The sequence below is a fragment of the Erythrolamprus reginae genome, chromosome 3 (genome assembly GCF_031021105.1).
Source record: "Erythrolamprus reginae isolate rEryReg1 chromosome 3, rEryReg1.hap1, whole genome shotgun sequence".
NCBI classification, from domain to species: Eukaryota; Metazoa; Chordata; class Lepidosauria; order Squamata; family Dipsadidae; genus Erythrolamprus; species Erythrolamprus reginae.
The window spans coordinates 69,338,456-69,456,566 of NC_091952.1; the positions used below are offsets into that span (position 1 = coordinate 69,338,456).

Genomic DNA, 118,111 nt, shown 5'->3' on the forward strand with positions numbered 1-118,111 from the left:
TAATTCTAAGTAAATCAAACTTCTGTGAAATCAAACTTAAGAAGCAACACCGATTGACAATCAATTTCACATGCTGTTGTGCGCATTCAACTTTGTACAGAACAAAGTATTCAATGAGAATATTTCATTCATTCAGATCTAGGGTGTGTTATTTGAGAGTTCCCTTTATTATTATTTTTTTGAGCAATATATTTTATTATACAATGATATAAATATTCCACATATTTTTTTGCTGAGTTGAAAAATGGACTTGCATAATATTGCTTAACCCTAACAAATAGTATGATAAGTATGTGTTTGTAATGTTTTGTTTAAAATTTATTCAGCTGACTCAATGTTGTTTACACCAGTGTTTCTCAACTTTTAGAAGTATAAACTTCAACCCCCAACATGCTGGCTGGGGGATTCTGGAAATTGAAGTCTACACATCTTAAAATTTACAAGGCTGAGTCAATACTAATGTACACTAATAGACACTAACCACACTGTGGTTCCATCTTTTGCCAACTGTAATCTGAAAAAGTTAACAAATAAACTTGGGATGCTCCGGTTGTAACACATCTTGCTCGGACAGCTATTGGAAAAATGTAGTAAAATGACTCACTAAGTACCTGTGGCAGTGATAGAATAGAATAGAATAGAATTCTTTATTGGCCAAATGTGATTGGACACACACGGAATTTGTCTTGGTGCATATGCTCTCAGTGTACATAAAAGAAAAAGATACATTTGTCAAGAATCATGTGGTACAACACTTAATGATTGTCATAGGGGTCAAATAAGCAATGAAGAAACAATCAATATTAATAAAAAACTTAGGATACAAGCAACAAGTTACAGTCATATAGTCCTAAGTGGAAGGAAAAGGATGGTAGGAATGATGAGAAAAAACTAGTAGAAATAGAAGTGCAGACTTAGTATAATGTTTGACAGTGTTGAGGGAATTATTTGTTTAGTAGAGTGATGGCATTTGGGAAAAAACTGTTCTTGTGTCTAGTTGTGTTGGTGTGCAGTGCTCTGTAGCAATGTTTTGAGGGTAGGAGTTGAAACAGTTTATGTCCAGGATGTGAGATGTCTGTAGATATTTTCACTGCCCTCTTTTTGACTTGTGCAGTATACAGGTCCTCAATGGAAGGCAGGTTGGCAGCAATAGTTTTTTCTGCAGTTCTGATTATCCTCTGAAGTCAGTGTCAGTCTTGTTGGGTTGCAGAACCAAACCAGGCAGTTATAGTGGTGCAGATGACAGACTCAATGATTCCTCTGTAGAACTGTATCCACAGCTCCTTGGGCAGTTTGAGCTTCCTGATGGCTAACCTTTCCTGCTCCAAACTTGACTGTAAAAAATATGACTTCAGCAACTGAGTTGTCGAAGCGTGGAACTCATTACCTGACTCAGTAGTGTCAACCCCTAACCCCCAACATTTTTCCCTTAGACTATCCACGATTGACCTCTCCAGGTTCCTAAGAGGTCAATAAGGGGCGTACATAAGTGCACCAGTGTGCCTTCCATCCCCTGTTCAATTGTCTCTCCTTATCTCATTTATCTTTTCTTCCTTTCTTCTCCTCTATTTCTTCCTTTCTTCTCCTCTATTTTTATATCTTTTCTTCTATCCTTTGCTTTATATATATTACTACTTGTCTATTTTCTTCAATGTGTATTGTGTATTGCAGTGTTTCCCAACCTTGGCAACTTGAAGATATTTGGAGTTCAACTCCCAGAATTCCCCAGCCAGCAAATGCTGGCTGGGGAATTCTGGGAGTTGAAGTCCAGATATCTTCAAGTTGCCAAGGTTGGGAAACACTGGTGTATTGGACAAAATAGATAGATAGATAGATAGATAGATAGATAGATAGATAGATAGATAGATAGATAGATAGATAGATAGATAGATAGATAGATAGATAGATAGATAGAGTGCCCAATGAGTGCACACAAATCCTCAAAATGCAATGCATATGCGGGCCTCGCATGTGTGCCCCCCCTTGCATGCTCATACAGCACCCTGCATATGCCCCATCTCCTTGCATGCCGTCCCCCTGAACTCCACCCACATGAGCGTGTGGCCCTTTATGTGCCCACACATGCAGAGACCTGAAAACCAGCTGGCTGGTGGGAGGCATGCATACATGTGCGGCGGAGCTGAGCTGAGTTGAGCTGGGGCAACTGAGTTGAGCTGGGGCTCGCTGCCTACAGAGAGGGCTTTGCATGCCACCTCTGGCACACACGTCATAGGGTCGCCACCAGGAACCTATGGTGTTTCTCTTCTACTTAAGAGGGCAATGAAAGAGGAGCAAATATTACCTGCCATGACTGAGACTGATCAGAAAATGGAAAAAGGTTTGTACTGGACAAACAAAAGAAAACACCCTAATAATTCAAAAAGGGCTATAGAAATAAAAGTAAGAGATTTACTTGGATAATTTTCCTATTTTGGATTTAAAATGAATTTTGTGAAAAGGGACAAGGAAAAAGGAAAAGAAAGCAAGTTTTAGGACATTATTTGAAGGGATAAAGGTCATGATTTTTTTTTTAAAGGGAAAATATGAATTTTATTTATTTGATCAAAGTTAAAATAGGTATGTTGTTACTGTAAATCTAGTAAGACTTAGTAGAGTTTTATTGACATCAGGACTGAAATGGATTACCTTAGAAAAGAGATGGGATCTGTACAGTGGGAAGAAGAGATCCTTTGCTATATTTTAACAGAAAATAATAAGTTACTATAATTGGTTAATTTGTTGTGATGAATAAGAAAGTCATTTCTTTATATAAATCTTTTCTTTTTTGCTACCATATTCTATTTTTTTCTTTCTTTTATGTTTTCTATTCTTTTTTCCTGCATCTTCTATTTTCTATTTTTTCTTTTTTTAGTTTGCATTAGTTTTGATTGCTGTAAATTGTAATCATCATTCAAATTAAAATTTAAAAAATCATAATGCATGAAACCTGTGTCAGTTTCATGGCAAATCCAAAGACAAGTGATATAATGGGGAAATTGAATAACCCCGAGGAACAGGAGAAACAGATGCCACCAAGACAACAGTCAGATATGGGCAGGGAAAAGGCCAAGAATTAGATTGTCCTATCTACAGGAAAAGAGGAGGCAAGGGGGCTTTAATAACCAATTTTCTTACATTATCGCTTGTATCAGCTGTTGAATTGACTTACTCTAAAATGTGTTTGATGGATATGTACAAATAATTAATCATTAGATATATTTTGTTTATTTGTTTGTTTTGTTTTGTTTGTCTACAGGTTTTTTTCTATGTTGTTTTTAATGTAAATAATTCAATAAAAAAATTTTTTTTTAAAAAAGACAACAGTCAGATAAAAGACATTGGAGTAATCATAATCGAAGTACAGTAAGTGCCTTAGATAAGATCATCCCTAGTTCTCTCAAAGACAAAGGGACGGAGGAGGGGAAAATATTTAGGCATGTAAAATTCTGTTACTATAATCATATTGTAAATGTAGTATTATTTTGCTTGACTTTGGTTTGGCAAAGTCTAGTCTAAGGTTTGGCAAGAGACAAGACTGGCAAGGATAGAAAGCAGGCTTTGAATGGAAACTGAGGTGTTGAGACAAAGGCAGAATGAAGCCAGAAGGTGAAAGAAGATGCTTTCCACTCCAGAGACATGTGACTGGGAAGCAAAACAGAAATACATGCCAGCAGGAGATAGTATAGGGCAGACCTTTTTTTTTAAAAGCAGGCTTTCGATTCCCCCAATGCTTCCTCTCTTTTGGAGAGAGGTTTGGGACAAGCCCAAGCAAGCTATCCAAATGGCCAGCTGGGACTTGTTAGCTATGTTGTGCAACTGCAGAAGAGAGATGGGAGGCCAACAGCACTGTTTGTTCACTGTACAGCCAGGAAAGATTTTGCGGAGTGGATATTGGAATAAAGAACAAAACAGGTAGACGCTCCCAAAACAGAAATTTCCAGGAGGAAATTTGTTCCAGTTTGGGGCTGCGTGGTGAGGAAAGGGAAACAGTGAATTCATGTTTGTCATAAGCAGTGTTCCCTCTAATTTTTGGGGGGGGTGGGCGGAAAAGTATAGTGTCTGAGCGGCAGTCCCTTTGGGACTGGGCGGCACAGAAATAATAAATAAACAAACAAACAAACAAACAAATAAAAAACCCACCCTGTTTTGCCTCAGAGAATTTCAAAATAAAATACTGTACTGTGTGTCTATAACAGTGAGCTCATAATAGGGCAACTCTATCAATATCAAAATGCCACTTAAATAGTTGAGCTAGTTTCAAACTAGATTTTGATTTTCTTTCTCTCTTCCTTACTCCCATTCTTTTTCTTTTTCTTTTCCTTCCTCACTTTTTTCTATCTGTTTCTCTCTCTTCCTCTCTCTCTCCTTCCCTCTCACTCTTTCCCTCTTGGCTTCTGTGCAGGTTTGGAAAACTCTGAGTTGATGATGATTTTTAAGTGAGCGATTGCTCACTGCTCAGCTTAGAGGGAACTATAGTCATAAGTGTAACTCTTTAACCTCTGCTATAGGTGTAGGGAGTGACATTAAGGCCAGACTATCTACTATACTACTGCCTCTTGCTACACACCTCCCAGAGACTGATAAGAACACACAGAGTTGGCCTCCTCCAGGTCCCATCGACTAAGCAATGCAGGTTGGCGGGACCATGGGGGAGGGCCTTCTCTGTGGCTGCACCGGCTCTATGGAAACAACTACCCCCCCGACATCCATACTGCTCCCACCCTACTGATCTTCCACAAGGCCATGAAGACCCGGCTCTGCTGGCATGCCTAGAGGCCATGAATTGTACACCCTTCATGGCCAAACTGTATGAATGGTGTGTGTGTGTATGTTTATGTCTTTTTATAATAAATGGGTTTTTATTGGGTTAGAGTTAGATGTTATATTCGACTTCACTTATTACTTTGTATCTTTTGTATTTGTATTCTATTTTGTAAGCCCTGAGTCCCTTCGGGATTGGGCAGCATAGAAGTTGAATGAATGAATGAATGAATGAATGAATGAATGAATGAATGAATGAATGAATGAATGAATAAATAAATAAATAAATAATACCTGGACCGGGACTCATTGCTCACAGTCACTCATGCCCTCATCACCTCGAGGTTCGATTACTGCAATGCTCTCTACATGGGGCTACCTTTGAAAAGTGTTCGGAAACTTCAGATCGTGCAGAATGCGGCCGCAAGAGCCATTGTGGGGCTTCCTAGATTCGCCCATGTCTCTGCAACACTCCGTGGCCTGCATTGGCTGCCGATCAGTTTCAGGTCACAATTCAAAGTGTTGGTTATGACCTTTAAAGCCCTACATGGAATTGGACCAGAGTACCTCCGGAACTGCCTGCTTCCGCATGAATCCCAGCGACCGATAAGGTCCCACAGAGTTGGCCTTCTCTGGGTCCCGTCGACTAAACAATTTCGTTTGGCAGGCCCCAGGGGAAGAGCCTTCTCTGTGGCAGCCCCGGCCCTCTGGAATCAACTCCCCCCGCACCCTCCTTGTCTTTCATAAATTACTCAAGACCCATCTATACCGCCAGGCATGGGGGAGTTGAGAGACCATTCCACCAGGCTTTTTAATATTTATGTTTGAATATTTATGTGTTGTTTGCTTTTTAAATATGATAGGGTTTTTATGTGCTTTTTAATATTAGATTTGTTTTCGCTAGAATATTGTTTTTATTGTTGTTGTGAGTTGCCCCGAGTCTTCGGAGAGGGGCGGCATACAAATCTAATAAATTGAATTGAATTGAATTGAATTGAATACCTGCTTTCTTCCCTTACTGTACTGGAAAATTACTTTCCCTTCTAGAATAGCCTTGTTTGGAAGTTAGCTTGCAATGCTGCTGGAAAAACATTTGGCATTTGGGATTCCTTTGATGCCTCCCTGTTTTGCACATGTATTATAATGCATATGGGATATTTTTGAATAAATATAGCCATTGTGGTTTATACATTTATGGCTCAACATGTCTGAATAAACAATAGTTAAATGTGACATGTTGTAGGGTGTATAGAGGAGGGCCTCCAAGGACCGAGGAAAAATCCACTACCACAGCCACATCAGATAAACATGGCTTGAGCTCAGGCCAATAAAGTGGTTTTACAAAAATGCCTCAATCAGGCTCCTTTTAATTCCCAATGTAGCTAACAGGAGTGGGGGAGTTGTTTCAGATTTGCTTGCAAGATTTTGTTACTATTGCTGTTTTAATAAAAGTAGCTTTAGGTCCACATTGGTGTCCATGGCTGGTCTAGCCTAAAGGGTTGATACAGGTGAACCTAAACCCTGAAAACTGTGATCTGTGAGGATGGGTATGAGCTTTATTTGCTTATCATGAAAAGCTTTAGACGGGGGAGATACTTGTCCAGGAAAATGAATTTTAAAACGGAAGCATAGTTCTCAGGCTCCAGCTTTCAAAAATGGAAACAAATGTGAAGGAAAACTACAGATTGCTATTCCGTAAAGAAAGAGGGACAAAAAAGTGCAACTTTCTGCTGGGATAATGTAATATTTGGATTGTTATTGTTCTGTCTGGGTCACTACAGAAGCTATGACCAACCCAAAAAGATAAGCCAGACACACCGGTAAAATTCAAATACAGTTTTATAATGTTCAAGAGAAACGAAGCTAACAGAAAATGTCCTTACAAAGCAGGAAAACACTGGAACTCCAAATATATACACGAAGGCAATTGTCCATGCATCAATATAGGATTCTTGCTGCCAAGACGAGGCTGTAGGTACCAGACATACACCTCCCATGGGTCTTCAAGACTGCTGGGCCACAAGCCAGGAACAGAGACGCCGAGAAACAATGCAGGTTACAGCAACTCCAAACTGATAACACTCCACATGGCTTCAAGAGTTTGCCTGCCTTATAAACCCTTCCCTGCTAATGAGGACCACACCCAAGCCCTGGTGTTCCTTATTCAATGCTGATAATATTTCTTCAATTGATCCTTCCTGTGATCTAGACGTCTCTGTCGCATGTTAATGACAGCTTGTGCTTCGTCACCTAATGACTCCAAAGACTCCAAGCTACTGGCTGGGGAGAGCCCCTCCCCGGGGCTCCCATGCTGTTCTTCCTCGTCACATTCCTGACTGTACTCTCCCCTGTCCGACTGCCCAGCCCCCTCCTCTTCGCTGTCAGCCTCCTCCGGGCATGGAGCCAGCAGAGACGCAGCTGGTCTTTGATCTGCCTCAGGCTGAACCACAACAGTTATTGTTATTGTTAATTAGATTTGTATGCCGCCCTTCTCTGAAGACTCGAGGTGGCAATATAAGACAATGCGTACAAACAAATCTAATTAATTAAAACTACAAGCTAAAAATATATTAAAATATGTCAGCCAATATAAAACAGAGAAGGAAAAAATGCATGTATTTTTTCAACGTGGCAACTTCCTCTCCATCATTCCCAGCCAGCATAATTGGGGGTGAGTGGGGGAAGGCAGAGCTTGTGAGAAGAACGACTTGCTGGTTTTAGAACATTTCACCATTGGTGGGTTATACAGTCCTGTGGACTTTGGCAGGAAATGGACTAAGGACTTTCTATAGGCTAGCAGAATCCAAACTCGAATTGTAATGGCTGAACCTGCGCATGTAGTTTTGTATCTGCCATTTGTCTTGGAGAGAAACTTGATTCCAATGGGGCTGAGAATACAGACCACAGCCAATAATAGATTGATATGGTATTCTCCAACTTCCTGAAAACTGGTATAACCAGTTCCATGTATATAGAGCAGATGCTGGCACTAAAAATAAAACAAGATTGAGAAAAGCTAAATAGATCTGCTAACTTTTCTGTACTGGTATAATGCTGGCTATTGCCTTGGGATAGAAATTAGGAGTGGTCAGTCTGACAAAAGGTTGGCAAAAGTGGTGACTAGTGCAAAATGGACTAGTGCAAAATCTCTGATGTTAAAGAGGAAGAATCTCAGCAAATTTGCAGATTTTCTTTTCTGAGTCATCATTAATTTTCTTGGCATGTGGTCACTAATCATTCTGGAGGATTTCAAAATGTAGAACTAATTTCCCTTGCTCTCTATTACATGCTGCTCTTCCCTTGCTCTCTTTTGATCGTTTTGGTCAGGAAATCTGAATCTAGCACATGTAGAGGTGACAAAATGTGGGAACATATTGTGAATAACACACTCCTTATGTTCTCCAGTTCTAGCACACATGCACAGTGCTCCTCCCCATCAAACAACTCACAACAGTTTCTGCAATGAAAATTTCCAGGTCCCTAAAAAGATTACAGGGTTCCAATTCCTCTGCCAATCTGCCTTCAGGCTGTTCTGTTTTTAATTATAGTATGTCTTCATGCTATGTCTTCACCTCCCATTCCCAATCCACCCCTGTGCACATAACCTAATCCTAGCTGTGGCTCTCACTGCTTAATGGAAAATGTGATGACTCAGCAACCTTGTTCCAGCCAGCCACTGGGTGGAGGAATCTCTTGAGTCCAACTCTGTCTGATGTCAACAATAGAGGGCAGAAGGAGAAGAGCTGGGCTTCTCCAGCTCTTTAATTGCTCCACCATTGTTTTGTCATCCTATCTCCAGGGATTAAAGCAGCAGCTCTGTACAAGGAATTTAAGCAATTAAGGTATTGCTGCTCCAGGTTGGATGAGCTCTCCTTATATCGGAGAGATTGACAAGACATGCTTGCAGAAATTGCACAGGAAATGTTCCACAGCCATTTTATATCTTGCATCCTTGCAAATTCAGGGTGCTAGTATTCTCATGTTTTCTAATGAGTGGATAAAGTGAAGAGATTTGAATAGGTTATGAATTCAACTTACTAACATGAGTTAGCAGGTGTGGTAAGTCAACAAAGGTCAAGAGGGATATTTAGCTCAGGTACAGAGCAAGCATTTTGACAATGTCTCCATACCAAGTTCAAAGATGGCAATATGTGGGTGAAATGAGAGCATCAGATGATGTCAAACAATTGCACATAGTATGGATTTTAGTATTTTTATGGCCATTACATGGATGTTATTTAACTGTTCCCCCTCTCCCCCCAATATATTGAAATACTACAATATATGTATACTTCATAGTCTCATTTGTTGTCATTCCAGTATATTAATGTTCTTTTGCAAGGTGCTTTTTCCTTTTTTTTTTTTGTGGCACTAGATATTGCAATTAATCTTTCTGTCATTTTAATATTTGCTCACATTGCAAGTCACTGACAATATAGAAGAAACATAGAAACATAGAAGACTGACGGCAGAAAAAGACCTCATGGTCCATCTAGTCTGCCCTTATACTATTTCCTGTATTTTATCTTACAATGGATATATGTTTATCCCAGGCATGTTTAAATTCAGTTACTGTGGATTTACCAACCACGTCTGCTGGAAGTTTGTTCCAAGGATCTACTACTCTTTCAGTAAAATAATATTTTCTCACGTTGCTTTTGATCTTTCCCCCAACTAACTTCAGATTGTGTCCCCTTGTTCTTGTGTTCACTTTCCTATTAAAAACACTTCCCTCCTGAACCTTATTTAACCCTTTAACATATTTAAATGTTTCGATCATGTCCCCCCTTTTCCTTTTGTCCTCCAGACTATACAGATTGAGTTCATTAAGTCTTTCCTGGTACGTTTTATGCTTAAGACCTTCCACCATTCTTGTAGCCCGTCTTTGGACCAATTCAATTTTTTCAATATCTTTTTGTAGGTGAGGTCTCCAGAACTGAACACAGTATTCCAAATTGAGGATTCCTTTTCCCCAAGTGCATTATTTTACATTTGGAAACATTAAACTGCAGTTTCCATTGCTTTGACCATTTATCTAGTAAAGCTAAATCATTTACCATATTACAGACCCCTCCAGGAATATCAACCCTATTGCACACTTTAGAGTCATCGGCAAATAGGCAAACCTTCCCTACCAAACCTTCCCCTATGTCACTCACAAACATATTAAAAAGAATAGGACCCAGAACAGACCCTTGTGGCACACCGCTTGTAACCTGTCTCTGCTCAGAATACTCACCATTAACAATAACTCTCTGATGTCTACACTTCAGCCAGCTTGAAATCCACTGAACTATCCAGGGATTAAGTCCAATTTTCACTAATTTATCTATCAGCTCTTTATGTGGAACCGTATCAAAGGCTTTGCTGAAGTCCAGATAGGCAATATCCACGGCACCACCTTCATCCAACACCTTTGTGACATAGTCAAAGAAATCAATGAGATTAGTCTGACATGATTTGCCTTCAGTAAAGCCATGCTGATTGGGTCCAATAAGTTATTGTTTTTAAGGTGCTGATTTATCCTCTTTTTGAGAAGAGTCTCCTTAATTTTAACTATAACTGATGTCAAGCTAACTGGCCTGTAGTTACCAGCTTCTTCTCTACTGCCCTTCTTGTGGATAGGCACAACACTGTCCATTCTCCAATCCTCAGGAACATCTCCTGTTAACAGGGATTGGTTAAACAAATCAGTCAGGGGAGTAGCAATATTTCCCTCCACACCTTCCTTAGTTAAAAAATGTAATGGCGAGTTCTTTATAATTTAAAATTATTCTTCTGACAATCTGCAGAAGCCCCACTCTTTTTTTTAAAAACTTTTTTGCTAAACAGAGGCCATTTCATGAAATTCCATCCTATCTGGGTAAGCTACTTTAGATGATGAGTATTAAAATGGAAGCAGTCCAAGTCTTAGTGCTCAATTGGCATGCCAAACTGTTTCATTCAAACGATTCTGTCATACAGTATATAAGATACTTTGGTGGTTTTAAAATTATTTGTAATTAATTTGGCATGGCATGAATATTTCTTGTACGTAACTGAATTGACTTTTCAAAAAATAAGTTGCTGCGTGCATACTCAAAGCTTTGAATAATATTTATTGCTGCAAAAACCATGCACTGTACAACTCATTTTTTTCTAGGGCAGCATCGTCCTCCACATGTGTTGTCATCCTCCTGGCAGCTATGGAAATTGAAATTCCAACACATTATACTCATAGTGAAAAATTTAAAAAAAATTGACATCATCTGCACAGAATCCAATTTTGCTTTGTGTTCGTGGAAGTAGGCTGGAGTATCTTCGAGCCCAACAGGTTATTCTCTTTTTTCTTAAGGACACAACCCTGAGAAGAATAATTCTTATTCTAACTACACACTAGTTAATACCTCCTCCATTTTCCTTTAGCCTTACTTTTGCTACTGATGTGAGTTTTTTAAAAAACCACCGTTGGTTCCTTCTACTCAGCTCTGCTACAGAAGATATTTCATTATATACTATGCTGACTGAGATCTGCCTAGTTGAGGGATTAAAGTTGGCAGGAATTCCAGTTCCAAGAAAATTGCAAAGCCTGAGCTGGGCTCTTTGCAACCACAGACTTCTGGAAATCAGCCTTTCCAAACAGCTTCCCATCCGGAAGCCAGCTGGCTCTTCTTCTGCTTTGGCAAGGAACTCCACCCCATTCCCTTCCCTCCCCTCACTTTTTCCCATTATCCAGCAGAAAAAAGCCACCTGAATGTTGAGGGAACCCAACGCAAAGCTAGCCACAGCCTCCAGGTCCTTTGTCAATTGCTACTGAGCTTCTTTTCACAAAGAGAATTCTTTTGAGATGTACTCAAATAGATATAATCATTGTGTGTGGTGTGTGTGTGTGTGTGTAGCCTAATAGAGATGAAATATCTGTCTACTATTGATGCATAATATCTACCCAAATAATGAGAACAAGCAGGAAGAGGGAGATTATGATCCTGCTATATAGAATGCTGGTGAGACAACATTTGGAATACTGTGTTCAGTTCTGGAGACCTCACCTACAAAAAGATATTGACAAAATTGAACGGGTCCAAAGACGGGCTACAAGAATGGTGGAAGGTCTTAAGCATAAAATGTATCAGGAAAGACTTACTGAACTCAATCTGTATAGTCTGGAGGACAGAAGGAAAAGGGGGGACATGATCAAAACATTTAAATATATTAAAGGGTTAAATAAGGTCCAGGAGGGAAGTGTTGTTAATAGGAAAGTGAACACAAGGACAAGGGGACACAATCTGAAGTTAGTTGGGGGAAAGATCAAAAGCAACATGAGAAAATATTATTTTACTGAAAGAGTAGTCGATCCTTGGAACAAACTTCCAGCAGACGTGGTAGATAAATCCACAGTAACTGAATTTAAACATGCCTGGGATAAACATATATCCATCCTAAGATAAAATACAGAAAATAGTATAAGGGCAGACTAGATGGACCATGAGGTCTTTTTCTGCCGTCAGACTTCTATGTTTCTATGTTTCTAACCCTTTCAAGATACAGTGGTACCTCTACTTAAGAACGCCTCTACTTAAGAACTTTTCTAACTTTTCTGGTTGATCGCTCTCACCATCAGAAAGTACTTCCTTATTTCCAAGTTGAATCTCTCCTTGGTCAGTTTCCATCCGTTGCTCCTGGTCTGGCCCTCTGGTGCCCTGGAAAATAGTGTGACCCACTCCTCTCTGTGGCAACCCCTCAAATATCTGTAGACTGCTATCATGTCTCCTCTGGCCTTCCTTTTTGCTAAACTATCCATGCCCAGTTCCAGCAACCTCTCTTCGTATGTCTTGGTTTCCTATCCCTTTATCATATTAGTTGCTCTTTTCTGTACTTTCTATAGAGTTTCAATGTCCTTTTTGTAGTGGGGTGACCAAAATTGAATGCAGTACTCTAGGTGTGGGCATTATAGAATGGTATTATATAGAGTGGTATTACAGGTATATACTCTATTATATAGAGAGTGGTATTTTAGTTGTTATAAACCTTCCCCTTCTCTTTTGAGACTATTCCTTTTGTTTTCCATTGAAGCTGTTTTGCTGTAGGCTCAGATAAAGTAAATACATGCAGCAAATGTTTGAAGTTATTTTATTATCAGGTGTGCTGTTAGTCCATATAATTGAACACAGTTCTGAGTCTAAAAGTTCTTTCTCAACCATTGGCATCTATTTTGCACCTGACAATTAATTTTTAGAATTTATAATCACAGATTAGAAGTAATTCAAGCTTTGACTGTTGAAAATATTTTTACGCTATCAACCATACTCCCTTTTGGGCTCTGGTGGCTTTTATATTTAACTACTAAGTCTCTTTCCAATCATCTAGAATGACATCAGCAATTCTATTTCAGGTTCTCCCCCATCCCCCCACAGCTGTAATGCATTATTATGGGCTGCATTTCCTGATGACATTTTAGTGACATGATTATAAAGTTATAGCCAGTCAAATTGGAAAATTGGGAAAGCAAATGAGGTTGTATAATACTTTTATTTTCTGGTAATTAGTGTGAAAGAGGACAGCTGTTCTGCAATTGTTCCTCAGTTGCAATGAATTTAAAAAGTATGTAAATGATTATGTATTTATTGCAAGCTATATGGTAGTTTGCTGGCTTTAAAAAAGTTTGCTATTCAACCATCATCATCACCAAGAAATGAAGTTTTAAAAACTTTAATCTAGCAGAGTTTACTATTTTTATTGCCTTCAAATGTAACATACTGGTATATGATCAATTCTGCTAGATCAGACCAAATTTCTGGAATTGAGTTACAACTATCATTTCTAGAAGCTATTTTACCCTCTAATTAATAACTATAATTATATATAATTTTTATGTGAACTCCATAATTTAACAAAATACAATGTGAGAAATATGTTTATGTTTATTGTATCTGAAATGCCTATGTATGGGCTTGTAGATATTATCACTATTAGGTTCTTAGTTTCCAGAAGAATCTGTTGGATCATAGATACAGAATGCAAAATTAATAGAATGTTGGCCTCTTCCAACAGAACTCTCTATGGTTTTAATGAAATTTCTACAGTTCCATGAGGAACATTTGCACTTCTAAATAATAATAACAACAACAACAGAATTGGAAGGGACCTTGGAGGTCTTCTAGTTCAATGCCCTGCTTAGGCAGGAAACCCTACACTACTTCAGACAAATATTTATCCAACATTTTCTTAAAAACTTAATGTTGGAGCTTTCACAACTTCTGAAGGCAAGCTGTTCCATGGATTAATTGTTCTAACTGTCAGGAAATTTCTCATTAGTTCTAAGTTGCTTCTCTCCTTGTTTAGTTTCCACCCATTGCTTCTTGTTCCACCCTCAGGTGCTTTGGAGAATAGTTTCAGTCCCCCTTGTTTGTGGCAACCAGATATTAGAACACTGCTATCATGTCTCCCCTAGTCCTTCTTTTCATTAAACTAGACATATCCAGTTCCTGTAACTGTTCTTCATGTGTTTTAGCTTCCGGTCCCTAATCATCTTTGTTGCTCTTCTCTGCACTCTTTCCAGAATCTCAACATCATTTTTGCATCAATAAGGTTGGCTTTTCAGTTCCTCCTTTATTAAATAACCAAAATAATGGAAAGCAGACCAGTAATTTACAGAGACTGCTGTTGCTTCCTACTCAATGTGGAATGTTTCTAAAAGCCATTACTGATTTAAAATAGCTCACTAAACCTGTAATTATTGCTCAAGCAAGTTGTCAGCCCAGAGAACTAGCATAACATCAGAAGAGCAGCTGTGTGCAAGAGGCAGGACCTTCTTTTTTTAATCAAGAAAATTACAAAGAATGTGAAGCTGCTTTGTTATGAGTCCAGCCATTGTTTTGTTTTTAATAGATTGGATTTATACATTTATACAAATGACTGATAAGAACTATTATTGTTGGTTTGCAGCCTGTAACACGAAGGAAATTCCTGAAAATGTGGTCACAGAAATATCAACTAGTGATTTTGGATTGTCAATTCAGATTTTTAAAAGTTCATCTGGAAATTAACCATAATTCAATCATTTGGGGGGGGGGGATTCAGTGGTTTGGAACAAACTCTCCATAACTTGAGCATACTTAATGGACATCTCAAAATTTGCAAGTAATTATGTCTTGTAAATAAAAGTAAGCAAAAAGTATGGTTTTAGGTCATATAATCTTAGTCTGATCAAACTTTAAAGCCCTATTCCAACATAAGTGGATCAGTTTCCGGTCACAATTCAAAGTGTTGGTTATGACCTATAAAGCCCTTCATGGCACCGGACCAGATTACCTCAGGGACCGCCTTCTGCTGCACGAATCCCAGCGACCAGTTAGGTCCCACAGAGTGGATCTTCTCCGGGTCCCGTCAACTAAGCAATGTCGCCTGGCGGGACCCAGGGGAAGAGCCTTCTCTGTGGCGGCCCCAGCCCTCTGGAACCAACTCCCCCCAGAGATTAGAACTGCCCCCACCCTCCTTGCCTTTTGTAAACAACTTAAAACCCACCTCTGCAGCCAGGAATGGGGGAATTGAGATCCTCTTTCACCCTAGGCCTTTACAATTCTATGCATGGTATGTATGTATGTATGTTTGGTTTTTATATTAATAGATTTTTAATCATCAATACCAAATTACTATTGTACACTGTTTTATTGTCGCTGTTAGCCGCCCCGAGTCTCTGGAGAGGGGCGGCATACAAATCCAATAAACAAACAAACAAACAAACAAACAAACAAATAAATAAATAAATAAACAAACAAATAAATAAATAGGACATTGGGAATCATTCATGACCACGTTCGGATAGGCAGGTCTCAGCAGTTTAAATTGTTTTTAAACTGTTTTTTTAGATGTTCTATTATTAATACTGTGTGTCTTGTATTTTTGTTTTGGTTGTGAGCCACCCAGAGTCCTTAGGGAGTTGGGTGACATACAAATTGAAATAAATATTAATGTTTATTTAATATTATTTATATGAGATGTTTCATCTCAGATTCTTTCATGTCACAAAATAATAATAATAATAACAACAACAATAATAATAATAATAATAATTTATTAGATTTGTATGCCGCCCCTCTCCGAAGACTCTTTCGCATAATATCTAATGCATAATGCATGCCCGGTAATCTCTCATTGTCCCAGGAAACTATAAACAGGAATTAGATTTCAGTCAGGCATGAATGGAGAAACACACAGGTTCCTTGCAGGCATGTTCTCTACCTGTGGCCAGCAGACCTTCCCATGCTCGGAATCAGAAGTATAACAGAGTGCCTTCAAACACTCTAGAAATACCTTGCAAAGATGAAATCAGTTGCCTGAGATCATCTGGAATTAGTGCCTAGGACTGGAAAGATGTTATATTTCCTTTTCTCTACTGGTTTGTGGGAGAAAATAATAACTACATAAAATAAAAATAACCTCAGGGAATCCTCAACTTACAACCACAATTGAAACCAAAAATTATTGTTTATATTAAAAATCTGTGAAGTGAATTTTGCCCCATTTTATGACCTTTTTTTGGGCACATTTGTTAAGTGAATCACTGCAGTTGTTAAATTAGAAATCCAGTTGTTAAGTGAATCTGGCTTCCCCACTGACTTTTTCTGTCAGAAGGTTACAGAAGGAATTTAAAGGACTGCAACCATCATAAATGGGAGTCAAATTGTCAAGCATCTGAATGTAAATCATGTGGCCATAAGGATGCTGCAACTGTTGCAAGTGTGAAAAACAGTCATAAGTCACTTTTTTCAGTACCGTTGTAACTTTCAGTGGTCACTAAGTGAACTCTTGTAAGCCACGGGTTATCTATACTTTTCTCTTTTCTTCTATGTTTCTTCTTGTCTCAACTTGTGAGTTTCTCTAATTCTGACTCTTTATTTGGTCAGCCAAGAAGGCACATCTACTTGAGGTGAGCAGTCTTTATCTAAGATCTTCCCCTTTCAGGTCTATTTACTTCTCCACTGTCTAACTGGTTCAGCTAACTTTCTCCTACTGGGAAGCCAGCAGGGTGGAGTGGATAGACAGTATCAGATAGTTGACAAAATTCCCTATAATAGCAACTTGTTTCTGGGGTTCCCCAATTAATTAATTAATTAATTAATTAATTAATTAATTTGATTTGATTTGATTTGATTTGATTTGATTTGATTTGATTTGATTTGATTTGATTTGATTTGATTTGATTTGTATGCCACCCCTCTCCGTAGACTCGGGGCAGCTAACAACAGTAATAAACAGCATGTAACAAATCTAATGTTTAAAATAATTTTAAAAACCCTTATTAAAACCAAACAAACACACAAACATACCATGCATAAATTGTATAGGCCTAGGGGGGAAAGGGTAGTTCAGTTCCCCCAAGCCTGATGACAGAGGTGGGTTTTAAGGAGCTTACGAAAGGCAAGGAGGGTGGGGGCAATTCTGATCTCCTGAGGGAGCTGGTTCCAGAGGGTCGGGGCCACCACAGAGGAGGTTCTTCCCCTGGGTCCCGCCAGACGACATTGTTTAGTTGACGGGACCCGGATAAGACTGACTCTGTGGGACCTAACCGGTCGCTGGGATTCGTGCGGCAGGAGGCGGTCCCGAAGATATTCTGGTCCGGTGCCATGAAGGGCTTTATAGGTCATAACCAACACTTTGAATTGTGACCGGAAACTGATCGGCAGCCAATGCAGACTGCGGAGTGTTGGAGTGATATGGGCATACTTGGAGAAGCCCATAATTGCTCTCGCAGCTGCATTCTGCACGATTTGAAGTTTTGAACACTTTTCAAAGGTAGCCCCATGTAGAGAGTGTTACAGTAGTCAAGCCTCGAGGTGATGAGGGCATGAGTGACTGTGAGCAATGACCCCGGTCCAAATAGGGCCGCAACTGGTGCATCAGGCGAACCTGGGCAAACGCCCCCCTCGTCCCAGCTGAAAGATGTTTCTCCAATGGGAGCTGTGGATCGAGGTTGATGCCCAAGTTGCGGACCCTCTCTGAGGGGGTCAATGTTCCCCCCCCCCCAGGGTAATGGACGGACAGATGGAATTGTCCTTGGGAGGCAAAACCCACAGCCACTCCGTCTTATCAGGGTTGAGTTTGAGTCTGCTTTCCAGAGATTAACGGAGCACTTTGAGCTTCTATGAATTTAATCCATGCTGTTTGTAACTATAGTGAGAGAAGAGATGGCTACTACAACTGGCTAACTCAGGTGTTGAAACCCAGAATATGTCAACTTGAAAATCTCCTTTTATAGAGAGTGAGCGTTTGTGGTGTACATGTGCGTGCTTTCAGACATTACCTCAAGCAAACAAGTTGTGAAAGCGGATTATGAGTGTGCATGATTCCAAACTTAGTCTCTAAGTTTATACATTGTGTTTACATTGTTTATATGTGTTTATACATTATACATTTATACTATGTGGATGCAATGTCTCAGCAATGCTTCCATTTTCCCAAAGCTTCTGCTATACTGTTTGTCTTTAAGATGTTGTGTTTGTTTTTTTGAAAAAATTCTCAGCTTATGAAACTAAAGGTAAGAGAGGTGGAGCTCTTGCCTCACAATCAGGAGGCTGTGAGTTCAATTCTAGGTAGAGGCAGAGTCTTCTCCTTGGACAGAGGATTGGACTAGATCAGTGATGGCGAACCTGTGGCATAGGTGGCACATGGAACCATATCTGCTGGCACACGAGCTGTTGCCATAGCTCAGCTCCAACGTGTATGTGTGTGTAAGACAGCTGATTTTTAGCTCACATATGTTCTGGAAGGGTGTTTTTGGCTTCTAAAGAGCCTCCAGGGGGGTGGGGAGGGCGTTTTTACCCTCCCCCAGCTCCAGGAAAACAATTGGAGCCTGGGGAGGGTGAGCCATGAGCCTACTGGGCCTACCAGAAGTTGGGAAATAGGCCATGTTCAGTCTCCAGAGGGCCTCCGGGTGGGTGGAGGAAGCTGTTTTTGCCCTCCCCAGGCATTGAATTATGGATATGGGCACACACACATGCTCAATATTGTGTGCGCGCACTCTTTTGGCACCCAAGGAAAAACAGGTTCGCCATCCCTGGACTAGCTGACCGGCAAGATCCCTTCCAACTCTGTTAATCTGTTCAAACACAACTTGTTTGAAGGGAACAAAGCTTGCCAGAGCACGTTGACCTGACAGTGAAAACAGGCTGGAAAGCCTTCAAGTGACCTAATAATTAATAAGTCCAGAAAATTACCAGCGGCTGCAAGTTGTCCTGAAATTCTCCACTGGATAAGCGGGGTGGGTGTAAAAAAAAAAGTACACGCACTGCATTTACTTTCCGCTTAGGCTTTGAGATAGGATGTCCTCGGTGGTGCAGTGGTTACAGTGCAGTATTGCAAGCTACTTCTGCTGATCACCTGCTGCCAGCAGTTTGGGAGATCAAATCTCAGTAGGTTGAGTCAGCATTCCATCCTTCCAACATGGGTAAAATGAGGCCCAGATTGTTGCGGCAATATGCTCATAGAAACATAGAAGATTGACGGCAGGAAAAGACCTCACGGTCCATCTAGTCTGCCCTTATACTATTTCCTGTATTTTATCTTAGGATGGATATATGTTTATCCCAGGCATGTTTAAATTCAGTTACTGTGGATTTACTGACCATGTCTGCTGGACGTTTGTTCCAAGCATCTACTACTTTCAGTAAAATAATGTTTTCTCACATTACTTCTAATCTTTCCCCCAACTAACTTCAGACTTTGCCCCCTTGTTCTTGTGTTCATTTTCCTATTAAAAACACTTCCCTCCTGGAACCTTATTTAACCCTTTAACATATTTAAATGTTTCGATCATGTCCCCCCTTTCCCTTCTGTCCTCTAGACTATACAGATTGAGTTCATTAAGTCTTTCCTGATAGGTTTTATGCTTAAGACCTTCCACCATTTTTGTAGCCCGTCTTTGGACCCCTTTAATGTCATTCTTTGTAAAATGCAGAGAGGGCTGTAAAGCGGCATATAAGTCTAAACGCTATTGCTATTTTCTATTATAGGTTTCAAGCTTAGGTTCGGCTCTCCTTGAAACTCAGCTCGGCGTTTCCAGGAGAAGAGCAGAACGTCCGGCAGCCAGTCAAGGTTCAGTTCCTGGGGAGGGAGCGAGAAAAAGAATTAAAAGAAAGAAAGAAAAAAAGGAGCACATTTTCCTCAGGCGCCACACCGACGACTCCCTCGAGGAGGGGGGGTTAAAACGCGTCGCTCCGGCATTCGGCGTCAAAAGAAGCCCCGAGCTTCCCACCATCCTCCCTCCCTCCCTGCCCCGAAATCCTACTCCGCTTTCCACCGCCTGGTTCTTTTTATACACCGGCTCCGAGCGACCGGGAGCCTCTCTGAGAGACGCTCACACCCAAAGAAAGGCGCGGGCACGCCCACACCGAGCAACGCCGCCGCTGTCCTTTCTTTCTCAACTGACGGGAGCGCGCCTGCGCGCGCGCACACAGAGAGGCGTATATACACCCAGGGAGCCGCGAGTACTCCCCCTCCCCGTTTACACACAAACACAAAACCACCACAGAGAAGCGTTTCCGTGTCGGCTCAGGCACGGATACTCGCCGCTCGGCTTTTCCCTTCAACCCGGCCGGTGGCAAGGCAGCGGCTGTTACAGCTGGCGTCGCCGGGCATCCTGCATGCCAAGGCTTTGAGGTCACCCCTCGTCTGCGGGGGAAGCCTGTTGCCGCAGAGGCAGCTCGCACAGCTGGAAAAGCCTCTGGGGGAGAAAAGGGAGCCCGCGGGTGCCTCTTCCTCTCTGGGCGCCCAATGCTGCCGCTGCCGCTGCTGCTAGCGGTCCTGCCCTTCGTCTGGGCCCCCGCACTGGCCCACGCCTGGGAGGTAAGTAAGCCTTGTCGGAGGCTTTTCCTCGCGGGTGGGCTTCTCCGCGCGGGTGGGCGGGGTGAGTAGAGGCAAGGGAGTTAATTTGTGACCAAAAACCCAAAACGGAACCGACTGGGATGCGTGCAAGGGCTAAGACGGTATTGACCTGGTTTAAACGCGGGTGTAAATTGCAACCGCTCGGTGCGTTTTTAGCAAGGCTGCAAAAAGAGACCGGGAGGCAGGCTGTGCCCAAGTTCCTGAAGAAGCCTTTCCCCAACGTGATGCCCTCCACAAAGGATTGCATGGCAATATTAATCTAGCACTCAGAGGTCTTCAAACTTGGGAACTTTAAGGCTTGTGGACTTCAACTCCCAGAATTCTCCAGCCAGCATAGGAGTTGAAGTTCACATGTCTTAATATTGCCAAGTTTGGGGGGGGGCTGTTCTAGCTGCTCTACTTGAGGGGGGGGGCAACGAGAACCGCAACTGTCCTCTAGAACAGTGTTTCCCAACCTTGGCCATTTGAAGATATTTGGACTTCAACTTCCAGAATGCTGGCTAGGGAATTCTGGGAGTTGAAGTCCAGATATCTTCAAGTGGCTAAGGTTGGGAAACACTGTTCTAGAAATCTCTCTTAAGTTATTGAAGGGAGATGCTAGAAAGTTCTGCATTAGCCTTACTTCCAGTTTTCCTCAGAAAACTTGCTCTTCTTAATTCAAAAATTCACGTGGCTGCACAGGTGTGGTTTGAATTGAAATTAATGATGGTTTATAATTTAGTAGGCTGCAGTGCGTGATAGTTTGGTCAAAACTATGGTGAAGCCTGCCCGCTGAGTTTTAGGAAGATACTACCAGGAGTTACATTGTAGTAACCTCTTTTACTTCATCTGAGACAATTTTTTTTGCCACCTTGTGTGGATTCCTTAATGTTTCTGTCTGCAGTTGATAAAACTGTAAACCAATAGAGGCACAACTCTGTGACTTTGTTGCAGAGAGGACTTCTTATGCTGTTTTCTTTGGGGGGGTAAAACACCTTATATAGAGTCAAGAAAAGAATAAGACAAAGACAATACGATAATGAGATTAGAAAATAAAAACAAGCATTAAAAACTATGCCAACAGTATTTTCTTCCTGTGTAGTTTTTTCTGTTTTTAGAAATTATCCTTATTTCTACCACATCATTATATTTTATACAATGTTGTTTTCTTTATGCTTTTCTCTTTTCTCTTTTCGAACCTTTCAATAATTCACCCAACTGTGACTTTCTTCCTTTTCTTCTTTCTCTCAACCTACTTTATCTTCATACATTTCTTTTACAATTCATTCATAATTCCTGCTCTATAAGACCAAAGCACTTCAATATTTTTTTTATTCAATCTGTATTTGAATATTAGCATTCATTCTTGGTACTATTTCTTCTTGTGAAATGTCTTCAAGGGGAAAAAAGAAAGTAAGTCCAGTTGCCTTTTGGAAAGTACCTTTAGAATGACTACAGAAATCGGTTATACTTATGTTACAGTATCTGGGCTTCCTTATTATAATTTAAAAGTAAAAACAAATGCAGATACAGATATTACTGGAATACAGATGTTACTGGAAAAATGGGGAATGGGATGAAAAGTTTTTCTTTCTTTGCTGTCCATTTTTTTAAAATTTAGAATTATGGTCTTTTCCCTTTTCCTTCCATTTGTAGCTTTTCCCCCAGATGATAGAAATAAAGAACAAGTTTAACAAACCTTCCTACCCCTATTTTGAAACTTAAATTTCTATGTTGTACATCAATCACAAAAGCTTAAAAGGAATTGCATTTCATATCTGGCTTGACCCTATGTTCTCCTCCTCCCAGACAAAGCCCTTTCCTGGGCATCAAACAAATTTTATCTAAGGGAATCCCTACAGCTATAGTGTTAATAACTTGACTTTTGAACCAAAGGGAGTTCCTGTGAATAAACCTGCAGCACACTACAGAATAAAGCAAATCCAGTTCCTTGGAACAAGAAACAGTAACTACTGATGAGATTGGTTTCCAGAAAGCACAATTTGGATGCAGGTGACGAGACCTTGGCATTGTGTGCTCAACTTAGCTAGAGTCAAAACAAGAATACAGTAATGGCTTTCTACTAAGAAGGAAACAATATCTGTCCTTTAAATAATTCTGTGATTATGAAGATATCCAACAGAATTCTTTCTCATCGGCAAGGTGTAATACTAGGCTGTGAGAAGTTCCTGTTCACCCCAAAATGAGGCAGGCATAATTCTTATAAATGCCAGCTGCACTGTAGTAATCTGATTTGAAACAACCAAACCAGAATTCCACAGGCAAGTACAGACAAAAAAAAAAGAGTAGCTCTCTTGCATAAATCTTGTGCAGTTTGTTATCACACATTTTTCCTCTTTGTTACATTTGTATTTCTGTTATTGTTTAATCACTATCAGGTCTGACTCTACGTACGCCTATGGGCCATAGCATACTAAGCCCTCCATTCCTCCCACTTAGGACTGTATGACTGTAACTTGTTGCTTGTATCCTAAGATTTTTATTAATATTGATTACTTCTTCATTGCTTAATTGACCCCTATGACAATTATTAAGTGTTGTATCACATGATTCTTGACAAATGTATCTTTTTCTTTTATGTACGCTGAGAGCATAAGCACCAAAGGCAAATTCCTTGTGTGTCTAATCACACTTGGCCAATAAAATTATATTCTATTCTTCTTTCTCCATTGTCTCCAGGAGTTTGCCCAAATTAATAACAACAACAGAGTTGGAAGGGACCTTGGAGGTCTTCTAGTCCAACCCTCTACACTATTTTTCATGTATTCAAGAATTCATGTTCATAACCTTGATATCATCTAATCTTATCCTCTGCTGAGCCCCTTCTCCATTTGCCTTCAATCTTCCCCACCATCAGGATCTTTTCCAATCAGTCCTTTCTTTTTATTGGTTGGTCAAAGCATTTGTGCTTCAGCTTCAGTATCTGTCCTTCCAAAGAACAGTCAGGATTGATTTCCTTTGAGATTGTCTGATCCTTGGTCTCCTTGCAGTCCAAGGGACTCTCAAGAGTCTTCTCTAACACCACAATTTGCAAGCATTATTTACCTGTATCCAATCTTTATTATTTTTAGGCAGCAAACATATCCAGCACACCTTCCTACTCCTATTTTCTGCAGTGTGAGTGAGACTTCAGAGTGCCATGGAGTTCTCCATAAGATGTCCAGGCAGCAATTGGAAACACCTTACATCAGATACAGAAAAAAATAATGATGGGGGAAAGGTTTCATTAAGTTAGAAATTTATCACTGCAATACAGGTGCAAGTTTGATAGTGTGGGGCTTCCTTAACCAAGAAGCCTTCGAGGAGTTCTTATTGTTTGTACTTTGCTCACTTTTGCCACTCTGAATCATGAAATTAAGTTTTAAAAAAGTGGAGAAATAATTGTATGTGTTCTAATCATACAGGGTGACAGATGCAATGAAACTGAATGGCAAAAACCTTTAGATGGAGCAGTATCAAATGAGAAAGGTAAGGCCTTTTTACCCATTTCACCGTCAACTGACTCAGGGCAGATTTTTACCCATTATCACTGGGAATTGCCAGATAGAACATTTCAGGAATAGTCACTTTCTACCCTGGGCCATCAAAATTATAATATGTCTGAAGCCAAAGTCATTTCCCTGGAGGCTGCTCCAAGGAAGAATGGGATAGAATTTGAAGGGAATCAGCAAGGTTTTTTCTCATCTTTCTTGCCTTAATTTCCCAGGGAGGTGCAGAGTAAGGGATTGACTTAGGGAATGTAAGGTTTCCTCTCCTTCCACCCAATTCAGCTCTGTGAAGACCTAAATTTGGAAAAAAATCCTTTTAAGTCAAAGATTCACAAATGTGGTTGCAAAATACAGTAGACTATAGTTAACTGAACTATGGTTTACTGTATTAATCCGATTGATTGGGTTTACACAACAACCTGACGCTTAAAATAAATGCAGAGGCTGGATTCACACAACAGACCAAGGTAAGTTATAGCTTATCTAATTTGAAATGTTCTATGTCATTCAGTAATAGTTAAAATGATCCTGGCATTAGCTTACATCAAATTGCAAGTTTGTGCTTGTGGAATATATTTATGCCTATTGGCCTAAAGCAAATCATGGAACTTCCTCTATTTCTTCATGTCAAAAATAATTTTCTGTTTTGCTTTGATTCATATAAAGTGTTGTGTCAAGCTTTTAAAATGGATTCTTCAGAACTTGAGAGCATGTTATCAATAATCACAATAAATGGTTTACACTATGGTTATGTCCAGTCAAACAACTACAGTTGAGAGGGCTAGTCCCTTAGCCTTTGGTGGTGTTTTCTATTATTTTAGGTTATTTTCATTTTTTTTCTGAACAGGCTTCAAAGTAAAACACTGGGCCTCAGTCACTCACAATTATTCAATTCAATTCAATTTATTAGATTTGTATGCCGCCCCTCTCCCTCTAGGGCCTATAGAGGGGGGCAAAGGGTTTGATGGAAATACTGGTTATGTTTAGAAGTTTGTGCTTTACTTTATAGTACTTTGTACTAATTAAGTTTTTTTTTTAAAGTACATGAGGTACAAAAGAAGATGTCCATGGGCTGTGCATATTGGCATCATGTTGTGTACACATGCAGTTTGAAAAAAACAGACATTGAGGCAGGGTCCAATTCTCAATGTCTGTTTTTATCAAACTGCATTAAGCTAAAATGGCTGTAACCACTCTTTAGATAATTTTCCAATCCTCAGGTTCAGCTTTTCTAGAAGCACTCTACTGCAGTAGATACTGCACTGAGCAAACCCCTTTTCTGAACAAGCGAAAGTGTATTTTGTTAACACTAAGTTGCCATGTTACATGTAAGTTCAAGAGGAGCAATAGCAGGCTACTAGTTTTAAAACTTGAGTTCATTCTTTCTTTTCCAATAGCAATGAAATCAAATACCTTGTAGAGAGCTGACATTTTCTTGAGATTTTTTTTTTTGCCAGTGTTAATTAAATCAGGCCACATGCTTGCTCAACCATTAATTGTAGCATGCAGGAATCTCAAATAGGTCAGTTCAGCACATGCCACATACATAGCAATTACCAGAGGAAATTGTCAAGGATAAGACTAGCATAGACTGTAAAACAGGTTTTGCAAGCAAACAGATTTGTGCTTTTTTCTTGTAAGTTAGGAACCAAATACAGTACAGCATTTCTATAAAATAAACACTAATTATAAACTCTTAAAAATATTTCTTACTGTGGAATAGAAATAAGGTTCTTCCTTGAACTGTTAATAAAGGCACTCTATATGCTGGATTTTAATCACCCAAGATGCCTCCATATGTTTATTTCTTTGCAGATTTAGTATAGCATAAACTCTCATTGATTAGAGCTCACATATAAGTGTGAAATATTAATTTCAGTTATGAGATATATATAGATATAAAAGTAGAAAATGGTGAGCAGTAATAGTATGAGTAATGTTATAAAGAAGCGGTGTCAAACTCAATACCCGGGCGTCAGATCCAGCCCATGGGGTAGTTAGATCTAGCTCGTGGGGCCAGCAGAGAAATAATGAAGGACTGGCCTGTGGTGCCTCTGCCAGTGAAAACAAAGCTTGTGAGGGCCATGGGTGGCTCTCCCGAGCTCTGTTTTTTCTGATAGAAGGTTCCAGGAGGCCATTGCAGGCAAAAACAGAGCTCAGGAGCCCATTTTCGCTAGCAGAGCGCTCAAGCCACCACAGGTGTCCCCAACACAAGTGATGTTGAGCTGGCCATGCCCACCTTGGCCACGCCTACTCCAGCCCACTGTAGTCAAACACAACCCTGATGTGGCCTTCATTGAAATTGAGTTTGACACACCTCTTACCGTGTTCCCCTGAAAATAAGACAGATTCTTATATTTTTTTGTATCCTGACATAAGCACTTGGCCTTATTTTTGGAGAGGTCTTATTATTTCAGGGTGTGTGGAACAAGACAGGACTCCTCTTGCTGCCTTACCTAATTTCCAACTTTGTCTCCCTAACCAGAGGAAATGGCGGGGACCGGCTGTGCATGCGTTTAAATATTTTTGGGAAGAGCTTATTTTCGGGGAATGTCTTATTTTTGGGGAAACCTGGTATAAGGCATTGATGGCGAACCTTTATTTCCCTTGGGTGCCGAAAGAGCATGGGCTTGCACGAGTGCCCATACCCATAATTCAATGCCTGGAGAGGGGGAGAACAGCTTCCCCTGCCCCCCGGAGGCCAGAAATGGCCCGTTTTCCAACTTTTGGTAGGGCCCTGTAGTGTTTCGCCCTCCCTGAGCTCCAAAGGCTTTCCTGGAGCCGGGGGAGGGGGAAAATGGCCTCCCCTATCCCCCAAAGGTTCTCTGGAAGCCAAAAACACCCTCCCAGAGCCTCTGTGTGAGCCAAAAATCAGCTGGCTGGCACACACATGCACGCTGTAGCTGAGCTAGGGCAACGGCTCACGTGCCAGCAGATCTGGCTCCACTTGCCACCTGTGGTACCCGTGCCTTAGGTTCGCCATCACTGGTCTAGTACATTTCAGCAAGTAGAGTGGGCATGAGGAGAAAGCAGGCATCCCGATTTGTTGAACATTTTAATTTTTGTGATTCTTTCTATAAATGCACAAGTTTTATCTAAGAGCTATATAATGATAGGAAGTTGTTGTTTTTTTCACTTTTTAAAATCTGAAGGTGACCACACCTGGAAATGTGGAAAGTTGTTTAACATTTCCTAATTTAAGAATGTGAATTTAAATGTATGTGCAGCATGAAGAGCTGGAATAAATGTGGCTCAATTTTGATATTCATCTTTAGTCTCTTAATTACAGGCTGAGCTTTGCATCTAGATTCAGATAGATATTTTTATTTTTATTATTTATTAGATTTGTATGCCGCCCCTCTCCGTAGACTCGTAGACTGATAGATATATCGATCAGCCCATTTCTTGTATAAGATGTAGTACATAAAATTATCTGCTACAGTGTCCTACCTGTCAATGAGTACTTCAGCTCCAACCACAACAATACACAAGCATACAATAGATACAAACCTATAGTAAACCACTCCAAACTTGATTGCAGAAAATGCCACTTCAGTAATAGAGTTGTCAATGCCTGGAATGCAGTACCTGACTCTGTGGTTTCTTCCCCAAATCCCTCAAAACTTTAATCTTAGACTGTCTACTGTTGACCTCACCCTATTCCTAAGAGGTCTTTAAGAGGCGTGCATAAGCACACCAGTGTGCCTACCATCCTTGTCCACCCTTTTATTTGCATCCATTTCATGCATTCATAATCATGTTTATACTTATATCTGTTATCTAATAAATTCTTGATGGAATAAATCAAGTAAAATAAATGTTGTCTGTCAATTAGGTGTCTCTGGTATATGAACTACAGTTCAGACTTTGAACTGTAGTACAGTGCATTGTAATTGAGTCAGGAATTGCATGGTGATTGTTAAGAAGTTCACCATATGACTAGACCTATTTTTATTATCTTTTTTGCAGTGATTGTTAAGTGTTCATGGCACTTGAGGGAACCAAATGGTCATTAAGTGAACATGGTGACCATTAAGCCAAATTAATGGTTTGCAATGGGCATTCCCCCCCCCCCCCAGAAATTGGAAGTAAATACCAACTTCCAGCAAAAGCATTGTAAATAGTGAGATGCTGCAAAAAGTCAGCTGGTTGCCAAGCTCTCAAAATGTGATGGGGGGGGGGGGGGCTTCAAAACTTTGAGTCCGGGTCCTAAGTATCTCTGAGAAGGTCCATCATAACTTCAAATTATATGTGCCGTAAGTCAGGTTCATGTTGATACTGAAGTACATATTGACGATGTCTTTGTGAAATTTCTCAAATTCTCCAGTTCAGCGGATTAAATGACATTGCTATATGTCAGGTAGACAAGAAGTACAATATTGGGAATAAAATTAAAAGCACCAAATGCTAGAAAGCAGTACATTTGTTAAGGACCGTCTCTTCTGCCTTCTGCAGGATACCCATTGAATGTGACCATCAACAATTTGGGTTATTCAAATGCTCTCTTTCTAACCTGGAAATATCTCTTGGGAGATGCCCAGAGCTTTTCATTAGCTCTTTATGACTTGGATACAAATACTCTACTGCAGAATGGATCATTTACACTCAATACCACCAGCTTCATCTTCGAAGGTTTGCTTCCTGGGACACAATATACGATTGAAATCACTGCATTGCTTGCATGTGCACAGAATTTGAGTAGGAGAATCACTGGGCAGACAGGTAAGAGATGAGTTTATAGCTTGGAATCATTTTCAGCAAAGTTGTATTTTGTTATATGGTGATTATCTTCTTGCACTTTGATTCATGTATTCCATATTTTGTATGTCTTCAAGCCACAATGCCCAACACTAATCTCACAAAATAAAACCAGACAAGTTATGGGCACTTCCTTGCAAAAATGGTCTTCTGCCTGGCCTCGAGCCACCCAGGAACAAAGTAATTAATCAAACACACACATGCAGATTTGTAAAAATCCAAACAAGTGTTGTTCTTTATATTTAGAAAACTGCAAACCACAGAGCAATGTTAGTTTAAGAAGTCAATAGGTCAGAGTTAATTGCTACAGTCAGTGCAGGAGCCCTTCAGGCTTACGCCAGCCAAAAATAACTCACAATTTGAATGTCAGAATGTCCAGAAATACACAGCAAACACCAAACCACAATTCATCAAACTTTCTTCAATGCTGAACGATAGACACCCACACAGATCTCTCTAACCCTCCCCCTTTTCAAGGTTGCAGCAGCGTCATTAATTCTTATCACCTGTGACCTATAATTTGTTTCTGCGTTTATGTAGCTGCTCTAGTCTTCCCAGCATTTTTCGGACCTGAGCATTCAGAATAGGATTGTTCATTAATTCTTCCCCTTCTGATTCAGATGAACCTCTGGCTGGAGATCTGACTGACTCCATTCCCCTCTCTTTCTCTCCAGTCCTTTCCTGCTCCATTTCTCTCCCTATCTCTGCTTCTGGTTCACTGTCTGATTCGTCCTCCAGCCAGACTGGTCTTCTGTGAACAGACGGCTCCCATTCCTCTGCGTGAAAATCAGCAGCCACAGGAGCTGGCCTGAAGCCAACCACAACAAATAGTATCTAAGTCAACTGATAACAATATATTTCCTGGCAGGTGGCCTAGAAAATCCATCACTGCTACTTAAATAGTAGTTCAAAGGAAAGTCATTAGTCCATAATCCATTATCAGCTATGTTGTTACATTATTAACTGAATTTGAAAAATGATAGATTGTTTTGGGGTTATAACACTATTTTCATTAAGACCTCATTCTGTTTTTTAAATACTGTATTTTAAAAAGACTTGATTTAAATCAATTTGATTTAATTCAATTTGATTTAATTCAATTTGATTTAATTCAATTTGATTTAATTCAATTTGATTTAAATCACAATTTTTAAAGAGCAACTAGTCATCTCTGTCCTGCAGTGGCTCCTCCTCTGACCTGCTGTTGACTCACCAACAGTCCCAGTGTTACAGAATATATAGCTTCATGCTACACAACTAAGCTCCATTTCATGCTGAATAAACTAAATTATTAATGTATCTTAAGTAGAAAAGGATCTTTAGATAGATTTTTACTTCAAACATTTTATTAAAATAAATTTGATAAAAAATTTAAAAATCCGAGTTTTAAAATTTTTAAAAAGTCATTGATTTTTATCCACCCTGATTTCAAAACAGTTATATTGGAATAAATGTCACATTCAAGTTCATTTGTTTCTTTTTACTGCCTGTTACACGATATTTCATGTAGGTAATAATGAACGTGTTCCTCCAAATCTGAATAGACTGGCATCTCATACTAACAAAATGCTAGTTGTTTTCTCTTTCTAGCCTGTCATTTGTATTTTCAAGTGCATATGGCAATAAACAAAGGCACTCTGATATGTAGTCTATCCATGTGACTTGCACAGAAGACAGATGTAATTGTGTGACGATAATACCAGAATCTGCAGTGTGTTGGCAGCAATGTCAGCTCAGCATTATTTTGCAACAGGCTGTTCTTGCTATGGCGGTGCCCATAAGCACTGCAACATTCTGACATTGTCTCTGTGGACATAGGAACCTTGGAAGCCACTCATTTATAATTTCCTGTTGGCCTGCCTGATGTGGGGGATTATGTTCAACTATATGCAACATTTTATTTGCATAGAAAAGGCTTTTTAGGCTTAAAATAATTTTAGAAAGATGCATGTATCCATCAGCAGAAACCTGCTCAGTGTTTTTTTTGGGAGGGGGGATAAATCCTATTTTAGTACAATTCAGAACTTTCATTGTCACGTTGCAGATAGTTTCAAGAAAGTGGCAACCAAATGGAAAATAAGCTGCCTATTTGCATATAGATTCCTTGCATGTGACCATTTGCATGTAGGTTGGGAATTTCCTTGTCCAATCCCGAGTGCATCAAAAGAATCACCTTTCTCAATAATTATATACTTACACTTTCATTGTCCACCTTTTTTGTTTATTGCCAAACTGCAAAGTCAATACTGCAGTAACGTTTGGGAGTATGTTAACATGAGAGCTTCAGGTATGATCAGTGAAAGTGTAAAACATCTTGGTATGGATGCCTTTTCTTACTCTCTTTTTTAAAGAAGAATCTTTCTTGAATATAAATATATAAAAAAGAATAAACAAATACAAGAATAAAAAACATACATAGTACATAATAAACACTGAAAATGAAAAAGAAAAAACATAAAAAGAAAAAAGATATTTACAGAACTATATCAGTGTAGCTTACTAAAGTGTCAACCTTTCTGTTGACTATCATGTCATACAATCTTTTAATAACTATAACTACTCTAATTCTACTACATTCCTATACCATTTGTTTCCTTTGATTTGTGTTTTCATGTTTCATCTTTAATTCCCATTAAATATAAGTTTATCTTAACATTTTTTTAAATTGATGTTTACTTTATCAACTGTATTTCATTTTAACATCAGATTACTTGGTTCAGTTCAAGTATTTAGTTCTTAGATTTGTAAGATTACCTTCTTTCTTTCTTCCTTTTTCATTGGATTGCCTTCTCTCATTGACAACTATTTTTTTAACATATATTTTATTTAAGAACCATTACCTGTGCGGGATGTTACCTTGACTCATGAAAGTCCCTCAGTATTATTGGCCTCCTGGAGTGAACCCCTAGGTGGAAAAGATGTCTACCAGTTGGTTCTCTACCACATAGAGTCACAAACTCTTGTCAAGAATGCAACTATTGCTAGAGGAACCACCACTTTCCGCTTTGAGAAGCTTTTACCTGGCAGTGAATACGCCCTCCGTATCACCACATGGGCTGGATATTACAAAGCAAGCACCAATTCACGAGGATGGACAGGTATTGGGAAATGGATAGATTAACCAGTAAGCTAGAGAATAAATTCAGTTATGAGCAAATGAAAGTATTAGCAAAATCCATCCAGCTGAACCAATAGGCCCATGTCCCCTCATTGTTCATGTGTGTTTCGTAAATAATTTGTGGGGTAGTGCTATAGAGATTAAGTCAGCATTATTGAACCAGACTTAACAAATCTCCTGTAATAGACAAATATCTATATCATCTTCAGGAAAAAATCAAGACAGAATTTCTTTTCTTTTGAAGTAAAGCAGCACAGTTTGAAGTATATCTGAAAGATTTGGGTGCAGAATCCCTCCAAAAGTTATTTTAAATTATACAGTGTTCCCTCGATTTTTGCGAGGGATGCGTTCCGAGACCACCCGCGAAAGTCGAATTTCCGCGAAGTAGAGATGCGGAAGTAAATACACTATTTTTGGCTATGAACAGTATCACAAGCCTTCCCTTAACACTTTAAACCCCTAAATTACAATTTCCCATTCCCTTAGCAACCATTTATATTATTATTCACCATGTTTATTTATTAAAGTTTATTTTTTAAAAAAATTATTAAAGGTGGACGAAAGTTTGGCCATGACATGACTTCATTGGGCGGGAAAAACCGTGGTATAGGAGGGGAAAACCACAAAGTATTTTTTAATTAATATTTTTGAAAAACCGTGGTATAGACTTTTCGCGAAGTTCGAACCCACGAAAATCGAGGGAACACTGAATGGTGCAAGACAGAAACAATTCCCTCTAATGAAATATAATTGAAATCCATTTCATTTCATTAATATTAACAGTTTAAATGTCAACGTAATTAAGCCAAATGTCATATTGGCTCAAGCCAAACAAACTACTCAAAGGCCATTTTGACCTAGAAGAATTTTATGTCTGTGGGTTGATTTTTTAAAAAAAATTCCAGATTCAGGTATATTTATAAGGTAGTTGCAATTCCATGTTCCTGAGACTAATTTATTAGTGCAGGCTACTTGTTTCCATAGATTTGTGAGAAAAATGGACTCTCTCTGGCTCTCTTTTGTCCCAACAGCTCCCAGTCCTCCCAAGGGCCTGACATTCCAGAACAACAATTCCAGCTCCAGTTTGACTGCCTCGTGGACTAACTCAGAGGGAGCAGAATGGCTATATTTCACCCTGCAGAACCTGCACACCCCTGCTGACAGCAGGACGGTGTCACTTAAGAGAGGCCTAACTAACTACACCTTCCAGCACTTGGAGCCTGGAACAGCCTATCACCTGGAAGTTAAAGCTTTGTCCGGCCCTAACCTGGCTAAGGGTCCCAATATCACAGGTTATACATGTAAGTATGCAGCAATCATCTTTGCTTACAATACTTGGAAGTGGGCGGACCCTGTGAATCAGATGAATTTCAGAAGAGGTTTAGCTGTGTGAGGATAGTTTCTGTTCTAAGAGGCCAATGGCTTTTATTTAGTAGTGCTTTATAAGGATAGCAAATACTCTCTGTATGAATAGATGGAATTTATAAGGCTGGTTATAAACAGAGGCTTATGGTGTTTGTTCTCTACTAAAGTTTCCCTAGTGTAGGAGTTCCTCCAGAATTGTCCTTTTGAATAAGTAAACTATATATATATTATTTATGTAGTCACAAGTTTAGAATTTCAAAAAGCTAACTGGATGTACTTTCACTCAAGTTATCTGCTACAACTGATGCTTATTTTTTAAAGCAGGTGGTCCCTTTGCATCCCTTTGCCTAGCATTAAGCTATCTCTGTGTTCTAATGCTAATATTTGCATTCAGAACTTGCAATCCCTGATATTTTGATACTTTTTCTATTCATTTTTCATCAGTATGACTATCTTCTGGTATTGCTACATCTATGAAACACTTTTTTCCCTTTTCAAAAATTATTGTCTGGTATGTTGTATTTCAGATACTGTATCTGTATTTTTTTCTTGTACCGTTTCACTTTATTGAAATTATTTGTGAATTCTTTCATATTTTTTTGTTTGCATTACTATTAATGAACATTGGAGATGGCTGCCTTCTCAGCTGACATCTAGCAGTTTATTTGAAGCTTCTGATAGCAAAGGAGTTGCCCTTATAACTCTTAGCCTCGCTGAAGAGAGAGAATTTGCTACAAGCAGAAATTATTATTGTTACTGTTGTGATAGTTATTATTGTTTTACTTTGTGGAATTCAGTTCTTTCTTGAAATCAACATGATGCCAATTGAGTCTTTTATCTCCCTTTCACTCTTTTTATTCAAAAGGACTGTATTCTGTTTTTTCTTTGAAGTCTGTGTTTCCCCTAGAGCCATTATATTTTTAATTAAAACTATTTCACATTTTCCTGCATATTGGATTCATGCTCTCAATATATCCTTATCTATTTGAGCAATCCAGAGCAATAAAGATCCATTCTGATTGAATATTCAGTTGGATGTGGTATAGAAAAATATGCCTGTTTTGATACCTCTATTTCCCATTATAGAGTCTCAGGGGTCCTCAAACTTGGCAGCTTTAAGACTTATGGACTTTTAAGATTTGTCCACAAATCTTAAAGTTTTCAAGTTTGAAGGCCTCTTTGCTAAGTAGATCTTCATATATTTTCAAGGATAAAACATAGAACCAGGAAGTAGGTGAGCAGTTGAGAATTTGAAGAACTATGATTAATTGATTGAGTGATAGAACTTTAAAAGTAGGCAATTTCTTCTTTGTCTGAAACAAGGAAGATGTAGTCTACTCAAGAGTTGCTCTACTAAAAGTTTCTAGATCTATTGAATTGAATATATTATCAAGTGTGATTATACACACGAGGAAATTGTCTCTCGTGCAGAAGCTCTCATTGTACATGCAAAGCAACAGAATCATGATAATCATAATACTAATAATGGGGAGTAAGAAAATAATAAGGATAAATAACTTACTATAGTTATATCACTTGGTAAATATACATAGACAACACACTGAGAATTAAGTGTTCAATAGATTAATAGCCCAAGAGAAAAAAACCTGAGTCTCTGAGTCTAGTTGTTTTGGCCCGCATAGCATTTAGCACCATCTCAAGGGGAGGAATTGAAACAATGTATGACCAGGATACCTTCAGATATTTTCTCAGCCCTCCTTCTGATCCAGCACAATATGCAGATCTTCTATAGAAGGCAGGATAATTGCAGTTGTTCATTCTGTAGTCTTACGTATCAGTTGGAGTCTGTACCTCTCCTGCCTGAAACTTGACAGTTTTGGAAATACAAGTCAGAGACTCAATAATTTCTCTGTAAAATTGTATCAGTCAGAGGTTCCTGAGTTCACGCAGAAAGAATGTTCTTAGTTGTCCCTTTTTAATGATGGTTCTAATGTTAAGTGTCCATTTCAAGTCCTGGGAGATTAATAGAAAAAATTGAAGGATTCTGATGCTGTGCTGTTGCATATAGTAAGAGGTGGTAAAATAGAAGAGCTCCTCCTAAAATCAACTCTTATCTCTACAATTTTAAGCGTGTTCAGCTCCAGAACGTTATGGCTGCAGTTACAGCTGTTCAACTTCACATCTACGATATATGCAGACTCAACACTATCTCAAATGAGGCTAATGACTCTTGCATCATCTGCAAACTTTAGAACATTTATTTGTTTGTTTGTTTGTTTGTTTGTTTGATTGTTTGATTGATTGATTTATTTTTATGCCGCCCTTCTCCTTAGACTCAGGGCGGCTTACAGCATGTTAGCAATAGCACTTGTTAACAGAGCCAGCCTATTGCCCCCTCAATCCGGGTCCTCACTTTACCCACCTCGAAAGGATGGAAGGCTGAGTCAACCTTGAGCCGGTGATGAGATTTGAACCGCTGACCTGCAGATCTACAGTCAGCTTCAGTGGCCTGCAGTACAGCACTGTGCTGTGCCACCCCGGCTCCTTTAATATTAATACATTAATATTAACCCACATTAATAGTGGGTTCTTGTGATGTACAATCATATAGAGCAGAGGTCTTCAAACTTGCCAACTTGAAGACTTGTGGACTTCAACTCCCAGAATTCTGGGAGCTCACATCCACAACAAGTCTTAAAGTTGACAAGTTTGGAGACCCCTGATATAGACAGAAAAGAGCAATGGAGAAAGCACACAGCCCTGAGGGGCACTTCTACTCATTGCCTGGGGTACTAGGTAATTTTCCCTAATTTGACCATTTTCTTCATATCTGTCATAAAACTAATTATCCACCTATAAGTATGAGAAAGTACAGTGAGCTTGATCAATTTAGAGTAGAGAATTTCTGGAATGATGATATTGAATACTGAGCTAAAGTCCACGAAAGGGACTTAATCAGCATATCTTTTATCAGTACCAGCCATTGATTGTTTGATGGGAATTAAGTAAGTTATTGCCCAACATGTTTCAAGGGCATCTAGTTGGGCATGAGTAATCAGAATAATTTCTAAATTATTTATTATGACGGTTGATTCTTCCTTTCATCTTTTTATATAGACCCCCTGAAACCAGACAATGTAAATTTGATCAACTATCAGGGCATAGGTAGCACTTTGAAAGCTTCATGGAATTCAGCAGCTGGTGAAAGAGAATCCTATTTGGTGGTTCTGCAGAAAGGAGACAGCAGCGTTATGGTCAGAAATGTATCTGTGGGAGGGAACAGCACATATGTCCTTTTTACTGACCTCGCCCCTGGAAGCCACTATACTGTTTGGGTTACAGCTATTGCTGGGCCCCATAAAGCAACAGCAAAAAGCATCTCTGCCTGGACTTGTAAGTAAAAGTCAAATTTTAGATCTTAGAAGAAAAAAATGGGGTTTTTGTTTTTGTTTTTTTGCAAAGTAACCTCTAAAATACCTGCCTGGAAATATTTAATTTGAGGGAGGACACTGACTGAGAGAAATAAATATATATTATCTTTCCCCTGGAGATTGTCCTCCAGGATTGTAGGGGTGGGTTTTTGTATACTTGCATTTGGTTCCTGGCGGCAGCACTTAGGGCATTGTGGAATGGAAAGCAAGAGCCAGCAAAAGCAGTGACATAAAATGGGTTTGACCAAGGTACCGTACTTTTCGGACTATAAGATGCACTGGTGTATAAGATGCACCAAGTAAAGAAAAATGTTTTTCTTTCCTCCCTGGATCCCAGAAATACTCTGCATGCATTCCAAATCCTCTGCACGCCTCATTTCTTTGCAAAAACATGAGGGGTTTTTTTGCCTTCCCCAGCCCCCAGGAGCAAACTTAATAACTATCGTCCAGTCTCCAACCTTCCCTTTATGGGGAAGGTTGTTGAGAAGGTGGTGGCGCTCCAGCTCCAACGATCCTTGGAAGAAGCCGATTATCTAGGTCCCCAGCAGTCGGGTTTCAGGCCCGGTTACAGCACGGAAACTGCTTTGGTCGCGTTGATGGATGATCTCTGGCGGGCCCGGGACAGGGGTTTATCCTCTGTCCTGGTGCTCCTTGACCTCTCAGCGGCTTTCGATACCATCGACCATGGTATCCTTCTGCACCGGCTGCAGGGGTTGGGGGTGGGAGGCACTGTTCTCCAGTGGTTCTCCTCCTGCCTCTCTGGCCGGTCGCAGTCGGTGTTAGTGGGGGGTCAGAGATCGGCTCCGAGGTCTCTCCCTTGTGGGGTGCCTCAGGGGTCGGTCCTCTCCCCCCTGCTATTTAATATCTACATGAAACCGCTGGGTGAGATCATCCAAGGACATGGGGTGAGGTATCATCAATATGCTGATGATACCCAGCTTTACATCTCCACCCCATGTCCAGTCAACGAAGCGGTGGAAGTGATGTGCCGGTGCCTGGAGGCTATTGGGGCCTGGATGGGTGCCAACAGACTCAAACTCAACCCGGATAAGACGGAGTGGCTGTGGGTTTTGCCTCCCAAGGACAAACCCATCTGTCCGTCCATTACCCTGGGGGGGGGAATTATTGACCCCCTCAGAGAGGGTGCACAACTTGGGCGTCCTCCTCGATCCACAGCTCACATTAGAGAACCATCTTTCAGCTGTGGCGAGGGGGGCGTTTGCCCAGGTTCGCCTGGTGCACCAGTTGCGGCCCTATCTGGACCGGGACTCATTGCTCACAGTCACTCATGCCCTCATCACCTCGAGGTTCGACTACTGTAATGCTCTCTACATGGGGCTACCTTTGAAAAGTGTTCGGAAACTTCAGATCGTGCAGAATGCAGCTGCAAGAGCAGTCATGGGCTTACCTAGGTATGCCCATGTTTCGCCATCACTCCGCAGTCTGCATTGGCTGCCGATCAATTTCCGGTCACAATTCAAAGTGTTGGTTATGACCTTTAAAGCCCTTCATGGCACTGGACCAGAATATCTCCGAGACCGCCTCCTGCTGCACGAATCCCAGCGACCGATTAGGTCCCACAGAGTGGGCCTTCTCCGGGTCCCGTCAACTAAACAATGTCGGTTGGCGGGCCCCAGGGGAAGAGCCTTCTCTGTGGCGGCACCGGCTCTCTGGAACCAACTCCCCCCAGAGATTAGAACTGCCCCTACTCTTCCTGCCTTCCGTAACTCCTTAAAACCCACCTTTGCCGTCAGGCATGGGGGAATTGAAACACCTCCCCCGGGCATGTTCAATTTATACATGGTATGCTTGTGTGTGTGTCTGTTAGTATATAGGGTTCTTTTAAATCTTTAAATATTTTAAAGTTATTTGGATTATTTATGATTTGTTCTATCTTGTTGTGAGCCGCCCCGAGTCTTCGGAGAGGGGCGGCATACAAATGAATCTAAATAAATAAACAAACAAACTAACTAACTAACTAACTAACTAACTAACTAACTAACTAACTAACTAACTAACTAACTAACAAACAAACTGTAGGCCTTCCAAGCCTTCTGTGCACCCTGTTTTTTGTAAAAGCTGAGCCATTTTCAAACCAACGTTTGCAAAAATGGGGCACACAGGGTCTGGGAAGTCTGCAGGGTGCTCCTGGGGGCTGGGGGAAGACAAAAACATCCCAATTTTTGTGAAAATCAGTCCATTTTTTGCAAAAATGAGATGTGGGCATGGAGCTTCAGGAGGCCAAAAAAGGGCTGTATTTGGTGTAAAGATGCAACAACATTTTCACCCTCTTTTAGGGAGGAAAAAGGAGTGTCCTATTCTCCAAAAATATGGTACTTAGACATGGTTTTTTAAAATTAAATTTAAAAAATTGCAAAGAACACTACAGTTTTGTTGTGTTTTCAAAATCAAAATGGAAAAATATAATCTTGATTTTTGGCAGTTAAAAGAAGAAGAAAGCGCAAGAGATTGCAACCAAAGGTGATCCACCCCTGATAGATTAGATTCCAATCAATTGATGTTTGATGATGGTGGGCACAATGTGCCTGATAATCTCCATCTAGTTTAAAATTACAATTTGGTATAGGATCAAACAATCTCTCCTAGATTCTAGTAAGGAGAAGGAGAATGAACATGTGATTTGAATAGTAGGATGCCAGAATAGACTTTGTCAGGAGGCCTTTTTTTGGTTGTAGTCTGCCATTTTTCACATCATAGCTTCCCATCTTGGATTCTTTTATAAGGAAGTCTGCATACAACATTCTGGTTCTTTTTCTACCCTTCCCTTTCAGATCCCATGACTCCATCTAGTGGGAATTTATTGAATCAAGGCAGTGCCTATATGCTTCAGGCTCATTGGCAAGAGGCAGCTGGGACTGGTTATGTCATAACATTATATACCACGAAGCCCCTCGTAATGTTGCAAAACAGTTCATTGCCTCAGCAGTCCTCCAGCCAACTTTATGAAGGGTTAAGACCAGGTGCTCAATACTCCTTGGAGATCTGCACGGTTGCAGGCCCCCACATTTCTCCACCTCTCCATCTCAGCAACTGGACATGTGAGTGTCAGGAAAGCACTGTTGTTCTGTAATGCAAAAGGGTTCCAAGAAGTGGCACAGAAAGTGCAAAACAAAAACATTTATAAAATGTGGAATAATTGGTATAATTGGTTGGGACGTGGGCGCAAAGTTAAATAATTAGATATGTACAGTGGGGGAGAAAAGTATTTAGTCAGATACCAATTGTGCAAGTTCTCCCACTTAAAAAGATGAGAGAGGCCTATAATTGACATCATAGGTAGACGTCAACAATGAGAGACAACATGAGAAAACACATCCAGAAAATCACATTGTCTGATTTTTAATGAATTTATTTGCAAATTATGGTGGAAAATAAGTGGTCACCTACAAGCAAGCAAGATTTCTGGGTCTCACAGACCTGTAACTTCTTCTTTAAGGGGTTCCTCTGTCCTCCACTCATTACCTGTAGTAATGGCACATATTTGAACTTGTTATCAGTATAGAATAGAATAGAATAGAATTTTTTATTGGCCAAGTGTGATTGGACACACAAGGAATTTGTCTTGGTGCATATGCTCTCAACGTACATAAAATAAAATATACATTTGTCAAGAATCATGTGATACAACACTTAATGATTGTCATAGGGGTCAAATAAGCAATGAAGAAGCAATATTAATAAAAATCTTCGGATATAAGCAACAAGTTACAGTCATACAGTCAACATGGGAGGAAAAGGGTGATAGGAATGATGAGAAAAACTAGTAGAATAGAAGTGCAGATTTAGTAGAAAGTCTGACAGTTTTGAGGGAATTATTTGTTTAGTAGAGTGATGGCGTTCGGGAAAAAACTGTTCTTGTGTCTAGTTGTCTTGGTGTGCAGTACTCTGTAGCGACGTTTTGAGGGTAGGAGTTGAAACAATTTGTGTCCAGGATGCGAGGGGTCAGTATAAAAGACACCTGTCCACAACCTCAAACAGTCATACTCCAAACTCCACTATGGTGAGGACCAGAAGGCTGTTGAAGAATACCAGGAACAGAATTGTAGCCCTGCACCAGGCTGGGAAGACTAAATCTGCAATAGGCAAGCAGCTTGGTGTGAAGAAATCAACTGTGGGAGCAATAATTAGAAAATGGAAGACATACAAGACTATTTATACTCTCCCTCAATCTGGGGCTCAATGCAAGATCTCACCCCATTGGGTCAAAATGATCACAAGAATGGTGAGCAAAAATCCCAGAACCACATGGGGGGAGACCTAGTGAATGACCTGCAGAGAGCTGGGACCAAAATGACAAAGGCTACCATCAGTAACACACACCTCACCAGGGACTCAGATCCTGCAGTATCAGATGTGTCCCCCTGTTTAAGCCAGGACATGTCTGGGGCTGTCTGAAGTTGGCTAGAGAGTATTTGGATGATCCAGAAGAGTAATGGGAGAATGTCATATGGTCAGATGAAACCAAAGTAGAACTTGAAAGAATGAATGGGGCCATGTATCATGAGATTTTGAGTATAAACCTCTTCCATCAGCAAGGGCACTTGAAATGTGGCTGGGTCTTTCAGCATGACAATGATCCCAAGCACACCACCAGGGCAAAGAAGGAGTGCCTTCATAAGAAGCATTTAAAGATTCTGGAGTGGCCTAGCCAGTCTCCAGATCTCACCCCTATAGGAAATCTTTGGAGGGAGTTGAAAGTCCGTTTTGCCCAGCGACAGCCCCAAAACATCACTGCTCTAGAGGAGATCTGCATGGAGGAATAGGCCAACATGCCAGCAACACTGTGTGCCAACCTTGTGAGGATTTACAGAAAACATTTGACCTCTGTAAATGTTTGCAAATAAATCCATTAAAAACCAGACAATATGGTTTTCTGGATGTGTTTTCTCATGTTGTCTCTCATAGTTGAGGTTAACCTATGATGTCAATTACAGGCCTCTCTCATCTTTTTAAGTGGGAGAACTTGCACAATTGGTATCTGACTAAATACCCCCCCCCCCTGGATATAGGACATAAGGTGAAAGTGAACTAGACAAGATAGAGAAAATTAGGTTGGAGTTTAATGAATTATATGAATAAAGATAAGTCAATGAACAAGTGGTATAGATACATAGAAGATATACCAATGCACAACATTTCCAAATGTGTATTAATTTTTTTACTGTTTAGTTTTAGGTTTTGTTAGGTTATGTCATGCAGTGTCTTTTGAATGTTAGTTTTGTATATATGTATACAGTGGTACCTCTTCTTACGAACTTAATTCGTTCCGTGACCAGGTTTGTAAGTAGAAAGGTTCATAAGAAGAAGCAATTTTCCCCATAGGAATCAATGTAAAAACAAATAATGCATGCAACCCCATTCCAAAAGTCACCCCTTTTGCCTTGCGCCACTGGAAATCCCCACCTCCGGACTTCCATTGCCAGCCGAAGCGCCTGTTCTTGCATTGCTGGGATTTCCCTGAGGCTCCCCTCGCTGGGATTCCCTTCATTTTTGCCGGTGCTACTTTGAATCCTAGCGAGGGGAGCCTCAGGAGAATCCCAGCAATGCAAGAACGGGCGCTTCGGCTGGCAACAGAAGTCCGAAGTCTTGCGTTGCTGGGATTTCCCTGAGCCTCCCCTCGCTGGGAAACCCCACCTCCGGACTTTCAATGCCAGCAGAAGCGCCTGTTCTTGCGTTGCTAGGATTTCCCTGAGCCTCCCTTTGCTGGGATTCAAAGCAGCGCTGGCAAAAATGAAGGGATTCCCAGCAAGGGGAGGCTCAGGGGAATCCCAGCACTTCAGCTGGCAATGGAAGTCCAGAGGCAGGGCATCCCGGCGCCGGCGGCTCAGGTTTGTAAGGTGAAAATAGTTTGGAAGAAGAGGCAAAAAAAATCTTAAACACCGGATTCATTTCTCGAAAAGTTCGTTAGTAGAGGCGTTCGTAAGAAGAGGTTTGTATTTATATGTTTTTTAAATTGTTCAATAAAAAACTATTTTAAAACAATGGAAAGTAGGGAATACGTCAGGGATGCAAAAATCCTTTTTTTTAATTGCAAAGCTTTGTGCATTCTGAAGTTGGTTGTTTGCTTGCAGCTAAGCTAAGTCACAAGTACTAAACTAAGTACTAAGCCAAGCTAAGTAGCAACTCTAAGGTTACCTAGCTAGGTAATGAAATTAATACAGTATTGATAGTTTAGCTTTACAGTGTTTCTTTGAAGCAACATTAGAAAAATAGTATAGACATTGTATCTGTGTAAAATTGTGTAGACATTGTAAAATTGTGTAACCTATCATCTTGGCTTGAATGGGAAAGTTAAAATCAACACAACATCTCAGCCTGAAGCCTTATGCAAGAGCTTGCAACAATAACACCCTTAATGATAAAGGGAGGAAATTTTAAAAGAGCAATATGCCCCACCAAAGGCGAATGGAGCCTCTCTATTTAAGAGCAAACTACCATTTTATAAAACATAAGGGAGCTTTTATCCCCAAGTGGGAAAGCCCAAAATATTCAATGTTTCATTTTTTTTAAAATAAGGATTTTTGGTGATACAAAAGGAATGTCTTAACTCTTGAAGATAGTTCTCCTTCATCCCTTTAAATAGTCCAGAGTAAAATGTGGCTGTTGAGTTCACCTATGCTGAAATAATTGTGCATTTTTGTTCTAGAAATTATGGTTTATTGCAATATTGCAACACAAAAGCTGATTTGATTTATTTATGTATATTTAGTTCTAATGAGAGTCCACATAAGATTTGGGTTTGTCATTCCTTGCTGTATGTGACTTCATATAATAGAGGATGACTAAAATGCATATAATTCCATAATTATTATGCCTGGTAGACTTTAAGCATGGATTATTTCAAAAGTTATGGGTACTCCATCACTGGAGGCTTCTAAGAAGAGACTTGTCTGGGAAGACATAGAGTCTCCTCCTTGAGTGGGAGGTTGGATTAGAAAAATCACCAAGATACTTTCCAACTCTTTTATTCTGTTGTTAATTTTAGATTAGATAGATAAGGCAGCTATAGGGAAAACATGCAACATTAGCATATTTTTATGAAGACTCTGGTGCACAGTTTGTTCCAATGACAAGTAGGATCCAGCTGTTCAGAGCCTTGTATTCAAGACTTGCCTGAGAATCAACTAGTCTTGGTTTAGGATTCCATGTTTCAGGACTGATGTTACTAGGACAGATGTTACTAGACAACTGGCTAGGAAATTTCTAATTTCCTAACTGTCTAAGAAATAACTGGTCAGTTGTAAGTATTTGTTATAGTGTATAACCTCTGTGATGTTGGTTCCTTTCTCCTTCCCTCAGATCCTTTGCCTCCAGAGCATCTGAAACTCAGCAATGATGGGCATAGAATGAGGTCGCTCCGTGCTTCTTGGCAGAATCCCTTCAAAAGTGGAGGCTTCTATGTAGGAGCTCTTCTGGAAACCAAGTCTCAATTAGTGATAAAAAATTTGACTCTGGCAGAGGCTAATATCACCTTTGAAATGCTAATTCCAGGACGTCAGTATACTCTGAAGCTGGCAAGAGTGGCTGGACCATTTCAGTCTCGTGTTCAAATAGTTAGTGACTGGACATGTGAGTATGCTACCATTCTCAGCGGTATGTGAACCAAACATCCTTCTCGAATGTGACACTTTTCAGCTATGCTCACCCCAACCCCCCATTTACCATACTAGAAGCATGTCGTCCCACACATCAAATTATTGTGCTGATGGTAAGTTGCGACTTTCAGTGAGTTATAAACCCACAAGAGAAAATATTATTTTACTGAAAGAGTAGTAGATGCTTGGAACAAACTTCCAGCAGACCTGGTTGGTAAATCCACAGTAACTGAATTTAAACATGCCTGGGATAAACATGGATCCATCCTAAGATAAAATACAAGAAATAGTATAAGGGCAGACTAGATGGACTGTGAGGTCTTTTTCTGCTGTCAGTCTTCTATGTTTCTATGTTTCTACAAGTAGAAAAAGTATTAACAAGCATAAACATCTCTTTGCAAATAAAGACAGGAAGAGGAAAAACAGAAGTAGAATGAGAGAATATTTGTGAGTTTGAATCTTGTAAGGACCTGCCCTGAGTTTTGCTGAGTTAAGAGCTTGATATGATTTAGAAAGGTAACGGTATTTCATCCAAATTCCACAGATTGCCCAATATTTTGGATATACTATTTGAGTTTTGTTTTTGTAATATGTTAAAAAAAAAATTATCACCATAATTCATATTGATAGGTTAATTGTATCCCAATTCACATCAATAGTTTACAATTAACAGTTTACAAGGCAAAGCCAAAGGTGCTTTCTCAGGAGGCAGCTGGATTTTCTGGATGGTGGGAAATGGAAGGATTCATATTATCCAGTCAGATCTAAAGAAGCTTCTTGAATGAAAAGTGAAACATCCAGAAAAATGCAGTTGCCTCTTGAAAAAGCATTGTTGGGACAACCATGACTTGGATGACTGATAATCTCCATAGGCATTTACAAGGCAAGAATAAATCTAGGGTTCCTGTATCTGGATGAGTGTTTGTATTTATTTTCTATTATCTAATGCTATCTGGATTAGGAAACTATCAGGAAACAATATATTAATTAAATGATCTTTGTATATGTGATATTTACTACTTTTATTGAGTGTTCCAAGATAAGTCACTTAGAAATCTTTTCTTGAAAATAAACATCTGTTTATCACCTGAATTCTCCATCCTGGAATGGTAGAGCCTAGTAATAGATAAATCTCTTTCTTTCAGATCCTTTGGGGCCATCAGGAGTGATGATGGTCAGTAGCAAGTGGGCCAGCAGCCTTTTTGCTTCTTGGGACCAGTCTCTAGGTGACAGAGACCAGTTCTTCCTACGATTCTACAGTCTGGAACATCCTTTGCAGAGGAACATCACAATTGGACCGAGCATGCTAAATTTTACATTTGAAGGTCTTCAACCTGGCAGTCAGTACTTACTGGAGGTTACAGCAATATCAGGACCTTACCGAGCTTCATCTCAGGTGGTTTCTGCATGGACATGTAAGTATTCAATGTGGTTCTGCAAATAATGAGACTTTCCTGAACACACAGTTTTTAGGGCAGACTAACATCTCAGTAAGGCTAAGAATGTCTAACAGGATATCCTACGAAAATAGACTAACAATCCTGGGCCTAGAAAGCCTAGAACTACAGTGCCTAAAACACGATTTGAGTATTGCCCACAAGATCATATGCTGCAACGTCCTACCGGTAAATGACTACTTCAGCTTCAACCGCAACAACACAAGAGCACGCAACAGATTCAAACTTAATACGAATCGCTCCAAACTTGACTGTAAAAAATATGATTTCAACAATCGAGTTATCGAAGCGTGGAACTCATTGCCGGACTCAATTGTGTCAACCCCTAACCCCCAACATTTCCCCCTTAGACTCTCCACAATTGACCTCTCCAGGTTCCTGAGGCCAGTAAGGGGCGTACATAAGTGCACTGGTGTGCCTTTCATCCCCTGTCCAATTGTCTTTCCTTTCTCTCACTTATCATATATATTTTCTTTCTTTCATATATCCTCTCCTCTAAGTTCACTTTACCCTTACTACATGTCTATTTTTCTTCCTATGTATTTGTGTATTGGACAAATGAATAAATGAAAGGAAAGGAAATGTTAAAGCTACTCATGTATAAGCTGTTGCAATGTCCTTGCTTTCCCTTGACAAATTAAAGTAATCTTTCATTTGATTTATGTCAGTTAGACTTTGGGGACAATCCTTTAATATGAAAATTATTATCTAACCTTGAATGGTATGCTGAAAGTCACTAATGGACTGTCAATGATTCAAAAAAAACAAATAAAGATGGAACGTATTGAAATTTTATATGGTAGAAACGACAACTTCCAAACTATCTTAAAATATATTCCCTATTTACAAGAACTTCTGACACTAGAAAGTAAAGTCCAATTGACACTTTGATAATTATCAATTCAGAAAGCTTCAAAAATAGATAGAATATCTACATAAGTATAGAAAGTAACAGAAGAAGAATCAGTAAAGAATCAAACCCTGACAACAAATTTGTAGAAGAGCACAGTGGAAAGCATGTTGAACAAAGTTAGTCTGCATACCCATACTAAAGAAAACTGAGTGAGCAAACTAACACATAATAGCCTTAATTTCACATATTAGCAAAATAACGCTTAGGATCATCCAGTACAGATTAGTGTTGCATGGAAAAAGAGATTGCAAATGTTTAAATTGATTTTCATTACAATTAATATATTTTTGAAAAAGCCAAAAAATAAGAGATTATTTGCTGGTTCCAGATAATGAGAATTTTAAAGAAAATACTAAAAATGAAATCACTATATGCTTCAATAATTATGGTCAAGTCTTTGATCTGTTGAAGATGTCAACTTCCCGGACATGCCAAATATCACAGTTGTTGAAAACCAAAGTGTACGATTTATTGCTAGCACTCTACCAGGAGACACCAGAGTTGTCTCCTGGGGGAAAAAAATCATGAAATATTGCAACCTGGCCATGAAAACTACGTGATTGTGGATGAAACATATAACATTGATATCTATTGTCATTGGGGCACTTGGTACCATGTCAAAGAATTTTATAAAATACATCAAGAAATTGCAGCTTCCTGCAGTTACACCAGCGGAACTGCAAAAACTCTACTACTTAGAACATCTTACATCTTACGAAGATACTTGGCCAATACCCAGAATGCTGGCAGAAACCCGTATCAACAAACAGCACCAGTCAATGATATTTGTGATATATTTTTAAATGTTCAGTTGAATATTTAATGAATAAAAGAGATGATAATAATAATAATAATAATTACTAGGAGACTTTAGTTAGCTCATCCCTGCTCTACTGTTTTAATTATCTGTCACTAACCTATGACAGGTATCTTTTCATGTTCATATTTTATATCATTAAGATAATATTTAATTAATATTATGAAAGTTTGCTGGAATATATCCAGTTTTGCAAATCCTTGAAAAGAAAGAATGTATCCAAGAATGTATCAAAGCTGGTGAATATATTCTGTGAATCAGCTGCTGTGAGGTTAATGCATCATGCCTTCTTTTTCCTAAAACTGACAGTGATGTGCCAACCTTTTTAACCACTATAGATCCTCTATCTCTGGCAAATGTCAGTGTGAAAGGCAGCCAAAATCCCCAGCAACTGATTGTGAGCTGGATTGAATCAGGAAGAGGACGAGGATACTGGGTACAGCTCTATTCAGAGGAATCCCTGTCCATCATACAGAATGTATCTGTACCACATGGAACCACACAGGTGACTTTGGATAATCTGGTGCCAGGGACTCGATATCGTGTGGAAATTGTCTCCAGAGCTGGACCTCACCACATTTCTTCCCAAACAGCCATTGGCTACACAGGTACAATGTAGGGCTCCTTCTGCCTTTTCCTATCATTCTATTTATTCTACCAGTGCAAATTTTTAAGAGGTCTATAAATTGCTGGTTTGGACTGAAGGAGCACAGCTACATGTTGCATGAATGTTTTTAATCAAGGGCTTTTTTAACTATTCTGCTTTTTTTAATCATTGGATTTGTATTTTGTGTTCTTGTTGTGAACCACATTGAGTCTTCGGAGAGGGACGGCATACAAATCAAATCAAATCAATCAATCAATCAATACTATTGTTTCTTGTCAGTACCACATATTGGTGGTTATGAGTGAGATATTAAGAGCTTAGATAATCATTGGTTCTATATTTTCTCTCCCTTGCCTTTTTAATTTACAACAGTATTTTCCCAGATAATGGCTTCTTTTAGATGAGATCAGACCGCTATCTATCAAAGATGTTCAGTAATTATTCTCTACTTTATAGATCCCGAATTAAGTGGAGGGACACCAGTATCACTTTTTGATAATTATCCTTTGGATTATTTCTGGGTTTTTTGTACCATGATTAATCCACTATTGGTAGTCCTTGACTTACAACAGTTTTGTTTAGTGACTAGTGATGGGCGAACCAAACCCACACAATTCGGGTCCATACTGAATTTTGCAGTGTTCGGTATGCCGAACACGAACACATAATTTTTTCAAACTTCGGGCAAAGTTCGGGGTCGTGTTCAGCATTCAGAGCTTTGACGTCACCGGCAGGTTGTTAAGGATGCCAAGGTGATCACTTCCTGGAAGGGATCACCTTGGCATCCTTAGCAACCTGCCGGTGACGTCAAAGCTCCGCCCCCAGAATCTCTTCATGGGAGGGATTCCCTGTTCGAATTCGGGTTCGGTTCAGGTTCGGCCATCACTATTAGTGACCATTCAAATTTACAACAGCACTGAAAAACTGCTTTATGGTCTTTTTTCACACTTATGACCATTGCCACATCGCCATGGTCATGTGATTTACACTCAGATGCTTGACAACTCCTTCATATTTATGACAGTTACAGTATCCCAGGTGACAAGATCCCCTTTTGTGACATTCTGACAAGCAAAATCATTTAGAAAGCTTGATTCATTTAACACCCTGCTTCTAATTTAACCACTGCAGTGATTCACTTAACAACCATGGCAAGAAAAGTCATAAAATGGGAGAAACCCCACTTAACAAGTTGTGGATTACCTGCATTTAATTTTGTAGCACTGTTAGAATAGAATAGAATTGTTTATTGGCCAAGTGTGATTGGACACACAAGGAATTTGTCTTTGGTGCATATGCTCTCAGTGTACATAAATAAAAAAATACATTTGTTAAGACTCATGAGGTACAACACTTAATGATTGTCATAGGGATCAAAAAAGCAATGAAGAAACAATCAATAAAAATCTTAAGGATACAAGCAACAAGTTATAGTCATACATTCATAAGTGGGAGGAAATGGGTGATAGGAATGATGAGAAAAAATAGTAATAGTAGTGCAGACTTACATAGAAACATAGAAGATTGATGGCAGAAAAAGACCTCACGGTCCATCTAGTCTCCCCTTATACTATTTCCTGTATTTTATCTTAGGATGGATATATGTTTATCTCAGGCATGTTTAAATTCAGTGACTGTGAATTTACCAACCACGTCTGCTGGAAGTTTGTTCCAAGCATCTACTACTCTTTCAGTAAAATAATATTTTCTCACGTTGCTTCTGATATTTGCCAACTAACCTCAGATTGTGCCTCCTTGTTCTTGTATTCATTTTCCTATTAAAAATACTTCCCTCCTGAAACCTTATTTAACCCTTTAATATATTTAAATGTTTCAACAATGTCCCCCCTTTCCCTTCTGTCCTCCAGACTATACAGATTGAGTTCATTAAGTCTTTCCTGATAAGTTTTATGCTTAAGACCTTCCACCATTTTTGTAGCCCGTCTTTGGATCCGTTCAAATTTTATCAATATCTTTTTGTAAATGAGGTCTCCAGAACTGAACACAGTACTCCAATTGTGGTCTCACCAGCGCTCTATGCAGCCAAGCATTCTACTTGCTTTCCCTACCGCCCGACCGCACTGCTCACCCATTTTGAGACTGTCAGAAATCACTACCCCTAAATCCTTCCCTTCTGAAGTTTTTGCTAGCTCAGAACTGCCAATACAATATTCAGATTGAGGATTCCTTTTGCCCAAGTGCATTATTTTACATTTGGAAACATTAAACTGCAGTTTCCATTGCTTTGACCACTTATGTTAGTAAATAGTTTGACAGTGTTGAGGGAATTATTTGTTTAGCAGAACGATGGCATTTTGGGGGGAAAAACCTGTTCTTGTGTCTGGTTTTCTTGGTATGCAGTGCCCTGTAGCGACGTTTTGAGGGTAGGAGTTGAAACAATTTGTGTCCAGGATGTGAGGGGTCACTAGATATTTTCATAGCCCTCTTTTTGACTCGTGCAGTATACAGGTTCTCAATGGAAGGCAGGTTGGCAGCAATTGTTTTTTCTGCAGTTCTGATTATCCTCTTTAGTCTGTGTCGGTCTTGTTGGGTTGCAGAACCAAACCAGACCAGTTATAGAGGTGCAGATGACAGCCTCAGTTATTCCTCTGTAGAATGTTAGAATTTATTTATTTATTTATTTATTTATTTATTTATTTATTTATTATTTGGATTTGTATGCCGCCCCTCTCCGAAGACTCGGGGCGGCTCACAACAAGTGAAAAAACAATCCAATACATTCCAATACAGAATGCTATATTATAATGTGTTTATTATTTATTATTAAATGTAATCATTTCTTCCTGGTTATATAAACAGAGCAGTGTACAGAGACCCGGAGTCAGTATATGAGACAAGGAATTGGCCCTTACCTCCACTAAGTCAATAAATAAGATTTTCTACCTTTTCTAGTGTTAATGTTCACATTCCTTATAGTATTCATTACTATCTAATGCTTTCTTTTTCTTGCACTATAATTATGAGGCAATAAAAAGCCAATGAGATTTTGCACTTGTCTAATTATTTTTGTTCAACGAACATTGAGCTGGGGTGGCGCAGCAGGTAGAGTGTGGTACTGCAGGCCGCTGAAGCTGACTGTAGATCTGAAGGTCAGCAGTTCAAATCTCACCACCGGCTCAAGGTTGACTTAGCCTTCCATCCTTCCAAGGTGGGTAAAATGAGGACCCGGATTGTAGGGGCAATATGCTGGCTGTGTTAAAAAGTGCTATTGCTAACATGTTGTAAGCCGCCCTGAGTCTAAGGAGAAGGGCGGCATAAAAATTGAATGAATGAATGAATGAATGAATGAATGAATGAATGAATGAATATATAAATAAATAAATAAATAAATAAATAAATAAATAAATAAATAAAATTCTTCTGTGCTGCTTCTTCTAGTGCCCCTGTTGCCACTTTCTCTGAAGGTGATCAGTCACAGTTCTTCAATGTTATCCGTGCAATGGAAGCCCCCAGCTGGGCAGAGAGATGGTTATATGGTTTCTGTATCGAAGGAGGGATCTACAGATACCAGTAATCACATGTTCGTGGGGAAAACCAGCACCAATGTTACAATTATGGGACTAGCTCCTGGGACCTGTTATCTGATTGCAGTGTGGTCACTGGCTGGACCTTACAGCTCGGCTTCCCGGAACAGCTCAGCTTGTACAGGTAAGCTTGATAATTGATCTCTGAATTTGTTAATATGGTGCAGTGAATGAATTCTGAGGCAAAAAGATTTCTTTAGACTACATAGATAATAATAATAACAACAACAACAACAACAATAATAATAGTGGGATCATAAGCCCGAAAAAGTGGTCAAAAATGAGCAAGCAAAACTACTGTGGGACTTTCTGACTTCAGACTGACCGAATTCTGAAGCATAACACACCAGACATCCTGATTGTGGAGAAAAAGAAAGGATGGATCATCGACATCGCAATCCCAGGGGACAGCAGAATTGAGGAGAAGCAGCTAGAGAAATTAGTGAAATACGAAGATCTAAAAATCGAGCTGCAACGACTCTGGCATAAGCCAGTGAAAGTTGTCCCAGTGGTACTTGGCACACTGGGCGCAGTGCCAAAGGGTCTCAGCGGACATTTGAAAACCATCGGAATTGACAAAATCTCCATCTGTCAATTGCAAAAGGATGCTTTACTGGGATCGGCAAACATAATTTGCCGCTACATCACACAGTCCTAGGTGCTTGGGAAGCGCCTGACTGGTAATGAAATACAAAATCCAGCATAGTGATCTCGTTTGCTGTGTTGTATTGAAATAATAATAATAATAATAATAATAATAATAATAATAATAATAATAATAATAATTTATTAGACTTGTATGCCGCCCCTCTCCGAAGACTCGGAGCGACTCACAAAAAAATACAAGGCACAAATCTAATATTAAAAACAATTATAAAAACCCATTATAAAAAAGTCATATCATCTAATTAAACCATACATAAAATGAAACATCTAACGGTCAGTTATGTCCCCCAAGCCTGGCGGCATAGGTGGGTTTTCAGTAATTTGCAAAAGGCGAGGGTGGGAGCAGTCCTGATCTCCGGGGGGAGTTGATTCCAGAAGGCCGGGGCCGCCACAGAGAAGGCTCTTTTCCTGCAGCCGCCAGATGACATTGTTTTGTCGATGGGACCCGGAGAAGGCCAACTCTGTGGGACCTTATCGGTCGCTGGGATTCATGTGGCAGAGGATCCTAGACTGTATGCAGTGAAGGGCCCCACTTACCTTTTTCTACCGGTACCGGGATCCCGAGGCTAGCGCATGCACAGAAGCAAACAAAAGGAGCAAAAATTGCCCAAATCTCACTTGTGCCAGTGTCCTCGTGTGAGATTTAATTTTGAACGCATGCGCAAAGTCTCAGATGGGGGCATGCGCACACGTGCTGGGTGCGCACTCCGGAGCCCACTAAAAATACCTCACAGATTGCTGATCCCATTCATACCGGGTGGGGCCCATTACTGATTGTACGGACTTTCCTACTCTTCAATTCAGTCAATTTAACGATTAAATTTTATAGTGTCACCATGTATATTACTGTACTATGAAGAGAGTTTCTGACTGAAACTTCTTTCTGACTGCAGCTCCTGCGGCTCCTGTGAACCTGACTCTGAACAATATGGGCAATTCATCTGTGCTGTACACATCTTGGACTGAGCCTCCAGGAGGGCGGGACCACTACAGGATGATCCTGTATAGCCTGGATCCTCCAGGCATGAAGAGAGTTCGTGTCATTGGGCCAGGTGTCCAGGATTTCCTTTGGACAGATTTGCCAGCAGGAAGCCATTTTGCCGTGCAGGTTATTTCAGTGAAAGGACATGCTGAGGCTTCCTCCTCCATTGCTGCTGAGTGGACATGTGAGTCTGACAGTCTAAGCCAGTGTCGGCAGACCTTTTTTCCCTCAGGTGCCAAAAAAGCCTGCACATGCGTCATCACGCATGTACGAGTGCCCACACCCATAATTCAATGCCTGGGGAGAGTGAGAACATCTTCCCCCACCCCCGCAGAGGCCCTCTGGAGGCTAGAAACGGCCTGTCTCCCAACTTCTGGAAGGCTCAGTGATTAGAGTGTCCCATAGCTACTCATAGTAAAGAACAATAAGCATCTTTTAATGTTTTGTAACAATGCTCTAAAGTATTCTTGCCTCCAGTGGCACAATTGACATGCTGAAAGTTTTTTGGTAGCTCTTTCCTTAAGTTTGCCTTGTTTAAATCTCCTAAAATAATGACCATTGAATTGGGATATTTGGCTTCAGCTTCCATAATTTGGTTACCTAGAGTTCTTAATGCCTTGTTTAGGGATATACACTGCAATTAGTAGAAATGAGGTGTTGTACATACTCCTTGTCAGTTGGAGGAGGATGAAGAACTTGAGGACTCTGATACAGATAGTGTTTATGAATTAGTGTGGGCCCGGGGTTACAGGTAGTAGAACAGGTGGGAGGCCAGCCACAGGATGTTGCTATGAGTCCAGAATCTAGCGAGGAAGAAACAGACGTTCACTGGGTCGATCCTAAATTCAGAAGGGTCCAAAAACATAAGGAACAAGTGTTTGGAAGAAGATATTAAGGGGAGGAATGGGTTAAATACTGGAGTGATGTATTTGGTACGTCAGGGGATCAGTGGGGAAGAAGGGTGGAGTTTCAATGTTGTAGAACAAAAATGGAAGGTGTTCCCCTAGAGCTCCCAAGCAAGCAAACTCATTCTGTGTTATTTTCTAGTCATTTCTGCTGTTTTTGAATCATGCTGCGAGTACATAAATCTTGGTGAACGGAGGAGGCTGGGAGGAATGCAAAAGGAATGTAATTAGGAGAGATAACGGGAGAACAAGAAATGAAGTGTATTTTGAATACGGAAGGAAGAGAATAAAGATGGAGTTTCTTTGTTTATGAAATACTGCATTTAGTAAAAGTTATTTGTAATAGCTAAAATTCTACCAGAAACCAGAACATGAAGCAAACTCTCCAGGAAAATAAAAGGCTTTGCAGTTGATAAATAAAGACCCTTAAGTTTTCATCACATAATTTGTGCATTATAATTATGTCCTGAGACCAGCTGTTGATATATATACATAAGCATCCTCTCTTTTTTCCCCCCTGATAGTTCTACTTGTTTTCAATCTGAAACCCTGGTATATGGATGCTATTTATGTCAATTACTTCTCACTTAATCAGTCAGATTCTTAATTACTTAACAGCTCCTCTGCCAGCTTCCTCTGTGCAAATCTGGAATGGAGGACACCCAAACAGGCTGCAGGTGGCTTGGGCACCAGCTTCTGGAAGACTAGATGGCTATGAACTGAAACTCTACTACACAGGATCCAGCACTTTAGCCACACAAGCTCATCTGGGAAAGGATGCCACTAATTTTACCTACTCAGGTCTGAAACCTGGAATCAATTACTTATCTGAGATTCTGTCAAAAGCTGGACCTCATAGGACTTCGGCAGGGAATTTCAGTGCTTGGACAAGTGAGTAAATGATGACAAGATCATGCTTCTCTGTTAGTGCCATATATGATTCTATAATACTGCCCCTTGTTATAATGATTGGCTTCTCATATGTAGGGTTTGCCCAAAGCAATTTATACTCTTACATGAAAATAAAATGAATTTATAAGATAAAATAGATAAATAAATTAGACAAATAGCCACAACTTGGATTACCATTGTCCTCGTGCTACTGAGAAAATAAGTTATCCTAATATTTTCACTTAGTTCATTCTTGAGTGTTTGATAATCTCTATATTCTTCAGAAATACCCAACTATGACTTGGTCATGTAAGTTTTTACTTCAGTAAACTCCATCCCAAAAACACATTTCTTCCTCCACCATAATACGTTACTAGATAAATAATGTTAAAAAATTCCTTCATTAGAAAAAAAATAGTTAAATCAAAGTCCTCAAACAGTATCTTTGCCATATATATAGGTTGACTCAGCCTTCCATCCTTCCGAGGTGGGTAAAATGAGGATCCGGATTGTGGGGGCAATAGCCTAGCTCTGTTTAAAAAGTGCTGTTGCTAACATGTTGTAAGCCACCCTGAGTCTAAGGAGAAGGGCGGCATAAAAATTGAATGAATGAATGAATAAGTAAGTAAGTAAGTAATGTAAATAAATAAATAAGTAAATAAGTAAATAAATAAGTAAATAAATAAGTAAGTAAGTAAATAAATAAATAATCCAAACAAAGTAGAATTGTTATGAATAAAAGAAACTAGCACAAGTGAGTTCCTGATTCTTCAAATGCTTTTGTAATTTTGAAAATGATAAATCACCTTACTACTCTTGGTCTTGTGATCCAGAACAAGCACAGGGTTCAGAAACTGATTGAAACATAGACCAGAATGTGTATATATGGCCAAGAACTTTTTAATTTAATTAATACCGGTAAGTTTTATTTGCAGTTTTATTCCAAGAAATGCAATACACTGTCATTCTAAGCAAAGAGGAATACTGGTCCTGAATTTCATTTGAAATGGCTGACACTTCCCTCACTTAAATCAAATTGAGAGTAATATTGATCTCCATAGCTTGCCTAGTTTCACAGGAGATTGTTTGCATCAGTAAATATTAGAATCAAGGAGGCCAAATATATCCAAGATTTAATAAACCCAGAAGCAATTTTAATACAGAAGATTAGCATCTGTTCTCAAATCAGTCCATGGTCAATGGATTAAATTGGTCAATTTAGAAATGGAGCCTCGAAATTCTGCTTGGTTTCAACTAGCAAACATCTGATGATCCTGTTCTTCTGGCAACGTGGGGTATGATCCCAAAATAAGGCCTCGGAGAGGCATAGTCACATCAATTAATGGCTGAACTATTATTCATTTTTCTAGGCTCAAGGGAAATATTTAAATCTTGTTCAGTCACTAAGTTGTCACTAAGACTCTTCATGTACCATTAAATGCCAGCCCCCCTGTGTATTTTAATTGGTTTAGGCTTTTACATTTTAACTTTAATTAATTGGATTTTGTTGTACAGTGGTACCTCTACCTACAAAAGCCTCTAGTTACAAACTTTTCTAGATAAGAACTGGGTGTTCAAGATTTATTTTGCCTCTTCTCACTTACTTACAAACCCGAGCTTCCGAAACTGTAACAGGAAAAGGCAGGGAGAAGCCTCCATGGGGTCTCTCTAGGAATCTCCTGGGAGGAAACACGGCGGGAAAAGGCAGGGAGAAGCCTCTGTGGGGCCTCTCTAGGAATCTCCTGGGGGGAAACAGGGCCTCCTGTGGTTTCCCCAATCGCACACATTATTTGCTTTTACATTGATTCCTATGGGAAAAATTGCTTCTTCTTACAAACTTTTCTACTTAAGAAACTGGTCATGGAACAAATTAAGTTCATAAGTAGAAATACCACTTTACATTGTTTTTCTATATGTTGTAAGCCGCTCCGAGTCTTCGGAGAGGGGCGACATATAAATCCAATTATGAATGAATGAATGAATGATAGTCAGTAATACTTTTCCGGCAATATTTGTCATGTAAAAGATATAAATTCATAACAATTTGTTTGTTGAATTGGTGTCTTCTATTGATACACATAACTTCCATTTCTCTTTCTCTTCCGCCTAGGTCCTCTACCTCCTCGCATGGTGCGTCTGTCAAACAAAGGACATAATGACAAGCTGAGTGCTACCTGGGAACCTTCTGCAGGAGATCAAAGTGGCTATGTACTTACACTCTATAATGCTGCATTGGGCATTGTGGTAGCCAAGGTATCTGTAGAAAAGGACATTACTAATTTCACCTTTGGAAGCCTCATCCCAGGAAGTAAATACTTGCTGGAAGTTGCTTCCATAGCAGGTCCGTATCGGATATCATCAGGGAACATCAGTGAATGGACACGTGAGTCTGAGTTTCTTCATTGCCCACATATGGACGTTTCCAGATAGGAACTTTAAACCAATTTGAAATCTACTTCAGAGGTCCCGAATCTCCCAATGTCAGTTGTGTCTGAAGCTCAGTCAATTTATTACTGGCTTTGCTGTGGAATATTTCAAATTTTAGCACAGCAGGGTTTCCCTTGCCCAAGAACTATGTCTCTCTAATTTACAGGCAGCCCAGATTTTTTTCACCTTCCTCCCCCGCAATTCATCCCTCACTATTTATTTATTTTTATTTATTTATTGGATTTGTATGCCACCCCTCTCCGTAGATCATCTGTACTCCACTTTGAAGGTGGAAGAAAGAAGGCAATCATCCCTAAAGTGCCTTTGAGGAATGAGGGCCTTCTCTGTGGCGGCCCCGACCCTCTGGAACCAGCTCCCCCCGGAGGTTAAGATTGCCCCCACCCTCCTTGCCTTTCGTAAACTCCTTAAAACCCACTTCTGCCGCCAGGCATGGGGGAACTGAGATATCTCCCCTTGCCTATGTAGTTTTATGTATGGTATGTTTGTGTGTATGCTTTTTAAATAATGGGTTTTTAGACTTTTAATATTAGATTTGTCACTGTATATTGTTTTATTACTGCTGTGAGCCACCCCGAGTCTGCGGAGAGGGGCGGCATACAAATCTAAATAATAATAATAATAATAATAATAATAATAATAATAATAATAATAATAATAATAATAGTTTTCTAATATGAGAGTTTTCGGAGAGGGGTGGCATATAAATTTAATAAATTAATAAATTAAATAAATAATAATGGAAGTGCCTTAACTCTTCTTGGCAATTTATATTGGTTCTAAATTTGGTCTAGTTTTCCTATTGACAAAGTCATTAGCTCCCCAACAGAAAATTGATATTTAGTAGTGAGTGATTAGGACAAAGAAGGGGATTTTTTTAAATTTTTCTTTACCCATTTTAATGATAAATTCTGTTCAAAATTGCTTGAGAGATCGATGGAATAAGACAAAAGAGATAGACATGAATATATGAATGATGGATGTATATGAGCCCCTGACTCACAACTTACCAACATGTATGGTCCTGAAAGCCAAAATGATTGTCCATCTATGCTGTAATGATGGTTGACTATCAGCTGAAGTTAAATTCAGCTCTGGTAATTTATAGCATTGATATCAATCAATGAATCCAAAATGATTTGGAAAAAATTGTACAGGCACTGAGTATCTAAGTGGTTTTTTTCTGGCTTCTGCACAAGATGGAGAGGAGAACTTTTTGAAAGAACAGCCCTAATCATTTATGCAAAGAGATTAAAACTGAATAACATTTTAGATTTATAAAAATAAGATTGCAGATTTTTGCTGAATGTAATATTGTGTAAAACAGCACCACATCCCATTGCTTTTCATGAAATTCTCATTAAATTAAGTCAAAAGAACTGATTTTAGTCTTTAAAGATGATGTGAACATCTTTGTAAAAAAAAAACCTGATACCTTAAAAATGGTGGTAGTAAAACCTTTGTTTTAAAAATAACAACAGCAATAACAATAGCACTTGGACTTTTATACCGCTCCATACGCTTTACAGACCTCTCTAAGTGGTTTATAGAGTTAGCATCTTGCCTTCCAACAACCTGGGTCCTCATTTTTCTGACCTCAGAAGGATGGAAGCTGAGTCAATCTAGTGTCGGACAGAATCAAACTCCTGACATTAAGCAGCGAGTTAGCCTGCAGTACTGCATTCTAACCACTGCACCATCATGGCTCATCCTTTAACCTATTGGACTCAATAATTTCTGAACAGTCTTTCATGGACAAACTATTCTTGGGCAATGTTTCTGTTATAGGTTTGGAAATGATGCAGTTCAACTGAGTTTGTTTTTGTGTGTGTGTGTGTGTGTGTGTGTGTGTGTGTGTATGTATGTATGTATGTATTTATTTATTTATTTATTTGATATGCCGCTCCTCTCCGAAAACTCGGGGCGGCTAACAGCAATCATAAACAGTATACAATAATAATCCAATACTAAAAGCGAATAAAAAGCCCCTTAATATACAAAACCAAACATACATACAAACATACCATGCATACAATTGTAAAGGCCTAGGGGGAGAAGAAATCTTAATTCCCCCATGCCTGGTGGCAGAGGTGGGTTTTAAGTAGCTTACGAAAGGCAAGGAGGGTGGGGGCAATTCTAATCTCTGGGGGGAGTTGGTTCCAGAGGGCCGGGGCCGCCATAGAGAAGGCTCTTCCCCTGGGTCCCGCCAAGCAACATTGTTTAGTTGACGGGACCCAGAGAAGACCCACTCTGTGGGACCTAACTGGTCGCTGGGATTTGTGCGGCAAAAGGCGGTCCCTGGGGTAATCTGGTCCGGTGCCATGAAGGGCTTTATAGGTCATAACCAACACTTTGAATTGTGACCGGAAACTGATCGGTAACCAATGCAGACTGCGGAGTGTTGGTGTGACATGGGCATATTTAGGGAAGCCCATGATTGCTCTCGCAGCTGCATTCTGCACAATCTGAAGTTTCTGAACACTTTTCAAAGGTAGCCCCATGTAGAGAGCGTTACAGTAGTCGAGCCTCGAGGTGATGAGGGCATGAGTGACTGTGAGCAGTGACTCCCGGTCCAAATAGGGTCACAACTGGTGCACCAGGCGAACCTGGGCGAACGCCCCCCTCGCCACAGCTGTACAGAGTAATGACTGTGTACCATGGTAGCCAAACCAATCTCTGTTACAAACAAGTAGATTATTGATTGTTCAGGGCTTCATTGTAGAATGTTACATCAGCATTATTATTTTTGCAGCTTGTTCACTCTGTATTCCTTCTTTTTTTTGTACATACCAGACCCATTGGTTCCCAGGAAGCTCTCTGTAAAGGCTGAGAAGGGAAACCCTGCATTGATTGTGGCTTGGGCAAAACCTATCAACAAACCTGAGCGCTGCCAACTGCAGCTTTGGCATCCAGAAAATAGCACCTTGTTACAGCAACACACCTTGACTCAGTGGCAAGTCCGGCATATTTTTCAGGGACTAGTTCCAGGAAGAAATTATTCCATATCCCTCACCTGTGCTGCTGGACCATATAAGAACAGTTCCGAAATGATAGTAATGCCAATAGGTAGGTATGGGTCCATCTTTCTGGGACACTCATATTTCTATCTTCATTCCCAGATTTATCCTTTCAGTTGGATTATACTGCTAGGGCGTCATAAAATTGGTTGAGGCACAAGAAGCATTAGGTCAAATTGTCAGGCAACAGTATGCTAAGTAATAAAATTAAAATCCATAAGAATTCAGGAGACACTTTCTTCGTTCTATGCTGTGAAATAGAATGAAGAAAGCTTCTCGGGCATTCATATGGATATAAGAAGCTGCCCTCATATTGTGCAATTTGTAGAATATTTTACAGCTGATCCTTGCCCAGATGGATCAGCATAAGAGCTTTAAGAATCAAGCCTGTATATGATCCAAATTCCGATGATCAGAATTAGGATTTTCATACATTTGTGGCACAAGGCATCTGTGATTTCAGTGGCTTTGTGTTTCCACTAAGGTTGTGAACAAAATAGTGTGAGTTAGGCAGAATTTGTTATTTGCCATGTTTTCCTGCATTGCAAATATTTATTAACTGTCAAACAGATACGTTTGAACTTGCTCAGCTGATTGTGTCCTGTCTGTCTAGAACCAAGTCATGTGAAGAACCTGCAATGTCTACCTGACACCACCAGTATGTTTCTAAACTGGACGATCATTGAGAATGACATTAAATCTTATGAGCTGACTGTGAATGCCTTTCCAAAGAGAATCCGCCAACAACCTATGCTAGCTTTGGTTGTAACCCAAACTAATATTACTCTGGTAGAGCTGACTACAAATACCTCCTATCAAATCCAAATTAACGCTGTTGGCAGGAATGACATAAAGGGCCCATCTGTGACAATAATGTGCAACACATCTGTGGAAGGTACTGATTCTAATCTCACCATTGAGTGTACCAAGGGTTAGCCTTTGTGCTGCATCTATCAGTTCCAAGCAGTTCCTTTCTTCTTTTCTGCTGCAGTTCTTCCACCTCCTGTGAGAATGGACCTCCCACTGTTTGATGCCAGTTCCAGAATCGTCATTTCTCCAGATATGTTCAGTGAAGAAAATGGTCTCATCGAGTATTATGGAATTGTAGCCACCACCAACGAGTCTTGTAAGCAATGTTCCCTCTAATTTTTTCCCGGTGTGGACAGAAAAGTATAGTGTCTGAGCGACAGTCCCTTTGGGACTGGGTGGCATAGAAAAATAAATAAATAAATAAGAAAAAAATTCCCTTTTTTATTAAAAGAAATTAATAATAAAACAAAACCAAAATCTATTACTATTATTATCTTCTCTTTTTCCATCCATGTCTCCTCCCCCCTTGTGTGTGTGTGTTTGTGTGTGTGTGTGTGTGTGTGAGCTCTTGAACCATTTCAAATTAGAGGTGAGCTATTGGAAATGGTTCAAGAGTTCACACACACACATACACAAACGGCTGGGGTTTTTTTTCTCTATTATTTTTTGGGTGCTTTTTACCATATGCTTTAAATCAAGAGTCATTTCTCTCTCTTTCTCTCTCCCCCTCCTGCTCTCTCTCTTTCTCTCTCTCTCTCTATTGCTTTCTTTCTCTCTCACTCTTTCTTTCTATCTCTTTCTTTCTTTCTCTTCTCTCTCTTGCTAGCTCTCTCTCCCCCCTTTATCTCTCTCTTTCTTTCTCTCTCACTCTTTCTTTCTTCCTATCTCTCTTGCTTGCTTTCTCTTCTCTCTCTTGATATATCTCTCTCTCCCCCCCTTTCTCTCTCTCTCTTAGCAGCGGCATAAGTAGAGGCAGGGCAGGCATTCCCGAAGGGCAGGGTGATCAGCTGTGAGGCGGAGCTCCGGAACTGAGGCACCGACGGCGAGCGGGCTACGAGAGCGCTTTCTCCCAGCCCCCTCGCCGTCGGTGCCTCAGTTCCGGAGCTCTGCCTCACAGCTGATCACCCTGCCCTTCGGGAACGCCTGCCCTGCCTCTACTGCAGCCCCCTTGCTGGAAGACTGGGATGAAAGCGCTCCCAGCGAAGGGGCTGCGAGAGGGGCGGGGCGGGCATTCCCGAAGCCCGCGGAGAAAGCACTCTCTCGCAGCCCCCTGGCTGGCAGCGCTTTCGTCTCGCCGCAGGAGAAGTCGCACGCCAAGGCAGGAGGCGGAGGAGGAGGAGACGGGGCTGATCGGGCAAGCGTGGGGCAGGGCCGAGAAGCCAGGGGCTCGAGGGGGCCGGAGGCACGGTGGTGAGGCAGGGGCGGCTGCTGGCAGGGGGATGGGGAGCGCGCGCCCGTGGAAAAGGGCGCACGGGGGGGTATTTGGGGGTGCGCGCCTGCTCACAGGCGCAGCTTATGGGGAACGGTGCTTGTAAGTATCTACTTCTCTATGTGCTTTGCTTGGTAGGAGAGGTTTCCTAATCTACCTATGACCTTTACACTGAAATGCTTGTTTCTATCTTTCCAGTACTAAGGCCTACTCAAGAAATTATTTCCCACACATGGTATGACCACTATTATGGACATGAAGACTCATATTTGGCTATGCTGCTGCCAAACCCATTTCATCTTAATGAGAGCACCAACCTAAGGGCTTGGCCAGTGTCTGTGGGTGGAGAAGATTGCAGCCACTCCAGAGCAACCTGCAATGGAAAGTTGAAAACAAATACACAGTACAGGTAGGAATGTAAGAAAAACCATGCTATAAAATACTAGAGGTTCACTTATTTTTCATTGGTCATCACCTAGGAAGCTTGAGGGAGTTTGCAACTAGCTTCTGGTATTTCCTTACTCAAAATATTTAACAATCATACTAGTCCCATCCATCTCCTAGATTTTTTTTTAAAGTAAAAGAATGGATATGAGAGAAGCATGTCCAATGGTTAAACTATTTGGAGAATAGGGGATGATATAAATGCAACAAATTTCTGAAAGTTTAAGTCAGTAAATAGAATCAGCAAAAGTTATATTTCAATGTTCCTATAGGTTCAGCATTGCTGCGTTTACTAAATACAACCAACAGACTCCAAAAGTGTCCTTCACAGCATTCTCAGGTAAGTTGTATTTTTTGTTTAGATTCTTGATAGATGTCTAGTTTCTATCTAATTTTGTTAGGACTTCTCCTCCCAAATATTCAAAGGAATATATTAAATTATCTCATTAAATTACCCATTGTCCAATCTTATACATGTCCATCTTAAATAAATTTCCATTAAATTTCAGTTGCAAATAATCAGGAATAGGAATTGAGTTCAAAGTGCTAAAAGTTTATTATATGCTACCTATACTACAAGAATCTGATCTAATAGTGGAACCAAATCAATGTTAGACAAGGGTGAACAGAATTCATGGGGGCTGGACTTGGGTTTCTTGGAGCACAAGAAGTCCAAAATTTGACTCCACCCTCAGGCTCAGCCTACTCATCCTTTACATATAGAAGGGATGTACGTTGGAGCTGCCATTAACCAAATAAAGCTTGCTTCCATCACTTCAACAGGACTTGCCCAGTCAAAGTCCAACTCCAAGTGAATCCATTTTTATTATATTAGAAACATAGAAACATAGAAGACTGACGGCAGAAAAAGACCTCATGGTCCATCTAGTCTGCCCTTATACTATTTCCTGTATTTTATCTTACAATGGATATATGTTTATCCCAGGCATGTTTAAATTCAGTTACTGTGGATTTACCAACCACGTCTGCTGGAAGTTTATTCCAAGGATCTACTACTCTTTCAGTAAAATAATATTTTTTCACGTTGCTTTTGATCTTCCCCCCCAACTAACTTCAGATTGTGTCCCCTTGTTCTTGTGTTCACTTTCCTATTAAAAACACTTCCCTCCTGAACCTTGTTTAACCCTTTAACATATTTAAATGTTTCGATCATGTCCCCCCTTTTCCTTCTGTCCTCCGGACTATACAGATTGAGTTCATTAAGTCTTTCCTGATATGTTTTATGCTTAAGACCTTCCACCATTCTTGTAGCCCGTCTTTGGACCCGTTCAATTTTGTCAATATCTTTTTGTAGATGAGGTCTCCAGAACTGAACACAGTACTCCAAATGTGGTCTCACCAGCGCTCTATATAAGGGGATCACAATCTCCCTCTTCCTGCTTGTTATACCTCTAGCTATGCAGCCAAGCATCCTACTTGCTTTTCCTACTGCCCGACCACACTGCTCACCCATTTTGAGACTGTCAGAAATCACTACCCCTAAATCCTTCTCTTCTGAAGTTTTTGCTAACACAGAACTGCCAATGCAATACTCAGATTGAGGATTCCTTTCCCCCAAGTGCATTATTTTACATTTGGAAAATATTATTTTACATTTGGAAAATATTACTCACTGCAGCTGTCCAGATGATTGTGTGGATCATCCCTCCAACATGGAATAATATATTTATTCTTTCTGGGGGGCTGGTAGGTGGCTATCTGTGGGTGTGATAAGACTGGAGAAATAACTATGTTTTGCAGCCCTGATACAACCCCCAATATGGGGCTCTTACTTGTCTTGAATGTTGTTGTAGGTATCTCTTCTGAACAGGCCCTGTAGGAACAATATTGCTGGATAATCTTTGGGCTCTGTGGGCCACACAGTTCACTCAGTGACATTTCCAGACTACAATTCTGCATGCGCTCGTACAACCCACCACTTCTTCTCTGTACCCAGCCCTGTACCAAGTATGCATTGTTCAGTTCTCACAGTATCTTCCAGCATCCTGTCTTCCCATACAATCAAACTATATCAGACTATTCCCTGTTGGTCTTTGGTTGATTGATTGTTTGATATCCGAATACTACTCTTATTCTATTCTACCATATGGGGTATGGAATTGTTATGTCCAATAATTTATCTTTCCTTATAGGTCAGTACTGCCATGATAATGCTATATTAGTGCTTTCTGATCAAATTATACTACAAATTATTTTGACAAGGTTGTTTTTTTTTTCTGGGCCTGAGAGAAAGTTACCTTATACAAATGTAATTTTTTCCTTTTTTATATATCTAGCAGCAGCTGCTTCAGCAGATTCTGCCACTCTGCCTGCCCCAGTTGTGGCTGGGATCATTATGGGATTCCTTGTGACAGTCACAGCCATTTCTGTATGGGTTTATTGGAAACATTTAAGAAAAAGAAGGTAATAAAATAAAATATAGGATTGTCTGCTATGGAGCTGGGCATGGGAAGTGAGTGAAGTTAGTATAGGTCCCACAGAGTTGGCCTTCTCTGGGTCCCGTCGACGAAACAATGTCTTCTGGTGCGGGACCCAGGGGAAGAGCCTTCTCTGTGGCGGCCCCAACCCTCTGGAATCAACTCCCCCCAGAGATTAGGATTGCCCCCACCCTCCTTGCCTTTCGTAAACTCCTTAAAACCCACCTCTGTTGTCAGGCATGGGGAAATTAATTTCCCTGGGCCGTTTCTGTTTTATGTATGCGTTATATGAGATGTATGATTGCTTTTTATATTAAGGGTTTTTAAATTGTTTTAATCAATTGGATTTGTACTGTTTTATTGTTGTGAGCCGCTCCGAGTCTTCGGAGAGGGGCGGCATACAATTCTAATAAATAAATCTAATAAATAAAATAAATAAAAATGGACTAGATTTTTTTTAGATAGCTGATTTATCTAAATGTGTATGTTATGTCCCATGATATATGAGATAGTTGAATGGCACTGCAAGGTAAGAAAAATGGCTCAACAAGAGTCTATGCAGTTATGAAAAGAGAGAGAAGAAGAAGTGGGGAGAGGGAGGGGAGAGGGGGAGAGAGTTGAAGTAGATTTGGAAAGACATACCTCACCAAAACAATAGCATTGTCCATGTTTTGATTCCAGAATAGAAAAGGGAGATATACCTCAAGAAATGACTATCTACAGTCTCAGGTAGGTGAAGCAATGCTCATCTTTCTATTCACTTAAGCTAAATATTGGATGTGGTAGAATAGATATTCCAATGTTTTTATGAAAGAAACAATTGTGATATTCTCTGAGCTCAGCTCATAAATTACCTCCAGGTCAACCTCGGTTAGTTAGAAACAGCATTTGATTTTTTTCAGTATCTTGTCCCACAAGGGGATTCTTAATCTGTATCTTTAAAACAGGGATAAGCAATCAGTACCTAACCATTCTTTTCTAGCCAAAGCTTTGAGATAACAGATGTAATATCATAAAAAGTATAACTGGATATAGAAGTCCATAGCTATAGTAAATTCCAAGTAAAAACAACTTGAAAGCATTTAGAGAACTAAACTCTTTGGCGTTGCAATAAAATCCAGATGATTTTGCTTCTATTGCAAAACAAGTAATGTATATTGCTAGTTTAGGAATTAACTAAAAGAAAAATGAATTCTATCTAGCTTATTGTATATTTTGGTTATATCAACCTTGTAACATATAAGACGATTGTTTAGCATGTGTGCTTTTTCATTGCTTCCTAAGCATTTTTTAATTCCTTGCAGGAATACCCATCGGCCAATCCCTCTGCAAAGTTTTAGACAATATTATGAGACCAGGACAGCAAACTCAAATAATGGGTTCTTTCAGGATTTTGAGGTAATGATTCTAAGTAAAATTCTATTTAAAATTCTATTTCTAAAATTCTAAGCTTAGCTATGGCCATAATTAAACAACAGCTTTATTCTTTTTCTAGGTTATATAATGCTAGAATGGAAGAAAGAATTAATCAAACTGTATCTATCCATTGCATCTTCTTCAATTTGATAATCTCTGGACTATTTTTCCCCCAAATAACCCTTCCTTGTTGGCTTTTTAAAAGTCCATTAAAAGATTATCATTACATCAAGCCATGGGTCAATTGGCCTTACAAGCAAGGAATCCTAGAAATTGAAGTTCTAACATGTCTAAAAATAGTAGATTGGAGAAGGCTGGTCCATTACAGACAAGCCAGATAATTAATACAAGCTTCTGCATGTATTAATCTATGAACACTGTCTCCTTTCTTCTTGCTACTCATAGCTGGTAATTTAATCTGTAAGGAATGCCCTTTCTTAATCACTAACTCTGCCACAATCTATTAATTCCACCCCAAAGCATGTTATAGGCTCATTTCATGGAGCCTATAATCTTCAATATATTCTCTGTTATATAAACCATATACAGGGATGAAGGATTGTAAGGTGGAAGTTCCACGGAATCCAGGAACTGATCACCTTGGCGTCCTTAGCAACCTGCCAGTATACGTGACATCAAAGCTCCACCCCCAGAATCTCTTCGTGTGAGGGATTCCCCAGCTCCTTTTGTGCCTCCCTCCCATTCTCCCGACCGGCCGACAGCTCCCCGGTGTTTGCCTTGCTCCACCGCCACCAGCGCCCGGCTCCTCCTCCTCTCCTCAGCAGATGACAGCCGGGCGGTGGCTTTCGCGGTGTTCAGCATGAACGCTGAACAAAAGCACAATTTTTTAAAAAAAATTGGGTTCGGATCCGGTATGCCAAACACCACAAAATTCAGTACGGACCCAAATTGTGTGGGTTCGGTTCGCCCAACACTAACCGTGAGGAATATTTCTTTCAAATATATATTAACAACTGCCTTTCCAAATTCATTCCACATCTTTAGATCCCTTGGAATGCAATTCCCATCATCTCAAAAAGCAAATAAATTGGCCATGCTAGCTTATGGGAATTGTAATTGAAGATATCTAAATGATGGTTTTTTCAGATTTTAGCTTGACTCAAAACAAACTGGGAAAAGAATCTTGAGAATGTGTGACTATATGACAAAGGATCCCCCCCCCTTCTGCATTGTACAGGAGCTGAAAGAAGTTGGAAAGGAACAGCCAAAGACAGAAGCTGAAGTTCCAGCCAATGCCATCAAGAATCGATATCCTCATGTTCTACCGTGTAAGATCACAACAGAACCATATTTTTAACATTCGCTTTTCTTTAGTTACAAATTTTTAAAATTACAAGTACAAAAAAACCAGAAAGCCAGATAACTGTAAATAAACTCTAAATAAGGGTGACAAACAAATATAACACACAAAGCAAGGAAAATAGAAAAAAAGATAATGAGTATGAATATGAGCTAATATAATTTAATATTTACCTATATAGTAAATATTAAATAATATAAGAAAATTTCAAATCAAAACAAAAAAACATGATGGCATACTATCATGAAATCTGCTCCAAAAGCAATATATTGCATCCATTTTTGTAGGGTGGGGGAATTGTTACACCCCAGACACACATTACAAAAAAGCTAAGTAGCCTGCAAGCTCCAACTACTCAGGATATCACCCCTAATCCACAAACATTAACTAATCAGCATGCAGCAATTACTTCACCAGGAAGTTTCATCACAGCTTGCAGCTGCTGAGCCATCAAACCACACCCACCTACAAGTATTTATAGAGGGAAGGCAGCTCAGGTCTCGCTGTGTTCAGTCTAGAACAAGGACAGAAGCACCAGCCTGAAGATGACGAGTGGGACCTTGTCGAAACGTCGCCAGAAATCACTTAATCTTACATGGGAAGAAACCCGAATATGCCAAGACCTTCATATCAAAGAAAATTTTATATACAGTGATCCCCCGCTCGTTGCGAGGGTTCCGTTCCAGGACCCCCCGCAACAAGCGGGTTTTCGTGAAGTAGCGCTGCGGAAGTAAAAACACCATCTGCGCATGTGCAGATGGTGTTTTTACTTCCGCAGCACTAGCGAGGAGCCGAAGATTGGGGGCGGTGCGGGTGTTTTAAAACGTCGACGCCGACATGGGGGGCTCGCTAGCACCCCATTAACCCGGGTTGGGGGTTTGGGGGGGTGCTAGCGAGCCCCCCATGTCGGGGACATTTTAAAACACCCGCGCCGCTTTCCAATGAGTCCAGAAGACAAATGTCAAACTTCCGCGTTTGTCTTCGGGACTCATTGAAAAGCGGCGCGGGTGTTTTAAAACGTCCCCGCCGACATGGGGGGCTCGCTAGCACCCCCCCAAACCCGGGTTGGGGGTTTGGGGGTGTGCTAGCGAGCCCCCCATGTCGGCGGGGACGTTTTAAAACACCCGCGCGCCTTCCCAACTGAGCCCTCAAGCCAAGCGCAGAAGTTCGCCCTGGCGCAGGCAACACGCGCTGCCATCTTCCGGGCCAGCCAGGCTCAGCGGATCAAGCCCGGCTCCTCTCGGCTGAGCATCCCGGGCCAAGCGGCTGCCTTCCGTCACTGAGCCTGGCTCGCCCGGAAGATCGTAGCGCGCGTTGGCTGCAGCGGCGGCGACATTGCTGCCGGCTTGGCTTCCCTCGCCGCTGCAGCCAACACGCGCTACGATCTTCCGGGCGAGCCAGGCTCAGTGACAGAAGGCAGCCGCTTGGCCCGGGATGCTCGGCCGAGAGGAGCCGGGCTTGATCCGCTGAGCCTGGCTGGCCCGGAAGATGGCAGCGCGTGTTGCCTGCGCCGGTGAGGGAAGCCAAGCCGGCCAGGCTCAGCGGATCAAGCCCGGCTCCTATCGGCCCAGCATCCCGGGCCAAGCGGCGAGGGAAGCCAAGCCGGCAGCAACGTCGCCGCCGCTGCAGCCAACGCGCGCTACGATCTTCCGAGCGAGCCAGGCTCAGTCACGGAAGGCAGCTGCTTGGCCCGGGATGCTGGGCCGAAAGGAACCGGGCTTGAAGATCGCAGCGCGCGTTGGCTGCGGTGGTGAGTGCTTGCGATGGAGGGTGGAGGAAGCGGCCATGTGAGGGCGAGCTGCCTCAGGGAGGAGGATCGGGCGGGACCAGGTGGGGGCTGGAATTTCTCCAGGGCGAAGGGCGGGCGAGCGGGTGCTGGGGAGGGCTTCTCGCCCTCCCGCCAGCAAGAGGGGGAGCGAACGGCGTGGGCGGGCGAAGGGCGGGCGAGCGGCAGCGAGGAGTTTGCGTGGGCGGTGGGGAAACTCCTCGCTGATGCCAGCAAGAGGGGGAAGACCCAGGGAAGCCGCCCAGCAGCTGATCTGCCGGGCGCCATCTACGCATGTGTGCCCATAAAAAAAAAGGCACGCATGCGCAGATGGTGTTTTGACTTCCGGGTTGAAAAATCGCAAATTACCCTGTTCGCAATGGTCGGGAATGCAATAACCGGGGGATCACTGTATACATATCAAAGAAAATTTGAAAATATGGGTGACAGAATATCTTGATTAGCAATGTGAAACATTTCAGGGTTCCTATGAATTACTGTCTTCCTTTTGGAACCATCTTTACATATGTATATATGTCATAATTTTAAAAACATAATCATCCCTGTGGTCATTGGATCAACATTGGATGCTTGGCAACTGGTTCATATTTATGATGGTTGCATGTCCTGCAGTCACATGATCACCTTTTGTGACCTTCTGACAAGCAAAATCAATGAGGAAACCAGATTCACTTAACAACCATATTGCTAACTTGACAATTTCAGAAATTCACTTAACAACTATTGCAAAAAAAAAGTCATAAAAATGGGGAAAATTCACTTGACAAATGTTTCACCTAACAACGGTAATATTGGGCTCAATTGTTACTGTAAGTTGAGGACTACCTGTATTTTGATGCTATGATTTTTTTAAAAACAGCAACAAGATCATATATCAGAAAATGGATTAGTTAGTGGTTTAAGATGTTGGACTAGGATTGAAAACATCCAGGTTAAGTCCTTCTTCAGTTATAGAGGCTCCCTGGATGCGAAGCTCACTGTCAGTCAGTGTCTCTCAGCCAATCCATTTCAAAGATAGAATAGAATAGAATAGAATAGAATAGAATAATTCTTTATTGGCCAAGTGTAATTGGACCCACAAGGAATTTGTCTTTGGTTCATTTGCTCTCAGTGTATATAATAAGTGGGAGGAGATTAGTGATAGGAACGATGAGTGGTTAGGGAATTATTTGTTTAGCAGAGTGATGTTCGGGGGAAAAACTGTTCTTGTGTCTAGTTGTCTTGGTGTGCAGTGCTCTATATCATCATTTTGAGAATAGGAGTTGAAACAATTTATGTCCAGGATGCTAAGGGTCAGTAAATATTTTCATGGCCCTCTTTTTAACTCATGCAGTATACCGGTCCTCAATGGAAGGCAGTTTGGCAGTAATTGTTTTTTCTGCAGTTCTGATTATCCTTTGTTGGCAGTAATTGTTTTTACTGGTTAGCAGTAATTGTTTTTTCTGCAGTTCTGATTATCCTTTGAAGTCTGTGTTTGTCTTGTTGGGTTGCAGAACCGAACCAAAGGGTTGTTGCCGTAGAAGTTTAGGAAGAAAGAGTTTTGTATATTGCTTTAGGATCCTAAGGGAAAGAATATAGCTTATATACATGCGTACATCATGGCATTTCTAGATTTTGAACTTGAGTTTCATGGTTTTAATAACTTGATTATGCTGGCTCTTACATATTTACATTTGGGCACATAAACATGAAAAGAGTGATATTTCTGCAACTGTCTATGATGTATATTGTGCATCTCTTCTAAAACAACTCTTAACTCTGTTGTTATTACAGATGACTATACTCGAGTGAAGCTGAATCTGCTGGATGGACAACCCCATTCTGATTATATCAATGCCAACTTTGTGCCAGTGAGTTCTTGTGCATTATCTTGGTCCCACATTTTATATTAAGAGCTTTATGTTAGCATCCCTTTAATAAGAACTTCATGTGAAATTTACAATTGAATTTAACTATTTATTAGTTGGCTATCTGATAGAAAGCCCCAGGGAGTAGGATATACGACTAGTAATTGCATTAGAGCAGATTCTATTTACAGAAGGAAATTGAGAGAGAGATGAGGCTAATAAGAAATAGGACAGTAGAAGATTGGGAGTCAAAATTGTATACATTAAGACAACGGTGGTGCCCATGTCCATATAATGTCAAAAGTGTATCTAACAAAGCAATAAGCAAAGCATAACTAAATAAGGGATTTAACTAAAATTAGAGGGCATTTTTATCACATAGTTCAAATCTATCTAGTTTTTTTTCTAATTCTAATTACATACCTGTTTTTAAGTATATTTATCCTTTGTGTAATTGTAGAAGATTCAGTATTTCTCTTCAGTGAGATAAGTAGAAAGATTATAGCAAGCTCAACATGGCAATTTTTTTAAAAAGGAGGCTAGAAAAGGAAGATAAAGTTTTGTGTGTTCTGTTCATAATTTGCTGAGAAGGCAGCTCCAGATATAAACATTATTTCCTGGGTAGGTTTTTCTTCTTAAAAATAAAGTTTGCTGATTAAATACAGTCTCAAATATGCCATCATTTGATTAGATTAGATTAGATTAGATTTATTGGATTTATATGCCGCCCCTCTCCGCAGACTCGGGGCGCCTCACAACAATAGTAAAAAACAGTACATAGTGACAAATCCAATGCCCACCAATCCAACTACAATTTTAAGTTAAGAAATTCATAAAACAATCCCAATATATATAAAAAACAAGCACACAATCAATCAAACGGCAAAACAACATGGGCAAGGGGGAGATGTTTTAGTTCCTCCATGCCTGATGGCAGAGGTGGGTTTTAAGGAGTTTACGAAAGGCATGGAGGGTGGGGGCAATCCTAATCTCAGGGGGGAGCTGGTTCCAGAGGGTCGGAGCCACCACAGAGAAGGCTCTTCCCCTGGGTCCCGCCAGATGACATTGTTTAGTCGACGGGACCCGAAGAAGGCCGACTCTGTGGGACCTAACTGGTCGCTGGGATTTGACTTTGTAACAAAGAAAGATTCTCATGTTTGAGCTTTCAAATAACAAATGAATGCTTTACATTTTACATTTTATCTTTTTTTAAAAATAGTATTTAAAAGTGTAAAGCTTCTGTTGTGAGAGGGATGGGGGTGGTGTGACATCACAGCACCCAGGCAATAAGAGTCAGGTAAAATCAGTTTTTTTCTTAAACATGTGGAAATTGGATTTTTCCACCAGAGGTTAATCCCGGAGAAGAATAGGTGTGTTTGGATTTAATGCAGCAAGGGCTCTCCAGGAGTAGCCCTGTTGCTCTAAACATGTTACTTCTCTCTTCTCTTTTTCTTGCTAATTACAGCTGTATGTTAAAAAGCTTGGATCTATCCTCATGCCTCTCTGGTGATCTATCCAGGTAAAGGCTACCCCCCCCCAGCCGCCCCCACATTTATGTGTGTGCATGCAGTAATTTATATTTGCATGCACATGCCTGTCTAGTTATACATGGACAGTGTGTCTATTTGCACAGCAGTCATGTTTGCATGCCTGTGTTAGAATAACTGTGCTTAATTTGCACATTACCTTTTTCATGTAGGATCAGATTTCCTTAGCAGAAGTAAAGCTGTATCTCTTTTACATTCTGCATTGGCTTAAACAATTGGTCTTCCCTGTCCACCTTATGCTTCACTATTCTAGGCAGTGGAAAGCATGGTAGAAATAGCAACTTTACTCCCTATATTATTGTCTGTGCAATTTTATATTCCTGGCCACCAGAATTTAGACCAGCATTTTTGTACATCAGCAACTTTAAGATATTCACATTTGGAGTACTGTGTTCAGTTCTGGAGACCTCACCTGCAAAAAGATATTGACAAAACTGAACGGGTCCAAAGACCAGCTACAAGAATGGTGGAAGGTCTTAAGCATAAAACTTATCAGGAAAGACTTCATGAACTCAATCTGTATAGTCTGGAGGACAGAAGGGAAAGGGGGGACATGATCGAAACATTTAAATATGTTAAAGGGTTAAATAATGTTCAGGAGGGAAGTGTTTTTTAACACAAGAACACAATCTGAGGTTAGTTGGGGGAAAGATCAGAAGCAACATGAGAAAATATTATTTTACTGAAAGAGTAGTAGATGCTTGGAACAAACTTCCAGCAGACGTGGTTGGTAAATCCACAGTAACTGAATTTAAACATGCCTGGGATAAACATACAGTATATCCATCCTAAGATAAAATACAGGAAGTAGTATAAGAGCAGACTAGATGGACCATGAGGTCTTTTTCTGCTGTCAATCTTCTATGTTTCTATGCTTCTATATATGAACTTCAATTCCTTCTGGGGAATTCTGGGAGTTGAAGTTCATACATCTTAAAAGTTGTTGAAATTAAACAAAGAATTATCCAGCATAACTAGAGATGAGATTAGATGGAAAGGAATGGAAGACTAACAAATCAGGTTATGCAATTGTATGGTACTTCTATTTGCAAGTGTGGGTGAATTATCTTAGTTTTAATATAAGGTACAAAGCAGATACAATAATGAGACCTGGGACTGAAGAGGGATGAATTAATGGCATGATGGTTTTTCGTTTCCTGAAAACAACCATGGGAGAACAGGGGAGTTTGGTTAGGAGTGAGAGACGAACAATACAGTGACTTACCAATTTTCTACAGTGGACATAGAGCATTGGGTAGCGGGTATAGCAGTAGACTTACATACTGCTTCATAGTGCTTTCTCTGAGTGATTAACAGAGCGGCACATTGTCTTCAACAATCTGGGTCCTCATTTTACTGACCTCAGAAGGATGGAAGGCTGAGTCAATCTTGAGCCGCTCAGAATCGAACTCCTGGCAGTGCACAGTGAGTTAGCTTGCGGTACTGCATTTTAACCACTATGTTACCATAACTCTTATTTCCCTTTGCTGGAGTAAGGCAGGACTAAGATTAGATCTGATGCTCACTCTGTGGGAGGGTTTGGCTTGATCTCCTACCCTTTGAGAAGGTAAAAAGAGAAATGACAACTATAAGTAGTAAGCTGAAATGGGTGATCAGAATGTTCAGTCTCTGCTACAGAAAATGAACTTTCGTTGTAAGTCTACAGTGGTAGCACAGCATTGCAGTAGGATATATTAAGTATCCCTACAGGTGGGATGATACATCCAGAGAGCAACTATATATCTACTTCTTGCTACAGACTATTTTCTGCAGAACTTTCCAGCCATGTGGGCAGGAAGGTTCTGCCTTCTGATACCTCCTAAGTGGCATAGGTATCCAGAACTTTATGCCAATGTATTTCATCACTTCTAGAGCTTGAAGCATCACTTGACAGCTTTTCATTGAGATCTAACAGCATTTCTGGGATCTTTGAAGTTTTCAATGTCTCTTAGTAGACCTGTACAGTAATCACTTTGGGTGAAAATTGGGACATTATTCAAATTAGCAATTAACATAAAAATGAAGGTGTGGCTAGATTATTTGACCCTGCCTGACCAGTCTTTGCTCTGGGGGATGAGCTGTTTGGATGGATGGATGCAACAAGTGAGGTTCTTATGGCTGAGGCCAAAGTCTAGTACATTGTCAATAAAACAAAATCCCTTGAGCTGTTCCCCAGGGGACGGCTGGAGTTGTGCTCCACATCTCTATTGTCTGTCCCAAAACCAGAGTTGTCATAGAAATTACTGGAGGGAGCTTGAGAAGCTCTAGAAGGTTGATTCCTTTCTACAGTCATATATGGCTTCATACATAAATAAACTAATGAAATTTGGAATACTGTGTTCAGTTCTGGAGACCTCACCTACAAAAAGATATTGACAAAATTGAACGGGTCCAAAGACGGGCTACAAGAATGGTGGAAGGTCTTGTGCATAAAACGTATCAGGAAAGACTTAATGAACTCAATCTGTATAGTCTGGAGGACAGAAGGAAAAGGGGGGACATGATCGAAACATTTAAATATATTAAAGGGTTAAATAAGGTCCAGGAGGGAAGTGTTTTTAATAGGAAATTGAACACAAGAACAAGGGGACACAATCTGAAGTTAGTTGGGGGAAAGATCAAAAGCAACATGACAAAATATTATTTTACTGAAAGAGTAGTAGATCATTGGAACAAACTTCCAGCAGACGTGGTAGATAAATCCACAGTAACTGAATTTAAAAATGCCTGGGATAAACATCCATCCATCCTAAGATAAAATACAGAAAATAGTATAAGGGCAGACTAGATGGACCATGAGGTCTTTTTCTGCCGTCAGACTTCTATGTTTCTATGTAAATTTGTGAGCTTCCTGCCACAAGTTAGTTATACTCGTTCCTATATAATGTATTATTTAGAGAGTTGAGATTTTCTGCTCTATATCTGGCAGTTCCATGAGAAAATCCATCAGGTTGGGAAGGAGGGTATTGCATAGTTTTCAAAATAATAGGGCTGGTTTGGGGGGAAATCCTGTAGGATATAGCAAAAGACAATTGGTTTCCTTCCCACCCAGGGACAACTCCCTTCCTCCCCATACAATGTCCTGAAAGAAGGTAACTGATTAACGTGCAATATAAGAAAGAGGGTTTCTGGTTTATTCTGATGGCCTGAGTTCAAAACTTTGAGGAATGGGGGAAGACAGGGTTTAGTAAATAAGCTATGGCTTTGGGTGAAGTATCCTCGGGTCATCAACCCAAGCCATTTAAAAGGTCCTCCGGGATAATCCCAGGGAACAGCCCATGAAACTATTGACATCTTGCTTTTGATCTTGATCTTCAGAGAAATAATAGCAAAATAAGAAGGGAGGGAAGAAATGTTTAGATCAGGGGTGCCAACTCGATTATATTGAGGACCATATCAGGGTTGTGTTTGATGTTGGAGGGTGCACGTGGCCAGGATGGCCCAGCTCAACATCACTCATGTCAGGAAAGCCTGTGGTGGCCCAAGTGCTGTGCCAGTGAAAATGGACTCCTGAACTCTGTTGCAGCCTGCTGCAGTCCTCTCTCAGTGAAAATGGAGCTTGAGAGGACCACATGTGGCCCCCATGAGCTCTGTTTTTGGCTGCAATGGCCTCCTGCAACCCTCTACCAGCAAAAATGGAGCTTGGAGGATTGCACACGGCCCTTGTGAGTTCTATTTTTGGCTGCAACAGCCTCCAGGGGCACCGTGGACCAGTCCTTTTGCTGTTTCTAGGGCAGCCCCAAGGGCCAGATTTGGGATCTGACCCCCAGGCCTTAGGTTTGACACCCCTGGTCCATTGTGGGGGAAGGACTGTACTGTCCCCTCTTGCAGGAAGCAGTATTAAATCTAGTCCTAGTCTTTCTCCTGCTTTAGGGTGGCCCAGCTCCATGCACTTATGCAAACATAACTAGGGATGCGTGTAGATTCCTATCCAGGTTGGAAAGAAAAAAAAATCCTTTAGCAGAATTTTAATAGGTAGGCTGAACCTACTATACTCTATTCTACTATAGGTTCAGAGTTCCTTCAGCTAAAGCATCCTGTAGTTCTGGGAAAATCCAGTGATAGAAGTTACAAAGAAATTGATAAATAAATATGGAGCATCTTCTTTTCCAAATAACATTGAATTAGTTCCATTAAGTTTACCTTGCCAGTTGATCATGAGAACTATTATTAGACAGGATCATTTCCCCTTTCTTCAGTATCTCTCTACTATACATATACTATGGCATATGAAGGAATTATGGATTTTGAGCTTTTTAGTTAGCAACATTTGTTGCTATGTTGCTCCTTGATTGTTAAATATTTTAAAATAATGTTCAGTAATTGTTGACTAATTGAAAGGTTGATTCCTAATTTTAAAGAATTAGGAAGTTAATTATAAAACCTCCAAAGATCATTTGAAGGGGCTGATTACATCAACGTTCTACTTAAGAATTTTAAAGACTTCCTATACACAATGCACAAAAAATTAACAGATGATGAGATATATCAAATATCCGCTAGTTCATATCCATACTTATATTAAGATTTAACGTTAGAATGGGAGAAAAAGAGAGTCTTCTTCACAATGAGAAGGAGGATTGCTTTCTAATTTTTTTTATATTTTATTGATTTTTAAAAACAAACATGACAAACATGACATACAACATTTAGTGGAGCTACAGTCGCTCCGCTCAAAGTGGAAGTCATCATTATAATAAAAGAGAAAGAAAAAAGTTATTTAACATCATCTATGAAATATGTAAAATTATCAATTTTAAAATAATAAGTATCAACGTATATAAAACTTTATAAAAATCTATATAGAAATTTTTAAGAGAAGAAAGAAGAATTTACATTTATATTGTAAATAATCACCAACTAATACAATTTAACTACTAAATTCAAATATTCAAAGTAATACAACAGCCCACTTATTTCATTTTCTTTGTTTCCCACCAAGTATATACCTTCTGCCAAATAGCCTAAAATTCTGATTCTTCTTGGTTGTTTAACCGTCTCGTCATCATATCAAGCTCGGCACGTTCTAAAACTTTTTTAAGAATGTCTGTTTCTTTTGGTATCTCAGTATCTTTCCATTTTTGCACAAAGGCTATCCTAGCTGCTGCTAATATATGTACCATTAAGTAAAATATATCTTTTTTATATTTGTTATTTGATATACCCAGTAAAAAAAATTCTGGCGTTTTCTTGATTTCTTGCTATATTATTTCGCTCATCCATTTTTCTGTTAAATTCCAATATTCTTTTGCTTTTGGGCAGGTCCACCAAGTGTGATAATAGGTGCCTATTTCTGTTTTGCATTTCCAGCAATTGAATTAGTTTGGAACATTTTTGAAATTCTGTTTGGTGGTAGGTACCAGGAGGATTGCTTTCTAATGTTTCTGTCTCCAATAAAAATACTCAATTTTATTATTGAAATCTTTTTCTGTTGTTGCAGGGCTATAGCTCCCCACAGGAGTTCATTGCTACCCAAGGGCCTTTGAAAAAAACTCTGGATGATTTTTGGAGACTGGTATGGGAGCAGAACATCTGCACTATTGTGATGTTGACCGTGGGCATGGAGAATGGACGGGTAGGTCTAGAGAGTAAATTACTATTCCTCATTTTGACACATCAGTGCTTCTAAATTATGAGTGGTCCTGAATAAATATGAGGGGGAGAGAGACTTGTTTTCATGAATATTGTCAGAACCCTGTTTCTCTAGATCTAGCAGAAAGTTAGACTAGGGCAGAGGTCTTTAAAAAAAAAAAAATTATTAATGTTTTAATAATAACAGATACACACTACATAAAACACAGTGCATAGTGATGTGTGCTCCCACCACCCAACATCATTCATTCAGACCCCTCCACCAAAATGAGGGTGTATCTTTTTTTTAATATCATTTTAAACCAAGAACATTACAATATTTACAAATTATAGAGCGATTCCAGTTCATTATTTATACCTTTGTCTCGAATTCTACTAACCATATAATCTCTAACACTGTCCCACAGTCCCATCGGTTTCATTAATGACTAGAGCAGAGGTCTTTAAACTTGGTAACTTTAAGTCTTGTGGACTTCAACTCCCAGAATTCTCCAGCCAGCTTTGAAATTATGATATTGAATTAGTTGAGTGAGCAAGTTATTTCAACAGACATTTGCTATAGAAAAAGCATTTGTATATATTGATGTTACATACTGCAGCCGGTCACAAAGTATATTGGGATTTACAGGTAGATTTCTGGGCAATATGTGGTAGATGAACAAATGTTTTCATTGCCCGGTTATTTACTTCTTATATTATTGTTTCATTTTCAGTCTCTGTAATTCTGACCAGTAATATATGAATATACTTGATCTATTAATGTCTCAGATGTAGATTTATGTTAATTGCAGTGTGATTCATAAAGTGCAACAGGTAGCTGACACTGATCTCTCATATCCTGTTTTCCATTTGTTTTTAATTGGTAGAATAATCATCCTATCCCTATTATGTGGTATATACATTACACAAAGCATGTTGAGCAAGGACAGCCACTAACAATATGCTTTAATGTTGGCGTCGCTATTTTTTACTAACATTGTTTAAACTACTCTTTCGTCTAAAGTTTGAAAATGTGCTGACAGTCCTATTTTTTAAAAATAGGTACTATGTGAATACTACTGGCCAACAGACATCGCTCCTGTCTCTTCTGGAGAAATTAACATTCATCTGCTTGCTCAGAACTTTGCTGATGAGTGGACAACACGGGAATTTAAACTGCAGCATGTAAGTGGAAGCCCTGCAAAGTACTCCCAAATCTTCCCAAAACAAAACAGCAAATAGGTTTTGTTAATCATTGTGCTGTAAATAGTGATACTTAGTAGTAGGGCCTCTTCCTGGATCAGCTTTCTTCACTGCGATCGTTGAAACCCACCAACATTATCTCACATAGTACCAGGGCAAGGTTCCATCACCTGCAGTTTTAACAGTAGAACCTAGTCTGTGATGTAAGGCTCAAGTTGACTCAGCCTTCCATCCTTCCAAGGTGGGTAAAATGAGGACTCAGATTGTTGGCAGCAATCTGCTGATTCTGTAAACCTCTTAGAGAGAGCACTATGAAGCACTATGAAGCGATATATAAGTCTAAATGCTATTGCTATAACATGTGATACCACAGTCATTGGATTCTGCCAGACTGTTACTCTTTGTTGGCCCACACCATTACCTTATCTCTTGTCATAGACATTAACATAGACCTTTCCTATTACAGAAAGGACTAAATGTGGAACGAAGATTGAGTCACTTACACTACACAGCGTGGCCTAATCATGGTATTCCTGAGTCTACCAACTCCATGATTGCTTTCATAGAGCTGGTACGAGCACATATGCAGAGTGTAAATGAATGTGGACCTATCCTGGTACATGGTAGGTAAGTTGCGATCAACCCGAATGCTCTTTTTTAAAAAAGTATTTCAGTTAAAAACAAGAACCACATTTGAAAAATCTCACTCAAAGTCATTCTTGTTCAATAAGGGAGATATGTCTCTTTACTAATTGATTTTCAGACCCCAGAAATATTAAGTATAACTCATGGTTATGAAAATACTGCCCATGCGATTAAAAAAAAAGAATGCTGTTTAACTATGATGACAAGACAGTCTCAATTGCAATGGCTTTACTGAGGGCAAATCATGTCAGACTAATCTCATTGATTTCTTTGACTATGTCACAAAGGTGTTGGATGAAGGTGGTGCCTTGGATATTGCCTATCTGGACTTCAGCAAAGCCTTTGATACGGTTCCACATAAAAAAGCTGATAGATAAATTAGTGAAGATTGGACTTAATCCCTGGATAGTTCAGTGGATTTGCAGTTGGCTGAAGCGTAAATTGTTGTTAATGGCGAGTATTCTAAGCAGAGCCTGGTTACAAGCAGTGTGCCACAAGGATCTGTTCTGGGTCCTATTATTTTTAATGTCTTTGTGAGTGACATAGGGGAAAGTTTGGCAGGGAAGGTTTGCCTACTTGCCAATGACTCTAAAGTGTGCAATAGGGTTGATATTCCTGGAGGTGTCTGTAATATGGCAAATGATTTAGCTTTACTAGATAAGTGGTCAAAGCAATGGAAATTGCAATTTAATGTTTCCAAATGTAAAATAATGCACTTGGGCAAAAGGAATCCTCAATCTGAGTATTGTATTGGCAGTTCTGTGCTAGCAAAAACTTCAGAAGAGAAGGATTTAGGGGTAATGATTTCTGACAGGCTCAAAATGGGTGAACAGTGCAGTCAGGTGGTAGGGAAAGCAAGTAGAATGCTTGGCTGCATAACTAGAGGTATAACAAGCAGGAAGAGGGAGACAGTGATCCCGCTGTATAGAGTGCTGGTGAGACCGCATTTGGAATACTGTGTTCAGTTCTGGAGACCTCATCTACAAAAAGATATTGACAAAATTGAACGGGTCCAAAGACGGGCTACAAAAATGGTGGAAGGTCTTAAGCATAAAACCTATCAGGAAAGACTTAATGAACTCAATCTGTATAGTCTGGAGGACAGAAGGGAAAGGGGGGACATGATCGAAACATTTAAATATATTAAGGGGTTCAATAAGGTTCAGGAGGGAAGTGTTTTCAATAGGAAAGTGAACACAAGAACAAGGGGACACAATCTGCGGTTAGTTGGGGGAAAGATTAGAAGTAATGTGAGGAAATATTATTTTACTGAAAGAGTAGTAGATGCTTGGAACAAACTTCCAGCAGACGTGGTTGGTAAATCCACAGTAACTGAATTTAAACATGCCTGGGATAAACATAGATCCATCCTAAGATAAAATACAAGAAATAGTACAAGGGCAGACTAGATGGACTGTGAGGTCCTTTTCTGCCGTCAATCTTCTATGTTTCTAAGAACTGTATGACATCTTCCTCTTCTTCATAAGGAACAGGAGTTACTTCTTGTCCAATTCTCTTGTATGTTGGATTTTAAAAGAATGGAGGTAAAAATGAACAAAAACATGAAACTTTTGGCTGAGAGAATCCCTGGTTTCTCTTCTATTGCAGTGCAGGAGTGGGCCGCACAGGAACCTTCGTTGCCCTTGACCGGCTCCTACAACAGTTAAAGCACGAGAAGCTGGTTGACATCTTCAATACCATTTACAGTCTTCGAATGAATCGGCATTGTATGATAGAGACGCTGGTGAGAAGACCTGGACCTCTCTCTTAGATCTACAACTGTCCAATTATTTAAGGCAGCGTTTCCCAACCGGTGTGCCGCGGCACACCGGTGTGCCGCGAGACATGGCCAGGTGTGCCGCCAAGCTCCGGCTGGGCGGGGCGCTGCCGGTACTTCCGTCCTGGGGCTCCCGCTCGCAGCTGTCCCCCGGCTCCTGCTCGATGCCGCGGTTTTCGGCGCTCTCCTGCTGGGCTCCAAAGAAGGAAGGCGGGAAAAAGGCTTTTTCCCGCCTTCCTTCTTTGGAGCCCAGCAGGAGAGCGCCGAAAACCGCGGCATCGAGCAGGAGCCGGGGGACAGCTGCGAGCGGGAGCCCCAGGACGGAAGTACCGGCAGCGCCCCGCCCAGCTGGAGCTTCTCTGGCATCCACGGCAAGTGTCCTTTGTGGCCCCGCGGGAGGGCACTGGCGTTGGGAGTGGGGGGGGGTGGCCGCAGCGGCCGCAGGCAGTCGCGAGGAGATGTCGGCGGCGAGAGGGAGCTCTCTCTCTCTCTCTCAGCTGACTGCAAGCGGGAGCCCTGACGGTGGCGGTTGGACCTGCGGCAAGTGTCCTTTGTGGCCCGGCGGGAGGGCACTGGCGATGGGAGCGGGGGGGGTGGCCGCAGCGGCCGCAGGCAGTCGCAGGGAGATGTCGGCGGCGAGAGGGAGCTCTCTCTCTCTCTCAGCTGACTGCAAGCGGGAGCCCTGACGGTGGCGGTTGGACGTGCTGCTGGCGCTGCGGGCCTGGCATATACGGTGTCCAGCAGCACGTCCAGCTGCCGCCGTCAGGGCTCCCGCTTGCAGTCAGCTGAGAGAGCGAGAGAAAGAAAGAGAGACATAGCAAGAGAGGCAGAGAAAGAGAGACAGAGCAAGAAAGAGAGGCAGAGAAAGAGAAAGAGAGATAGAGAAAGAGAGAGAGCAAGAGAGGCAGAGAGAGAGAGAAAGAAAGAGAGACATAGCAAGAGAAAAAGAGAGACTTAGCAAGAGAGGCAGAGAGAGAGAGAAAGAGAAAGAAAGAGAGACATAGCAAGAGAGACAGAGAGAGAGAAAGAGAGATAGCAAGAGAGGCAAAGAGAAAGAAAGAGACATATAGCAAGACAGTGAAAGAGAGAGAGAGAGCAAGAGAGAGAGAGAAAAGCAAGAAAGAGATAGCAAGAGAGACAGAGAGAGAGAGCAAGGGAGAGAGAAAGACATAGAGGAAGGGAAGGAGGGAGAGAGAAAGAGAGAAAAAAAGAGAGGAAGAAAGAAAGAAAGGGATGGAGAGAGAGAAAGAAGGGAAGGAAGGAAAAGAGAGAAAGAGGGAGAAATAGAGCGAAAGGGAGGAAGAGAGAGGGGTTTTTTGTCCAAACTTTTCTTTAGCCCGCCCCCCGCCCCGCCCCCCTTCAGTGTTCCCCAGGATTTTGAAAATATGAATAATGTGCCGCGGCTCAAAAAAGGTTGGGAAACACTGATTTAAGGATACGAGAAAGTTTTTTCCTTCCCGTGAAATATTTGTTATCAGTGGAGGCGGTGAAATTATAGTAGAAAGGAATCCTTCATTATCAGGAGGAATTTAAAACCACAGTAATGAGAAATGATGATTACCAAGCTAAAATAGATGAAATAATAATTACAGTATACTGGAATGAGTAGACTCTGACCCATATACAATTTTCTGTCCTTTTTTTAAAATATTTTTTTTGTTATTATTTTGAAAGACAAAATAAGAGATACATACATGAATAAAAAACAACAAAACATGTAACACAAAAGGAGGAGCTTCAATTGCTCTGCTCTTGATCGAGGTCTCTAGTAAAAACCTATTTGTTGATTAGATCATATCAAAGGAAAAATAACATTTCATATTTCTGTTATATATAATTTCAATATAATTTACTATATTATCATTAAATTCATTGAGTATTTCTCACAATTTTCTGTCCTTTTGGTGTGGCTGATTGCAGCCCTTCTCAGGTGGGGCTCTTGCAAAATACTGTCCCACCGATTTTCAGCAGGAAACTAATGGAAATATTGTTAGAGATCAGAAACATGCTCCAAATATTATATATTTCAAAGTGAGAGCTCAGTAAGAAATTGTGCTACGGTACATAGAAGATGTGAGAAAGTATGGGAGATGTGGGAGATCCTATGAAATCTGGAGATCATTCACAGTATCACCAACTGGATCACATTTGTCCTGCTTACCGTTGTCTTCTACTTAAATCCCCTGGGCTAAATTTTTCTATATTTTTGATAATCCACACGGGATTTTTTTTAAAAACCTCAGTTTTGCACCTCAGTAGCATTCGATGTAGCATTTCTTTTTCATAATGTGATGTGTAGATAAACCATATATTCTGCTTCCCAGGGACAATACATTTTCCTGCATAATTGCATCCTAGAGAAGATCTCTGAAGATCCACTCATTGGCCTGTCAGAGATGTAAGTTTATTTCCACACATGCAATCCTTGTTAGATTCCCCATCAGATCCACCATTCTTAGCCCAATAATGCTTGCCCTACAAAAGTTATCAATCATGGAAAGTTCCCTGTGTCTTATCTTCCAACAGATCAGCACACTATTGTGCCTGATCAGAGCTTGTACAAGGCTAAGGGGAACAAATTTAGGGAGTTTTATTTCACATTGAGAAGGACTTTTGGAAATCAGATATCCATGCAACATAATTATAGCAAATATTTTTGTCTTCCCCTGCATTACAGTAACAACAGCTTCCTTTCACTACAATTATAGAATTATCCACCTTTATTCTTAATCTTCATTAGTACTTTTCCCAGCACACTGATGTCTGCTCTTCTTACCTATACAGTAATATCAAGCAACATTATCCTGGGGGGAGAATTATTGACCCCCTCATAGAGGGTCTGTAACTTGGGCGTCCTCCTTGATCCACAGCTCACATTTGAGAACCATCTTTCAGCTGTGGTGAGAGGGGCGTATGCCCAGGTTCACCTGGTGCACCAGTTGCGGCCCTATTTGGACCAGGACTCACTGCTCACAGTCATTCATGCCCTCATCACCTCAAGATTTGACTACTGTAACGCTCTCTACATGGGGCTATCTTTGAAGAGTGTTTGGAAACTTCAGATCGTGCAGAATGCAGCTGCAAGAGCAATCATGGGCTTCCCTAGGTATGCCCATGTTACACCAACACTCCGCATCCTGCATTGGTTGCCGATCAATTTCCGGTCACAATTCAAAGTGTTGGTTATGACCTATAAAGCCCTTCATGGCATTGGACCAGAATATCTCTGGGACTGCCTTCTGCCGCACAAATCCCAGCGACCAATTAGGTCCCACAGAGTTGGCCTTCTCCGGGTCCCGTCGACTAAACAATGTTGTTTGGCAGGACCCAGGGGAAGAGTCTTCTCTGTGGTGGCCCCGACCCTCTGGAACCAGCTCCCCCCTGAGATTAGAACTGCCCCCACCCTCCTTGCCTTTTGTAAACTTCTTAAAACCCACCTCTGCCGTCAGGCATGGGGGAATTGAGACATCTCCCCCGGGCATATACAATTCATGTATGGTATGTTTGTGTGTATGTCTGCTTTAATAACGGGTTTTTTTTTAATGTTTTTAAATTATTAGATTTGTCTTGAATTGTTTTATTTGTTGTTGTGAGCCGCCCCGAGTCTACAGAGAGGGGCGGCATACAAATCTAATTAATTAATTAATTAATTACCAGGTATTTATAGGTGCTGATTTTTCTGCAGAAAATTGTCAGCTGTGATGTTAAATTGCTGCAGTCATCAGCTATAAGTAAACTCATTTATTGTCTTTTCAAGCTCCCATCCAGTCTCTCTCAAAACTTTTGTTCAGAACTACGCAAAAAACTCTTCTCATTCCAATGCTGGCTTCCTAAAGGAATATGAGGTAAGATTTTGGCATAAGGATGTTGAATTTAGGAAAATTCTTCCTGTGTATAAATCCATAGCAGAGGCCCAAGTTTAGTAACAACATGACAAGATAGGCTGTTCCATGTATTTATTCAAGTAGAGTTTTCCTCCCTTGACAATTTTCATTTAAGACCTAAGGTGTTGAATGCACATAACCTACACATTCCAATCTATATGACCTTTATTGTTGTAGTTTGTTATAAATTAGGCTGCCCAACTCCCAGTGACTTACAGACCTTATTCATTTGGCTGAATGTTTGGAAAGACTGTGGAGCATAGTTACTGTATTGATCCTTCCCTTACCCAAGTGTTTCCCAACCTTGGCAACTTGAAGATATTTGGACTTCAACTCCCAGAATTCCCCAGCCAGCATCTGCTGGCTGGGGAATTCTGGGAGTTGAAGTCCAAATATCTTCAAGTTGCCAAGGTTGGGAAACACTGCCTTACCCACAGGGACAGGATTTTGCCAAGCTCTTTGTGAATGAAAAGTATCGCTTAAGCCAGAACTAACAATTTTCTTGAGTCTTGAGTTTTCCTTTTCTACTACATTTGTCTTCAGCAGATGCTCTTGGAAGTTGCAAAAGAGGAAATAAATTCTGCCATACCACCCTCTGTCAATCAGCAAATCAATCTCAGTTCCAGCAAGATACCATGTGAGTGATAGAGTTTTGTAGCCGATAAAAACATGTTTTAGATTTGTACTTAAGGAGGAGAACCAAGGGCTCGTCCACATAGTCACTCGCCTGTGATTTGTTATGGAGCCAGAGTCCCAAGGTGGAACTATGGAAGGAATCATATCAGCATCAGTTGTGCTGTCCCCACAGCATGCCTCTCATATGCATCCAAATTGGGATCATGCTGAGCTGCTTCCCTATAACCTTTCCAGATGGCACTATAAGGCAGTGTGGATGAATATATTGGGCACCCACGTGCCAGAAACCAGAACAGCAGCCTTCTGGTACTCATGTGAATGCCAGGAAGATGATCACCTGGTTTCCAGCACAACACCTGAGCTCCTGGTTTCTGGTGTGCTTGTACATGTGAAAATCATGGCATCGGACCAGAATATCTCCGGGACCATCTTCTGCCACACGAATCCTAGTGACCAGTTAGGTCCCACAGAGTTGGCCTTTTTCGGGTCCCGTCGACTAAACAATGTCATTTGGTGGGACCCAGGGGAAGAGCTTTCTCTGTGGCGGCCCCGACCCTCTGGAACCAACTCCCCCCAGATATCAGAGTTGCCCCCATCCTCCTTGCCTTTCGTAAGCTCCTTAAAACCCACCTCTGTCATCAGGCATGAGGGAATTGAGATATTCCCTTCCCCCTAGGCTTATAAAATTTATGCATGGTATGTCTGTATGTATGATTGGTTTCTTAAATTGGGGTTTTTTACATTACTTCTAATATTAGATTTGTTCATATTGTCTTTTTACTGTTGTTAGCCGCCCCAAGTCTGCGGAGAGGGGCGGCATACAAATCAAATGAAATCAAATCAAATCAAATCAAATCAACCAACCAATCAATCAATCAATAAAATCAGCAGACTCTGGAAACCAGAAGAATGTCAATGAAGCACCTTCCCAGCCCACCACCGAGACCAAATCAATGCAGTCCCCACCCCATCACTTCTGTCAAATGAGTGCAACCAATTCCTGTCTGGTGCACCTTTTACCCTGGCACCGGACAGATGTTCCTTCCCGCCCAAGTGGGCTTCTTTCGTGGCCCCAGCCTTACAGCCCGTGGCACTGATGCATGTCCATTCTACGGAGCACTTGGGTGGCTCGGGTGTATGGGGACGTCTGCTGGCTTCCCGATGTTTGCAGCTCCTGCAGAGACCAGGGTTGAGGGATGAGGGGATAGTGCAAGTTCTTACACTATTGCTTCTGGCTGGGATGCTGGAGCAGCCAGGAGGAGGGGGAGCCACTGTTAGGGAGGCGAGGTGCCCCAGGAGGGGCGTGCAGCTCCCCACGTATGGAGACGCTGCTGTGGGCCCCTCGTCCCTCAGCCCTGGTGGTGACAGGAGCAGCAGGCAGGGGGGGCAGCTGCCCAGCCAGAAAATGCTGCTCTGTATGCCCAAGGTGTTCTGGATCGTGGATGTGTGTCAGTGCTGCTGAAGGTCTGGGGTCATGCAGGAAGCCCACTCAGGTGGGGAGGAAGGGAAGCCCACCCAACTGCCTAAACTGGGCATAGCAAAATCCTTGGCATAAAAAGGCTAATTACTCTGAGATTTGTAGTATCCATGGCAAGAACTATAACAATTGAACTAAATTAACTAGGCTGAGATAAAAGAGATGTGATGATAGGTGTGGTGTATGCATGATGCATATGTCTTCCAATTATTGTCCTTCACACTAAGTCTGTTTTGCAGATGATCGCTCTAAAGTGAAGTTTTTACCCCTGGATCGAGATCCATTCTCAGATCTTGCACATGTCTGGTTTATCCCTGTGAGTCCACTATACTTTATATTCTCTTCTTTTTGCCTTCTGTTATTGCAGAAGTATTTCTTTGCTGCTTGTTTTATTTATAAAAGGAATAATTCACATGCAGGTGGAATTTTTCCCCCTATATTGTTTCTATTAATCTAAAAGGTATATATTAATACATACTTTAAAAATCACATTCTTGCCCCTATGAATTGTATGTGTCTTTCCCAATCTTGGGTCTTCCACTTGGGATCTGGGAGTTTGAAGGTCCTGCTCAATATCTTACTTGTTCCTCTTTCTGGACAGAAAGCTCTGGGGTTGTACGTGGGATCCATTGGAGCCACTGTCCCAGCTTAGGAGTCACAGCCACAAGTGCTCTTACCACTACTAGGACCACTTTGGCCTTACTGTCTGTCTGCACACACACACACACACACACACACACACACACACACACACACACAAATGTTCACATACAAACACACACACACAGTATAAAGGTACTATCACAGGATGCATGCTGTTCCAAGTGAAGCTGCCTTTTGCAATCATTACACAATATAGTTCTTGTTATGATGGGAACAGATAATGGATTATATAGAAAATCTTAGCTCAATAGGTCTATTAAAAATAAATATATTGATGAAGCAAAATTCAATCTCAAAGCATACATCAGGAATCATTTGCAAATGCTTTTGAGGGCCTATTTAGAAATCCAAAATGTCTATATAATCTAGAGTAAGGGTGTGTCAGGTTGGATCTAGAGACTTGAACCAAAACAGGTGTAAAAACATATTAATGTATAAACTGTAAAGGGCAAGGATATCTTATGTCCAACAAGATACTATTTTGCTGTATTGTTAAATGCCACTTTGGTAGCATTGGTAGCAATGCACTCAAAGCAAAGAAACGTTTAGCATTCCAGAGGGGCTACCAAAAGAATCCACAATTGAACTAACCTCTCTGTGAGAACAGTTTCTATGTATACTATAAGTAAAAGCAAGCAAAGGGGATATGATAAAAGTTTATAAAATTATGCTTGGTTTGGAAAAAGCTACTTTTTTTTCTCGCTTTCTGTGATATTTTTTTGCTACCATTAACAAAGGATAAAAATGATACCGTTCTCCCTTGCAATTTTTCTTTCAGTGTGGAAACTAAATGTTATGTCATAACTTCTTTCATTTGCCTGCAGAGTAGTACTTATGGTTTAAGTGGGGGAAACTGAATGCCGCATAGCACATAGAGTCTTATCCTTCTGTATTTCCAGTTGCTGACACATCCTGCCCAACCAATGAGGCTACTTATATTGTAGGCAGAAAATTTTGTTTCTAGTACTAGTTTCAGCAACCCCATCCCTGAGCATCTGTCACGCTGCATGGGAGAAGAGGCAGGCGCAAATATTGTATACTGTATTTACAACTCATTTGTTTAAATCACCTGTGGTTTTAGAATAGCATGTTAAAACTTAGATCAGACTTAGATGGGGTTTACCTTGTTATCCCAATATTAGACCAAACCTGCCCAGTGTCATTTGTTTCCATTATTTTCTGCACTTTCTCTAAAAGCAAATTGTATAAACAAAACTCATGTGTTGTTAATTGGTTTATGTCTTTTTAATATGATAGGGCTGCAATTCAACCAAGGATTATATTGCTATAGAAGGACCTGACAAGCTGGCCCTGGAGGAGTTCTGGGGACTAATTTGGGAACGTGGTGTCCACTCTATCATCACTTTGATACCTAGGCAGATGAATAGTCCGGTAAGATAGTCATTCTATAAGTTCACAGCATCCTAAAAGAGACCGTTCTGGGATGATAGTACAGGTACAATGGTACAGGTACAGTGATACAATGTATTAAATGATTCAGCAATGCAGAATAATATGAGGAGTTTATACTTAAGATTGATGGAAATGCCACTAAAAGATGCTGACTTACTGCATAAGAGTCATTCTTCCATGAAAGTGGGAATTGTGAAGTTCCTTCATGAAGAGGGCCACAAGCTTGAGACATTCCTGTATAGGTGATGCCATTTTTCTTAGTATTGACTTGTGAGAAAAATTCCTGCTCACAGTCACTCATGATTTAATCATCTACTGCCTAAGTAACATGAAAGCTGCCCTTGGAAAGCACTTGGAAGCTACAGCTGCTTCAGAATGCATTGGCCTGGATTGGGATGTTATATCTCACTGCTCTGGGTGGCTATTGGACACCTATGGATGCAATTCAGTTGTCACCTTCAAAGCCATATATGGTTTTGATTATTTGTGCAAGATTCCTCATTATTTATCTGCCCATATGCAAGAATCCCCATTATTTATCTGCCCATGTGAGCCAATTGAATAGCACCAACTCCCTCTATAAGTCCTTTCTATATGAGAGTACCACCAGATGTTACCTCAGAAGTAGACAATTTCAATTGCATTCCCACATTGGAATTCCTTCTTTACAGAGATCTAGTATGTTCCATCCCTTCTGGGTTCCAGGAGAGCACTAAAGGTCCAAGCTGTGGTTCAAGGCTTGAACTGGGCAAATCCATGACTTTGTTTATTTCCTCTTTTGCAGTATGTAGTATTTTATAAATGACTTTATATATTTCTCTTTTTGTATGTAATATTTTGTATGTAGTATTTTGTCAGAGGGTTCATTTATTTTTCTTTAAGGACAAAGAAAGTTTGTTTCCCTTTCTTAGTTGCCTCAAATTGGCAACATGCAAATTATGTGATTAATTAACTATCCCCGCTGCCATGTTTGAGTCCTTCTGCTGGACTCCAGTATGGTGAAGACTGCCTTGTTTATTAGCATCACTATAATAATAAAAGGACACCTCCTTTTTTTAAAAATGAATGGGAGTGGTTTTTAATGAGCTCTGCCAAAATATTTATAGTGAGAAGCATTATGAATTTTATGTGGGAGAATAAGAAGTGGATCGTATGTATCTTTCTCTGTCTTAAAGACTTTGAATAACTAGCAATAGCTACTGGAAACATAGATTTGTAACCGGAATGCCTTTGTTGTTGTTTGCATAGGCTCCAGATAAGTCATGCTGGCCCTCGGAGGGTGAACCTGTGTGTACAGAGATGCTCACCATACAGCAAGGGCCTGAAAAGATGGTTTCAGGATGGCCCTGTGTTCAGCTCAGACTAAAATATGTACGTGAGTTGTCAGTGAATTGTCATGGAAACATGAACACTAATGCACAGAGAGGCTTGCTGGCACAGCTTGTGGCTTTTTAAATGAGCTTCACTAGAGTTTGTTTGTTTGTTTGTTTGTTTGTTTGTGAGTTGAGTTGAGTTGAGTTGAGTTGAAAGGGACCTTGCAGGTCATCAAGTCCAACCCCCTGCTTAAGCAGGAAATCCTGCAGCACCCCAGCCAAATGACAGCTAAGTAAATTTCAGAGAGAGAAGATATCAACTTCCCTCTTTGCAACTTATGGTGGTAGGTGAACCTTTTTTTCCCCACCCATTCTTCACGCAGGACTTTAATGTATCTGGATTTCCAGTCAATGTAAAACCAGGAAGATAATGTGGGAGATATTATATTTCCTTTGTTGCTTTTTTTCTTGGAGGAATTACATGGATATGTTCATATTTAGAAACTAACTACCATGTTTTAAGTGAAGAACACCCCTTCACCAAGACCCAATAACATTCTGGATCTCGCGTTCTTTTTATTGTTTTTACATGCTTATATTCTTGAATTTTTTTTAATTGTATGCGATTTTTATATGTTTATCTTGTGAATATATATACAGTGGTACCTCAAGATACGAACCCCTCGTCTTACGAACAACTCGAGATACGAACCCGGGGTTCAGAAAAAATTTGCCTCTTCTCACGAACTTTTTTTATGTTACGAACGCCAAACCCGAACTTCCGGGTTGGCTTCGGGAGGTTGCTCAGCCCCCCAGCCCGGCTGTCACTTTTTAAAACAGCCGTGCAGCTCCCCAGCAGTCTCCGAAAGCGGTTTGCTCTCCATGTGTCCCCAACCTTTCACGGAGGGTTTTCCACCTCTCCTCTTCCCAGTTTGCTCTCCATGTGTCCCAAGCCTTTCACGGAGGGTTTTCCACCTCTCCTCTTCCCAGTTTGCTCTCCATGTGTCTTCAACCTTTCACGGAGGGTTTTCCACCTCTCCTCTTCCCAGTTTGCTCTCCATGTGTCCTCAACCTTTCACGGAGGGTTTTCCACCTCTCCTCTTCCCAGTTTGCTCTCCATGTGTCCCAAGCCTTTCACGGAGGGTTTTCCACCTCTCCTCTTCCCAGTTTGCTCTCCATGTGTCTTCAACCTTTCACGGAGGGTTTTCCACCTCTCCTCTTCCCAGTTTGCTCTCCATGTGTCCCCAACCTTTCACGGAGGGTTTTCCACCTCTCCTCTTCCCAGTTTGCTCTCCATGTGTCCTCAACCTTTCACGGAGGGTTTTCCACCTCTCCTCTTCCCAGTTTGCTCTCCATCTGTCCCAAACCTTTCACGGAGGGTTTTCCACCTCTCCTCTTCCCAGTTTGCTCTCCATGTGTCCTCAACCTTTCACGGAGGGTTTTCCACCTCTCCTCTTCCCAGTTTGCTCTCCATCTGTCCCAAACCTTTCACGGAGGGTTTTCTACCTCTCCTCTTCCCAGTTTGCTCTCCATGTGTCCTCAACCTTTCACGGAGGGTTTTCCACCTCTCCTCTTCCCAGTTTGCTCTCCATGTGTCCCCAACCTTTCACGGAGGGTTTTCCACCTCTCCTCTTCCCAGTTTGCTCTCCATGTGTCCCCAACCTTTCACGGAGGGTTTTCCACCTCTCCTCTTCCCAGTTTGCTCTCCATGTGTCCCCAACCTTTCACAGAGGGTTTTCCACCTCTCCTCTTCCCAGTTTGCTCTCCATGTGTCCCCAACCTTTCACGGAGGGTTTTCCACCTCTCCTCTTCCCAGTTTGCTCTCCATGTGTCCTCAACCTTTCACGGAGTGTTTTCCACCTCTCCTCTTCCCAGTTTGCTCTCCATGTGTCCCCAACCTTTCACGGAGGGTTTTCCACCTCTCCTCTTCCCAGTTTGCTCTCCATGTGTCCCCAACCTTTCACGGAGGGTTTTCCACCTCTCCTCTTCCCAGTTTGCTCTCCATGTGTCCCCAACCTTTCACGGAGGGTTTTCCACCTCTCCTCTTCCCAGTTTGCTCTCCATGTGTCCCCAACCTTTCACAGAGGGTTTTCCACCTCTCCTCTTCCCAGTTTGCTCTCCATGTGTCCCCAACCTTTCACGGAGGGTTTTCCACCTCTCCTCTTCCCAGTTTGCTCTCCATGTGTCCTCAACCTTTCACGGAGTGTTTTCCACCTCTCCTCTTCCCAGTTTGCTCTCCATGTGTCCCCAACCTTTCACGGAGGGTTTTCCACCTCTCCTCTTCCCAGTTTGCTCTCCATGTGTCCCCAACCTTTCACGGAGGGTTTTCCACCTCTCCTCTTCCCAGTTTGCTCTCCATGTGTCCTCAACCTTTCACGGAGGGTTTTCCACCTCTCCTCTTCCCAGTTTGCTCTCCATGTGTCCCAAATCTTTCATGGAGGGTTTTCCACCTCTCCTCTTCCCAGTTTGCTCTCCATGTGTCCTCAACCTTTCACGGAGGGTTTTCCACCTCTCCTCTTCCCAGTTTGCTCTCTATGTGTCCCCAAACTTTCACGGAGGGTTTTCCACCTCTCCTCTTCCCAGTTTGCTCTCCATGTGTCCCAAATCTTTCACGGAGGGTTTTCCACCTCTCCTCTTCCCAGTTTGCTCTCCATCTGTCCCAAACCTTTCACGGAGGGTTTTCCACCTCTCCTCTTCCCAGTTTGCTCTCCATGTGTCCCCAACCTTTCACGGAGGGTTTTCCACCTCTCCTCTTCCCAGTTTGCTCTCCATGTGTCCCCAACCTTTCACGGAGGGTTTTCCACCTCTCCTCTTCCCAGTTTGCTCTCCATGTGTCCCCAACCTTTCACGGAGGGTTTTACACCTCTCCTCTTCCCAGTTTTCTCTCCATGTGTCCCCAACCTTTCACGGAGGGTTTTCCACCTCTCCTCTTCCCAGTTTGCTATCCATGTGTCCCCAACCTTTCACGGAGGGTTTTCCACCTCTCCTCTTCCCAGTTTGCTCTCCATGTGTCCTCAACCTTTCACGGAGGGTTTTCCACCTCTCCTCTTCCCAGTTTGCTCTCTATGTGTCCCCAAACTTTCACGGAGGGTTTTCCACCTCTCCTCTTCCCAGTTTGCTCTCCATGTGTCCCAAATCTTTCACGGAGGGTTTTCCACCTCTCCTCTTCCCAGTTTGCTCTCCATGTGTCCTCAACCTTTCACGGAGGGTTTTCCACCTCTCCTCTTCCCAGTTTGCTCTCCATGTGTCCCCAAACTTTCACGGAGGGTTTTCCACCTCTCCTCTTCCCAGTTTGCTCTCCATGTGTCCCAAATCTTTCATGGAGGGTTTTCCACCTCTTGAAAGGTTGGGGACACATGGAGAGCAAACTGGGAAGAGGAGAGGTGGAAAACCCTCCATGAAAGGTTGGGGACACATGGAGAGCAAACTGGGAAGAGGAGAGGTGGAAAACCCTCCGTGAAAGGTTGAGGACACATGGAGAGCAAACTGGGAAGAGGAGAGGTGGAAAACCCTCCGTGAAAGGTTGGGGACACATGGAGAGCAAACTGGGAAGAGGAGAGGTGGAAACCCCTCCGTGAAAGGTTGGGGACACATGGAAAGCAAACTGGGAACAGGAGAGGTGGAAAACCCTCCGTGAAAGGTTGAGGACACATGGAGAGCAAACTGGGAAGAGGAGAGGTGGGGGGGGTGCTGGGAAGCCCCCCAGGCTGCTGTCACCTTTTAAAACAGCTGCGCGGCTTCCCAGCCGTTTTTTTGCGGGGGGGTTTTTTGGTTGCACGGATTAATTGACTTTACATTGTTTCCTATGGGAAACAATGTTTCGTCTTAGGAACCTTTCGTCTTACGAACCTCCTCCTTGCACCAATTAAGTTCGTATCATGAGGTATTACTGTATCCATACACACTCACTCACACACACACACACACACACATATATATACATACACACACACACACATACACACACTGCTGAAAAAAATTAAGGGAACACTTAAACAACACAATATAACTCCAAGTAAATCAAACTTCTGTGAAATCAAACTGTCCACTTAGGAAGCAACAATGATTGACAATTAATTTCACATGCTGTTGTGCACAGTCAACTTTGTACAGAACAAAATATTCAATGAGAATGTTTCATTCATTCAGATCTAGGATGTGTTATTCAAGTGTTCCCTATACATATATTTGTGTGTTGCGTGTATATGATACATACACACACACACACCAAGTTCTGATTATGTTTAATTCTGGTTGGAGATTGATAAGATAGGGATGTAGAAGCGCCCCGTAGCAATTGTTTCCATGTGAAGTGAATGTGAAAGTAAATGAGATCCTGCAGAGTTTAATCAAACTCCTAATTGCTTTTCTTGATTCTCCTTATGGTAGAGAATAAGCATGCACAGTCTCAACTTCTTTGCCTTTGAACTTACTCTTTCTCAATGTACCTAAGCTTCTGAGTTACACTGAATTTTTAATCCATATATTGTGCTTCATTGCTTTGTCAGGAGAAAAAAGGAAAGGAAAGAGTGTTGCAACAGTTCCGATTTCCTTTGGGGGAAGGAGAAGAGTTGCCAGATCCTGAAGTTCTGGTGGGCTTTCTCACTGTCGTCAGACAGCTAGTGCCATACCGGAAGAGGGCCAGCCCTTTAGTTCTGCATTGCTGGTAAGAGCCCAAATCCCATCCTGGGTCAGGGGTATCTTTCTTGGGTATCAGTATTGTATATACTAAATATGCCCTGTTGTCTAGATTGGTTGTCAATATACAACAATTGCATGGGAACCCCTACTAATTCTTACTTCTTTCCTAGTTCGGGAGGTGTAGGCCAGATGGGCATACTCATTGCCTTAGATACTCTGCTGCAGCAGCTGAAAGGAGAGAAAAATGTGGATGTATATGGTGTTGTTTTGAGGCTGGTAAGGAGCTGTTGTCTCATGACTCCACCATTGGTAAGTAAAGCAGAGAGCTGGATCATTGGTTCGCCCAGAAAGTAATGCACCACATTTTTTTTCTTCAACAATTATTTACTGAACACAGTGAAACTTAGACACAAGAAAGAATGATGTTTCTTCTACATTCACTATTTTTCCATGTAATCTTCGTCCCGTTCTATGGCCTTCCTCCAATGAGACACAAGGGCATGTATGCCCTGTCGGTACAACTCCTTGTTCTAATGGCCTCACCCTCTGTTCTTCTTTTTCTATTATTCTAATGGCCCCGCCCTCTGTGCCCAATGACTAACCGTACTTCTGTCGACTGCAGATTCTCCATAAACTGTACACAAATGTTTATGAATGTTCCCAACAGTTTCTTTCTCCACAGTGAGAAATTCAATAATGACACACTTCTTGTAACGTACATCACTTACAGACGCCATTTTGAAACACTGCTGCAGCTTTGCTATCTGTCTGAAGAAACACAAAATTTACACATGCACTCCTGACAACTCAAATAAAGTATACCTAAAGTTTCGCATTTGTACCATTACTGTAGGCAGGGGGGGAAATTTGGTGCATTACTTTTTGGGTGATCCTTGTATATTATTGAATGATATGTTGTAAACAGTTTCAGTCACATATTTTTAAATGTCAATTCATTATATCATGCAGAATGTCAGTTCATCTTCTACCTTGAGCTTCTGTAAGAGTAATTTTTTCAGGGAGCTGAAAGACAATATTGTGCCACCAGAGGGCATTGCATACAACCTGTTCCCAGACTGAAAATTAAAATACTGATGTAAAATATGTACTGCATATATTTTATACTCTTTCTTTCTTTCTATCCTTCCTTCCTTCCTTCCTTCCTTCCTTCCTTCCTTTCTTTCTTTCTTTCTTTCTTTTGACTTAGATGCCTCCCAGAGAACTCTGGGCAGCTCACAGCCAAATACAAATAATGCAATATAAAACCACTAAAACAATTCAGAATAATTTAAAATCATCAATTAAAACAATTAAAACAGTGGTTTTTCTTTAAAAAAAACATGCATATCTCTACTGGCCAGATCCCTATGGTGTGCTGTCTGATCAGCGACCCCAGGCCAGCCAGAAAAGCCAGCTGTTTATAGCTTTTTGGAATACCAGTAGGATGGGGGGAGTCCAGATCTTGGGAGGTAGCTGGTTCCAAAGAGCTGGAGCCACCACAGAGAAGGCCCTCCTCCGCAGGCCCATCAGCTGACACTGTTTAGCTGACAGAACCTTGAAAAGATCAACTCTATGGCCCCTTGTAAGTCACTGGGAGCTATGCGGTATGAGGCTGTCTCAAAGATAGTCTGGTCCTAACCAATGTAGGCCTTTAAAGGTAATGACCAAAACCTTGAATTGCGTCTAGAGACCAATTGGGAGCCAGTGCAGCCCGCAGAGAATTGGTGTAGTGTAGATGTAGCTAGGTACTTAACTCCATGACACCTTCTGCAAGTTTATTTAATCTAAGACGTCCCTGCCTTGTAAAATACAACATGAAGGAGATAAGGGCAGAAATCACCATGATGTTTAGCCTTGAAAACATTCACATACAAAGCCTATGCTTTATTTGTGGTGGTTTTTCCTGCAACCATAAAACATGTGGATAATATATGAAACTCATGTGGATAATATATGCTACATTAGCAGTTCTAGCCTGGACCTGTACTTTCGAGTGTGGTGTGATGGCCTTCAGTAATATGCTTCTCCCTCCCTCCCTCAATCTCTTTTTATAGTATCAATACATTTTTTAAAAAACTTGCTTATCTGCACCATCTCATGTGTGTGTGTCTCTCTCTCTCTCCCCACCTTCATTCCTCTAGGATAAATATATTTATCTATATGAATGCATTCGTGATGTCATCACCCAGAAACAAGTTTAGGCTGTGGTCTCTGCTCCTGGTTAGATGATGGATAGGACTCCAGTGTGCAGCAGAATTGTGGAAACAGACTGAACTGGTGCTTTCCTGGGCTGAGATGAACAGCTACCCCAGGGCTCTGACCTTGATCTCTGCAGAAGGTGGAATAATGAGTCTGTAAAAATGCTGGCTGTGATGTTCCACTCTTCCAGTTGTAGGAAGATAATTTCTGCTGACAGCAGACTTCTGTTCCTCAAGGCAGGGGTTGTGCATGCCATAACAACTCATTCTTCATTCTGGATACACCGTTTGCTGAGGGAGGGGAGAAAAATAGAAAAACCACCTCCTGAACATTTGCAGGGTTTATTCAGTCGTTAAAATACAATGAACCATATTTTTGTATACGGATAGAGTTGATAGGTTCAAGATGTCTCATGATGTCATCGTACAAATTTACAGTACGTAAATTTCAGATGATAATGGCTTTGTGACAAAAACAAGGCGGGAGAAGTTGCAAGAAAAGATAATGGAATAAAAATCCAGTGATTCTTCTTTTTTCTCTCTTTCTCTGTTACATTTCTAATATTGCATGTTGGACCTCCAACAGAGCTACCCAATTATGGCAGTTATGTCCATCATACGGAATGGCTTGGTCTGGATACCAGCATTTCCACCCCTTATTTTGACATTTTCCAATATAAATTAGGCTGAGTAAAATACTGTACTGTTAACTGGCATGATAACAATCCCAAATCAGTGGTGTATTTTCTTTTCACATTTACAACCAAATTATGCAGAAAAATAATTTTCCATATATAAAACTATTCATATTTTTAAAAACCAGGAAAAATCTGGCTTTCTTACAAAGAGAAAGAGATAAAAGTATTCTAATGAGATGTGTTATATAATGTAACACTAGAAGTAAATTAACAGAATGGATTAAAAGTTTACCAAATGAATTTTGGTAAAGAAGTTTTCAAAAAAAGGATATCCTTATAGAGAATATAAATAACTTACTGAATTTGGTATGAAAGTGATTTGCCTCAGTTGCACAAGTTCTTATTTAATGAACAATAGGTTCTTTGAGAGATTAAAAATTACAGAATGGTCTGGGAAAGATGGTGCCAACTACACAAAAACCAATTTGCCTTATTTTGAATTTCCCCAAAACTTTGTGCCTAGCTATTGTTGCAAATAAGGCAAGTTTTTCGAAGTCCCTTAATCCATATTCCATATGCAGAACCAGCTAGAAAATATACAGTCCCTAAAAAAAGATCATATTGCAAATTTATAGCTTTCTCTGTTTCTCTTGAGTTCCATTCTTAACCTAGATTCATGAATCTCACTTGGTTCCACCTCAAAGTGTGTAGCAAAGACAAAGTGAAAACAACTGCAGTAGTTAGTTTTGGAGACACCACTTAAAAGTTGGGTTTTTCCTCTCATAAATTCTATTCTGTGATCCTATGTTCATTTACATGAAAGTAACTCATTGTACTAAACTTAATTTAATTATTCAAATTAATGTTCACAGGATTCCATGACAGGCTTTTCTTATCCTAAAGCATTGCTTGAGAAATTTATTTTGACTTTCATGAAATCCAGTTTTGCTTTTCTTTGACTTACCCCTAATTCCATTTCTTAAAGTTGTAACTTTAATTTTGAAATGGGCTTGAACTAGCCACTGGGAGAAGTGCATTTTTACAGATAGTTATGAGTTACCCCAATTTCCTGGGGAAAATTGTTTTATAATAAATTATTCTATGAAAAATGAAATATTTTGCATTCCGTTTTGTCCACTTACTTCATTGACATTTATGCTAAGAAAAGAAAATTATTTGCAATGTTCAATAGAAGACAGAGTTATGGTCAAGTTTATCATTAGTAGTCTTCTTCCAAATGGCAGTGAAAAGTCAGTGAGTTTTAGAAACAATAAATTCATCAATCTAGGCAGTGTAGGCTAGCACAAACCAGTAATCACTATGTATGTGACTTGAATGTTTCAGCAAATAGTTAAATTGGCAGTGTATTGTAGACCATAGCTTTGGTGGGCCATACTTTCTAGACCAACTTTTTACAGTGCAAGCTGTGGATTTTGACTACTCAAACACTTCTGGAACTGTCAATTTGGGAAAAGATGCCTGGAATTTATAATCTTAAAAATAGACATAGTAAAACAATAGGAGGAATAGGAGGAAGTAGGAGTGAATATAGCAGTATTGTTTCAGCTATATGTAATTCAGCTTGGATCTTTGACTTATGACTCAGTGACCATTTGAAATCATGGATCTCAGTGACCATTTGAAATCATAGAACCCAGTTCCTAGTTCTGACAACAGACCCCCATCTCTATGGTCACATAATAATATTTTATGACAGTTTCTCCCCGCAAAAAACAGCATTTACTTCTTGTTTTTGGCAAAACTGTCCTATAGTGAACAATTGGTTTACTTAACAACCACTGGACAAAAGATGGTAAAATTGGTTGGTCATGGTGACCTGTATTTAGACAAGAAAAAAAATGCACAGGTATAGAATAGGTGGTATAGTAGTCAATAGTTTAGTACCCAAGAGAGGGATCTCTGAGTCCTGGTGGATAATTACTTAAAAAATGACCCAGCATTATGCTACAGCTGCCAAAAAAAACCTTGAAGTATTAAAAGCACCTTATAATGCTTTGGTAAGACCACACTTGAAACATTGCATCCAGTTTTGATTGCACCAATATGTAAAAAAAGTTGAGACTCTAGAACAGAGGTGTCCAATTGGTGGCCAGTGGGCCAGATGTGTCTGTGCAGGACATGCCCACCCCAGCTCTGCAAAAGGAAAAATCACGAAACTTCATGTGACAGCAATGTGACGCGGCAAGATAGATACCCGTGCTCCAGAAAAGGTGCAAAGAAAAGAAACAAAGAAGGTTAGGAAATTGGAGGGTAAAACTTGAAAAGAACTGTTGTTGAATTGGGTATGTCTGGTTTAATGGAAAGGGTGTCATGATATATAAAAGGTTGCCCCAAAGAAGAGGGAGAACCTATTCTCCAAAGCACAGGTCACTAACTGGTGGTCCGCAGACCACCAGTGGTCTGTGAGAAAATTTTGGTGGTCCGCAATGCACCAAGATAGAGGAGCTGCTCTGGGATAACTAATGGCCAGTCCTGTGATGAGCTCTGGAATATGGAAACCACCAGGCAGCTCATGCTGGGATTGGAAATCTCTGCCATAGAGGGAGTTACATGAACCTTGCAACTTTGCAGTGCAGCCCCTGCTGGCCGGAACTAGGTAATGGTGCAAGGGGACAGCGCAGGTGGGCTGAAGCAACAGGAGTGAGCAACCTGCAGTTCATTCTTCCCCCTGCTGGTGGCTTCCTGTTGGTTGAACCCACCAGTGGCTGGCCCGCCCCTTGCCCTCCCCTCGCAGTCACTGATCACCTGACCTGAGAAGGGAAGGGGATAGAGATTTGCTCCAAATTCAAGAGCAGGAGCAAATCATCCAGCACCAACGAAGGCCGAAGGAGCACCCTCGAGACCCAGAAAGCACCGGAAAATCAGAATGAGAGACAAAGAGAAAGGAGGAGAGAGAGATGAGAGAGAGAGAGATTTCAGAGAGAATGGGGAGAAATGAGAGAGAGAAGGAGGAGAGAGGGAGAGAGAAAGATTTCAGAGAGAATGGGGAGAAATGAGAGAGAGAAGGAGGAGAGAGGGAGAGAAAGATTTCAGAGAGAATGGGGAGAAATGAGAGAGAGAAGGAGGAGAGAGGGAGAGAGAAAGATTTCAGAGAGAATGGGGAGAAATGAGAGAGAGAAGGAGGAGAGAGGGAGAGAAAGATTTCAGAGAGAATGGGGAGAAATGAGAGAGAGAAGGAGGAGAGAGGGAGAGAGAAAGATTTCAGAGAGAGTGGGGAGAAATGAGAGAAAGAGAAGGAGGAGAGGAGAGAAAGGGAGAGAGAAAGAGAAAGATTTCAGAGAGAGTGGGGAGAGATGAGAGAAAGATGAGGAGAGAGAGGGAGAAAGATTTCAGAGAGAGTGGGGAGAAATGAGAGAGAGAGAAGGAGGAGAGAGGGAGAGAGAAAGATTTCAGAGAGAATGGGGAGAAATGAGAGAGAGAAGGAGGAGAGAGGGAGAGAGAAATATTTCAGAGAGAGTGGGGAGAAATGAGAGAAAGAGAAGGAGGAGAGAGGAGAGAAAGGGAGAGAGAAAGAGAAAGATTTCAGAGAGTGGGGAGAGATGAGAGAAAGATAAGGAGGAGAGAGGAGAGAAAGAGGTAGAGAGATTTCAGAGAGAATGGGGAGAAAAGAGAGAGAAGGAGGAGAGAGGGAGAGAAAGATTTCAGAGAGAGAGGGGAGAGATGAAAGAAAAAGAGAGGAGGAGACCCCATCCCATCACTGGGAGTCCAGACACTTCAGCAAGTGGCGCACTGGATTCATATTAGTAGTCCACAGGATTTAAAATTATGAGTGTATGTCTGTAGAACCCTGAGGTTCTGTAGTGTGTGTAATGTAGAACCCTGAGGTTCAAAATGTTGGGGACCCCTGCTCCAAAGCACTGTGGGACAAGAAGCAATGGATGGAAAGCCCATCAAGGAGAGAACCAGCCTGGAACTAGAATTTTCCTGACAGGAGAATTTTCCTGCCAGAAAACTTCAGACGGAACAACTTGTCTCCAGAACCTGTGAATGCTCCAATACTGAAAGTTTTTAAGAAGAGATTGGAAAACTATTTGTCTGATTCCTGTTTCCTGTCTGGGCAAGGGGTTGAACTAGAAGACCTCCAAAAACTTTGTTTTTCTGTCATGACTTGCAACCATAATAGGCAGGCTTCATTACTGTTATAAGTCAATTATTATAAGTCAACTATCCAAACCTGTTGCACTTGAGACATTTATTAACTGATTGATTATGTGCCATGAAGTCAATGTTGATTGTCAGCAAGCACATAGATAAACCTCCAGAGGGAGCATTCAAGATAAATTGAATTATAATTTGTTGCCTCAAGAGGTAGAAGCATGTAACTGAACCTGCTGTGCTCAAAAGGTAAATGGAGTTACAGTATATCTATATATCACTTCAATTAATGGGAAATCAAGAAAATATCTCAGATAAAAGGAACTGCAAACTACTATTGTTGCCAAGAAAACAACATGGAAGTTTAGCCTGAATTTTTTTAAAAGTTAATTTTTTTTCTCCTCACGATTGGATCATAATCAGCAAAAATTGAAGGAACACATTACAGAAGATACAAGGTGGTATTTTGACTAGAGGGGAAATTTCTGTTAACTGCCTGGAAAAAGCTTTGAGAGAGATTTGGAGGAAGGGCTCATTAGCATTTTGAGTAGCATAAGGGATTTAAGAATAGGCAAATGGTAGAATCGGATGGGGAAAGTATTAAAAAATGAAAGATTCAAAGATCGACTCTGATACAATTCTGAGAAATTCTAAATATCCTAATCTAGTCATGTAAATTGATTTTGGAAATGAAACTGAAAAATAGGAGAAATTTTTCTTTAAATTTCCGTAACCTGTAAATTTCTTCTAAACCAGTCTGCTGTCTGATAACACACCACATTTATTTATATATTGTCTGGCTAGCATGTTTTAAAAATGTGATTCAATGTAGTCATCCGAATGAAAATATTGAAAAACCTGAACAACTGAAATGCAAGACAGATGAGCCAGCTGATGGGGAAAAGTGATCTAGAATTTGTCTCTGTGTCTTACTTTCTTTATTTTAAACATCATTTTATATAATGCTTTTATTGTCCAACTTCCATATCTCAAATCTTAGTTGCTCTATTTTGACTATGAGAGAATACTCAATACATATATTGAGCTAAGCCATATTTTTTTAAGATTTACAATTTGTTTCTGTTAATTAAATCACAATTAAGCCCAATTATCGCAATTAAGCCCAAACAAGCAAACTATATTAAGGCTTTTTATGCAGTGTGAGAACACACTCAGTCAACCAACTCCTTGGAAACTCCTATGAAAAGCCCAATTTGTCTTAGCGACGCCTCCAGGCCACAAAACCCGTTTTGGAGAAGGCACCTTGCAATCTACGATCAAGAATGTACCACGGGGGCACATCTATCAAGAATATACGCCGTGCTTCCCTGCTACCGCCACCAGACATACATCTTAGCTCCTGGGGAAGCTTTGCAGACAGAACAGGTGGGCGGAAGACTCGCTGCTCAGAGCGAGAGTCTTAGATTTCTGGCTTTTCTGGGTTTCATTCCTGAAGAATGGCCTTAAGTAAAGGAGGCCCTGAAATGGAGATCAAAGCTAGGGAGTTTGCTCTAAGCAAGTAACAAAGGCCCCAGATAGTGTCTGGCTCCCAGGAACATCACAATTAAAGAGAAGGGAAGAAAAGACAAGAAGCAATTGAAGTCGACAATGGGAAAGGCACAAGCAACCTGAGCTGAAGGGTGTTGCCGGGAAATGGGAGATAGAATTGCTCTTAAAGTAGTTGGGCAATGGGCTCAGCCTTTGCCTCTTTCTGCAGCTTGTATTTGCAGCTCCTGTCCTGGCCTTGCATGACAACTGGGAATGTTGCTAGCATTTTCAAGGGCTTGGCTGTTGTGCCCTTTGCCAAGAGTCTGGCATAGCCAATGGAGCTATTGGGAAGCCTTGATCTGTTTCTTAAAGCAAGCCAGACACATGCAGGTAAATGAATTGTAACGAATTTGCCAACCAATATTACCCATCTTGTGAATAACTGCCTCATGTTCCCCCCCCCCATTGCTTTTCATTATAAAGGGAAATTGTCAGATTGTTCTGAGTTCGGGTTTTGCCCTGTGTAATATTTTGCATGTTTATGCGACGTTTCGGTGAAATCACATTCACCATCATCAGGCTGAAGTTTCCAAGCTTCGTGCTGTTGTTTTACAACAGCACGAAGCTTGGAAACTTCAGCCTGATGATGGTGAATGTGATTTCACCGAAACGTCGCATAAACATGCAAAATATTACACAGGGCAAAACCCGAACTCAGAACAATCTACATATATATATGTATGTATGTATGTATGTATGTATGTATGTATGTTCGTTCGTTCGTTCGTTCGTTCGTTCGTTCGTTCGTTCGTTCATTCATTCATTCATTCATTCATTCATTTATTTATTGGATTTGTATGCCGCCCCTCTCCATAGACTCGGGGCGGCTAACAACAGTAGTAAAAACAACATGTGACAATCCAACACTAAGACGGCTAAAAACCCTTATTTTAAAAACCAATCATACATACAAGCATACCATACATAAATTGTAGAAGCCTAGGAGGAAAGGATATCTCAGTTCCCCCATGCCTGACAACAGAGGTGGGTTTTAAGGAGCTTATATATATATATATTTAAATCATATGCTATAACAAATTTATATAGTTTTTTCCTATGATCTGTAAAAACCTAAGGCAAATTATAGAGTCACGGGGTTGAAAGGGATCTCAGAGGCCTTCTAGTTTAATCCTATTCAAGGCAGGAGCTTTATCCCAGTCAAACAGTTGTCCAGTCTATTTTTGAAAACCTCTAGTGGTGAAGTACCCATAACCACAGAAAACAAGCTATTCCATTGAGAACAATTAATGAAATAGGAAATTCTTTTCAATTTACTCTCACACAAAAAAATGATGAGGTGGATTTAAGATGACAAAGTGCAGGGGTGAAATCTAGCAGGTTATGGAGAACCGGTAGCAGAAATTTTGAGTAGTTTGGAGAACCAGCAAATACCACCTCTGGCTGGTCTCAGAGGGGTGGGAATGGGGATTTTGCAATATTCTTTCCCTGCTACACCCACCAAGCCGTGCTCATAGAGTACCGTAGTTAAAAAAAAAAAAGACTTCACCACTGACAAAGTGTCTGAGTCATGTCTGTAGGTGGATTTTAATTTGGGTCTCCCCAGTCTTAATTCAACTCTTATTTATTTATTTATTTTATTGGATTTGTATGCCGCCCCTCTCCGTAGCCTCGGGGTGGCTAACAACAGTAATAAAAACAGCATATAACAATCCAATATTGAAACAGTTAAAAACCCTTATTATAAAACCAAACATACATACAGACATACCATGCATAAAATTGTAAAGGCTTAGGGGGAAAGAGTATCTCAATTCCCCCATGCCCGACGGCAGAGGTGGGTTTTAAGTAGCTTACGAAAGGCAAGGAGGGTGGGGGCAATTCTAATCTCTGGGGGGAGTTGGTTCCAGAGGGCCGGGGCCGCCACAGAGAAGGCTCTTCCCCTGGGTCCCACCAAGTGACATTGTTTAGTTGACGGGACCCGGAGAAGACCCACTCTGTGGGACCTAACTGCTCGCTGGGAATCCGGTGCCATGAAGGGCTTATACCAGTACACCACATTGAATCTAAGCTACACAATGGCAATAGGTATTGCTACTAGCCTTAGTACCTTCCCAAATGTATTTTTATTTAAAATAATTTAAAACATGATATTAATATTGCAGTGTATACATTTAAAACACATGAGAGAAAGTCAGAAATGCTAGAGTAAAGAAATGAATTTTAATCTGAAAAGGAAGAGTTGGAATTGGGCAAGGAAATGGACAAAATTATCTTTACTTGCTTATGGAAGGTGCTAAGCCAAAACCAGTCTCATCATATCTTACTATCTTGTGTTAATATTGCAAAAGTTAAACTAAGGTTTAAGGCTTAGCATATTGTGCAAATTTAGCATAGCAAAGTATTAACTTAGCAAAATGCCTGATCGCATACCTAGATTTTTTTTCTTACCTACATAGAAACATAGAAACATAGACGTCTGACGGCAGAAAAAGACCTCATGGTCCATCTAGTCTGCCCTTATACTATTTTCTGTATTTTATCTTAGGATGGATATATGTTTATCCCAGGCATGTTTAAATTCAGTTACTGTGGATTTATCTACCACGTCTGCTGGAAGTTTGTTCCAAGGATCTACTACAATTTCAGTAAAATAATATTTTCTCATGTTGCTTTTGATCTTTCCCCCAACTAACTTCAGATTGTGTCCCCTTGTTCTTGTGTTCACTTTCCTATTAAAAACACTTCCCTCCTGGACCTTATTTAACCCTTTAATATATTTAAATGTTTTGATCATGTCCCCCCTTTTCCTTCTGTCCTCCAGACTATACAGATTGAGTTCATTAAGTCTTTCCTGATACGTTTTATGCTGAAGACCTTCCACCATTCTTGTAGCCCGTCTTTGGACCTGTTCAATTTTGTCTATATCTTTTTGTAGGTGAGGTCTCCAGAACTGAACACAGTATTCCAAATGTGGTCTCACCAGCACTCTATATAGCGGGATCATAATCTCCCTCTTCCTGCTTGTTATACCTCTAGCTATGCAGCCAAGCATCCTACTTGCTTTCCCTACCGCCTGACTGCACTGTTCACCCATTTTGAGACTGTCAGAAATCACTACCCCTAAATCCTTTTCTTCTGTAGTATTTGCTAACACAGAACTGCCAATACAATACTCAGATTGAGGATTCCTTTTCCCCAAGTGCATTATTTTACATTTGGAAACATTAAACTGCAGTTTCCATTGCTTTGACCATTTATCTAGTAAAGCTAAATCTAGTAAAGCTAAATCATTTACCATATTACAGACGCCTCCAGGAATATCAACCCTATTGCACACTTTAGAGTCAAATTTTTAAAATCATGCAGTCTCTCCTTCTAACATGTTTTGATATATTTGCATCACGCATATAGTTGCCCACACACACACAAGCATAAATGGAATGATTTATAACTGTGTCTTGAGGTGTACATCTTCAGTTGGCAGAAAAAGAGAAAAGGACAAAGCCAGACTAATTATAGGCTGCTGCCACATTTGAAAACAAAGTACAGGAACAATGGGTTGTTGAGTGTGGTCTAGAGCAGCGTTTCCCTGAAGATATCTGGACTTCAACTCCCAGAATTCCCCAGCCAGCATCTGGGAATTGAAGTCCAAATATCTTCAAGTTGCCAAGGTTGGGAAACACTGCTCTAGAGTTAGATCACAGGACCAGCTACTGCCTAAATTAATAGTTAGAATTTCTTCTTAAGAATACACAAATTAGTACCGAAAGCAGTTATACAGTAATACTTCATGGGCTTTGTTCAACTAGGTCTCCAATAGAGCACTGAAAGCTGCTATTATGCCTGGAAATAATATGGTAATTCCAAAGTCACAACTCTAGCTGATGTCCTGTCCATGTAGGGCAGGGGCAGATTCTTCTTACCTGCTGCTACTGGTGCGTTTCGTACGCAGCATGGGGAGTCTTTTCTGTGCATGCGCTCTATGTGTACGCACATCCCCAGCATGGTTTTATTTCCGCACATATGCAGGAAGCAAAAACGCACTGAAATCTTGCAATGGGATGTGCGTGCGAGAGAGATTTTGGCAAATGCAGAAGCAAAAAAAAAAAAACACTGAAATTTCATGCAAAAGAACATAACTTGTGAGATTTTGCTTGTGTGCATGCGCATCGAGCAAAAGATACCAAAAATCAAAGAAAAAAGATGGAGGGTTGTTACTGGTATGCTAATGGTGATTGACTGGTATATAGAAACATAGAAGATTGACAGCAGAAAAAGCCCTCATGGTCCATCTAGTCTGCCCTTATACTATTCCCTGTATTTTATCTTAGGATGGATATATATGTTTGTCCCAGACATGTCAGTTACTGTGGATTTACCAACCACGTCTGCTGGAAGTTTGTTCCAAGCATCTACTACTCTTTCAGGAAAATAATATTTTCTCATGTTGCTTCTGATCTTTCCCCCAACTAACCTCAGATTGCGTCCCCTTGTTCGTGTGTTCACTTTCGTATTAAAAACCCTTCCCTCCTGAAACTTATTTAACCCTTTAACAGATTTAAATGTTTTGATCCTGTCCCCCCTTTCCCTTGTGTCCTCCAGACTATACAGATTGAGTTCATTAAGTCTTTCCGGATACGTTTTATGCTTAAGACCTTCCACCATTTTTGTAGCCCGTCTATGGACGTGTTCAATTTTATCTATATCCTTTTGTAGGTGAGGTCTCCAGAACTGAACACAAATGTGGTCTCACCATCGGTCTATACAGCGGGATCACTGTCTTCCTCTTCCTGCTTGTTATACCTCTAGCTATGCAGCCAAGCATCCTACTTGCTTTCCCTACCGCCTGACCGCACTGTTCATAATTCATTAGGGTTTTTATAATGGGTTTTTAAAACTGTTTTTATTATTTATGTTTGACTTTTATATCTTTGCATTGCATTATTCATTATTGTAAGTTTTTTTTCTCCCTTCAATAGCGCGGAAGTAACTTATCATTGTCTTCTGGGATGTTGCTTCTTCTGGAACACTTTTTTTTCTTTCCAATCTAACCAAGGAGAAGTAGGCTATAAATATGAGGATCAGATTGATCAACTGGTTAAAGATGGGAAAGCCCCATACTTCCTACTCTAAAATTCTACTCTAGTCATTAAAATTCCCTTTTCCTCTAAATAACGAAGACACAAATCTTTAGAAGGATATCATTACCAAAAAAGGTATGGAAGGATCCATGCAGTATGCAAAGCCATTATGTGATTTTTATATGTTTGTCCTGTCAACCCAACCATTGTGGTTAATAAATTATGCATATATCTTCATGAATCCAGCCAACTGTGATGTATTCAATAAATCTGGGATAAAGCGTATTCTGTGCCTGCCTAGCATTCTAGGCTTGTTGAGATACATTATTTCTTGCACAGTGCTTTTTTTATCTGCTCTATTCATCAGCAGAGCAACTAAAGATTTATTCCCCTTTCTCCTATTACCCCTTATCACTCTTTAAGCCTTTTTCCACAGAAAAATAGACATTATTATTATTATGTCAGTACAACACAGCAAACGAGATCACTATGCTGGATTTCATATTTCATCACCAGTCGGGCGCTTCCCAAGCACCTAGGACTGCGTGATGTAGCGGTGATCCCAGTAAAGTGGCCTTTTGCAATTGACAGATGGAGATTTTGTCAATTCCGATGGTTTTCAAATGTCCCCTGAGATCCTTTGATACTGCGCCCAGCATGCCAAGTACCACTTTCACTGGCTTATGCCACAGTCGTTGCAGCTCGATTTTTAGATCTTTGTATTTCACTAATTTCTCTAGCTGCTTCTCCTCAATTCTGCTGTCTCCTGGGATTGCGATGTCAATGATCCATACTTTCTTTTTCTCCACGATCACAATGTCTGGTGTGTTATGCTTCAGAATTCGGTCAGTCTGAAGTCGGAAGTCCCACAGTAGTTTTGCTTGCTCATTTTCGACCACTTTTTCGGGCTTATGATCCCACCAGTTCTTTGCCACTGGTAAATGGTAGTTCCAGCACAAGTTTTTTTAAAAATTATTATTATTATTATTATTATTATCATCATCATCATCATTATTATTATTTTATTATTATTTTTTAATTAGATTTGTATGCCGCCCCTCTCCGTAGACTCGAGGCGGTTCACAGCAATAATAAAAACAATGTACAACAAATCTAATATTTAAAAATATCTAAAAACCCCTTAAAAATATCTAAAAGCCAGACATACACACAAACATACCATACATAAACTATATAGGCCCGGGGAGAGATGTCTCAATTCCCCCATGCCTGACGGCAGAGGTGGGTTTTAAGGAGTTTACGAAAGGCAAGGAGGGTGGGGGCAATCCTAATCTCCAGGGGGAGCTGGTTCCAGAGGGTCGGGGCCGCCACAGAGAAGGCTCTTCCCCTGGGTCCCGCCAGACAACATTGTTTAGTCAATGGAACCCGGAGAAGGCCAACTCTGTGGGACCTAACCGGTTGCTGGGATTTGTTGTGCTTCTTGTATTTTATGAGGAAGCATTTACAAAACTTCAAATTTCTTTAACTTTAATGCAACTGAGGGTGGGAGAAGAAAATGTGTGGTCTAGGCCAGTGTTTTTCAACCAGTGTGCCTTGAGACATGGTCAGGTGTGCCGTGGGGAAATTAAACATGGGTCCCCAAACTATGGCCCGTGTGCCAGCCGCCTCCATCCGAACATAAACATTCCCCTCACAATCCCTCCAGCTATCAGCAACAGGAAGAGTGGAGGCACAGGCAACGCTCACTGACCAATCACCTTCTAGGATTCATCCTGACCACTAGTGATGAACCAATAGTAGGCCACCTCTCATCCACACCCAAGAAGGTCCTGCACACTTTTCATTGTGTGGCCACAGCGAGTTGAAGCTGCTACTCTTCCCCATGGTCCCAATTTCTAATCCTGGTCAGGACTGGAGGTAAATGTTTAACTATATGTATAATAATAATAATAATAATAATAATAATAATAATAATAATTATTATTATTATTATTATTAATTATATTTATATGCTGCCCCCCTCTGGAGACTCGGAGCAGCTCACAACAATATGTACTGTGTTAGAGTGTCATTTTGTGCCATTTTGGTTGGTGGTGTGCCCCAGGATTTAGTGGTTTTTTTTATTATAAACTTTATTAATTTTCCATAAAAATTGACAAACATACAAACAAACACTTAACATAAAGTAGGGGTTACAATTCCCCCTCTTGTCAAATTTCCTTACAGAAAAAAGAATATATTATGAATACCTTAAATCAACATATTAATTTAAATGAAAAGAAGAAATTTTTTCAACCTTATATTAAAAGAAAAAAAGTCATGTATAAAAGAGATAAAAAAGAAAAAAATACATCATTACCATATTTCTACAGTTCTCAAATACGTTTAGCATTTAATTTTTCTTCTTATTCAACCATATACTGTATACACCTTATTCCAGATCACTTTATAAGGATTTTGTAAATGTAAAAAATGTGCCGCGGCTCAAAAAAGGTTGAAAGTCACTGGTCTAGGCCCCCACTCACCCGTGGTCTTTCAAACCATCTTGGACTGTGGATGTGCCAGCTGTGTTCTCACATTGACAAGGGCTGTGTTTATATCCTGGAAAAACCTCCAAGAAACATAGGCTGAGATTGCCTGCAGCATTTCAAACCACGGATGGCCCTGCGGGGAGCAATGGGTCAGGGATGCTTTCCATCCCCCTTTGGTCCTGCAAATGACTTCCTGGTGGTTTCCCCCAAGCCACCAACGATGCAACCACACGAAGATCAAAATCTTCCTTTCCCATCCTCTCCCTTCCATGCTGCTTATCTAAGATTTGCCATGGAACCCGAGGGCAGGAGTCATAAAATAGGAAGGAAAAGTCACTAGTGCTTTCTCCCTGTGGTGTCTGAGACACACAGAACTCACAGCATCCAGCCAAGCCACAAGAATGCCAAAACATTTATGACAAGTGACCACAGGGAAAAAAGGACAAGTCAGAAATATCTAGAGGAGGAGGAGGAAGCAACATAACTTATGCTTAGGAGGAACATCCAAAATGTTCGTGACTTGGGTGTAATCAAAGAAGGTAGCTGAGGATAGCAGGTCTCAAAAAGAACATTACCAATACCCAAAATCCTGAGTGGGGGTCACAACTCAAATGAATTGTCAAGTTCTAAGCCCAATTATAAAATTAATCTAAAAGCCCAAGTTTTAACAACCCCATTCTTTCTGATTCACAATCATACTGACAGCCGGAGCAAAATGATTAGAGCTCAATGGCCCCCAGGCTGCCAGCAAAGGTGAGTTTGTAAAGCTTTCTGGAAGGCCAGGAGAGTTGGGGCAGTACGAATCTCTCGGGGAAGTTGGAGCCACCACAGAGAAGGCCTTTCCCCTAAGGCCCATCAGACAACATTGCTTGGCTGATGGGACCTGGAGAAGGCTGAGTCTGTGGGCTCTGACTGGTCACTGGGATAAATGAGGCTGGAGACGGTCCCATAAGTAGCCTGGTCCTAGGCCATGTAGGGCTTTATCATGTTTCCCTGAAAATAAGACGACATTGCGGTGGAGGGAATTGGTAAAATTTGCACAACAATATCGCTAGTACAGGTCTTGTGTCACACTGCCTAAGCGCACCTGCCTCTTGCTTGCCCTACTATATTCTATATGTAGTTGCCATTAAAGGCCACTTGGAAAGCATGGTTCAAAATGTAATGTTTAGATTGCTTAATTTTAAACCAAGAATTTAGACAGAGGGGTGTCAAACAGGCGGGTCGGATGGGTCGTGTGCAGGCCTCGCCCACCCCAGCTCCGTGAATGGGGAAAAAAGTCACAAAATGTGACAGCAATGTGACACCTGTGATATAGATCATTTCTTCCCATTTTCACAGCAGACACATGGAATCCTATAGTCTTCATTTTTATAAAGAAAATGGGACAGTTTTCAAATATATACCCTTTAAATATTTTTTTGTCCGGTCTGACATAGTCATCATTTGTATTCCAATAGTCCACTTTCAGCCATATTCACTGTAATCTTAATTGCCCAATAAATGCTTCCTTCCCAAATAGCTTTGTTAACTTCTCCATCTGATTTCCTTTATTTAAGCCGGTTGCAAATTTTCCTACTTTGAGCCCATGCAAAGTTAATCAGTGCATTTCTAAAGTTTTCATGGTATAGTACTTTGATGTTCTTTTTCCATCCCATTAAATTAAGAAAGCGTTTAGCCCATTCCATATTTTGTAATGTAAAGGAATATTACTTGCTTTCCATAATTATATCTATGGCAAACTTAAAGGAGATTTGAAATGCTACTTCCTAGTTCTATTTGTTTTAGCATTCATCCATGTCCGTGCATGCTTTATTGCCTATTGTGATTTGATATATTCTTTTTGAAAGCCATTATGAGAAACATATTGGCTGGAAACAAAGGTAGCCTAGGTACATTGTAGGAATGGCTAATTTTTCTACAGACTACAATGAGCCACTCTTCAAAAGTTGAATAAATATATATTATTAGTTACTGTCCAACACAGGGCACATTTTCTATACTTTAACCTTTCCCCCCACAGTTACCAAATTAGTGGGAAGTTAGGATTATTGTTTTGGTGTCAAACTGATTTAATGTATTGTGGACAATGTCTACCACCATCTGAAACAAATTCCTTGGACTGTTCAGTCCAGAAAATACCAAGAGGCATATAGACTGACTTGATATATTGCGTTAAATCAATAATGAGTTGATATATTGCACTAAGCCTTCTGCCGCATAAATCCCAGTGGCCGGTTAGGTCCTACAGAGTTGGCCCTCTCCAGGTCCCATCGACCAGACAATGTTGTTTGGTGGGGCTTAGGGAAAGAGCCTTCTCTGTGGTGGCCCCAGGCCTCTGGAATCAGCTCCCTCTGGAGATTCGAACTGCTCCCACTCTCTTCGCCTTCTGCAAGAGCCTTAAGACCTATCTATGTCACCAGGCATGGGGTAACTAGTACATTACCCCCCTTCTGACCATTAAAAGTTATGTGTTGTTATGATTGTGTAGTATAGATTGTTTTTAAGATAATGGGTTTTAGTTATAGTTTTAATTATTAGATTTGTACCTGTATTGTTTTATTGTTGTTGTGAGCTGCCCTGAGTCTCTGGAAAGGGGCCGCATACAAGTCTAATAAATTATTATTATTATTATTATTATTATTATTATTATTATTATTATGTCAATAAAGTCCTTAATGATGCTTTATTCTATCAATTACAATTGTCAGGGTTCAAATGCATGTTAACCTATAAACTATTCATTACACACTGCAATGATTGCCGCCTCCCACAAAGGGCCACATTATGCCTTAGCACTATGATGGCTCTGCATGCCATCCCACAGAGCCATATTAAAGAGCACACGAGAATTTGCCCCGTGTCAGCTCCAGCACGCATGCTTGCGCTGGCCAGTTGATTTTTGGCCTTGGGAAAGGCCGTTTTGCCCTCCAGACGCATCAGGGAATCTTCCCTGATGCCCCAGAGACCCAAAAAAAAACGGCCAAGGGACAAACCAGAAGTTTGGAAAAATGCACTTCTGGTTTGCCGCTTTGATGTTTTTTTGAACTCCGGAAGTTTCAGGGAAGCTTCCTGAAGCCCTAATGGCACAAAACAGCACAATGGGCAAACCGGAAGTGCATTTTCTGAACTTCCAGTTTGCCCGTTGTGTTCTTTTTTGCCCATTGTGCTATTTTTTGTATACTTATTACTTCCCAGTAGCAAGTACACAAAACCACATGACCTGCAAATAAGACCAGTGACTATAAGGGCAAGACACTTTGTGGGTCTTAGTTGAGCAGACTAAAGCTGCCTGTCTAGGAAACAACCAGCAAGTGTGAGCAGCAAATCCTTCAGTCTTGCAAAATCCAGCCATCACAAAAGATTAGATTTATTGGATTTATATGCCGCCCCTCTCCGTAGACTCGGGGCGGCTCACAACAATGGTAAAAAACAGTACATAGTAACAAATCTAATATTTAGCAATCTAAATTACAGTTTTAGGTTAAAAAATCCAAAAGAAACCCCAATATATAAAAAACAAGCACACAGTGGAATCATACCCAGAAACTACATGGGCAATGGGGAGATGTTTCAATTCCCCCATGCCTGACAGCAGAGTTGGGTTTTAAGGAGTTTACGAAAGGCAAGGAGGGTGGAGGCAATCCTAATCTCTGGGGGGAGCTGGTTCCAGAGGGTCGGAGCCACCACAGAGAAGGCTCTTCCCCTGGGTCCCACCAGACGACATTGTTTAGTCGACGGGACCTGGAGAAGGCCCACTCTGTGGGACCTAACCGGTCACTGGGATTCGTGTGGCAGAAGGCGGTCCCGGAGATATTCTGGTCCGATGCCATGTAGGGCTTTGTACGTCATAACCAACACTTTGAATTGTGACCGGAAACTGATCGGCAACCATATATACGTACTGTGAGCCCTAGTAACTTCCACATGCATAGGCCAAAAACTTTCAAACATCTCTGGGGACCTATATAAAGCACTGCACATTTGTGGTAGGGATAAGCAATGTACATTGGATTGAACCTATTCTCGTGCTTTACTAATAGTCGGAAAGTAGCAGAGCAGAGCAGAATGTACAGTGTATAGTGTGCAGTGGACAGTACAGAACAGAGTGTACAGATTGTACGGTGATGGCAAACCTTCTCTTGCTCAGGTGCAAAAGTGTGTGTGCACCTGCACCCATAATTCAATACCCCCCACAGAACCTGCCCCCCTGCACACACATGATCCTCCTGTGCTGTTCCGCCCCCTGCATGTGCAGAAACAACCCCTTCCCCATTTCTCGACTTCCAGTAGGCCCATTTTTTGCCTTCTGCAGGTTGCAGAGACTTCTTTGGAATCTGGGGAGGATGAAAACGGCCTCCCCCCTGGAGTCTCTCTGGTGGCTGGAAATAGCCCATTTCTTGACTTCCGGTGGGCCCCATAGGCCCATTTTTCACCCTCCCCTGCAGTAATAGGCAGACAAAATTTTTACTACCACACTGTGGGTGTGCCTTATTTGGGGGTGTGGCTTAATGGTCATGTGACTGGGTAGAAGTGGCTTGCCGGCCATGTGACCAGATGGGAATGGCTTGAACGATCATCATCGTTCAAATGAACTGTTAAGTCCTCGACTTACAACCTCACCAGTGTCGCTCGCTGGGGTGATAATTTGCTTTGCATTTCCTGTGCTCTCCTTCCTGGGTTGCCCCCCGACCTCAGGCTGAGTAGGTAGGCGAACGGGTGCTGCCAGAAGCATAAATGCTGCCAGCACTGCTTCCACCCACGCCTTCTGCTTGCACCTCAGTTGGGAGGTAGCCGCATGAGGCTGGAGGGGAGCCAGGCAGGAGAGAGGGAAACTCATCCAAGGCCAGGAAGGAGGAAAGAGGAAAAAAGCAAGGAGCGCAGTTGCAGCAGCAGCAGCAGCAGCAGCAGCAGCAGCAGCAGCAACAGGGGGAAAAGGAGAGTTGAGCCATGACCAGTAATCCAGGAAGTGACAGCCGTCGATCAGCTGGAGCTGCATATGCATCTTCATTTCCACCAGTTGAACTGCATTCCACCTCGTCCTGCCTGCTGTCCATGCCTGCTCCCCAGGCTCCAGAGGCTTCCCTGGAACCTGGGAAGGGCAAAAATGGCCTCCCCCACCTGCCCAGAGGCTGAAAACGGCCTCCCAGAGCCTCCGCATGAGCCAAAAATCAGTTGGCTGTGGACTGGAGATGAGTTAGGGCAATGGCTC

The 118,111-nt window shown here is 40.8% G+C and overlaps 1 protein-coding gene across 4 annotated transcripts; it reads left to right on the forward strand.

The window, feature by feature from the left end:
• The first annotated feature begins 20,197 nt into the window (after positions 1–20,197).
• LOC139164096 (receptor-type tyrosine-protein phosphatase V-like) lies at positions 20,198–100,815 on the forward strand. 4 transcript variants are annotated; one of them, XM_070745765.1, is made up of 37 exons: positions 20,198–20,583; positions 24,027–24,090; positions 28,566–28,832; positions 31,700–31,966; positions 33,018–33,287; positions 36,430–36,705; positions 39,536–39,802; positions 44,064–44,333; positions 45,505–45,774; positions 47,885–48,154; positions 51,553–51,822; positions 53,258–53,530; positions 54,870–55,142; positions 57,253–57,525; positions 60,381–60,653; positions 61,218–61,499; positions 61,596–61,730; positions 63,042–63,252; positions 63,560–63,627; positions 65,585–65,711; positions 66,407–66,454; positions 67,030–67,123; positions 68,340–68,430; positions 72,022–72,098; positions 79,083–79,217; positions 80,276–80,398; positions 80,883–81,043; positions 82,670–82,805; positions 85,163–85,236; positions 86,596–86,683; positions 87,269–87,359; positions 89,075–89,151; positions 90,756–90,890; positions 92,160–92,282; positions 96,733–96,890; positions 97,036–97,174; positions 99,007–100,815. In XM_070745765.1, the coding sequence occupies exons 1-37, from the start codon at positions 20,512–20,514 to the stop codon at positions 99,064–99,066; spliced, it is 6,288 nt and encodes a 2,095-aa protein (XP_070601866.1). In that variant the 5' UTR covers positions 20,198–20,511; the 3' UTR covers positions 99,067–100,815. The 4 variants fall into 4 exon arrangements, with proteins under 4 accessions (XP_070601866.1, XP_070601869.1, XP_070601867.1 ...); XM_070745768.1 differs by having other exon boundaries at positions 20,235–20,583; positions 87,266–87,359; XM_070745766.1 differs by having other exon boundaries at positions 20,419–20,583; positions 65,588–65,711; positions 87,266–87,359.
• Positions 100,816–118,111: the final 17,296 nt, after the last annotated feature.

Excerpts from the sequence above, each read along its gene's own strand:
- LOC139164096 (XM_070745768.1), top strand. The coding sequence starts at position 20,512 with ATGCTGCCGCTGCCGCTGCTGCTAGCGGTCCTGCCCTTCGTCTGGGCC. Across the intron at positions 53,531-54,869 it reads CATTGCTGCTGAGTGGACAT|CTCCTCTGCCAGCTTCCTCT; the intron begins GTGAGTCTGACA and ends ATTACTTAACAG. Across the intron at positions 81,044-82,669 it reads CCTATCCTGGTACATGGTAG|TGCAGGAGTGGGCCGCACAG; the intron begins GTAAGTTGCGAT and ends CTTCTATTGCAG.